General features: G+C 37.1%; 2 protein-coding genes across 2 annotated transcripts; one reads left to right on the forward strand and one right to left on the reverse strand.

Moving 5' to 3' along the window:
• Positions 1-2,706: 2,706 nt before the first annotated feature.
• On the forward strand, positions 2,707-38,484 carry LOC150077013 (uncharacterized). Its single transcript, XM_090385757.1, has 6 exons — positions 2,707-2,812; positions 23,800-23,932; positions 29,754-29,855; positions 33,600-33,678; positions 35,970-36,087; positions 38,345-38,484. Exons 1-6 carry the CDS (start codon positions 2,707-2,709, stop codon positions 38,482-38,484), a joined length of 678 nt encoding a protein of 225 aa, XP_090241883.1.
• Positions 38,485-65,310: 26,826 nt separating this feature from the next.
• LOC150077014 (suppressor of cytokine signaling 5-like) lies at positions 65,311-94,150 on the reverse strand. The gene is made up of 2 exons (XM_090386013.1): positions 94,019-94,150; positions 65,311-66,973 (listed from the first exon to the last, which is right to left on the reverse strand). The coding sequence occupies exon 2, from the start codon at positions 66,853-66,855 to the stop codon at positions 65,611-65,613; it is 1,245 nt and encodes a 414-aa protein (XP_090242139.1). The 5' UTR covers positions 66,856-66,973; positions 94,019-94,150; the 3' UTR covers positions 65,311-65,610.
• Between the last annotated feature and the right edge of the window lie 24,234 nt (positions 94,151-118,384).

A 118,384-nucleotide genomic window follows, 5' to 3' on the forward strand; every position in this document is an offset into this window, starting at 1 on the left:
ATGCAGAGGGCTGCGAGACAATTCAAGTTGATAAACAGCAGAACTTCTTGGCTTTCCAAGCCTTTGCAACTGCAATATTTATTAGGCGGAAGAAACTTCTGCACCTAGAAGGCTTGGATTTGTAATGCGGTATGGTGTAGTGTCGAATTACCTAAAGTTCTGTGAAATCATAGAGGCTTGAGTCTGCTATATCCATTGCATCTCCAGCTCCTTTTGCTGGCATTTCTGTTCTTGGTAGCTCCTTGTGTTGGCATTTCTATTCTCGGCAGCTTCTTGCGCTTCTCGCTTTCCAACAGACTGTGAACAGATGCAGATCTTTCCAATGAAGTTTGGACTTTGTCTGAAATTTAATTATATGTGTATTTATTTTTTATGTAATTTGATTATTTTCAGTTTGTTCATATCAATCTTTTTTGGTCATGGCAGGTTTTTCCCTCTCTGTACTTGAGCAAACAGGAGAGGGAGTATATAAGAGTACTAATAAATTATGTGTAACTGACAGCAGGGTTCCCATTGGTTGGCTGGGACCGCTTTAACAAATAAATATCAATGTGTATTGTTTGTAAATTGCATGTGTTCTGATGTCGATTTTCTGTTTGCTGGACGAAAAATCCGAGTTTCCAGAAGGGAAAAACCATGCTACCCTCGTCTGAAACCGACTAACTCAGCCACGTTGTGGGAAAAAAGCCCATAAGATTCCTTACGTCATCGATAGAACTCGAACTCAAATATTTTCCACCTGGTGTGGGAGGATGGCGATCCTACAAACTGTGTTACACTACCCAAAAACTATTATTTGTAGGCCACCCAAATAATTAAATTCATCTGCCGTGCTGTGTCTGTTAAGTGCATGTATTCTATGGTCAATTTGTATGTTTTGCTGGACGAAAAACCCCAGTTTCTGGGGGAAAAACTTGGCTATCTACGGCTGAGACCGACTAACTCAGCCACGGAGTGAAAAAAAGTCTATTAAAGTTTCTCGCGTCATCGACGGGATTCGAACCCGAGCCTTTTCCACCCGGTGTGGGGAGGACGGTGACGATACTACTGTGCTACCACGCACTCAATTGTGCTACACATGAGGGCTGGGAACTGACGGCGGGAAGACTAATGATTAGTTTGGCATTGGAGTTAAAGAGCACAGAGCACCTATTCGAGAATTCCACCGGGGACTGAATGAAGTATCAGGGTTTATCAAAGGTTCTGAGACTTATTTTTTTAATGAACTACTCCTGTATCCTTAATGATAAGTTTCGGTTTATTCATTGTTGTTTGCCTTGTTTTGTAGCAAAATCTCGAACACGTACTAAAGCACTTCAACAGAATGTCCGAGTAACATTTTGGAAAACATTCATGGTGAATAAGAACAATTCATTTGATAAATGTCAGAAACAACTCTGGCACCATCGAAATGTGCTTCATAATGTAATACTTTACCATTGGGTACTATTTATCTCAATTTAGGATTTCCAAAACCAATAAAGTTGCAAGACATTAAATTTGAAGAATTCGAAAAGAAAGGTGCTTGAATTATGTAATAAAAATAGGTATTTATTATGAAATATATACTGTATATATATATATATATATATATATATATATATATTTATTTATTTTTATTTATTTTTTTTTTTCTTATTCCCCAACAGCATCTCACGATCCTGCAAAATAACTCTGATAACACCACTGAGCAGAAAATGTGTGCTCTTGGGAGGATTTTCTGATTACCAACTAAAAATATCGTGCGAATTTGCTCCAAAAATCCTTGCATCTCCTGTTTTCCTTGTCCTGACTCTTTCCTTAGAATCACCTGTTTTCAGCTACCACCCAAGAATTACCCATGCCCTTGTACAAATTCATATAACCGACAACTGAACACTGGTGAATGGATTTTGCTATAGGGAAATAAATCAAATAATGTATAAAATTAGAGCATTTTTTTTTTATTACGTATACGAGGTCACCTCTTTCAAAGTAGAGGGAGACGTAAATTATGATTCAAAAGACATATCAAGTGCGAGCTTAAAATTAGCATACAAATAATACTGTGTCACTCCTAATAGTTTAGAAATAACTCCAGGAGCTCACATCTGATGAGTATGAGCTTGCCACACCCAGGGTCCTCAGCTGGATATCATCATTTTTCTTTTTCTTGGTGATTCCCTTCTACTTCTGACTCTCTCTCTCTCCCTCTCTCTCTCTCTCTCTCTCTCTCTCTCTCTCGGGGTAATTCAGAATTTTCTTTTTTTTTTTTTTTTTTTGCTTTTGCAGCTTAAACCTCAAGCTTCCTTGCACCGTATGGCTAATAATAATAATAATTGTTCGAGGTAAGAGTGCCATTAATTAGTGAATTTTAGTGAAGTCCAAAATGATGCCTTTCACACAAGACTTGATGCTAATAATACAATATTTATTTCCTAATAACAATAATAATACAATACTTATTTCCTAATAACAATAATAATACAATGCTGTACTTATTTCCTAATAAGCATTTGTTAATAATAAATTATAAATAATAATAGATAATAATAACAATTAAACACACCTAGAGAGAGAAATTTTAAAAATAATAATAATAAATAAACTAAACATCTTTTCACTGTTAATCTCGTCCCAAAGTTCAGATAGTGAAATAAAAATATGAGTGGGGTTCATTCTGTTGTATTATTAAATATTGTTAGTTATTAAATTTAAGAGAATGCAATGGCATTTTCAACACAGAACTCCGACCATCCTCCTGTCATTATTCATGCTTCCCTTAAAGGTACTACAGTATGTAAAAAAATATTGGAAGAATTTAAACCAAGAGGTAAGGGTTTCAAATAGCAATACGCACTGATAATTTAACAGTAGTACGCTAGAAATACGATTATAATTTATATATTAAAAAGCTTTTTTTTTTATTTATCAGAATTATATAATCAGAATAATCATAATTTCTATTAAAAAAATAAGGCGTATGTGCCGAGCACTCGCGCTAGATGGTTTTATGTGAAACATCCTTCGCGTTTCTTTTAGGTATTTTGATTTGTATATATTGATTACGAAATAAAAGAGCTTTTGTATTGTAAATATTTTATTGATCATTCACAAATTTCCACAATTTCAGCTGGAAGACAAGAACCAATGGATTTATGATAGCTAAATGTCTCTGGAAAACATATAAATGATTATATATGTACATATATAATCATTATAATCATCAGTTAAATTTTCATTAGTTTTAATCTTAATTATATAATCATTAATCATGAGCGGCGATTTCAACGTTAACTTCAGATTTGAAGAAACTAAACCGGTAATTAGTTTTCTGCACGAAACGTTCGATCTAACTCTAAACACTATTCCCTCAGTTTCAACTCAACTACGTGATCGGGCAGCTCAATCGACCCTGTTTTCCAGAGAGACATTTAGCTGTCATAATTCCATTGTATCTTGTATTCGAGCTGAAATGGAAATTTGTGAATGATCAATAAAATATTTACAATACAAAAGCTCTTTTATTTCGTAATCTATATATATACAAATCAAAATACGTAAAAGAAACACGAACGATCTTTCATATAGAAAATGAAAAAGACCTGGGAGTAATTGTGCAGTCAGATATGAAGTTTTCTGAGCAATGCAGACAGGCTGCCAGAGCAGGTCATGGGGTTTTGTCAAGGATATATAGGAATTTTGCTAGCAGGGAGAAGGAGGTGATTATCCCTCTGTATAAGGCAATGGTCAGGCCACGCCTTGAGTACAGGTCTGGAGGCCTCATTTTAGGAAGGATGTAGATTTACTTGAGCGTGTACAGAGAAGGGCAACAAGATTGGTGAGGGGAATGAAGGGATCCTCTTACCAAGAGAGGCTTAAGTTCTGCAAATTGCAGTGGCTGGAGAATAGGCACCTGCGTGGTGATCTGATTGAGGTGTATAAGGCCTTGAATGGGTTGAGCACGCTGAATTCTGATGGGATCCTTCCACTTGTTCAGATTACGAACCTAAGGGGACATAAATTCAAATTAAGAAAAGACAGATGTAGAATAGATATGCGGAAATTTGCCTTTAGCCAGCAGGTGGTTAATTGCTGGAACAAACTTCCATCTGTCGTTGTGGAAGTTGATAGGTTGAATAAATTTAAGTAGGAACTGGACATTCATTTGGAGGGAATGGTGAAATTTTTTTTTTTGGCTGATGCTGCATAAGCTCATACATTTGCTTTCTTGCATTACATGCCACTACTACTGCTACTACTACTACTACGTGCTCGGCACACGCGCCTTTTCCAAGTTTTTATAATTTCATTGTATGTACATATATTTACCTCAGGGGCTCACATCTGGTGAGTATGGACTTGGTAAACCCAGGGTCCTGAGCTGGATATCATCATTCTTCTCTTTCTTGGTGATTCCTTTCTACTTCTCTCTCTCTCTCTCTCTCTCTCTCTCTCTCTGTCAGGGTAACTCGGGATTTTTTTTTTTTTTTTTTTTTTTTTTTGGCTGGTGCAGCATAAGCCTCAGACTTTCTTGCACCATATGGCTAATTAATAATAATAATAATATATGGTAACTAGTTGTACCCGGCGAAATGTACTCCATTTTTCTCATGATGGCGTAAATAGTTTAATCTAGGTCCTTGAGTCTTCACCATTCTTGTTTAGCGGTGTTATAATTCTACAGCAGTCACCTGTGGGATATATGCATATGTCTCTATTTGTAGGTGGTTCCCCGTCTTCTCCAACAAATATTGCAACAACCTCCGTTTTGGATGTAGATGCATTATATCATCTCTTATCTAAGTCCAGATCTTCTATAAATGCCGTGCGCACATTTGTTGGATTGTTCTGGGTTATTTGATGTATTTGTTGATATGACTGAGCAAATGGGTTAACTTGTCGCATCATCTCGTCCATTGTTGGATTACTTTGGCCATACACCCTTGGTTTGATTGTTTTTCAAGCTGTTTTGTTTTTTCTTCAACAGAATCGAAAATATAAAGTTGTCCATATCCTGGCTTATTTGCCTCGTTTGGATAGAGCGGTGACACCAAATGGTAAATCTGGCCGTGTATTCTAAAACAGTATGTACCATTTCCAAGCGGTGATTTAATCTCTGCGCCCATTGATGCGAACGCCATTGCTGAGTTGTACTCTCGTATATGTTCTCTGTACTTATTTGCTTCACGTGTATCCCCTGTAAGCAGCTCTGTAATAGAGTAGGCGTCTCAGACAGTGAAACCCTTCTATCGTGACAGCAATAATGTCCTCTAATAATGTCCTCAATATCTTGCATTGCAATACTCACAGTTGTAACACATACACATTTCCTATGTCATGCTCTTCTATATCGGAATGTCTTATAATGGGAGCTTTTAACTTCCCAGATATTAACTGGATTTTTTTTTTTTTTTTTGATTTGGTAGTTGTTGGCGCATCGGCTTCTGTGGCCATATTGCACCTCCCAAGGTTTTTGCAGTACTTTGATCCAAGCCCGAGGCGGGAATGGAACCCGCGACCTTTGGGTTGCCGGGCAGGTACTTTACCCACTCGGCTAGCCCGGTCGGCATATTAACTGGAACTTGTGGATTGGTCACTCACACACTAGTCAGACTTTTGTGGATTTATTGGATGATTGTTTTCTGCAGCAGCATATTGGAGAGGCAACCAGAGAGGGTAATACTCTTGATCTGGTTATCAGCAGTGATCATTCGTGTATTAAGAATTTGCAGATAAAGGAACCACTAGGTGGCAGTGATCACAGTGTACTGATGTGGGATTTACTTAAAGTTATAATTGCCATCAGGGGTAAAGGAAAGGGTTTTTGCTTCCGTAAAGGGGAGTAGAGTGGTCTCAGAAAGTTTTTAAATTCTGTACAGCGGGATCAACTGACGATGTTACCAACAGAAAATTCTAACTGGGAAGCATTCAAGGAATTAATCGTGGATGCTACTAAAAGTTTCATACCTATTAAGAAATATTGTTCAAGGTTTCGGCCTAAATGGTTATCTAATGAACTAATGAGACTCGTAACAGGGAAGGAAAATGCATGGGATCAGAGGCGGATTTAACGGCGGGCGCACCGGGCGCGCGCCCTGGGCCCCGACTTCTGAGGGCCCACGCAAAACCCCAACTTTATCCGCAAAACCCCAACAAATTAGTTGAACTAATATGTTCAACTATTAGTTCAAAACTTTGTGATTATTATTATGCTATTATTAATTATATTATACATATATTATATTCAAATTTTATTGTAAATAAAACATTAATAGTACATAATATTTTTTATTTATTTTAAAAAATGGTTAACATGTATTTTTATTTTCCCTGTCTCTCTCTTTTTTTTAAGGGGCCCAATATTTTCTTTCGCGTCCGGGGCCTCAACCTTAATCCGCTACTGCTAATAATAATGATAATTATTATTTAAAATGAACATTAGATTTCATATTAATTAATTTAAAAAACTATTACACAAATTTAACTTATTTGGAAACATACATCATGCAAATTATGGAATAAACTGAGCTACTATAGTTTCGGAAGGATGGTACTTTGTTGTTTTCCATTAAGATTATTACTATATTTAATTCCACGTGAGATTTCACATGGTATACGAGTGGTATTAAATATAGTAATAATCTTAAACCTAGCTAAATTTCAAACAACTTAATTTGGCATGGGCGGGAAACAATAATATTTACTAATCTGTGGGGGCTAGGGTGTTGTTGTTACAGGATTCTAGGCGCATAAGCAACTTAGGCCATATTCTGTCGATTATAATGCGTCTGCAAATTGCGTGTGTTCTATGGTCGATTTGTTGTTTGCCGAAAAACCCCAGTTTCCCCAGAGAATAAACAAACCTACCTTCGCCTGAGACTGACTGTGTCAGCCATGTTATGAAAAAGTCCATCAGATTTCCTCACGTCATTAACGGATTCGAACTCAGGTCTGTTCGACCGGTGTGGTTCTTTATGTTGCCTCTCTGTATTGTATGAGCCCTGATCAAGATCTAATAAATGGAATTTAGACGATTATACCAACTATGCTACCCACGAGTGCAGGCCCCGGGTAGATTGATATTTATACTTAAAGCGGTCCCAGCCAACCAATGGCAACCCCACTGTCAGTTACACATAATTTAGCAGTACTCTTATATACTCCCTCTCCTGTTTGCCAAGTACAGGGAGGGAAAAACATGCCATGACCAAAAAAGATTGGTATTAACAAATTGAAAAATAATCAAATTACGTAAAAAATAAAATACACATATAATTAAATTTCAGACAAAGTCCAAACTTCATTGGAAAGATCTGCATTTGTTCACAGTCTGTTGGAAAGCCAGCAGCGCCAGGAGTTGCCGAGAGCAGAAATTGCAGCACAAGGAACTGCCGAGAGCAGAAATTCCAACACAAGGAGCTGCTTAGAGCAGAAATTCCAGCACAAGGAGGTGCCGAGAACAGAAATGCCAGCACAAAGAGATGGAGCTGCCGAGAACAGAAATGCCAACACAAGGAGATGGAGTTGCAGTGGATATAGCAAACTCAAGCCTCGATTTCACAGAACTTTAGGTAATTGAGGACAATGAGCTGGAGTTGCAGTAGATATAACAGACTCAAGCCTCCACGATTTCACAGAATTCTAGGTAATTCTGCATACACCATACCGCATTACAAATCCAAGGCTTCCAGATGCAGAAGAGTCTTCCGCCTAAGAAATATTGCAGTTGCAAAGGCTTGGAACGCCAAGAATTTTTCCTGTTTATCAACTAGAATTGTCTCATAGCCTTCTGCCATAAGATTGAGATTACTAACACCGAGATACCAATTCAGTTCGTAGATCGCAGTACTCCTCACAGTTGTACATAATATATTCCCACGATTCTCTTTCGCCACAATGGCAACTAGATCTTTAATTAATTCCTAAATCATGCAACTTTGCATTAATCGAACCATGACCAGTTAACTTGAATATAGCTTGTAAGTTTGGGGCAAACCATTTGAATTTTATCGAGGCTGCATTTCTTAAATCTGGGAAAAAAATTTGTGTAATCTGCTCTTTATCACAAACACTCTAACGCTCTTGCCAGACTTTTACCAGAGCATCCCAGATCCTTGTCCTTTCCTTCCTGGGATCTGCCAAAATGTTCACCTGTATATTCAGAAAAGAGCAGGGAATGCCACGGCGGATGAAGTAAGCCAATGCACAATACAATAAATGCAGATCAATTGGCAATTTTCTAGTCACAATCTGCAAAGCTGGGGTCGACACAGTTCTTCATGCCATGCACATCCTAAGGAGCATTACTCTTTAAATGGAACTGAGCTTTCTTGTAAATACTTTTCCACTTACACGTTCAAACCAAATTGGTGCACCATACTTTACCATGCGGATAAATACACATTCATATAGCAAGTTCAGCGCCTTACCTTTTATTCCCCAGCCAACTCTAGTGATTCGAGTAATCATCCCAATAAATTTCCTCACCTTTTATGATAGATAAGTAACATGTGAGTTGAAAGTTAAAGATCCGTCAAACATAATGCCTAGATATTTTAATTTCCTTGCCGATTTTAGGCTCGACCCATTCATTCTAACAACTGGGGGTTTTCTACTCGAAAATTGATCCTTAAAGACCATTGCCCTTGTTTTGGTTCCTGATACAGTCAGTTTATGTAACCTAAACCAGTTATTAAGTTCAAACAAAACCTGCTGTGACCTGGTTTCTAGTTGCATCGGTGTATTACCTTCAATAAACAACACAAGATCATCGGCATATGCCACCAGCTCTGTATGCTGGAAGTCCCTACGCAACCCGTCCTCCAAAACTATGTTCCACATTAGTGGTCAAAAAACCGATCCTTGTGGGCATTCCTGGTCACCTCTCATACAATAGAATCAACCGACGACTTAGCAGTTACTATACGGTGCGTGAAGTAGTCCTTTACCATCCTAAAAATCTTAATTGAACAGCCTGCAAGTCTCAACATCATAAGAAAGCTGCTCCATTTGAATGGAGTCAAAAGCTCCCTCAAAGTCAATAAAGATTCCAAGGACATACTTACTGTTCGAGTCTAATATATAGCTTCGCAATTCCCGAAGTGCATCTTCTGTTCCACGACCTGGAGTAAAACCACATTGTCTTCCAGATCAGCCTAAGTTTTTTTCAATATAGTCAGTAATCCGTCTCGCCAGCATCCTTTCAAACACCTTTCCTTATCCAGGGAGGAGGGCAATAGGTCGATAAGATCGTGGATCATTCTTTGGCCTAGATGGTCCTTTCAGTATCAGCTTTAATAGGGCCTCCTTCCATGGTGATGGAAAGGCCCCGTCATGCAGGCAGCTATTAAAAGCTTCAAGAAGGATCCCTGGTATCAGTCGATGAGCCCGTTTAATGATCTCCCCTTCAATGAGGTCAATCCCTGGGCATTTATTGTTCCTTATGCGTTGTACTGCATCACAGAGATCAATCAGGCTAAAGGTATACTCGTCATGTACTCCAGAGTAAGCATGATTAAGCCTATTCATCAACATTTGTTCCTCATCGTCTGGCTCAGAGATAGTATCTCCAATCAGATGATCCAAAATCGCAGACATACTTTCTCTCCAACTTGTACTTCCTGGTGAACACCTCAAATAGAGTATTCTGTATCTCCATTGTATATATTTTACATTGTATTATGTTATGTCCCTGACAGAAAATACAATGGCCCGATGATCAGATCAGACCCAGTCTGCTCTTAATCGCCAATCGTCCACGATACCAGCTGCCCTCACGTTACAGATTGTCAAGTCAATATTTGGTTCTCTATTAACAGTGAAGAAAGTACTATCTGAACTTGGTAAATTTTGTATAAACAATCCACCACAAGCCAAGAATTCATCTAGTTGAGGACCACGATCATTTGTAATTCTATCAAACCACGATGCTGATCTTGCGCACGCGCTATGTTTATCTAACATGACCACACGGTACCATTTTTGATTTACATACGTAACGTATTCATAGCTCAGGAAGAGACACACAGTGTCGAAAGCTTTTGTATTTTATTTTATCGAAAGAAGCGAGCGCAGCAAGCAGGGGCAAAGCCCCCTAGTCATTATTAAATCAGTTTGTCACAAAGAAAAATATTACATATTTAATAATAAATTAGCTACGAGTATCTTATTTCCAAAACGGTCTCTGACGAAATTTAGGCTGATTCGTTAATTTGATTGCATGCGTATGTAAATTAGCTAGTGTATTAATAATAGCAAATGATGCAAGAAAGCAAGCTTATACAGCAACAGCCAAAAAAAAATACAACCGAAACCTGACTATTAGAAGTGTGATCAGTTTCGGTTTTTAATTATGAGTGTGATTCTAGGTTGAAAACATTTCCTTCATTTGTAAGAAGCCAATAAACTTAATAAATTAATTTTATATTGTTTCTATATCGCTGTTATGTTTAGAAACAAAATAGGAAATTTACTGTAAAGCATAGAATGACGTAAACCAAAGTTAATGATGGTGGGGGGGGGGATTCCCAATAAATTAGTTAAAACGCAGAAAAGATATGAATATATAGAAGGGTCAATGCCAATAACATTACAGCACTCAACTGCCCATGTTGAATGCAATGTGACACAAGTCCAAGTCGCAAAAAGCATCGTTTGTTATGGCAGCTGACGGATCCAGTTGCTAATTAATGAAATCCGGCATAAATTCAGATTTCGGACCACCTCAAAGGTTAATTATTGTTAGGTTTAACTTCTTTGATGATGAGAATATATTATGCACAACTGTGAGGAATATAGCGATCTACGAGCTGAATTGGTATCTCGGTGAGTAATCTTAATCTTATGGCAGAAGGTTATGAGACCATTGTACTCGATAAACAGGAGAACTTGGCTTTCCAGGTTTTTCAACTGCTATTTTTGTTAGGCGGCTCTTCTGCAAATGGAAGCCTTGGATTGTAATGCGATATGGTGTAGTGCCGGATTACCTAAAGTTCTGTGCAATCGTTCTGAAAGGCCTTGCTTTGGTCGAGGCATGAGTCTGCTGTATCCATTTCAACTCCAGCTCCTTGTGCTGACAGTTCTGTTCTCGGCAGCGACTTGCGCTGCTGGCTTTCCAACAGACTGAACAGCTGTAACTCTTTGCGAAGAAGTTTGGACTTTGTCTGATATTTCATTATATTTATTTTTTATGTATTCTGATTATCTTCAGTTTTTTTCATATATATATCTGTTTCGGTCATGTCAGTTTTTCCCTCCCTGTAATTGGGCAAACAGGAGAGGGCAAATCACGCTTGTCTCCACATTAGTATATTAAAGTACTAGATTCTGTGTAACTGACAGCGGGGTTGCCATAGTTTGGCAGGGACCGCTTTAATTAATAAATGAAAAAAATATATATTCCGTGATGATATTTTTCCTGCAAATCTAGGACACTGTGGGCCTAATAATCACGTACCTTCACGCAGGCACAAGTTATAATGAAGTAAGGTAAGATGACAACAACAACATAGTGCCAAATCAAAATAAAATCAGCTCTCAGTCACGGAGACAAGATTTATATACCATGTTGTGAAAGGCTGGCTCTCGCGGATAGCACAGTTGATATAATCACGCTTGTCTCCACACCAGGTGGAAAAGGCCTGAGTTCGAATCCTATCTATAACGTGAGGAATTTTTTCTGCTTTATTCACAACTTACCTGACTTAGTCAGTCTCAGCTATGGACCGTATGATTTTTCTCCAGGAACCTCTAGTTTTTCATCCAGAAAACAGACAAATTAATCACAGAACACGCGATTCACTGGCATGATATATAGTATAAGTCGCTGATGCGCCTACAAAACAACAATAAACTGGAGAGACTGAAGAAATTAACTTGATACAGAGTTTACAGATGCTTTAGAGTGCCATTTCCAAAGTGGCCTCCGTAGCCGAGAGGTCAGGGGCGGGAGTGCAGTAGCACACGCTCTTTGAGTAGACCGGGGTTCAAGCCCCTGACTGCTGAATACGGTCGATCTGCCAACCCGCACTGGACCAGCGTGGCAGATTATGGTCCATTTCCCTCAGCATGAATTGTTGAGGAGACTTCCATCCTGCAGTGGGTTGATAATGGCTGCACAGTTCCAAAGTGAAACTCCGCGAGATATGTGACAATGATACAAAAAAGTGAAGAACAAGCTTGCTCGTGGGGTCCATCATAAAAACATAAAATTCTTGTAATTAATGTATTACTAGCTCTACTGGAGCGAGAAAGAAAAAACTGCGCAATGCATTCCACTTCCGTCTACATGGTCTGTGCTGCAAGGGATGAGCTGTGTGTGTGTGTGTGTGTGTGTGTGTGTGTGTGCCACAACTGTTATCAACTGTTGGAAATATTAACCGCTTCAAAGGATGTACTGAGAGGAGAACTATACATCCAGCTATTAGCTTGTTAGTCATGTGTTCTGTTTCCAGCTGTATGCCTTCAATTGAGACCGATCGGTAATGTGCGTCGATTGTTGGAGACATATTGCTAGAGATAGAAACATCTATGTTCACATACACAAAAATCGTTAGACGCGTATGTACCTGAGTTTTCGTATACATCCAGGTATTTCCGTGTATGCTGAGATATTGCTGTAAAATGATCTTCAATATCCATACGCGAGTATAATTTACCTCGCGAGTATAATTTACCAGTCCAGTAGTCGTAAAATTACCAGAAGATATACTCTACGAATGTTACGAAAAGCAGAGTATACTGTGCATATCAGGTTTATTAATCGAATTCGCTTCGGTCGCATAGAATGAAACAAGCGATTTTTCAACATAATATTCTGTATTTTGGTAATCAGCATATGAAAAACTTCTGGTACTCAATGAAATTAGATTTTTATAATATTTGTTTTTTCAAGTATTTCAAAAACCAGAAGGTATACGTTATTCAAAAATCCAGAGGGTATACGGCGTATACCCTCCACTACAGTCCTGATAATATACATTATTTTGTTACACCGTGCGGGAAAAGTCTTCGAATCCTCAAGATGGGAGGAATTTTTTTAAAATTATTATTTATTTATTTTTTTTTTCATTTTGTGGCCGAGCTAGACTTTAGGAATCACTGCCTCCTTTGGTTTCATCTGATTTGTCATTCAGCAAAATAGACAAACCGCCCATAGAACAAACGCAATTTACAGTCATATTGATGCCTCATAGCTTTAGTTGCTTTAATGCAAAATCAAAAATAAACAAATACACTGTTATTGTAAATAAATAAAAATAAATTTTTTGTTTATACTCCAGGACGACCACATTGTCAGAGGAGTTCACAAGGTAGAGAATGCAAGAAACAGCACCGTATTCAGCAGTCACGGGCTTGAACCCTGGTCACTCAAGGCACGTGTACTAGTGCTCCATGGGGAACTATCTAGTATGTTAGCCCGGTACATTGACCAAAGTGAACTGATTTCGATCAACATATTCCGTTTATTATCTCTTGGTCACAAGTTCCTATAATACAGAGAGGCAACAGATACAAACAGGCCAGTGGTTGCAGGTTTGTCCATGAGGCATTCTGGATAAAGTTATGGGCCAGTGTGGCCGTGTCAAGATGTACCATCTGTACTGTATTGCACGTGTAGCACAGTGGTGTCGTCACCTTTCCACCCCCGTCACCACCAAATACGGAGGATGCGGAAAGGTCAATGGAATGACCACCGCATATTCCCGGAGCAATATGGCCTTAGTTGCTAATGCTCCTAAAAACCAAACAACAAACAACCTTTCCACTCACTCCACACTGGGTGGAAAAAGGCCCGAGTTTGAATTCCATCAATGATGTGAAGAATTTTTATGGGCTTTCTTCACCCCAGGGGGACTCAAATCTAGTGAGTATGGGCTTGGCACATCCAGGGTCCTGAGCTGGATATCATCATTCTTCTCTTTCTTGGGGATTCCTTTCTGCTTCTCTCTCTCTCTCTATCTCTCAGGTTAACTTGGGAATTTTTTTGGCTAGTGCAATATTAGCCTCAGGCTTCCTTGCACCATATGGCTAATAATAATAATAATAATATACCAACAATGTTGAACTTGCCTTGGGACAGCTAATGAAACAGCTATAGGAGCTTACAGTAAAGTATAAAGAAACGTACATTTAGAATATAATACAACTGATAGGAAGACAAAATTATTGACACGTGGAGTAAAATTAAGTACATATAACTGGCATGACTTGGCTAGCACTAAATTCTCGAGATGTACACAAAGCTAATGCAAAAAACTGCAGTTTCATAAATACATAAATATGGTGTTACCTGATATGTGGAAGGTATGTGATCACACAGAAATCTAAACTGTAAAGTCAGTGTGAAAAGAGAGGAAAGATGTAACATTGTGTTTATTTTTAGTTCTGTTGCGATTCCTTAGTATAAGTTTAGCTGCTTGTGACAAGAGAGTTTTGTTTTGGGCTATTAGGACAGGGTCTAAATTCAATCCATTAATAAAGAACAGAGTGTTGAATGGAAAGTACCTTTCGATTAAATGGAGTTGGTTTAGTAGAAGGGCCAGTGTTAGTTTGGATCTTGCCACTTTCCTAGGAATTCTCCAAGCTATGACTTCCCGAATTTCTGGGCAATCAATGTCAGAGTTGTATGGTTTTGCAAAAAAAGATAGGTTGTTGCACCAAATTGAAAGTGAAAAATCAGAGTAGTTTAGACAGTCAACCATGAACGACTGGGAAGTGACAGTTTCATAGCTGGACTTAAAGAAAGTCCATTTAAGAAAAGAAATCTTTTTGAAATTTGTGTTGGCCATGCCGGCCAAACAGGGGAACATAAAGAATTTTTGAGAAGAATTGAATAATAATATGGCAGAGTGGGTACGTTGAAGGTTTTGTTTTGCCAGCCAAATGGCTCTTATGAGTTTTTTGGACAGGTAATTTAGATGAGTAGAGAAATTGAATTTGGGATCATAGAAAATTCCCAGATCCTGGTGGTCTGATACAATAGGAATTGTTTGGCCATTTAGCAAGGTGGTTATCGGAAAGGTGCTCTTTTTAAGAGAAATTTGCAGGTGACTGGATTTTGAGAGGTTGAGTTGGAGATTGAAAGATTTGAGGTACAAGGCAAATTTTTGGAGGTTAGCATTAGCATTAGTAGAGGCATTTGATGCAAGAAAGCAAGCTTATGCAGCATCAGCCAAAAAAAAAAAATAAATAAATAAATAAAAAATAACCACTTCCACTTCACCCCTCTGTTCGTTCGAAATACCTGTCCAGCTGAGCCTTAAACTTATTTAGACTATCAACTTCCACGACAAGGGATGGAAGTCTATTCCAGCAACCAACCACCCGCTGGCTAAAGGCAAATTTCCTCACGTCTATCCTACATCTGTCTTTCCTCAATTTGCATTTATGCCCTCTCAGGTGATTATTCTGAGCAAAAGGAAGAATCCCATCAGCATTGAGCATGCTCAAACCATTCAAGGCTTTATACACCTCTATCAGATCACCTCGCTGGTGCCTAGTCTCCAGACACTGTAATTTGCAAAACGTAAGTCTTTCTTCATAAGAGCACCCCTTTGTTCCATTCACTAATCTTATTGCCCTTCTCTGTACTCGTTCCGGCATCTCTACATCCTTCTTGAAATGAGGCCTCCAGACCTGTATACAGTACTCTAGGTGCGGTCTGACCATTGCCTTATACAAGGGAATAATCACCTCCTTATCCCTGCTAGAAAAATTCTTATATATCATCGACAATACACCATGAGCTACTCTTGCAGCCCGTCTGCACTGCTCAGAAAACTTCATATCTGCCTGCACAACCACCCCCAGGTCCCTTTCATTCTCTACCACTGTCGGTGTAGTACCACAGAGTTGATACGTTGCTCTGGGGTTGCTGTTTCCCATATGTAGTACTTTACATTTGTCAATGTTAAACTTCATTTGCCACCTCTCAGCCCATCTGCTCAACCTTTCCAGATCCTGTTGCAGTAGCATAGTGTCAGTAGTGTCCTTGACAACCCTGCCAAACTTCGTATCGTCTGCAAACTTGGACATTAAGCTTGATATACCATCATCAATATCATTTATAAATACAGAAAACAATAATGGACCCAATACTGAACCCTGAGGGACTCCACTAATAACATTAGTCCACGATGAGCAGTGTCCATTGATTACCACTCTCTGTCTTCTCCCCCTCAACCACACCTTTATCCATAGAAGCAATTTGCCTCTAATGCCACACTGCTTCAATTTGTGCAGCAGTCTTCCATGTGCAACAGTATCAAAAGCCTTTCTAAGATCCAAGTATATAATATCAAAGTTATTCCCTGCATCCAGTTCTTTTGTGATTGCATCATAGTATCCAATCAAATTGGTCAGGCAAGACTTCCACTTAACAAAACCATGCTGTGTCTGAGCTATAACTGAAGTCTTGTCTAGATGATCCTGCAGTGCTTCTTCTTTAACCAGTGCCTCCATTAATTTTCCGGGAATAGAAGTTAAACTAACAGGTCTATAATTACTTGTGTTGCCCTTTGATCCTCCTTTGTGAATTGGGGTCACATTTGCACATCTCCAGTCCATGGGTACTTCCCCTGAGTCCAAGGAAGCTCTCATAATTATGGCTAAGGGTTTGCTTACTTCCTTTGCTCCCTCCTTTAATATAACCGGATAGATCCCATCCACCCCAGGTGCCTTTCTTGTATTTATCTTCAACAATTTCTCCTCCACTTTACTCTCAGTTATTACAAGATTCTCTAGCTTACTGCCAGAGTTGAATACACCTCTGGCATTCCCCTCGCTGAAAAACTCCTCATGTGTGAATGTCAATGCAAAATATTCATTTAGTTTGTTAGCTACCTGAGCAGGATCATCAACAGTTGACCCATCGATAACAATTGGACCAATCTGATTCATCCCCTTCCTTCTAGAGTTTACAAAGATTTCTCGTTATCTGCCTAACCTCCTTTGTAACTTGGTTACAGATCAACTTGTATCTATCATAGGCTTCTGTGTCATGTGTTAATTTGTATGTATCCCATGCATTTTTCTTCTCTGCCATATGTCTCATTGGTTCATCTGACATCCACTTAGGCCTATACCTTGAACAATATTTCTTAGTTGGTATGTAAAGCCTAGTAGCTTCCAAGATAAGTTCTTTGAATGCTTCCCATTTTGAATTTGCTGTTGGTAACATCATCAGTTGGTCCCACTGTATAGAATTTAAATACTGTCTCAGTCCATCATAGTCCATTATAGTCGCCTTTACAAAAGCAATAACCCTTCCCTTTACCCCTAATGGTAGTTACCTCTTTGAGTAAATCCCACTTCAGCACACTGTGATCACTGCCACCTAGTGGTTCATTTACCTGCAGATTCTTAATGCATGAAGAATCACTACTGATAATCAAATCAAGAATATTACTCCCTCTAGTTGCCTCCCGAACATGCTGATGTAGAAAACAATCATCCAATAAATCCACAAAAGCCTTGCTAGTGTGTGAGTGACCAGCCCCCAAATTCCAGTCAATATCTGGGAAATTAAAATCCCCCATTATAAGACTTTCTGATTTACTGGCCCACTCAATTTCCCTGTACAATTTCTTATTATACTCATCAGAGTCATTAGGCCTATAGCACACTCCTACTCTCAGTTTTGATCTCCCAATGCTTATGTCACACCAAACTGACTCGACACTGCACTGTCCAGCAATGTCGACTGGCTTCACTCCCTTGGATTTTATGTATTTCTTAACTAATAGCATAACCCCTCCTTCCTTCCTATCCTGTCTACCCCTTCTGTAGACATTGTACTCCCCAAATTTCAGTTCTGCATTCCTTATATCTGTGTGACACCACGTCTCTGAAATCCCCACAATATCTGCCTTTGATGTTTTGAGCAATACCTCAAATTCATCAAATTTATTTACTAAACTCCTAGCATTGGTGTACACGCAAGTATACATGCACCTGTTTCTATTCTTAGCTACCCTAACAGAACCCATGTGTTTACTTGTACCGCAATGACTCACAGCAGTCTCTGAAATATCCTGCATCTTGTTTTTCAGGTTTCTGCTCATTCCAATAGAAGCAGTGCAAGAATCTCTTTCACCTCTGCCAGTGGCTACTGTTAATCTATTAGTCTTTGTCCCCCCCCCAAGCTAGCAGTTTTCTGACCCACCTAACACTGCCTCGATAGCATCAGCAAATATTCTTGCACCCTTTCTATTTAAGTGTATCCCATCCTTGTAGAAGCAGTCTCTGCTGTTAACAAGTACAGACCAGGCTGAAAAAAATTCTACCCCTTGAGCCTTGCACAATCTTTCCAGGGCCGAATTGATCGACAAGGCTCTCATCATATACTCCCTACTATCGTGTCTGGGCAGAATTGCAGACACTTTCAAATTCAATCCTAATTCACAGCTTTTTTTCAACAGTGACCTGTACTTGTTAAGTAATTCCGCCGTCTCCTACTCTTAATATCATTAGTGCCAATGTGTACAACTATATCACCTTTTGTGCCCTTAAAAGATGATATCTGCTATTTTACAAAAGAGAAGCTGGATATTTTTGTCACACAATCTTTACTGGAGGCTAATTAATTTAGCATTATGAGAAGAAATGTCTCTGGCCTTTCCAATTCAGATTGACTCAATCCCAGGTCAAAAAAAAAAAAAATAAAGCTGCATTTGCTGCTGGTCAGAAAAACCAACAGCAAACGAAAGTGTTAATAATGCACAAGCAATGCTTATGTAAAATGTCAGGCTAATCTGGCTGTTTGTTACTCTCGTCCAGCACATTTTACTTCAGCAATAATTTGCTTTCTGTTTTTATAGCAAACGACAATGGCAAAAGTGAATGCTTTTTTGAACTAGAGACTGAATCACTAAGTTAAACAGTTTGGTAGTAATGCATTATTTAGTAATGGTACAATGTTATTTTTAAAATGAAACTAAATTGGTTAAATTCAATAAGAACTTTGGTTTATTATCTAACATTTTCAAAATTCTACATGCAAAGCAATTTCACAGAAGGCTGGAGACTCTTGCATTCCTCTGTGGAAATTGGAAAACATCTCTGAAAGTATTTTTTTGGAAAAATATACAAATTAGCACATCCCAAGTGGTGTACATTAAGAAAAAATATCTGGATATTTCTTGTGCTCATGTTTTGTAGGTGAAAAGGGATGAAGTTTCTAGAAAAATATTTGGATTTCCATTGATGAGACAATGAATGCTCTGGTAAGGTATATTGCTAACATTGCCATTGGGACTAAGGTGGCCAATAAACCCTCAAAACTGTGTTTACTTATGAATTAGTTTGTTTATGCATGCACACACATTATTTCTACTACCAAGGTAGTTTTAATGCATCGTTTAAATCATATCTCATATTGTGAATACCTTCACAATGAGTTGCCATGGTATTGCACTACCTCGAAGAAGTAACACTTTACCTCTGGAGAAGACTGTTGTTACTTATACTTATCTTTGCGAATATCACCACCCAGACGGCACCGTTTCGAAGCTTATTGGCCTCTCATCAGCTGGCAGACAGATACCCCATTGTTGCAATAGTGACAACCCAGTTATAGGCGCCTCCGTAGCCAGGTGGGAAGGAGCAGCAGTGCATAGCACACGCTTCTTGATTAGACCGGGGTTCTTTAGCCCGTCGCCACCAAATATGGAGGATGCGGAAAGGTCAGGGAATGACCACCGCATATCCCGGAGCAATATGGCCTTAGTTGCTAATGCTCCTAAAAACCAAACAACAAAACCAAACAAACAACAACCCAGTTATGAAGTATAACTCCACAATATGAGAGATGCCTGATGGTGTGCATGGTTTAATTTAAAAGATATTTCTTGGCTAAATGCCTAAGAAGTATGAAGGAGTTTGTTTATGCATGGGTAATGCACACACATAATTTCTACTACCATGGTAGTTTTAATTCATCATTCTAATCATATCTTATATTGTGAATGCCTTCACAATGAGTTGCCATGATATTGCACTACCTAGAATAAGTAATGCTTCACCTATGGAGAACTATTGTTACTTATTTTTGGCGAATACCTCCAATGAGAAGCCAATAAGCTTCGAAACGGTGCTATCTGGGTGGTGGTATCCACCAAGAATAAGTAACAATAGCCTTCTTCAAAAGTGAAGCATTATGTATTCGAGATAGTGCAATACCATTGCAACTCATTGTGAAGGTATTCATAATTAAGATATGATTAAAATGATGCATTAAAACTATCGTGGTAGTAAAAATTGTGTGCATTACCTATGCATAAACGAACTCCTTCATACTTCTTAGGCATTTAGCCAAGAAAATACTTGTATTTACCTTATGTCTGAAATACCTGAAAAGGCAATCAGCTCAACTTTTTACAAATGCTCTTTCTGTGCCTTAGCTTGATGGAGTTACACATGTTCCATTGTTCCCAACCAATGCAGCTTTTTACATGAAGAAAGCAGCAAAAGCTCTTAAAATTCTTTCCCCTTTGTTTAGTATGTGCACTGTCCAGAGTTGCAGAGGAAGCTTGCCTTAAGGTAAGGCGAGCGAGGCTATTGCTTGAGTCCCACATTCCAGTTAATAAAAAAAGGATGGAATCCAACTGCAAAATACACAAAAGAAAAAAAATCAAATAGATAAAGAGAACTGCATTTCATTGCTAGTCCAGCTTACAGCACATTCAGAAATAAAATATGTTTCATAAAGGAAATGTTTTTTTTGCCATGAAGAAAGCAGTAAAGGCTCTTAAAATTCTATAAATTGTTTACTAATATTTATATTGCTCTCAGAATTCTCACTTTTCCTCTCAATATACTATGTAGATAAAGTTTTTTTTCAATTTACATATAGTCAATGATGCTTCAAAAAAAAATTAACCATTTGGATGTTTTGTCAGCAAACTGGGCTATAGTGAATTACAGCCAATTTTGCATTAGGCAAAGCTTACAAGATGTGTTTATAAGTTTAGAATATTAACTATGATTATGCAGATTTATATTTTCTAGTTAGCATTAGCATTAGTAGAAGCATATGATGCAAGAAAGCAAGCTTATACAGCATCAGCCAAAAATAAAAAAATTTCACCCATCCATTCGCTCCAAAAGTTTGTCCAGTTCTTCTTGAATTTATTTAACCTACGAACTTCCACAACGGCTGATGGAAGTTTGTTCCAGTAATCAACCACTCACTGGCTAAAGGCAAATTTCTGCACATCTATTCTGCTGTTTTTCCTCAATTTGAATTTATGCACCTTCAGGTACATAATCTGAGTGAGAGGAAGAATCCCATCAGCACTGAGCTTGCTCAAACCATTCAAGGTCTTATACACCTAAATCAGATCACCACACAGGTGCCTAATCTCCAGATGGTGCAATTTGCAGAATTTAAGCTTTTCTTCATAAGAGTAACCCTTTGTTTCCCTCTCCAGACAGTAAGGGCATTGCTTTGTTTAAAACGTAATAGTGTGTTTTTGTCTCCCTAAATTATTCCTAGTTTTTCAATCTGCACAACATACAAACCAGCCCATGAAAATGTGCTTTTACAGATATAACATGATATGGTGCAATATAGTCCAAGTCACTGATGTGCCTAAAAATCAACAACAATAACTGTCTGTTTTCTGCTAACCAAAACCAAATGATAACAAATATCTTCCCCTTTTCATTAAGAATGCTGTAATAGTATTTTGTAATAGTTTGAATAGTATATGTAATACTATTATTAATGTTATTATATATTAATAATAACCTTAAAATAAAAGCATAAATGCATTTTCTTGAGTTTTAGAATCAATTATTTTTCCTGTTTGCCTGCCTTTTTGCAGATTTTTAGTTGCATAAACATCTGGGCTTTAGTGATAACCATTGGTGTGTAATCCGATGGAATAGGGAGAGCAGCTGCGCCGGGGTCCTGATCTTAAAAGGGGGCAAGAGAAAAGTAAGAAAGTTACATAAAAAATTACATTACACCAGGGGCCCAAGCTTGTGACTATATGCCGCTAAGATAACACTTAATGAGAGCTAATTTGCTGAAGTAATTTTAACATTTACTAGGGGCTTTGCCTCCTGCTCACTCACCCCCCTTTGCACGCTTTTCTACATAAAATGTAGAGGTATGACAGGGTAAATCAAATCTTTTCTATGTAAAAGACACACCTGTCGAAACGCACTGATCGATATCTAATCTAATATATAAAAGTAAATGGAAAGTATAAGAAAAAACTATAAAAAGGAAAATTGTGTGAATATTAAGTGAATAAAAGTTATTATTAATTGCATATTTTATCTTAGCCTCTTCACCGGACAGACTGATGGCTATGCAGGCCCTCAGGGGCCTCATGGTTATCCAAGCTGACACCATGCTGTAGCTTTTCATAGCTGGCATGATGTGGGATGCCGACACTGGCCATTAGGGTAACCCCCAGGCTAGTGTGGGACAGAACTGCAAAAAGCACGCTCCAACATAGGAATTTCTTTCCCTATGTTCTTTTATTCCTACCACCTGGGATGGTTGAGTTTCTTTCCCACAATCCCCTTCCCCTACCCCCTTTTTCCTGGTGGCTCACCCCCACCTTGTGGGGGTGAGCCACCAGGACCAAGGTGGGTGTCCTGTACCAGGGGGTCCCCTTACTGTCTCCCTTTTTAAATCAGGTGAGTGCCTCAACACTGCTCCCTGTGTTCTCTGCCCCTTTTATCCCACCCTCTTGCTATCTCCCCATTATCTCCTTTCCAATAAATTTTTTTTTTTTTTTTGGGGCTCTCCTTGGATGTCTAGGCTACCGCAAGGTTCACCCCGCCAGAGCTTTCGTCTTGCCTAATGTGTCCTGGCCCACCTCTCCATGGCGGTGACAGAAACTGGGTTTGTTAGTGGCTCTCCACAGGCTAATTGGCCAGAGGAACAACACAACCCACACTTCACAAATATAATACTTTACAAAACACACACTAGCTTACACCTTGGCCTTATGCAGAGTATTGTATTCTACACAGAGTAAAAACACGGAGTTGGAGGACACCCCGGTGCCGCCAGACAAAACAAGACTATGTTACTGTGATCGACATCTAATCAGGAAATGACCTATGTAATTATTTAACTGTGTATTTGTAGTGCTCGGCATTTTCAAGGTCAAATAAATATCACTATGTTATTTACCTGCATTCACATAGGTTACATAGGAAAAGGCCTTTTGCTTCAGGTTCCCATAATGCACGAGGAATATTGTTACATCCGAAAGAGCAGGACTAAAACATTTAACTAAACTAAAACCTGCAGGATTCATTTAACTAATTAAACTACAAACTATTCAAATATTTAAAATATTTACTTTGTACAAATATACAATATTCATTAATATACAAAAAATGTTACAATAGAACATCAAATGTTAGACAGCGAAGCACATGCATGAGGTTGGTGAACGTTATGTTCAGTTATCAATAATTAATTGCATTTGTAGTAACGTAATTGCCTCGCCCTCTTCTCCGATTGGCTCGAATAAATATCACTAGGAAGAAAACTTTTTTAATGTATAAAGAGATAACCTATTACATATTTTATATATGATTTGTAATTGACTAAGTATGCAATTTGTGCACATAACTATAAAAAATTCCATATCACACCCTTATCCAGAATGTAATCTCCCATTATATCATTATTTCTGTGGGAACATGTTTTCACTTGTAGCCCCTTTTGTAGGAACATAATTTGCTACTCACTATTGATCTTAGATTATCATGTCTCTTAATTAATATATCATATTAATGTTGAATTAAGCAAGATAGTTACATTGATATATTATTTAAAATTTTTTTTAGTATCTGCTACAATCTTGCCACAGACTTGCATTTTTCCAAGATCTAGTATTGCTTTCATGGTTAGTTCGATTCATGATGTAGCAGAAGAAGGAAGGAACAAGAAATTAGAATTGAAAGAATCTTTATATGAAAGGTATATGGTTCAGAAATGGAAAATTTTTCCACTCACCTTACAGAACATAAATTTGTTAATCTGCTTGTTTATATATATATATATAATAAAATTTTATAATAAAAATTTGTTTATATACAGTGGCAGACAAAAAAACTGCATCACTTGTGAGTTTTGCAAATAATGTGTTTTGCGATGCATTGTGGGTTGCAGAAATGTTCAAAATGCATTTGTTAGATGGAATATATATATCTGTGAATGAAATCCAATAAAAATACTCCATCTGATATACCTAATTGCCATAAATATTGTCTCAAAGGGTAAAATGCATAATTAATGGAAATATGAGAAATCATGCAAATGGCAATCATGACAACCAAACATACATTTTATTGCATTTACATTATGTACTGTAAATCAGCAAAATAAGTCCTCAATATTTTGTTGTTCCTCCTCGAGCACCCTTACAATGCCCTCCTGCAGCTGAATCTTACTTGTCGGCTTCTTCTGAGCAGTTTTAGATGACATTATGTACCAGCAATTTTCAATAGGGTTAAAATCTGGACTGTTGCCAGGCCAGTCCAACACTGTAATGTCAGCATTTTTGAGGTATGACTGCACCTTAAGGTAGAAAAACAAGGAAAACATTGGTATAAGTATGTTTTAAGCCTTATGAGACAAGAAGACAAACTCGTCATTAAATCTAAATAGCATAAAACTTACCAATTTTGCTGTGTGGCAAGATGCTGAGTCCTGTTGAAAAATGCAGTTTTGGATGTCTGTGTGGTGATCCCTAATAACGGGTTTCAGGCACTCCTCCAAGACAGCAGTGTAGGTTTCTGCATTCACTATTCCATTAATAAACTTAATTTGCCCCACCCCTTTGCTTGTTATGCATCCCCAGACCATCTGGGGAACTTTACAGTCTGTGTTATGCAGTCAGGATGAAGGTATAGCCGTTTCAAATATTGATCTTGTGAAAGCATAGTCACTCTCTTACAGCCTGATCCAGGTCTTCTCTTCACATCACCTGTTTCACGCTTTAATTTCAGCACCCAGGATACTGTTGACTGGTGGCAGCCTATTTTATTATCAGCGATAGCACACGAGACATAGCAACAGCTACACTTTTTTTTCTTGGTGTCAACTGAACATATGGAGCCATGCTTACACCTCCGCAAAACAGGGCACTAATGAGTGTATACCCTTCCAATGCCATATTTATAGAAATGGCTGATGCAGTACCTTGCAATTATTATCTGATGCAATAGAAGCATTACCTGATGCAATACCTTTGCTTTGGGACAAACAAAATGACTGTAATCTTATATGTTTCACTACAAAGGTTACTTTTTTTAAGGTGATGCAGTTTTTTTGTCCGTTACTGTATATATAAAGAGTGTTTCAATTAAAATGCACCAGGATCTATTTTTAAGTTAAGGATATTTATCTTCTGGACCATTTTTGTTATATATGGGCTGAAATTTTAGACTTTGATGTTTAAATTGGACTGTGTATTACTGTTTAGATTTCACAATTTCTAAATTTATATTTTGCCTAATCAACTGCTTTTTTCTTATTGGGAAAGTTGTTTCCTGTCCTTGGTTTAGTCTAAAAACATCATCACTGTACTTTCAAAATGATATAAACCATTTTATTTGTAGGAAAAAACAAACAAATGTAATGGTTCTATGTGATGGTTATTTTTCGATAGGTGCATTTAGCTGTGCCGAACAGCTGGCTGTACAAGGGCGGTTATGTATCATGTCTCCTCTTGCAAATAATGACAAAACTAAACAGAATTCATAAGAATTATTTTTAAAAAAAATTCTGGGATGGAAAGCAGCAATTTTACGAAATAGAAGTTTAAGAGAAAAAAACAAATGAACAATAATAAATTCATTATCAGGAATTTAAAAAAAAAGGCAGATAAATGAAACAGGAATGGATATTTCAGTGCTTAACTTTGTGATTTTATTATTATTATTATTATTAGCTATATGGTGCAAGGAAGCCTGAGGCTTATGCTGCACCAGCCAAGAAAAAAAATTTTTGAATTACCCTGAGAGAGAGAGAGAGAGTGAGTGTGTGTGTGTGTGTTTATATATATATATATATATATATATATAGAAGGGGAATCAGGACCAGACAGTAAGGTAACAATTTAACTAAAATCAACAATGGCAGAGTCAAATAATTTTTATCTTATGAACAAAACAGCAGTACACGTCATGCAAATAATTTATCACATTCTGCATTATTTATAGGAAAAATGGCACATGAAGTAATAACTTGAATGATATAAGTTTTGAAAGCAAGTGTAAACCACAGTACAAAATAAACAGCCACCATCTGATTTAAATGTGGGAGTTGTTTTAAAGTTTCATGATTTTCTATTCTTGTTGGTCCACTACTGTGAATGACAAATACCTTGCAGTACAGAATTTTATGCAATAGGGACATGAATTGGCTCTTCAATTGGGCAGAAAAATTCAGAATATCTGCCATGCCCCAGAAGCATATTTCATGCTTCTGGAATGTGGCAGAAGCATGAAATTTACATCTCACAGTGTTGGCTGAGCCATGTAAACTGACTGAAGAGGGCAACATAATTCATTAGAAGTACAACTTCTTAGTGTTTTTTCACATGCCCATTTGCAAAATCTTGTGAAAGCATATTTTCCATAAATGATTTATGCGAGATGGTATTACTGTATGAAGAATGTGGCCAAAATGCTAGAACAGGGGTTGGCAACTTTTTTGAGTGAAGAGCCATTTTTGATCTAATTAAAAAAAAAAAAAAAAAAGGAATCCGAAGAGCCACACCTCAGCTCAAACTGGGGGGAGGTGTTTTATTTAAAAAATATATTTTTTGAAATATTATTTATTAATACTGAAAAAACATAACAAACATCCAATTAGGTACGAATTAATATGACCTTTGCTGCTGAACTTCTTGAGCGAGTCTCTCAACATCAGGCGAGTATGTCGTATTTTCATCTTTAAACATGCTGAGAGAGACTCTCATTGTTCAGATGATTTCTTGATTTATTTTTAATATAGTTCATGCTCGAAAATATTTGCTATATGTCACTTGTCATACATGTGGCTAAAAGTTAAAGAGCCACAGTTACATGTTCAAAGAGCTGCATGCGGCTTGTGAACCGCAGGTTGCCAACCCTTGTGCTAGAGCAACAGCAAGATTATTTTCCAAGGGACGTCTTCAGTGGCTGCAAATATCACATACTACAATTATGTGTATTGTGAATCGCTTTATGATAACTAGAAGCATCATGCATAAAAAAAGGATACAAATGTGTACAGAATTTGAAAATGTTCATGAAGAAGATATTTTGACTTACTTCCTGTCACATCCGACTAGCAGTGTCAAGAAAGCTTCGTCTATATGGTATCAGTCGCATATTGATTTGGAGGATATGTCAAAGGAACAAACTGCATCCCTGTCATCTCTTTTTACAACAAGGTTTAATAAAGGTGTTGACAAGGTAGAAGAAAACTTAGTTTCCTAAGCAACGTCTTGTGGAGTGACAATTTCTAAAGGTGACACTTAAGATAGCACAATTCTCACTGTTGAGGTCCTATCCATCATATTGACAGATCATCAGGAGAAATGATCTGTCAATATGTTGTGTGGCATATGGAGAGATGAAGTTGTCAGCCCAGATTTCTTGACAGAGTGCTGATGACTAAGATGAAATATTATGGATTTCACTGGTTAAAAAAAAAAAAGAGCTGCCTCCGTAGCCAGGTAGGAAGGAGCAGCAGTGCGTAGCACATGCTTCTTGATTAGACCGGGGTTCGAGCCCGGCACCACCAAATACAGAGGATGTGGAAAGGTCAGGGAATGACCACCGCATATTCCCGAAGCAATATGGCTTTAGTTGCTAATGCTCCTAAAAACCAAATAACAAATAACTAGTTAAAAAGTTTGTTAACATCAAAACCCGACAACATATTTAGAATACAGTGTATGGGATATGGGGGAGATGTATCTGGGATGCCATTCTTCCATTCTCATTCCTTTAGACTCCTTTTGGGCTTTCGTTAAAGCGAAGCGTACCAAACACCCACAAGTAATTCAGACTATCTCAAAAGAGAATACATAACGTATGTTCTGAAATTAAGAGCATTATTCTAAAGAGTATTCGTTCTAATTTAATATGTAAGTTACAAACTTGTATTGTGGTTAAGGGAGAGCATATTGAGTTTATGAAAAACATTTAAAGCATATATGGTGCCCTTTTGAAATTATGCTGACTAGTCTCTCACATAATCAATGTAGAATGCTGGAAATTATTTGTGGGTGTGTATCTGCTTTTTTGTTATAAGATTAAAATTATTTGACTCTACCATTGTTAATTTTAGTTACAATTACCTTTCATTTGAGGAAATAATAGCAGTAATTATACTGCTATTATTTCTACTATTTAAGTAGATGTGTTGAAGTTACTGATAACTAATCTTTGATAACAAACAGCAAAAATTGCAAAGTTGAGCACTGAAATATAATGTCCGTTTCATTTATTCCTTTTTAAATTCCTGCTAATAAATTTATCATTGCTCATTTTTTCCCCATAAACTTCTATTTCATGAAACTGCTGCATTCTACCCGAGAGTTTTTTTTTTAATAATTTTTTTTTAATGTTATTTGTTTTGTCATTATTTGCAAGTGGAGACACGACACATAACTGCCCTTGTACAGCCAGCTGTTCGGCACAGCTAAATGCACTTATTAAAAAACAATCATCACATACAACTGTTATGTTTTGTTTCTTTTTTTTTTTCTTAAAATAAAATGGTTTGTGTTTATTTTAGAAGTATATCGATGATGTTATTAGACTAAACCAAGAACAGGGAACAACTTTCCCATTGAGAAAAAAGCAGTTGATTAGATGAAATTTAAATTTAGAAATTGTAAAATGTAAACTGTAATACTTAGTCCAATTTAAACATCAAATTGAAAAATTTCAGCCCAAATATGAAAAAAAAGGTTCACCTTGGTGCATTTTAATTGAAACACCCCTATATATATAAATATGTACATGTCCCCCACAGTAATTTTTCAAATTCCACTGAATTGTTATACTAGAAGATACTTCACTTTCCATTAATTTTTAGTGTTGCTATAATTCACTTCTTTATTCTTTTATAGTTATTGAGAATTCAGAAAGATTTCTTAGTAATTGAGAATTTGGTGGAATTTTTTATTAATTGAGGGTGTGTTAGGGTTGTTTTAGAATTCTGATGTATCTTCAATTACTAGAAAACATCATTCTTAGCATTGCTATAATTCATTTCTTTATTCTTTAGCACTCTTATATGAATATATTGTTGCAAAGTTTCTTTCATTTAGCTTTTCCTTTGTAAACAGAAAAGTGATAATTTCATTCAGTAATACAGTATTCATACTACTGTGATGTGTATTCATCTGTAGGTGTTCAGCAAGGCTTTTAACTTTAAAAAATTGAGACTCGTCATCAGAAGACCCTGTAAAATCTGACAGTCTTTCTTTCATTTTCAGCATTACTATAATTAATTTATTTTTTAGCTGAAATTTTTTGCAGCACTTTGTGGCTATAAAGTTTAATTCCAGGATCAAGCTTACTCTGGCAAATAGAAAAAGCCGTCATTGCATATGTCATATTTTGACAGTTAGAACTATTTCTCTGGCTTTCCTGTATAGCTTCCAAAAAGGCATTTAGCTTTTCAAAACTGAGAATCACCAGTAACAGATCCTGGAAATATGAATGTTATTTCAAAGTCAAATGCAAAAAGAAGTATAATAGTTGATTATTTATTTATTTTTTAATTGTTTTTTCAGGTTAAACCAATTTCTGTGTCGCCATGGTCATGCATACCTTGTTATTATATCTGCTATGTGGGGGACTCGAGAAATTGCACTAATTAATATCTTACAGCAAAAGTAAGTTAGCCAAATATGTATTAATACAGAATTAATATTATAAAAGTGAAAATCCAAGCAGAGAAAAACTGACAACCCATCAGTAATGTCAGTAGCACACTTTAGTAGAAGTTTTTAAATGCCTCAGGTCACACTGTAGTGGCAGTTTATCCAAACTGACCATCGATCAATTCAACCATTTAACTAAATTAAGCAACATTCTGCTATCAATTTGTTTATTTGTAATTTATTAATTGGAAATAAAGAAGCAGGAATGTAAGAATTGTGTGGATTTGAATTTATTTTTTATTTAAAAAAATTGCTACTGTAAATTTAGTAATAGTAATAGCCATATAGTGCAAGGAAGCCACAGGCTTTTGATGCACTGGCCAAAAAAAAAATAAGTAGATATGAAAATACAAATTATTTGCTTCCTTCCTCACATAGATAACTATTCAGTTGACCTTTGAATTTATTCAAACTGTCAGCCACAAATACCTACAAAGGCAACCTGTTCCAGCCAACAACTACTCGCTGGCTAAAGGAAAACTTCCTACAATCTAATTTAAACCTCAACCCCTGTAATTTGAACTTATGGAATTTTTAATAACAGTGAGAATTCCACCTTCATTCATTTTACCTCTGAGAGCCTCATAAACCTCAATCAAGTCACCTGTGAGGTGCCTGGTTGCCAAGCTCTGTAGCCAGTAGCATAGCTACCCTTTTTCGGGCCCGGAGGCAAAGAACATGTTCGGGACCCCTACTTAATTAATGAAAATTGCAAAAACAGGAGACAGTCAAAGACTCCAGGCCCGGAGACAATTGCCTTGCCTGCCTACATGGTAGCTACGCCACTATCTGTAGCCCACATAATTGGAGTCTTTCCTCATACAGTCATCCTTCTGCTGATTTTACCATTCGAGTTGCCTACCTTTGGACCCTTTCAAGAAGCTCAACGTCTTTTTTTCAGGTGAGGTCTCCATACTTGAACACACTATTCCAGTGGCATGCAAACTTATTTTACTCACGACCCCCTTTATTAAATATAAAATTTATGCAACCCCTCAATGTAAACTCAATAATGGCCAAATTTTTAGAGAAGTAAAATGCATTTTATAAATTATGTAGCAGAAAATTTTATTTTCTACTCATATGGTCTACTACATCATTTCTACTACATACATTTTATTTTTTACAATGTGGTCACAAAGGAACTGGATGCAAAAAATAATTTTGATATATACTTGGATTTCAGGAAAGCTTTTGATACTGTTGCACATAAAAGACTGCAGTACAAATTGTAGCAGTGTAGCATTAAGGCAAGTTTCTGCTATGGATAAAGGGATGGTTGAGTGGAAAAAGACATAGTGGTAATCAATGGACATTGCTCTTCATGGACTGATGTTATTAGTGGAGTCCCCCAGGGTTTGGTGTTGGGCCCATTGTTGTTTTCTATATTTATCAACAATATTGATGAAGGCACATCAGGCTTAATGTCCAAGTTTGCAGATGATAATACATAGGTTGGCAGGGTGGTTAATGACAGTAATGACAGAATGCTACTGCAACAGGTTCTAGAAAAGTTAGGCAGATGGGCTGAGAAATGGCAATTGAAGTTGACATTAAGAAATGCATGCAAAGCAAAGGAAAATGAAAAAGACCTGGGGGTAATTGTGCAGTCAGATATAAATTTCTCTGAGCAGTGCAGAAAGGCTGACAGGACAGTGCATTGAGTTTTGTCAATGATATATAGGAATTTTGCTAGCAGGCATAAGGAAGTGATTATCCCATTGTATAAGGCAATGGTCAGGCCACATCTTAAATACTGCATACAGGTCTGGAGGCCTCATTTTAGGATGTAGAACTGCTGGAACAAATACAAAGAAGGGCTACAAGATTGTAAGCAGAACAAAGGGGGCGCTCTAATCAAGAAAGGCTTCAGTTCTGCAAATTGCACTGTCTGAAGATTCGGCACCTGCGAGGTGATCTGATTGATGTGTTTAAAGCTTTGAATGGATTGAGCAAGATCAATGCTGATGGGATTCTTCCTCCTGCTTAGACCACATGCGAGATGACACAGATTCAAATTGAGGAAGGATGGTTGCAGAATACATGTACTGAAGTTTACCTTTAGCCAGTGGGGGAGGGGGGTTGATTGCTGGAACAAACTTCCATCTGTTGTTGTGGAAGTTGATAGCTTAAATAAATTAAAAAAAAAAAACTTCCCATTTCACCTATTCATTCACTCCAATAGTTTGTTGTGAATGGATAGGTGAAATGGGGGCGCCTCCGTAGCCAGGTGGGAAGGAGCAGCAGTGTGTAACACACGCTTCTTGATTAGACCGGGGTTCGAGCCCGTCACCACCAAATACGGAGGATGCGGAAAGGTCAGGGAATGACCACCGCATATTCTCGGAACAATATGGCCTTAGTTGCTAATGCTCCTAAAAACCAAATAACAACAATAACAAGGTGAAACAAGGCACAGTTAGTAAGGATTTTGGACTAAGGATGAATATGGCTAAAACAAAAGTAATGATGAACAAATATGCCACGGAAAGGGAAATAATGATTGAAGGAGCAGTAATTGAAAAGGTGGAGTCATATACTTATCTGGGACAAGTTATTAGCTGTAATAATGATAAATGGCTGGAAGTCAAGAGAAGAATAAATTTTGGATGGATAGCATTCAGGAAATATAGTCACATACTGAAGAGCAATATCCCAGTTTGTCTGAAACTTAAAATAATGAATCAATGTATACTCCCCACCATGACTTATGGAAGTGAAACTTGGGCACTCACCAAAAGAATGGAAGAGAAGCTGAGAACTACACAGCGAAGAATGGAACGAATTATATTGGGAATCAGACTGTTAGATAAGAAGAGAAATACATGGATTAGGCAGCAAACTCAAGTAAAGGACATTCTTATCAAAACTAAAGAACTAAAATGGTCTTGGGCAGGACAAATAGCTCGAAGACATGATGACAGATGGACTAAGAAAATAACAGAATGGTACCCAAGAGGAGCTAGAAGAAAACCTGGAAGACAAAGGCAGGGATGGATAGATGAAATTCATGAGTTTTTGGGTAGTAAATGGATGGCCAGTGCTCAAAACAGAAGGAACTGGAAAGTTGCTGGAGAGGCCTTCATCCTGCAGTGGATTGAAAATGGCCGATGATGATGATGATGAAGGTGAAGTGGGAGGGGTTTTTTGGCTGATGCTATGAGCTTGCTTTCTTGCCTCATTTTTTACTGCTAATGCTAAAGCTAATTATTTCAGAAGACTTGTTCACCATGATCTCCTGATCTGAGTATTTCAGATTATCAGATTATTTCCTATTGAGTTATCTTAAGTATTCACTTGAGAACTTAATATTACCAACCTTAAAATGGAATAGTTTCTGTGATCTTCCAGAAAGTATACCTGATATTTTCAGGAGTGATTTCAGAAGGTTAGTAGAAGCAGTTCTAATGATAGTTTATAAGTATTTCTGCTAATATGTGTTACTGAATGGATGGATATTTATAATGGGCACTTTCACCTACCTCTAATTTTCTGTGTTGCACAAGTTTTAAAGCTAATTTTTACAAATGTTCTAAATCTTGCATATGCGCTATATGCAATAAAAGCTTGAGTTTCCTGATGTTTGATACACCTTGTATTATTTATATTTGATATTTAGTTCTTCCCCATCCCTTTGTTTTGCATATAATGATATGTAATTTCTTTGAATAATTCATTTAAATTATACAATTTCAGGTTGTGGGAGAAGACATGCAAGGTTATTTTGGCCTTATCAGAAGAGGAAGCAGCAGGTTATATTTCTTCACTTGCTAAGGTTATTTTATTTTAATATTTATATTTTTATTAATTTTAAATATTAGTTATCCATAAATGAGTGCATTTTGATATTCTTTTGTTTGCTTAGACTCAAGATAACCAATATCTAATATGAGGTGGTCAAGTATTTACTTTCACCTAGAAATATTTGAGTTAGGGATTTTATATTATATATATGTACTACTAAGTTTCATAAGTTAATGTATATTTGTTTTTTTAGATCCACCAGTTATTGAACTAGAGTCATGAATTCAGCAAGAGGTGGTAACTAATATTTGTTTAAAATATTAGTTATCCATAAATGAATGCATTTTAAAATCTTTTGTTTGCTTAGACTCAAGATAACTGATATCTAATATGAGGGGTGGTCAAGTACTAGGTGGATAAGGTTGAGGTCCAATCTGTTATAAAATTCGTCATTTGCAAAGATTGCCCATCATATGAGATTGTGAAAAATTAAAAAAGACAGTTCGTGCACGCGTGTGTGTGTGTGTGTGTGTGTGTGTGTAGTGACACAAGAGAAGGAAAGGAAGACCCATCTCAGCCACAGACCTGACCAGTATGGCTAAAGTGGAACAGCTAATGCTTGAAGACAGTGTGCCTATAAATTTTATAGCAAATGAAGTGAACATTAGCCTTAGGTCTGCTTGCACCACAATGCACAAGTTCCTGCACATGTCTAAGGTGGCAGCCTGATGGGTTCAGAGATTGTTGATCCCTCCTCAAAAGCTTCACAGGAAAGAGTGTTTTGAACAATTGTTGGACATTTGTAGAGAGAATATTGGTGATTTCTTTGACTGAATTGTGATGTTGGATGAATGCTGAGTACATCATTATGACCCAGAAACAAAAGAGATGAGCAAACAGTAGAAACATTCTTCATCAACTCATCCAAAAAAAGCCACAGCTCATTTGTCGGCGCCTCCGTAGCCAGGTGGGAAGGAGCAGCAGTGCGTAGCACATGCTTCTTGATTAGACCGGGGTTCGAGCCCGTCACCACCAAATACGGAGGATGCGGAAAGGTCAGGGAATGACCACCGCATATCCCGGAGCAATATGGCCTTAGTTGCTAATGCTCCTAAAATCCAAATAACAACAACAACAACAGCTCATTTGTCTCCCAACAAGGTCATGTTGTCAGTCTCTTGGGACTCGAAGGATATCATCCTTACAAATTATCTCCAAAAAGGCAACAGTATCATTTGGTAACACTACAGAGACTGCCTTAGAAAGTCAAGAGAGGTTAACACATTGAAGAGACATGGAAAGCTGTCCAAAGGTGCCCACCTCCTAGCCAACAGTGCTCCTTGCTATAAGACTGCTCTCACAGTGAACTTTGCAATCAGGTGTAACTTCAAAAATCTGCAGAACCCACCTTATTCTGACCTCTCACCTTCGGACTTCTTCCTCTTTCCTAAAATGAAGTAACAGTTACAGGGCTACAGATTTCAGACCGATGAGGAGGTAATTAATGAAGTGGAAGCCTAGTGTTCTCTCAAAGTGAGGAGTTATATTCAAGAGGCCTGATGGAGCTTATCTGCAGATGAGAGAAATATATAGCTTTAAAAAGTAGCTACATAGAAAGATGAAATTTCCAGCCAAGTTTCAAATCCTTAACTCAAATATGTCTAGGTGAAGGTAAATATTTATTTTGTCACTCCTCCATATCAACTTCTAAGAAAATATTGTAATTTCAAATGAATTCAGCAAACATAACAAAACGAATTTACAGTGTGTAAATTCATTTGCCATGGCACCTCCGTAGCCAGGTGGGCAGGAGCAGTAGTGCGTAGCACATGCTTCTTGATTAGACCAGGGTTCGAGCCCGAGACCACTAAATACGGAGGTTGCGGAAGGTCAGGGAATGACCACCACGTATCCCCAGCCCGGATAAAGGGTGAGGGTTGGCGTCAGGAAGGGCATCCAGCCGTAAAAATTGCATGCCAAAACAATAAAAAAAAACGCTGACCCCCACATATATAGGTGCCTTCGTAGCCAGGTGGGCAGGAGCAGCAATGCGTAGCACATGCTTCTTGATTAGACCGGGGTTTGAGCCCGTGACCACCAAATATGGAGGATGTGGAAAGGTCAGGGAATGAACACCGCATATCCCCGGAGCAATATGGCCTTAGTTGCTAATGCTCTTAAAAACCAAATAACATAACAAACCCATATATATAATGGGAAAAGGCAAAGGACAAAAAAAAAAAAAACTAAAATAGCTAACTAAATAAATAAATATTTATGTTTAGCAACAAATTTATAAAGATGTATTTGTTGTTCTATAAGGTAACAACGCCATCAGCAAAGAAGACTGTTCAAGGCCGCATAGAAACTATAATAAAATCTGCACTGTCTGAAGAATGCATCATTCAGGCACTGTGTGTTGCTGGAATTAGTTCAAGAGGTATGCATTCAGTCTTTAACCTTATTTAGTATTGTTTTATAGGTGGTTGTAGTCATTCATTTACTTAAACCAAACTTGTATAATTTTTTTATGAATAGATTACATTTGTTTTTTATTATACATATAAACTGCGAAATATATTGTGACTAGATAAACACTGTTCTGATGGTGATGATTATAGTTCAGTTAATCAATTTGCATTATCATATTCATACATTTGCACAATAAATATTGTTCATTATAACAAGTTATGGTCAGATGCTGGGTAATTGTTTACACTGTTGAGTGTCTCCAGTCACTCAAAGGTATAATTGATTTCTTTTGGATGGTCTAGAATCCATTGGGGAAAATCAGTTCCAAATTCCATTTACAGATTTTAGAAATTTGATCTAAAATGATAAAATAGACACAAAGATTGAAACTATGGTTGTTCTGCTAAAGTGCGTATTTAATACGTGGTAAAATGTAATATAAATTAATTAAATTAAATAATATAAAAACTAATTTAATTTATCTGGTGATTAATTAATTTAGTGGTAAAATATGAAATAAATTTCTGTGGCCAGAAAAGTTTACAATTTGAAATACTTGGGACAAAAGGAGAAGGTGATAACAAATCTATCAAAAATACTTCTGGTGCCCACGGGACCTAAAAATTTGTTATTGCAGATACTTTTTATTATTATCATTAGTGGCATATGATGCAAGGAAGCAAGCTTATAAAGCATCAGCCAAAAAAAAAAAAAAAAAAATCCCATCCCACGTCACTTGTCCACCCCTTTCAATAATTTGTCTGGTTGTTCCTTGAGTTTATTCAAACTATCCACCTTCACAACACTAGACTGAAGGTTTTTCCAACAGTCAACCACCTGCTGGCTGAAGGAAAACCTCCTCACATCTATCTTGAAACCATCCTTCAATTTAAATTTATGCTCTCTCATGTGTGTAATCTGAGCAAGAGGAAGAATGCCATCAGCATTAAGCTTGCTCAATCCATTCAAAGTCTTAAACACCTTGATCAGATCACCTCGCAGGTGCCTAGTCTCAAGGCACTGCAGTTTTCAGAAGTGAAGCCTTTCTTGGTAAGACCACCCTTTCATTCCCTTCACCAATCTCATTACCCTTCTCTGAATCCATTCCAGCACATCTACATTCTTCCTAAAATGAGGCCTCCAGATCTGTTTGCAATATGCAGCCTAACCATTGCCTTATACAGTGGGATAATCACTTCCTTGTCCCTGCTAGCAAAGTTCCTGTATATCATACACAAAAAATCCATGAACTGTCCTGGCAACATGTCTGTCTACACTGCTCAAAGAATTGCATATCTGACTGCAAAATTACCCTCAGTCTTTTTCATTTTCCACTTCCTTGAGTGTAGTAACACATGATACTTTAAGTTGGGATTTCTGCTACCCATATGCAGTACCTTGCATTTATCAAAGTACTGTATATGGGTAGCAGTAATCTCAGATTGTCTGTGAAATCTTTGCATCTAATAGCCATACACCAATGAATAACCTCCCCATCTCTGAATTTTGATTGTCGTTTTCTTCCCATCTTAGAACAACTGCATACATCTGCAACGTGGGCCTTGTATATCAGGAGCATCTGAGGACTCCATAGCTGTACTGCGATGTCAGCCAGTCACTCCTATTCTCAGATTGATGCATTTTATTGCAGTAATTTCTAATATTTTAGCAAGTGTATATGTGTGTATATATATATATATAATGTGTTCCTGGAAAGTGTAGTGATTTTGCTTCACTCATTTTTGAGAGGTCTGGAGTTATAATCCTGGCAGTGACTAAAAGAATTTTATAGATTTTAGTTAAGACTGTCTAAGGCAGAGGATGTGTAGTGTTTTTTTTTTTTTTTTTTCCCATGAGCTACTCCAAATTTTTAGCCAGCACGATATTCAGATTAACCTGTGAACACAAACTTTTATAGATGAAATGCACGTTACTCATTTTAAAACTAGTCACCCAGTATGAGGGGAGAGAGAGAAGATAGGGAAGTTGACAACAGAAGAGAAATAAAAATTGTTTCCCTATTCACAACTGCAGTTGTAATAAAATGGTTGGATGAGCATATCTAATAAATTTCTAACCTTTGTTTATTCCTACTTTAGAGACCATTTTCACATTACTGTTAAGAAATTTGTTAGAAACTGATAGTTACAAGGATTTTTTGAAAATTTTTAGCTTGAATTTACATTACTAATTTTCTTGTTAATGCATATTCTCAATTTTTATAGAGAGTACCTATGTTTTGGATGGTCTGAAAAACTTGGCTGGGGTAGTAACTGCTTCAAAAGAACAAATTTTGGACTGTGGCTTAGATAAAGATAGTGCTGAAGCCCTCCATCAATTCTTTAACAAGAATGATTTTTATTGAAAAAGTGAGTCATTTCTTACCTATATCTAGAGAGATTTCATTCAGATATTTTATTATATTTCATTTTAACCTATTTGTTTAGAAAACAGAAACAGAAAACATTTTTTTTTTCTAAGTTTTCTCTCTCTTGCCTCAAGAGAGCTGTATTCTTTGGGGACCATTCACTAATTATGTAACACAAAGTGGGGAGAGATGAGATAAAATGTTACCATGCATTATTAAGTGGGGAAAGTCACACAAATATTAGATATTGGGTATTTTTTATAAAAAATAAATGTGACTTAAATTGTATTTTTGCTTCCAGGTTCAGGAATCCCACAAAGTAATTTCATTCTCTTTAGCACTCTTAGGATAAAATATCATTCTGCATATATGCTTAAAGAAAGCCAGTAACCCCCCCCCTCCTCTCAAAAGCACACTTTTAGCTTCCTTCACTTGGATATATATAGAAATTAAAGGGCATTTTTAAACAAATTTTTTTATTAATTTGGAATTATATAACATTTTTCATAATATTTTTTCTGGATCAATTCAGAACCTAAAAACAATGATAGAAAGTTTATATAAACACATTCCCAATTCTGAATAATTATAGACTATGGTTATTTAAATTTTAAAAAATTACTATGAAATTTTCTGTGGCAAAAAATGATAAAATAATAAATAAGAATAAGCAGCTAAATACTTAGTAATTATTCTTATTTATTTTTGATTTTTTAAATAATTTTTTATCATTGAAAACTCTATAGGCACTGTATGGTGCTGCATGAAAGTGGCACAAAATTAGGCACATATGAAGACACCGATATCCTCAGACATGATACATATGGGGTGTTGAGAATCATAGTGGTATAAGTCAGTAATTTTATATATATGAGTGTTCCCGCCTTCTCTAGGTGTCCACTGTTTAGTTTCATATCAAAGTAAGTCAGAGTTGCAGTTCTAACCAAGATATGTCAGCACTTATTTTGAATAGTTAACAATATAAGCAAAAGGTTTAGAATCATAGTGAAGTAAGTCTTACACCATTCTGTTCCTAAACAGCTTATATGATGGAGGTTATGTTTCAAGTTTGTATTGTTTAGCAAGGTGTCTTTTCATATTTCATATAGCAAGATGTCTTTTAAGTTGAAATCTAAAAAATTTAAGATTTCAACTAAAAAATTAAAAACTAAAACTACAAAATTTAAGTTGAAAACTAAATCTAAAACTAAAAATCCTCAATAAATGGAGGATTTTAAGTTGTCTTTTAAGTTGAAATCTTGAGAAATGGAGCACCTCAAGAGGCCAACCAAGTAGAAGAAGAAGCATTCCAGGAAACTTCCTTCAGACCTAGAAAATGTAAAAGGAAAGAGTCAAAAAGAGCCGTAGCCAGAAGACTTCACAATTCAGGTCAGGCGATGTGAATTCAAAAAGAACACAAGTTGAGTGTAAGCGGTTTGAAAACTTAGATTTGGTTGTAAAAAATATGCATAGAGTTCTTAACAGAAGAGGAAAGGAGAAAGCAATGTGATAATTTTATATCTATGGCCGATTTTTTATGACAGAATGTATATTTATGCAATCTTATACATCATGAACCTATAAAGCAAAGGTGGCCTTGGAATGGCAGTTAGGGAGGAAAGCAATGTACAAATATGTCTTACATTCATAAAGAAACCACAGTACATGTTTGTAAAAAATTCTGCTACAAATTCTTTCTTGATACTTTTGTTGTATCTGATGGAAGAGTGACAAGAGCTTTAGAAAAAATAAAGAAGGGGAAGTCTGCAGGAGAAGATTTAAAGGGTAAACATGTAGCGGCACAAAAGATAATTGACAAACAAAAACAGTTACTTAAGGGTCACATTAATATTTTCCCAGCATTTCAATGTCATTACACTCGAAAAAGATAATCTGAACAGGAAGTTCCTTAGCCCTGACTCGAACATAAGAAAAATATATGTATTTTATTGTGAATGGTGTGAGCAAAGAGAGACAAACCTCTCAAAGAGTATTACTATAGATATGGCTTCAACACAGAATTTAACTTACATTTTCACTTTCCTGGAAAGGACCCTTCAAGGCCTGTGGCAAGTATAAACAGTCGATTGATGTAGAAAAGGACAGGTGATTTGGAGGGGCAACATGTTATGCATTTGACAAAAGCAGAGAATGCAAGGAATCAACTAAAAGGCTGATGGGAAAAGGCCTGAGGAAATTCTGACATTTATACAATCATGATAGATTTATAAAAAGCCCTGCCATTCCCAAAATTAACTGCTTCTGAGGCCTACTATTGGTGGAATATGTACTGCTATAATTTAGGTTTGCATGACGTCACAAATAACCTTGGCTACATGTACGTTTTGGATGAGACCATTGCATCCAGAGGTTCACAAGAGATTGCTTCTCACCTGACTAAGCATATTAAGTTGAACAAAAAAAAAAAGCATGTGATGATATACAGCGACACATGCACGGGCCAAAATCAGAACATCAAGGTATCCTTATCGTTAATGAAACTGATTCAAGCAACTTCATTTGAAGTCACAGAATTCATGGTTTCTGGCTGCTGTTACCTTCCAAATGACTCAGACTTTGGGCTGATTGAGCAAGCTGGAAAAAACAAGATTATCTGTGTTCCGGATTGATGGTATAATACTATGAAGTCTGCCAGAAGACACAACAGGTTTATGGTTGTAAAGATGCAACAAGATTACTTTTTTGAAAACAGAAGCTCTTGAAAAAGGCATAACAAAACGGAAGAAGAATGTTGAAGGCAAAAATGTAAACTGGTTGAAAATACAATGGCTCCATTATAAAAAAGGAAAACCCATCATGATTTTCTACAAGTGTACATTGGATGAAGTATCCCTTTCAGGGAACTGAATGCCAAACCCAATAAGGAGGATCGACCTAAGAGCTTGAAAAGTACTGAACAAGAAGAGTTGTCTGATGGTCCCAGAGTGTTGAACTTTCTAAAGAAAAGAGACATACTATACATTCTCAAATATATCCCTCCAGTTCACCATGCCTTCTTTAAAGGTATTAGAAGCTCAAAAAAGTTGATGGTCTAGGTCAGTTATCAGACCACGAGGAAGAAGAAGATGAAACACAAACAGTAGTTTGTTTGTGGTGACATTTTATGATTATCGAATTAGTGAGGATGACTTTAATTTCATTTTTTTAAAAAATGAGAACATCAACAAAGAGCAACTATAATTTTTTTATTTATTTTGCGACCATCTTTTACATTATAATTAAATTTATTATATTCATCTTAGCTTTTTTATGATCATTCTGCAACAACTAAGACAATCTTAACTATTTTGACAAAAAATTCCCAATGTGCCTATTGCTTTGGTTTTTTAAAATTGTTAGTGTACTTTCTACAGGAAAAAAAATATAATCTCTTCTGTATGAAATCATAGTTTTGATTGCACAATCATATCCTTACAATCCATTCCACAATTACAATCCATTCCTTACATTCCACAATCATATCATGTCTTTAAAAAGTAATTTACCATTTTAAAATAGATAAACTACTTAGAAACATAATGGTGTAAGTCAATTATATAAACACTGCTGTCCAAAAAATTGAATATTAACAAAAATTGTCAAGTTCATGTAATTTAAAGTTTTTTTTTAACCTCCATGTGTATTTTAATGAATTTAATGAATTGTCCCTTCCCTTTACCCCTGCTGGTAGTTACATCTTTAAGTAAATCCTATGTCAGTACACTGTGATCACTGCCCCTAGTGGTTCCTTTTTCTGCAAATTCTTTATGCATGAATAATCACTGATGATAATCAGATCAAGACTCCCTTTGGTTGTCTCTCAAACATGCTGCTGTGGAAAACAATCATCCAATAAATCCACAAAAGTCTTGCTAGTGTGCTAGTAACCAACACACAAGTTCTGGCCAATATCTGGGAAGTTAAAATCCCCCATTGTAAGACATTCTGATTTACTGGCCCACTCTATTTCTCTGTATAGTTGTTTGTGGTACTTATCGGAGCCATTAGACCTACACACACAATGCTACTCTCATTTTTGCTTTCCCGGTGCTTATGTCACACCAAACTGGCTCAACGTTGCACTGTCCACCCATGTAAACTGGATGTGCTGCCTTAGCTTTTGTGTTTCTTAACTAGCAGCATAACTCCTCCTCCCTTCCTGTCCTTTCTGTACACATTGTACTCCCTAAATTCCAATTCTGCATTCCTATCTGGGTGACACCACATCTCTGATATCCCAACAATATCTGCCTTTGTTGTCTTGACCAGCACCTGAAATCCATCAAATTTATTTACTATACTCCTAGCATTGGTGTACATGCAAGTATACATCCACCTGTTCTTACTCTTAGTTACTTTAACACAGCCCACATATTCACTTGTTCCATGATGACTCCCAGCATTTCTTGAAATCCCCAGCACCTTGCTTTCCAGACTGCTGCTCATTCCAATAGAAGCAATGCAAGAATCACTTTCACCTGCCTGCAGGTACTGTTAATCTTTTAGTTTGTGAATCCCCCTCCAAGCTGGCAGTTTTCCGACCCACCTAATACTGCCTCGATAGCATCAGCAAATATTCTTGATTTAAAGTGTATCCCCTCTCTGTAGAAGCAGTCTCTCCTGTTAACAAACAGAGACCATGCTGAGAAAAATTCTACCCCGCAAGCCTTGTACAATCTGTCCAGGGTTGATTGACAGTGCTCTCATCATATACTGCAGAAATGCAGATACTTTCAAATTTAACGCTAACTCGCAACTTTTTTTTAACATTGATCTTTACTTGTTAAGTCCACAGATCTCGTACTCTTAATGTCATTAGTGCCAACGTGTACAAAAATATCATCTTTGTGCTCTTAAAAGATGATATCTACTCTACAACATCATAAACTTTTGCCCCTGGCAGACATACCGTGGTCCTATTCCATCTCTCCTTTTTGCATAATATATTTCCCATTTCCCTGACAGTAGGTTGAACAAAAACAAGAATCCATTGATTGAGCTGTATTTGTTAAAATCGGGCATTTTCCCTTTGTGTATTTACAAATGTTTTCTTTGTATTTCAAATATGTCATTTTGTATTTTAATTATTTCCACATCAAGTTCTGCCTAATTTACATCAAATAAATGTGAAATTTGAATTGAAATATTTGTTACATTTAAATTATTTTGAAATAGATTTTTTAAAAAAGAATATGTTCAATTTTATTAAAATCTTTAAATCTTGAATTAATTTTACATTCAACTTTTTCAATTTCAGCAATAAATTATTTTGGATTATAATTAGCCATTTCAGAATTCTTCTCAGAAAATTTTAGCATACTCGAAAAATGTTTGTATTCGTGATTTTCTGAATTTGACTTTAACATCTGACTTTCTTAAGTACTCTTGAAAAGTTCTTATAGAACTTATCATCTCTACTAAATTTTTATCAGTACCTTGCAACTCACGTTTTAAGTCACTAATTTTTGCAGTAAAGCCTGCTAAGAACAAACTAATTAACCACTCTTTGTTATTTATTTGTGGACAAGTTACCTCTTTCATCAAGAAATTTTTTAATGTCATTAAATAGTTTGGGAAATCTCAAAAAATTACATCAACTGAACCAACAAACATTAGTGTCTAGCAGTTCTCTGTCATCGTCATCATTTTTTAAATTAAATAGGCATCTCTGAAGTGCATTCCCTCGAATAGAATTTGGCTATTTTAAATGTAATGTCCATAACATCTTTTGTATTGAGTCTCTTGCTACATAATATTTGTTGATGAATAATGCAGTGATGTGTTAAAAAGGGGAAATTTATTGTCATTTTTGTGCAAGGAAACGAAAAGCATTCAGGCAACCTGCCATCGCAGAAGCCCCATCTGTTGTAATAGAAACTAATTTAAAAAGAGGAGCTCAATAGCTTTAACAAAATTATCAAAAGCAGTAAATATATCTTCTTCCTAGTAAATGTATAACTTTAAAAAGTTCTTTACTTGTACAATCCTCAAATACCATTCAAATGAATATGATTGTGCTGTATCAGTAACTTCAATGGATTAATCAAACTGCAAAGAGAAAGCAACATGTGCATTATTGCCAGTCATTAACTGATTAGTAATATTGATGAAAGAATTTCATTATTTTTAAAATCAGAAAAAAGATCTGCAGCCATCAAAAACAATTCTTCTTCACTAAATGCTTTTTTTTTTTTTTTCTTAGCTGATAGGTGACTCACTTTCAAAGAGGTGATAGTTACTATGACTGGTTTATTCATTCATTGCTTTTACAAGCATTCTTTGTTACACAGAATGATCGTGTTTCGAATCCTTAATTTTAGAATTATGCAGTTCAATATTTTTGGGAAATTCTGAATCATATTTTCCATGAATAGTTTTAAAATGCCTCTCCACATTTCTTTTTTTTGGAATTGCCACCAATGATTTACATATTAAACATTTTCCATTAATTAGAGTAAAAAAAGTAATCATGTTCCCATTCATCACGATGATGATGTGTTTTAGATTTTTTTGTAACACTCATAATCCGGGATAAAATTAAAAATGAACAATATTTTATACTTCAAAAACATTGTAACTTTTAATATTTTGAGTTAATTACCTGCTAAATGCATAGAGATCTCAGTATGTGGCAACGTTGTTAACCTTAGCATTAGCAGATTCATATGATGCAAGAAAGCAAACTTATAGCTTGCTTTCTTGCATCATAGACCACATTTTGAGAAAGTACTTTCGGTTCCTGTGCAGTTTTCTTGGGTTCTTTTTATTTTTTTTTACATTTTAATTAAAAACAACTGTGATTTATGTTGTATCAGGAAAATGTAAATATGAGATTGTTTTAATATTTTTGCTCCGACTACTACTGAAATTACTAGTAGTAAAAAAATAAGAGGAGTTTACCTCAATATAGTGCGTAGAACACTTCCGTATGATACCCTCCAGAAATTAAAACGGAAAAAACGAAAAAATCGACAACTTACCGGTACATTAGAGTAAAATATAAATAATTAAATAAACAATTTAACACAATTCAAATCAATTTAAAACAATTAAAAATCAAATTAAAGCAATTAAAAGAATCCAACGAAAATATTCAAAACGATTTTCCTTCCTTAGTATGAATCAGAGCTGTACTACTCAATATGTTCTACGTTGATAATAATATTAGAAAAAAAATAAGAGGAGTTTACCTCAATATAGTGCATAGAACACTTCCGTATGATACCCTCCAGAAATTAAAATGGAAAAAACAAAAAAATCGACAACTTACCGGTACATTAGAGTAAAGTATTTTCGTTGGATTCTTTTAATTGTGTTAATTTGATTTTTAATTGTTTTAAATTGATTTGAATTGTGTTAAATTGTTTATTTAATTATTTATATTTTACTCTAATGTACCGGTAAGTTGTCGATTTTTTCATTTTTTCCGTTTTAATTTCTGGAGGGTATCATACGGAAGTGTTCTATGCACTATATTGAGGTAAACTCCTCTTATTTTTTTACTAATATTATTATCAACGTAGAACATATTGAGTAGTACAGCTCTGATTCATACTACTGAAATTACTATATTCTCAGACAATAGTGAAAGTACTGTAGCTCAAAAACTAGAGCTAATAAAAAATTTCTGAAGTCATATTCGTTTTTCTCGACCACAAAATTAGTAAAGTTTGCCTATTTTAAGAAAGGAAACAAATTCAAAGAATTTTTTGTTGAACAGTGTTACCAACGCTGTGTTGTTAATTATGAAATGAATTATAACTGAAAACAAGAAAAAATTACCTCTTTTACAAAGCCATGTTTTATTTCCCCACAAAACATGTTCAATACACATTAAATATTTTTAATGTTCAGGTACTTCAAATACTTTAAGGTTAAAAAAAAAAAAATCACACACAAAATATAATCTAAACCACTGTACAGTAAACCCAACAGATAAATTTCAAATGCAAGTTAACAGTATTATACAGTGTTCAAATTTAAGAAATAAAAACTGTTTAGGTTTATTAGGAAAATTGAATATTAATAAAGAAAAAAATTCAAGTCTTTTCTCAACTATTAAATTCACATTTTCATACCCTACATCATATAGAAATTTATATTCCAATACATGGATAATACTAACATTTTAAAACATTAACTGTACAAATTTTTAGTTTTCTCTATATCCAATTCTCAAAAAATTACCAGGATAAACAAATAACAAACTAGCAAGGTTTGCATCTCAACATCATATTCAATCCACTAAATTTTTAAAAAAAAATTCTTATTTAGCTGCTAAACCAGAGTAATATTATCATGACACAAATTATGCCAAAATTATACAAATGTAGATTTGATAGTTTATCATAGAAAGAGATTTGATAAGACTATATAAATGTTTTTTTCCTAAGTGATGCATTCCAATATATACATCAGTAACCTTTCATTCATTTAATCTTTGGACTAGGATGCCTTATTTCTGATTTAAGATGTAATTCTTAAGAATATTATTTCATATTATTATGAAAAACTCATCTCATATTCTTTTGAAAGCAACTACACTGTTTTTTTTTTTTTTTTTTTGCGCCAAAGCTTGTTGTTGTTTGGTTTTTAGGAGCATTAGGAACTAAGGCCATATTGCTCCGGGGATATGCGGTGGTCATTCCCTGACCTTTCCGCATCCTACGTATTTGGTGGTCACGGACTCGAACCCCGGTCTAATCAAGAAGCATGTGTTACGCACTGCTGCTCCTGCCCACGGAGGTGCCTGCACCAAAGCAACTAAGGGTATTGGTCTTCTGTAAATTGCATGTATTCTGTGATTGGTTTTGTTCTGTGATTATTATGAAAATTACGTATTTAATTATTATGTATTCTGTGATTATTATGAAAAACTCAAAACTCATCTCATATTCTTTTGAAAGCAACTGCACTGGGTTTTTTTTGCACCAAAGCTTGTTGTTGTTTGGTTTTTAGGAGCATTAGCAACTAAGGCCATATTGCTCCGGGGATATGCGGTGATCATTCCCTGACCTTTCCGCATCTGGTGGTCACGAGCTCGATCCCTGGTCCATTCAAGAAGCGTGTGCTACGCACTGCTGCTCCTGTCCACCTGGCTATGGAGGTGCCTGCACCAAAGCAAATAAGAGTATGGGTCTTCTGTAAATTGCATGTATTCTGTGATTGGTTTTGTACAATGAGTTTTTCATATAAACTAAAAATGTCTTCTTACTCATTTTCCCCCAATTCTAAAAAACTACCTTTCCCTTATATATAGCTCACAAAGGACACTATAATTATGAACACACACATTTCATCAGCTCTTTAACTTTCTTCATTGCATTAACTATAGAATGGTACCATTAATCTCCCCCAAAGGGAGATAACATGAGGTATTTGGTAATTTGAAACAAAATCCCAGGCTTGAGCTAGGGTTACTGGACTCAAAGTTTGGGCTCATGTGCAAAAAAAATAAAACAGATGGTTGGAGTTGCCAACCACCCATCACCATTTTAGGATTAAATATATGCATACTGCTTCTCTACTTTACCTTGTTTTCATTATGAAGGCCTGTATAATAAAAAAAGGAAAAGCACCTGATAAGTTGAGCAATCTGACTGGTAAACTGAGCCAATATTTATGAAGTCCTCTTAATAATTTTAAGTGAAATTTATAATGCATTTGAAAATAGGCATTTTGCATAAAAAGATTACAATGGAAAAGGAAAATAATCTTTTCACAATGTCATTAATCTCTCATTTAATGAGGGATAAATAATCTGCAGTAAGTTATACTGAATTGTACTTCCCTTTATGAGAAGTGCTGTTCATTTATGGTGCAAAACACGTCATACCTCACAACATCCCAAATATGGCATGAAATTGCCATTGAACCAACAATCATCAATCCAGTAAGGCTTGTGATAGCCTCACAAAATAAGAAATTAATGCCACTGTGAAAACAATTTCTGCTCCAAACTGGTTTGAAAAATGCAACTTTTATAGAAAAAAATTTATATCCTATTTTTATTAATCAACTACTTAGAACAGATTTGTAACTTTTTTAATTAGAGATTTCAAATAGCACTTATCTCTCACTCTGCAAGTTAATTAAATCATAGATGTTTTCAGGTAGTGTTAATGATGGGCTGCTTACTCATCCATTATTGAGATGACAATGGCCCACAAAGTTGTGGGTCCTAGCACTTCATTACAGCTTATTACCAGTGTATGTGTCTTATGAAAAATTCAGTCAGTCCTGTTTATTATACACATGACAACTTGTTAAAAAATTAATACCACTGTAATGTTTTTTTTCCCCTGTTATTTCATAACAAACATAATTGTGTTGTTTGTTTTATTCCACTGCCATAGGATGACAGTTATCTCCAGTCAGCAAATTGGCATATAACACCACCCACATCCACTGTGCACATATCTATTATTTTACAAAACATTTAAAATATTTTAACAATAAAATAAATTTATTTTACAAACAATATTCTTGTTAACACCAACTAGATGTGAAATGTGACAAAAATTTTTTTTTAAAGTAATACAATTAAGTCTGCCTATAGAAAAATATGAAAAGAAAAACACCAAAAACCAGCAAGGCTTTGTCTCTGTGCAGATTTAAAGTCACATTTCACTGGTCAGTGTCAACAAGAATACTGTTTGTATTTCACTCTCAACCTCTAAAAAAGGATTGCCGTATATGTTTTTATTGTCTGTTAAGGCCAGTAACACAGCTGTTTTTTTTAAAATACTTGTACAATAAGTCCTATAATTTTTGGTATTGGATAGCATTTATGACAATCAGAATTCTTATGATGCTCATACCATGATGAGAAATTTTATTCTCATGGAAATTTTTTAGAATACATTCAGGTATCAATGAACAGGAAACATGCATTTTCTTATTTTTGGCTCTTTTTAAATCCTTTTAAAATATCAAAAAAATTATAAAATTTAAACTAAGGAACATTAAGCAAGACCTCCCTATACACTTAGGCATAATGCACTATACTCCCTATACACTGTGGCTGAATGAACCGTATTATACCACATCATCCATTATACTGTTACATCATCATTGTTAAATTTTTCAATACCAACAAAAAAAGTTGATATTGAAAAGTTTAACAAAGTTGTTAATGGTACTTCTTTTGCAAACAACAAATTAAGATATTTGGATACAAAATCCCTCATAGCACTGAATCATCTGCCAAGAACTAGTCAAGATTCAACAAAAAAATCATTATAAAAATATGTAAACCTTTGATTTTCAGTTCCCTTTAAGTCTCCATTAATTTAGGTGTCTGCTTCCCCCACCTACAAATAACTAACCAGTTAATGGGGCTTCTGTATTGGATGTTAAGATGCCTAAAAGAAATAGCATGAAAAGAAATCCTCTTAATCTCTAAAGTGGCATGCTTCTGGAAGCAACCTTATACAGTTAGCAAATTAAGTGTATACAGACCTAAACTTCATTTGCCAACAAAAGCAGATCCTCAGTCTTTGTAGACCTACTCAAGACTTCAGTTTTACGTTCTCTTCATCACAGAATTCTGTGCACACATCCCTATCTGTTGTAATTTGTGATAGACACAAAATTGCAATGATTAAACGTTACCCGAGTCCTATGCTGTATTTCACATTATATATCATTCTTTTTTTCTTTTTTTTTAAATTTTGCTATTTGTAACTATCCTTTTAGAATTATAATACTGTACCTAGGTAACTGTAACCTTTTATCAACAATAATAATAATAATAGTTGCATTCTTATATTTAAAAAATTGAGCCAGCCAATCCCCATTTAGTTCCAATATTCTGTTTATGCTCCATTTAAAATAAACTTGCAGCTTTACACCCTTAAAAATTATAAAATAGCTAATGCTATTTTTAGCCTTTTCAAAGTTATGAAAAGTAGGGAATTTTCTCTTACCCTCTCTGTGTTTTTGCACAGACAGGATTTAAATTGCCTAGTAAATGAAATGGTCTTAATGCTCTTAAAAAAATGGCAATTATTACAAAATTGCAATGCTTTAATGCTGTTTACTTCTCTAAACCAAATTTTCCCAACTATATAAGCAAAACCATTATCAAACAGAGAAGATTGTGCAAACAGTTACTTCTCTGTTTGATAATGGTTTTTGATTCTGATATTATAAACAAAAAGCATCACAAAGGCTAACTTGCCCTATTTATTTAAAATATGAGATTAAACTTTTGGCAATAGCATCCAAATGAAAAAATCATGGAAAAGGCAAAGTGAGAAAGTCCCCTACTCTTCAGTTTTATAACTTTTTTTTTTTTTTTACTAGCAGCTACTAGTTATTTTTCATGAAAAAACAAAAGGGAGACCTAAAATTGTCTTGCATCTTAGAATCCAAAGCTGAAAAATATCTCCCTCCAAAACTACAACCCTATAATACAAACATTTGCTATACTTGCAAGCAGGATATCTCTACTTTGACATCTCCTTTGCTTTAACACCAAGGAATGTATCTTCCCTACTGTCACTACACAAAAAATAAATGTTTTTCAGGATGCATTTGCAGCAGTCAGTTCCATTAGTTGAGTCTGGTATATACCCTTCTACATGTTTTAAAACTGAAGTTAGCTTTCCTAAACTAAACACAAAAGTAGAAGTAATGAAATATGCAAAAGGCACAAAAACAAAGTAGTTGAATATTTTTACAGCTGTGTGCTGTGTTCTTTAAAAGTATTAGAAAACTTAGAAGCAAATAATATGTTCAATCAAAATGTTTTTGTTCAGTTTTGCCTTTCAAAATTGTGGTCCAAAAAATGCTTGTTCATGATATTTACCCTCTATTTAAAGCAACATCTCTCAAACTGTGTTCCGTGAGATGTGAACAAGTGTTCCGTGAAAAATTGTAATTAATAATTAAAAAAAATAATAAAATAAATAAATTTTGCATATTTGTAGCATACATCACTTTTGTATCATTATAATATTTAACAATTTTTTTTCGGTTAATATACTGGCATAGACTAATAATCAAACAGACCCCAGAACACTTTATTTTGGCGAGCTTTGCATAGAGGTAATGACACCTATAAAAAAGTAGCAATAGTGATCTAATATGCCATTCGTATGCAATTTAGTCTGGAGTACATGGGTTGAAGGAGGGGAGGAAGCAAACTGATATAACTAAACTCACTTCCTTGTATAAATTTTTTTTGATAATTATTAGTATTTTGAAATATTATTACTAAAATATGTGACCATAGATTTGTGGTTGAAAAAAGGAACTTTAAAACGAGAAGCAAAGTACTTCTAGTAGTGCAACTTGCTTGATGAAAATGAACACAATATTGTCACACTTCAAAGTGAGGATGAACAATCGCAGCCTTTTTTTCCCCAGAAATCTGAAGTGAACAAACAGGAACCAACTAATAAAAGACCAAAACGAAATTATAATAACAGTTATTTGAATTTCGGCTTTACACGTGTTGGAATAAAGATGCTCCTGATGCACAGTGCATCATACGAAATAAAATATTAGCAACAGTTTTTTGACTCTCATTAAACTTGTTTCATAAGTGTTCCGTGAATATGTTGCAAGATGAAAAGTGTTCCGTGACTAAAAAAGTTTGGGAAATGCTGCTTTAGAGTTTAAGCTATCAAATTCAGAAAACTGCATAAAACCAACCAAAATAACCAACAGCAAAAGGAAAACTGTCAGCAGACACAACTAATGCACTTGGACAACATCTATTCTATCCATTTCTGTAAACATAAGTACACTAAAGTGATTAATCAGTGTCATCAGACAGCAACCTTCTGAATCAACATTAGTGAAACCCCCTTCCCAATCATCTCAGCAGCTGTTTTTTGATTAAGCCTTCCCTGTAACTAGCTTTTTGTACCTATCATGGGGGTCAACATATGCGCACCAAAATTTCATGCAATCTCTGTTCCAATTTTTATAGAAACTGACTTTATATCCTACTCCAGTAAATATATCCATTCCTGTGGAATCCAGAATAGGCAATCCTAGTTTCAAGGTACCTTGTAACACCTTAGACACAAATGATCTACCACAGTGGCCCAATATACCTTTTATTTCTTAATGCCTAAATATAGAATTATTTTTATTAATTTAATATATTTTACTTATGCAAGGAACTTATGAGATCACTTAAAAACTGTAGTATAGTACAACCAATTACAAGATGCAGCTTTAGAGCTCTTGCAAGATAGCTTAGAATAAGTCTTGGTGACAGAAACGAGCACTTCTCCTTCATTGTAATTGCCCCCCCCCACCACCACCACCACCAGTTACACTGGAAAAAAGTAATTATAATTATATTACCAATGGCTCACACACTCATGGCATCCTTTAAAGAAACAAAGTGCAAGTAGATATGGCATTTGGCAGACACTCATGTTTCTGTAAAGCTGGTGAAATCAAAGCTCTATAGATTAGGTAGTGCTTGCTAGATATCTAATTATAGATCTCATAGACACAGGATCAGGTGGGGAAAAGATTCATGTTTTTTGCATCTTCGAGTCCTACTTCTAGAAATGTTCCCCTCATTCAGCAAAAAAGGGTTAGAATTAGTGATGTAATTGTAATGTAGTCATATAATATAAATCACTTTGTTTAATCATCTGTGAAACAGTCTTATGTTAGATTTGTGCTATTTTTAAATGTTTCTTTTTTTTTTTTTTTTTTTATATTTTTGCTGTTTTATAGACAAAAATAAATCCTCAACCAGAATTCTGAATCAGAATACTTTGCACCTAGGTAATCCTAATGAGATATCCCAAATGCAACTCAGTCTGAAGGAACTGTCTATCTGCCTAAATTGTCATTTTACCGATTTTCAAATTATATACGTTTTAGTAATCATAATAGATTGCTTCACTACTTCCAGTACTAATATGGTTTATATTTTTGATATTTTACTAAATAAAAATTGTATTAAAAAATTTAAGTTGTTTTCTTTCTTTTTTTTTTTTTTTTTTTTTGTAATGACTTTAGAAATGATGTAAACGAATGACCAATTTAGTAAATTTTCTATTCCAAAACAAAATTCTGTTCAGCAAGTTGGTAGTAATCAGATAAGTAGTGAAATAAGATGAGTCATCTGTGTTAGTGTTGCAAATCAGCACACATACTTAAGGGTTAAAAATTCATTTTTTTCTTTTTCCATAATTTATTATTATTATTAGCCATATGGTGCAAGGAAACCTGAGGCTTATGCTGCACCAGCAAAAAAAAAAAAATTGAGTACCCTGAGAGAGAGAAAGTAGGATGTTTGTTTTGTTTTTTAGTTAGCTGTTGGCACATCGGCTTCTATGGCCATAATGTACCTCCAAGATTTTTGCAGTACTCTGATCCAAGCCCGAGGCGGGATTCGAACCCGCAACCTTTGGGTTGCCAGGCAGGTACTTTACCCACCCGGCTGGCCCGGTCAGCGAGAAAGTAGGAGGAAATCAAAAAAGAGAAGAACGATTATTCCTAACATTGTAAAGTTACATTATACCTTATGTATGAAACCTAATACACTAAGTATTAAAATCAAACGTTGAACTAGATTCTAGAGTTAGTAATAGTATTCACACATAGTGCAAGGAAGCCAAAGGCTTTTTTTGCCACTGGCAGAAAAAAAAAAAAAAAAATTGGATACTCAGTTCTGATAAATTCAGCAAAATGTGTATTTCTGCGTACTCAATATAAAAGAAATTATATTTCTTTAAATTTTCTGATATACCACATACAGACCATAAATATTATGAACATGGTGGTAAAAATAAGATGGAGGCTAGTTTAACTCAGATAAATAAAAAAAATAATAAATCTGAATATTGATCTGCATTGTTAACTGTAATAATATTCAAGAATATGGCTATTAAAAAAAAAAAAATCAGTCCTTCACTGTTAGTCTATTATACATAGTACACCCACTTGCATAATTTTTTTTAAAGATATACTGAGTGGTGTACAACATATAACTGCTCATAACTATAAGGCAATGAAAATGTATGCCATCGCTACAATAAATAAAAAAATCCATAACTCGTCTCCCTTTATATTGTTAAAATTTAAACTTATTTTGTAGCCTTTTTTTTTCCCTCAAAAAAACTGAATGATGAACTTCACACACCTGTGAATCTGCCGACATGACATTTTTTGGTGTGCACTAGGTGGTTAAAAAATTAAATTTTTAAAAAATATATATGTTATGAGTAGTATCTTAGTAGATATCTTCTTTTGCTTTTTCAACATCAAAACTTACTGGAAGTGGCATTAATTTTATCAACACCTTTTCTATTTCAGAGCATCAAATGTAAATGTATTGCAATCTGATAATGGATGCAAATTCATAAACAGTATCATTACTGAATTATCTAATATTCAGAAAGACTTGAAAATAGCTCACAGAAAACAATGGCATTCCCAAAGCCAGGGCAATGTTGAAAGAGACAACTACGATAAAGAAAATATGGATGGATAAAGAAAAACACATGGATGGAAGAAAATAATAAGAAACAAGAGGACAAAGTTCTATCAGCTTCAAAAAAAAAAAAAAAAAATCCATATAGGAACCAGATTCCTTATGAGGCATTTTAGATCTACAAATATATGCCCACTGCTTCATTGGTCAATGTTATTAGTGGAGTCCCTCAGGGTTTGGTGCCGGGCCCTTTACTGCTTTCAAATTTATTGATACTGATGGAGACATATCAAGGTTAATGTCAAAGTTTGAAAGTAATACGAAGATTGGTTGGTCAATAAAAGAAATAGGAGTATGATGCTGCAAGGAGACCTAGAGAAATAGGCAGATGGGCTGAGAAATGACAAATGAGGTTTAACGTTGATAAAGGCAGATACTGTCTTCAAGTAGCAGTAATCCTGGAATAACATACCAGTTAGGTGATAAGCACACTCAAGGTAACTGGGGATGAAATACATCACATTCAGTTATGTACTTGTTAATTATTAAGCTAAGCAAGTAGAAAAATATTTGAGTCTTAAAAAGATTAAACCAAAGTGATTTTTTTTTTTTTTTGATCTGCTAATACTATCTACTATTTTTTTTTTTTCTCTCAATTTAAACATTAGGAATGCTGCAAACTATAATTTTTACATTTGTTCATGCATGCTTTTTTTATTCACCTATTTATAATAATCAGGGATAAATCTGGAAGTGTGCTATTTCAGAATCTTCTTGAATATTTATGGTTTATGATTTAACCCCAACACTTATGGGCTATTCCACATACAGCTGGGCAGTTATATCTGAACAATCAGAATACTGCCACATACCACTGGACAGCATTCTGTTTTGAACAAAAGCATATGTGCAATTTGAGAAATCATTGAACATTTTGTGATTAGGCTCTTTCTGAAGGGAGTGAAGCAATATAGATTTCATAAGTGTTTTATTTCTATTTTTAGAAATTTGAGTTAGCACACAAAATCCAGAGAAAACCGACAAAATCTAATTTTGGATAGCTCCATAGCCTGAAACCACAAAGATGTATGTTTAGTTTATCTTTCTACCCTCTGGCTGAAAGTGCTTAAATTTTATTAGAAAGGTGACAGTGACAAACCCTTCTATAAGGAAAAGTCAAATGAAAACAAGATTTCGATGTCTAAATTTAAATTACAGGTCTCCATTGATGTAAATTTAGGGAAGTACTAATGCTTCTATTGAATGATAGAGTTTGTCCTGTATATATGGGCAGTGACACACAGATACATATGTTTACTGTGCTGGGTGCATTCAAGATAATCAACATAATGCTATTGGGTTTCTTATAGTAGAGGACATAAATCCAGCAGAAACTCACCAGGATATGGAAAAGGTGTACATCAGGGGTGGCCTGTAGCATACCTCATTCAAAAAAATTTAAAAAATTACACACCTTTAAAAATCAGAAATAACGATAAACGCACGCACACAATTTAAATTCCACCTTTGTTGTCAAAAATTACAACCAAGATTTCAACGTGATGAGAACTACAGTTCAATAAATCACCAGGTATCACAAGGCTTAGAGAGAGTGTGAGTGTGTGTGTAAGGGAGGGGGGGATGGTTGATTCCCTTTAAGAGCCAGATCTCCAATGTTTTTTTTTTTGTATTTAGCTTTTTTAAAGAAAAGTGGTAACTGAATTCTTAAATGTAGTCTGCCTGCAATGGTCCCCCACACCCAAATTTAACTGCCCTTTGGTCTCTTCTGGATCTGTCCCTAAATTGCACATGCCACATTTCCAATATAATATACTTGTAGAAGAATAAGAGAAATTTACCTCAATATGAAGTAAATTTCTCTTATTCTTCTACAAATATTGAAATCAATGCAGACCATAGCTCTGGTTTATATTATCAATATAATATACTGTGTGTTGCAGGGAAAGATTGGCAACTGCTGAAATGTGCTTCAACTACTGTATGAATGGGCAATTGTTAACATGAACGAAAAACTCTAGAGGATAATTTCCTCTCAGGACAAACTCACATAGTTGTCACAGAAGGAAATGTTATGTTATTTGTTATTTTTTGTTTTAGGAGCATTAGCAACTAAGGTCATATTGCTCCGGGGATATGCGGTGGTTATTCCCTAGCCTTTCCGTATTTGGTGGTGACGGGCTCAAACCCCGGTCTAATCAAGAAGCGTGTGCTACGCACTGAAGAAGGAAATGTCTTGGAAAACAATGTCATCAGGCCAGATTGGTGTATGGCAGTATGATGTGGCCAGAGTACTGGATATTAGTAATGTGTCTGCTGACACCTTCATCCACAATTTTCATATGTTTGGAAGACCAAAAAATGGCGATTCTGCAAAAATAGTGAAAAAAAAAAAAAAAAAGATGCCATCAAATAATGATACCAACATCAAGTTTTAGAAGCAGAGAATAAAAAATCTGGTGCACAGATGGGGTAAGTGCCTGAATAGGAAGAGAAAATGGAAAAAAAAGAAGACATCCTGTGGTGTCCCCCCCCCCCCAGTTATCCTTCAATAAATGATAAAAAAAAATCACATTTTCATTTGATACCCTCATATATACACAGGTATCCCTTGGATTATACGATTAAAATGTTTTCCTGGAAATTAGTACATTAAATGAATATATCTCGAAAACAAATTTCTCAGAAAATAATTTAACAAAGCTAGGTTACATTCTAGATCAGACTATCACACTTTTTTCCTCCAGTGACCATGAATAAAATGTACAATGTGCTGGTGTCTTGAAAACTTTATATCAAACTAAATATGCATTGGACAAAGACAAAAGATCAAGGCCTGTTAACAAATATGAAATCAAGAATACCAAATAAACCTGGTTATGAACTGCTAATCACAGACTCCAGACAGAAACCTATTGCCACTCCTTGTATGGCTGTTCTAGACATTATTAGGCCCTCATCAGTGAAGATATATATAATACAGAAAGACCAAATATTCTTACACATCTTTATAAGTATTCTGAGTGCAACTATTTCCAACTCCGAGCCAACTATAAATCAAAATTCATATAGATACATGAATCAAATACAAGTACTAAAGAAACAAAGAAATCTACATATCAAACAAGACCATAAAACAAACAACCAACTCCATTACTTAAAGAAAGAAAAGCATAAATAATAACTCTGTTAAATAGAAAATAACCATAAAAAGTAAACCAAACATTACATAAATACCTTAGATTCATGAAGTTCGAATAAACATCTGTACTGTGATTTTATTAGAGCTGCTGCCCTTTAAATAAGTCAGTTGCTTGTTTTATTGTCTTGTTTGATGTTACTTATGTTTGATCCATATTATCTAGCCTGATTTACACTTCACCCAGAGATGGAAATGGTTGTACCAGAGTATTCGTAAAGATGTGTAAGGACATGTTCATTTGGACTTTTGTTTCACCTATCTCTTTATTGATAAGACCTAATAAGGTCCAAAACAGCTGGATGAGGAGTGGCAATAGGTTTCTGTTTGGGGTTAATAGTCAGCAAATTCACAACCTTGTTTATTTGTTTTTCCTCATTTAATTTGTTAGTGGGACTCAATCTTTAGGCATTGTCCAACATACATTTAATTACTTCCCCCACTCCCTTCTGACAGATGTATTTCATAGTGGCCCTGGCCAGTAGCACTGTGGATAGTAACACTGCCCTCTCACACTATGTGGATATATATAGGTATGTATGTATTAATGCAGCACAGTGTCTTGTGAGTAGATTATTTATTCCCTTCACTCACACACTTTTCAAATAAAGACTATATGTATTAAAAAAATGAATGATGCAAAAACCATCATTCATGCAAAATAATTTCATTTTCAGAAACTATTATTCAAAATACAGTAAAATCCCAATTATTTGAAACAGCTGGGAACAAGAGTATTTCAGATAACATATTTTGAATTCACACTGTTTACAAAAGGGAAAGAGGAAAATTTTAATGAAAAAAATTACAGTAATATTATTGCATTTATTATTTAAACATTATACTGTACCAATTCCATGTTCAATTCCTGATGAAAGATGTCAGTTTTTTTTTTGTTTTTTTTTTTTCTGCTGCAAGATTCTGTACTTTCATCAATCATGCTGATTAGTTCTCTTTAATTCTTGTGATCCAGCCCATCCAGTAGCAATCAGAAAGGGGCTAAATTTACATTTTATTGGCTGTTATTTTTTTTGAGATATATATTTATAATGTACACTCTTCATATTAAATTTCTTTCTAATTCTGCTTGGCATTTAATGATGAAACTATCACTTCATCTGTTAGAAGTGTCAATCTGGATTGTTACAAAAATAACCTGCAGCTAAAACACTGTTTATGCAACTGTCTCTAGTTTTGTATACTGCTGCTAAAAATGTCCAAACTATTTATATATACACACACACTGAGTGATCACTGAATTATGGCCATCCCTATGAAAACTGAATGTGACCCATTGACCACGTGAGGTATGAGAGTGCGGAGTTAGTTGACCTACGTAGCATAGATAAGGTGTCAGTGATTCTGTAGGTAGTAAAATTCCAAGCGCAATGGGTAAAAGGAAGGATTTATCGGACTTTGATAAAGGACAGATTGTGGGTGCTCGATGAGCTGGTGCCTCGATTTTCCAAACGGCTGAATTGGTGGGGTGTTCGAGAACCGCCGTAGTTAAAGTGTACCAGAACACGTCAAAATGGTCAAACAACCCGATGGCAAAACTGAAAGGTCTGCAAAAGGTTGATGTTAGAGGTGAGTGCAGGGTCTGACGACGCGAACAGGCACAGCAATGTTGAAGAGTTGACTACCCAATACAACATGAGCCAACCTGAAACAATATCTGGCATGACCATGCGTCACATGCTTACACATATGGGCTATACCAGCAGACGACTCCTACTGCATTCTCTCCTAACCAAGGTTCATTGGCGTAAAAGACTCGCCTGGTGCAAAGAGCATGCAAGTTGGACGTTAGAAGACTGGAAGAAAGTGTGCTGGTCAGATGAGTCACGTTATTTACTCCACACCGTGGCTAGTCATGTACAGATTTGGTGTCAACAACATGAGGCTCTTGATCCATCATGCATGACATCAATAGTGCGGGCCGGTGGATGCAATGTATGGTGTGGGGCATGTTTCACTGGCAGGAACTTGGACCCCTGGCGCATGTGGAACAATGTATCAGTGGTCTCCGCTATCGTCAACTGCTTGCTGACTGTGTATACTCCACTACATTACACTTTTTCCCAAATGAAATGAAAATGTGCAGAGCCATCAGGCACTTGTTGTGCAGGAATGGTTTGAGGAACACAGTTCTGCAAACTGTCCCGATATCACTCCCATAGAGCACTTGTGGGACACTATGGAAAGGCATATCAGGCATCTGGATACACCAATCACCTCCATAGCTGACCACATTACGTACAGCTTGGTTGGCCATATCTCCAGAACACTTCTGACATCTTGTTGAATCAATGCCACATCAGATAGCTGCTGTACTGAGAGTAAAAGGAGGACCTACAAAGTATTAGGTAAAAGTAAAGTGCAGCCATTATCAACCCACTGCAGGATGGAAGCTTCCTCAACAATTCATGCTGAGGGAAATGGACCATAATCTGCCACGCTGGTCCAGTGAGGGTTGGCAGATCGACCGTATTCAGCAGTCAGGGGCTTGAACCCCGGTCTACTCAAAGAGCGTGTGCTACTGCACTCCCGCTCCTGACCACTTGGCTACATAGGTAGGTGGTCATAATTCAGTGTATATATATAATAATATAAACTAGGAAGTGTGACATGCGAAAAAAGCCAAGCAACTGGGTAGATTATCTGTTCCACGCTGAAGAACACCAGATACAGTGATGTGATGTATAAAAATTCTGCTGAGGAAAACATTTAGTAATTTATGCATTGGTTAATTTTTAGTCTGTTTTTTAAACACTGAAGTTTTTATGCATCATATGAGTATTATTATTATACACAGAAGTGACATCGGCAAAATGTATTTTTTTTTGCTTCATTCATAACATTTTGTATAAGTGGAAAGTTAAATACAGTAGGGCCCCGCTTTTCAGCGTTGAGCTAATACGGCGGTTTTCGGTTATATCCATGTTCATTACGTTCGGCACTTGTTCCGCTTTTTCGGCATGATGTGCTCAGCAGCCAAGTCCAAGAAGAGCGTCGGGCACCATTTCACTGTCGGCGATTCAGTCTGTTTACAGTACATGATAGTGTAAACACGTTATTAGGCTTTTATATGCATTCACAAGTGAAAAAAAGGCTACGTTCCACTTTTCAGCGGCGCTCTGGAACAGTAGGGCCCACTAATAACCTGCCATATGAGTGGGGCCCTACTGTATATCAATCTGATAGAAATTGATATATTTAAGGGGAAAAAATTAAAGGCAAAAAAAAATTTTGGATACTTGACATTTCAGATAACTGGAATTCTTCTATACTTAAATTATTCTGGTGCTTCAAATGCAAGATTAATATAAAGGTTGGGTATTAAAGACAACTGCATTCTGTTGCTAGATTTAGCTGGATTTCTGATACCTAGTATTGTAGGGAACTACTAGTAGTAAAGGTAAGACCCCTGAAAGATTATACATTGTTCTGGTGAGGTGGAGAAGAAATGTTACAAGAATGACAAATGCATAGCATATGGTTCATCTTAGTTAAGGTTTCAAAGTAACAAATTAAAATATTAAAAATAAATTTGCACTCTAACAGCAACAACAATTATAAATTATATTAAAACAACAGGAAACTGCACCGCATTTTCCCAAAGCAAAATGTTTATCATCACCAAATTTTCACTATAATGATTTAGCAGTTCACTGGTTGTTCCTACTCACATCCAAACTGTACACTGAATAAATTTTAATAAAAACAAGGTAAGGCTTATCATTTGATGCTCAAGAGACTCAAGTGATAACTGCTTCAGCAGGCACAGAAAGATTTTCATACATAAGTAATGCGCTATAATTGTGAAACTCACGTTCCACAAATAATGAAATTTACAAAACAAATTCCACAGCAGGTTCCATATGGTGTTGATAATTGATAGTAAGAAACACATTGCTTTGGGAAGATATGGCAAAGTTCAGTATTCATATATAATTTATAGCAGGCCAAAGGAACATAGTGCTCAAAGTTTAAAGTGTCATATTTATGGTATTTTACTGTATATTAATTCAGAATTTGGAAACTATAATTTAATAGCCACATTACACTATATAAATTATATTTCACAAATTATAACTTAAAAATTTTGTTCTGCCAGAATATAAAGGTCTGCCTTTAATGCTCATATTTAGTACCTACATTATCTCAGAAAACCACCCTTGAACTGCAATATAGTGAAACTTGACTGACGCCCAAAAATGGACAATGCTAGCTACTCTACAGATGTGGCTATTGCATAAAACTATCTTCTAGTATTTATGCCTAAAGGATTTTTTAATATGCAGTTCAAGTTCCACACAATTTTATAAATATTTGTGTAATTCCAAACATTTTTATCTGAATAATGTCAGTCTTGGGTAAACTTCAGCTGTCCCTCATGTCTTTTAAGAGATCATATGTTAATAAAAAGAATCCACCTTTGCATACAATTAATTGTATTTTTAATACTTCAACAGAATCCGTCTGCTTGACTAAAAGCAACCCTGCTCCTTTTCCTGCTGATCTTACAATTAAAATTGGATTCATCTGTATTCATACTTCAATAATCTCAAAAATGTAAAATAGCAATCTATCCTCACAGAACAGTGCACTTAAACAAACCAATAACAGTCATCAAGCTCTATTCAGTATCCTTATGCAGTGTTCTTTTTGATGTTAAATGTTATGTAAGTAAACCAAAAATTTTTGTATACTAACTGTATGCATTATTATTTATATTACCACTCCTATGCAAATTTGTAAATATATATATGCCACCTAATGTAGGTGGTTAATGCAATCTCATTTGGTGAAATTAAAAAATACATGCAAAGTATTCTCGTATTAGTTTGTGCAGTTCTAAAACTTCCTTAAAAGTCCTTGTAGTGTGTTGATTACAGATTCAGGTTACCTCAATATCACACGTTTCAGAAAATATTCCTAAAAATGCAATCTGCATATACATATGTATATAAAAATGCACATCTCAAAACTTACATAATTGAAAGGATAATTCTATTGTTTACCTTATCTAGTATACTACTGGATAGTACTATATTGTAATAAAAATCTGCAAATTTATATTTAAAGAATTAAGGAAAAAAGTTATATCCAACAAATTTAAATCTTTAACCACACTTCTATTTACTACACTTACCCACCTCAGTGACATAAGGATGTAAAATTTTTAAAAATCTTTTCAGTAATTATGGCAAGAGAGAGAAGTTCATATTCTTCTGAAGAGATGGTGTTAATGATACTACATATATTACTATATAACCACTGGCACATTAGAAAAACATTGTTCTGTGTGATCTCGGCATTAACACAAAAAAAAAAAAAAAAAAATTAGTATACTGCTGTGCTCAAACATCAATTTTAACATATACATACCTGCCAACTCTTAAAAGTAAAAAAAACAGAAAACTTTTGATAGAGGCCTGGAATAAACAGAACAATGTTCTGGCACTGTCTAAATTACTTTTCTTCCAAATTACAGATGGATAATTAATGCATATCATATACTATACAAGTAAATTATGCACGTCATGTAATGCAATAAACTATTTTAAAGTTCTTTGCTTCATGTATTTATTTTTATTTTTTGGTTCTTTTCATTTATACAGTATTGGTGTATGCAAAATCTTTACATTTCAAGACATGGTGAATTGATTACCACAACATCACTCAAATTTTCTTAAAAAAAAAAAAAAAAAAAAAAAAAACCACTAGAAACACTTTCATATCTAAAGCAACCCAACTTTTTTTTTTTTAACAAAGAAACAAAACTACAATACAGAACACAAAACATACTACCTGATAACCAGTAATAATAGTTCATTTTATTTCACCCAAGTCACTAATGCTACTTATAAAAAAAAATGCAGTAAATGAAGATATTCTTTATTACAAAAATAAAATATGTACACATACCATCCAAACATATGATATATAAAGTCAGAGTTTTTTTTTTTTTTTTTTTCACCAAATGTTGTTACCACATGCAGTATTTATAATGCCCCATGTTCACTACACTTGGGCTAAACATGCACCGTGCCACCTAGCACTGACTTTTAATTTTTACCATATTTATTAAATTCGGGTTTCTGTAACTGGGAGCATGCACGCGCACACCTACTTATCTGAAAAATGACACAACTTGACTGAAAAAAAAGAACGGAAACCCTAAATTTACCAAAACCTAGAAGATATACCTGATTATCATAAAACTTCCAACTAAATTGAATGGGTTGGCAGGTATGTATATAGTAATTCATTTTTCTTTCCCTCCCTGTACAAATTCCATTCAATATAAATAGAGAGAATTATACAGCTATTACTTCATTAATGCAAATTAAAAATTAATTCCAATGATGAAAATGCTGAACCACCACTGTAGAATTTTCACATCTAAATATATATGTATGTTAACTGAAAGGCAGAACACTGTATCAAACAATGGTATCCCATTAAAATAAAGTGGAATATTATCATTAAGGTAAAGATACAAGGAACTTGTTATGTAAAACCAAATTCATTCACTGGGAATTATGAACTTGAACAATATTTAAGAACACTTTTCTGTTGTTGGTGTTAAAAGGAGTTTCCTTATTTTTTTTTTATTATTCTCAGACTATGAAATACTACATGAAGTGATACAAAAATTGAAAAAAATATAACTTAAGTACACTACCATCATTCTTTAAGGCTTATGTGTGAGGAAAACATATTTACAATAGCAACAATTATTTTGATGTTGCTAAATCCCTAAACTAAGAATACAAACATAAATCTACATAAAAAGTACTTATAATAAACCACATGAACATGGTTATATTAAATAGAATGCATTAATAAATTACAGCACTTTAAGAGGTAGCAATTACTTTTCATGCTTCCAAAAAATTCCAGAACTCAAGACAATTTTTCCATATTTCAAAATAACCACAACCATATTCAACAACTGATACAACCAAGCAAAACTGAAGTTTTTAATAGGACCCAACTACCTTTAACTACAATTCTATTTAGGTTTGCAATCATATATTTGCACAAATCTCCAATATACAACCCAAATATTAAAGGAGAAAATAAATTATTAAAATAAGAAAATAAATTTTCTTCTACCTAGAGCACAATCAATAAATATAAAAGCCTTCACCTGTTGTTCACAATTGCATTATGTATTGTTACCCACATTGTACACAATGACATTTATCTTTACAAGCTTTCTACACTGTATGAGTCGAAATTAAAGATTTGCATAGTATTCCTCAATTTTGTCAACTTACTATAATTAGATTGTAATTCAATAACAATTACTACTTTATCAATAACAATTGGGCCTAATATAAAATTTAATTTAGGGAAATAAAAGATTAACATATATAAGATGAAAACCTAACAATATATACGAAATGCGATCAAAACTGAAACTATCATTTATATTATAAATAGCAGAATAACCACTAATCAAACTTTGTACCAATAAACCTAATCAATGGTCAACTTCAAAGTGACGAACCCTTACTCTCTGTTTATAATGATATTCTTTCAAATAAGTCTTTAAGCTCTTGGGAAGCTGAAGTTTAGTAATACCATCATAAGTTACATGGCCACATATCACAGCACGACAAAGATGCTGTAATGAAAACGGAAATGTGCGATGAAGAGGAATGGTTAACATCGGCTCAAAAAACATACAACAACTAGGATCTTTATAATGCTCTATTAAACCACATACAGTACTAGATGCAAATACTCCTGGATCATGAGAGTCAAAACTAAATTTGTGATTCCACTGTTCAATACGAGCATGAAGTGAACGCCCATATCGCCGGAAACTGACAGAAAAAAGGTATTCTTCTTGAGCACTATCTCGCAGAAGAAACGTGCCCTCAGGCTTTTTCTCAAGCAACTTTTCTGCTTCATAACGATCCATTTTCCCCCAATAAAAGCTGCAATTAGTGATTTCTAAGAGATCTGGAACAAGACAATGAACATAATCTACTTGTGTGTGAACAGCTGATAATTGAAATCCTTCTGTCCTCCTCTCACATATTTTGATAAAAAGATCACGGGAGAGTGCCAAACTCTCCTCAAATCTTTCTAGGTAAGGATATGGAGCTGTAATTCTCAGATGATTTCCTAGTGCCAAAGTGAGCTCGGATAACTGCAACTCGCCTACATTTATCTCTGTTCTTGATGGCCTGTATCCAGGTGGGGGGTCAACTCCTTCTTCAATCTCCTTTGCACGTTCCTGTCGTGCTCGTTCATCCCAGTCATCGGCAGAAAAGTATTCCGGATTTAGTCTGGAAAGATCTACTATTGATACGGTACTATTTCGGCTACCTTGATGCACATCACCCAGTGATTTTCTCCTGAAAGTCTGCTGAGAACATGGATGTTTTGGTCTCATCACATGATCTAGTGGCTGTTCCTCTGTTCTTTGAAAACTAGTACATATACATTTAGAGCAACTAGCTGATTCATTATCATCACCATCTGGACTTCGCCACAGCCTGCGACTAAATTTTGCCCATACACCTTTTCTCTTCTTTGATGAGTCCTTACTTAAACCTTTCTGAAACCTAACAAAGGTGGTTTTGAGTTTTCTTCTAACACTTGGTTGCTGCTGCAACTCCGGTGACGATTCTGCATTACTGCCAACAGCTCCCTCTTCAACTTGCTTATCATCCTTGTTGTCTTTGCCATTAGGTGAATTGTTATCTGGCTGTAACATGCTTTGCTGTTACTGAGAGAGTATCGAATGAAACATATATACAACAGAAACACACTGTCCAAATGTGTGTTGTTGAAAATTATAATCACCGGTGGTTACGTCACATTGAAAGTTTTGCCTAGAATAAAATAAAAAACTGTTAGGAATACAGTACTTAAAAAAATGTTTTGAAAAGTAACTTAAAATAATAAATTTTATACCAAACAAATTTAATAATTATTATACATTATCAAAAACTTGCTCTTGAACATGCCCATGATCTTATCCCAAGTTGTGTTTACAAAGATATGTCAATATATAATAAATTTCACACTGACAAATTTGATAATTATACACTATCAAAGCTGTTCTTGAATATATATCCATGATCTTACTTCTGAATTTTGCTCCACAAAGACACACCATATACCATTTGAACGATCTTGATGAGAAACTCAGATTGTGATATTAATCAGAATTTAACTTATCTTATTTTCTGGACAATTGCACCTATATTTTAGAAGGTAAATTTTGGGGAAAATAAAATATATATATATATATATATATATATATATATATATACTTTATTGCATATACAGTAAGTGCCAGTTATAGTGATCACTGGTTATTAGAATCAGCCACTTTGTAGAATCAAATTTCAAAGAACCAATTCAAATCAATAAAATGCACTACATTTTCATTGTTTATTAGAATCACACCTTTGGTTATAAGAATCAATTTTGAATGCCTCTGTGATATTTTTGCAGTTTTCGATTTATTAGGCTTCTTTTGTTTGTACAATCTATTATAAATTGGTAGTAAACTCGATCTTATTGCATTTGCGATAATACCGATAGCTGAAATTCGTGTGTTTTTACGTTATTATGTTGAAATATGTTTCCTCTTCACTGAAATTTTCCATCTTATATAAAAAAAAAATAAATAAATAATCAGAATCTGCTTTTCATTCCTATATCTAAACTTCATTAACTTTTTACTCCATATCCCACTTTAGCATGTCGTGTTAGTTCCAATTTGTGCATGCTATGTGCTTTTTTATTGATTGATGCTTATCTTTTTTACCGTGTTTTAAATTTTACTCCTAAAAAAAAAAAAAAAAAAAGTCAGTCAACAGAAAGAGTGAATTTGAGTGTAAAACATAAGTTATGAATTATAGAAACATAGGACAAATTAAACTTCAGCAATATGTTAAAGGAAAGCACCATTTTAATGCTCATTTAATACACCAAGCAGCAGTAAAATTAGGAGTGCCTCAGTCATCTTTATCAAAATTATTAAAATCACATCACACAAACACTAATGTCATTAGTGAAACCAGAAAAAGGAGGCGTAAAGGGAAATGCCAAACAATAGATGAAGCTCTGTTCGTTTGGTTCAACCAGGCCAGCTCATTTAATGCACCACTCAATCATAGCATTCTTCTTCATAAAGTCAATGATTTTGCTGAAAAACTATACAAAGAGTTTAAGGCAATGGATGGATGTGTGAGAAGATGGAAGGTGAGGCATGATATTGTTTACAGAAAACTTCATGGAGAAAAACAGGATTCCAATGGTTCTGCAGCTGACAGCTGGTTGAAAACCTCTTGGTAAACTGTGCTAAGCACTTATAATCCTGAAGGCATTTTTAATACAGATGAAACAGGGTTGTAATACAGGGCTACCCCAGACCACTGCATGATTTTTAAAAATTCCTCTGCATCTCCAGGAAACAAGTTCAATGACAGGATTATAGTTCTTTTAGCATGCAACATGACAAGAACAACCAAGATGAAGCTGTTAGTTATAGGCAAGAGTAATTTGCCTAGATGTTTTAAAGGAGTAAAACAGTTTCATGTTGAATATGCCAATAACGTCAATGCTTGGTGACAGCTTCTTTATTTGAAGATTACCTTCATAAATGAGATTTGCAATTGGATAAGAAAAACAAAAAAATTGCATTGGTTTTGAACAACTGCCCAGCTCATCCAAAGCTGACTTTCAGAAACACTGAATTAGTTTTTCTACCTTCGAATACCACATCACTGATTCAACCTCTCAGGCTGGGAAATAATAAAAACCTTTAAGACCTTTTATAAATCGGATATGAGGCGAATAATCATCCAGTCTACAGATGAAAGTTTCGGAACATCATCCGATATCGCAAAGCAGATAACTGTTCTAAATGTACTTCATATTACAATGAGTGCCTGGAATGAAGTTTCCAAAACCTGCATTAGCAACTGTTTCAAAAAATGCAGTTTAATTATTCAGGATGGTCAACTAACTCACAATACTGATCACGTCGAAAAGCCTGAAGACATGGGTGAACATGATTTTAATGACTGGGTGGACATAGGTGATCTACAAGTTACTACAGCTTTAAAAGATGAAAAATTTCCCAGTCTGTTACTGATAATTTTGACAAGGAGGAGGAAGATGAAGCTGAATGAATTCCAGTTACAAAACAGCAAACTCATGAAGCTATAGCCATCCTAAAGAAAGCGTTGGAAGAAATGGTGCAAGTGATTGTGAATATAGACTGTTATGCAATACCAAAAAATCTATAAAGACTTTGTAGTGATAATTTAAAACTATTTAAAATAAGTGACTATTTTAAATTATAATCATATTACAAAGTGTTATGTTTAATTAATATGTATATTAATTAAGCTATGTATGTAAGCATATTACATCATCCTCACCCTATATACTTCATCCTCACTAACAGAAGGTATATTGTGAATGATGTTACCGTCCTGAATAAGGTAAATATTGGAAGTGATCACAGAATGGTAAGATGCACACTTAGCATTAGTAGAGGCATTTGATGCAAGAAAGCAAGCTTATGCAGCATCAGCCAAAAAAAAAAATAAATAAATAAAAAATAACCACTTCCACTTCACCCCTCTGTTAGTTCGAAATACCTGTCCAGCTGAGCCTTAAACTTATTTAGGCTATCAACTTCCACGACAAGGGATGGAAGTCTGTTCCAACAACCAACCACCCGCTGGCTAAAGGCAAATTTGAATCAATTTGAATTTATGCCCTCTCAGGTGATTATTCTGAGCAAGAGGAAGAATCCCATCAGCATTGAGCATGCTCAAACCATTCAAGGCTTTATACACCTCTATCAGATCACCTCGCTGGTGCCTAGTCTCCAGGCACTGTAATTTGCAAAACGTAAGCCTTTCTTCATAAGAGCACCCCTTTGTTCCATTCACTAATCTTATTGCCCTTCTCTGTACTCGTTCCGGCATCTCTACATCCTTCTTGAAATGAGGCCTCCAGACCTGTATACAGTACTCTAGGTGTGGTCTGACCATTGCCTTATACAAGGGAATAATCACCTCCTTATCCCTGCTAGAAAAATTCCTATATATCATCGCCAATACACCATGAGCTACTCCTGCAGCCCATCTGCACTGCTCAGAGAACTTCATATCTGCCTGCACAACCACCCCAAGGTCCCTTTCATTCTCTACCACTGTCAGTGTAGTACCACAGAGTTGATACGTTGCTCTGGGGTTGCTGTTTCCCATATGTAGTACTTTACATTTGTCAATGTTAAACTTCATTTGCCACCTCTCAGCCCATCTGCTCAACCTTTCCAGATCCTGTTGCAGCAGTATAGTGTCAGTAGTGTCCTTGACAATCCTGCCAACCTTCGTATCGTCTGAAAGCTTGGACATTAAGCTTGATATACCATCATCAATATCATTTATAAATAAAGAAAACAATAATGGACCCCATACTGAACCCTGAGGGACTCCACTAATAACATTAGTCCACGATGAGCAGTGTCCATTGATTACCACTCTCTGTCTTCTCCCCCTCAACCACCCCTTTATCCATAGCAGCAATTTGCCTCCAATGCCACACTGCTCCAATTTGTGCAGCAGTCTTCCATGCGCAACAGTATCAAAAGCCTTTCTAAGATTCAAGTATATAATATCAAAGTTATTCCCTGCATCCAGTTCTTTTGTGACTGCATCATAGTATCCAATCAAATTGGTCAGGCAAGACTTCCCCTTAACAAAACAATGCTCTGTCTGAGCTATAACTGAAGTCTTGTCTAGATGATCCTGCAGTGCTTCTTTAACCAGTGCCTCCATTAAGTTTCCGGGAACAGAAGTTAAACTAACAGGTCTATAATTACTTGTGTCGCCCTTTGATCCTCCTTTGTGAATTGTGGTCACATTTGCACATTTCCAGTCCATGGGTACTTCCCCTGAGTCCAAGGAAGCTCTCATAATAATGGCTAAGGGTTTGCTTACTTCCTTTGCTGCCTCCTTTAATATAACTGGATAGATCCCATCCACCCCAGGTGCCGTTCTTGTATTTATCTTCAACAATTTCTCCTCCACTTTACTCTCAGTTATTACAAGATTCTCTAGCTTACTGCCAGAGTTGAATACACCTCTGGCATTCCCCTCGCTGAATAACTCCTCATGTGTGAATGTCAATGCAAAATACTCATTTAGTTTGTTAGCTACCTGAGCAGGATCATCAACAATTGACCCATCGATATCAAGTGGACCAATCTGATTCATCCCCTTCCTTCTAGAGTTTACATAAGTAAAGAACTCTTTGCTGTATTTCTTTGCATCCCTTGCCAAAGATTTCTCGTAATCTGCCTAACCTCCTTTGTAACTTGGTTACAGATCAACTTGTATCTATCATAGGCTTCTGTGTCACGTGTTAATTTGTATATAATATCGGTGTAAATACACCATAGTTAACCCATAGATTTGAGCTACGATTGTAGTGTAGAAGGCATCGTTTTAATTGTATCTCATAATGTGGTTGCCTTCACAACAAGATAGCTACTATTGAATTACTTCAAATAAATAACGCTTCTCTAGTAGAGAAGGCTACTGTTATTTATTTTCAGCGTACCACCACCCAGACGATCGTTTCGAAGCTTTTTGGCTTCGTCATCAGTGGGCGGGTAGGTAATACAATAAGCCATCTCAGTTGCGAAGTTATATCCACATTATGAGAGATGCCAGAAGGGTGTGGTGGTAATGTATTTGGAAAATTAAATGCACTAGGCATAATCCTTATGGGTTTTGATAATTAACTATATAATATCGGTGTAAATACACCATAGTTAACCCATAGATTTGAGCTACGATTGTAGCGTAGAAGGCATCGTTTTAATTGTATCTCATAATGTATCACAAAATGCATGTGATACATACAATTAGTTAATTTGTATGTATCACATGCATTTTTCTTCTCTGCCATATGTCTCATTAGTTCATCTGACATCCACTTAGGCCTAAACCCTGAACGGTATTTCTTAGTTGGTATGTAAAGCCTAGTAGCTTCCAAGATAAGTTCTTTGAATGCTTCCCATTTTGAATTTGCTGTTGGTAACATCATCAGTTGGTCCCACTGTATAGAATTTAAATACTGTCTCAGACCATCATAGTCGCCTTTACGAAAGCAATAACCCTTCCCTTTACCCCTAATGGTAGTTACCTCTTTGAGAAAATCCCACTTCAGCACACTGTGATCACTGCCACCTAGTGGTTCATTTACCTGCAGATTCTTAATGCATGAAGAATCACTACTGATAATCAAATCAAGAGCATTACTCCCTCTAGTTGCCTCCCGAACATGCTGATGTAGAAAACAATCATCCAATAAATCCACAAAAGCCTTGCTAGTGTGTGAGTGACCAGCCCCCAAATTCCAGTCAATATCTGGGAAATTAAAATCCCCCATTATAAGACTCTCTGATTTACTGGCCCACTCTATTTCCCTGTACAGTTTCTTATTATACTCATCAGAGTCATTAGGCCTATAGCACACTCCTACTCTCAATTTTGATCTCTCAATGCTTATGTCACACCAAACTGACTCGACACTGCACTGTCCAGCAATGTCGACTGGCTTCACTCCCTTGGATTTTACGTATTTTTTAACTAATAGCATAACCCCACTTGATATAGATGTAAGAAAAGAAAGGAAAAATCTGACTCGAGTATATAATGCGATGGTCTTTGAGATAACAGAAGAGAAGAAAAAGCAGTATGTACTGGAACTTCAGAACAAGTTTGAGCTTCTGCAGACCTTTCAGGACCAAGATATTGACGAGGAATATTACAACTTTCTGAAAGTGATAAACCCCAAAAAACCAATAGGTAAAAAGAAATTCAAAGAAAAAATTAGTCAAGAAACACTTGTCATGATGAACCGAAGGCAACAAATGAAGAGCAAGATAAACACTGACAAGAACAAAATTGAGTATACTGAGTTATGCAAAACCATTAGAAAGAGACTCAGAGAGGACATAAGAAGATTTAACACAAGAAAAGTAGAACAAGCATTAAGGGAAAACAAAGCTTAAATCAGCAGCCATGAGCAATAATACAGAAAGACAAATGATACTGAAACTGAAGAATAGCAATGGTGTACTTATAAATAGCAGAGAAGGCATAATTCAAATAGCAGAAGACCACTATAGAGAATTATAAAAGGATCGAGGGAATGATGCCAGCAGTGGAAAAGATGGATTGCAAATTAGTAACACAAACAACATATCCGATATCCTTCCTGATGAGGTAGAACATGCGCTGAAGAAAATGAAGAATCAGAAAGCCCGGGGGAAGATGAAGTTACTGTAGAGTTGTTAAAATCGGGAGGAAGAGACATGACACACAAAACATTAGAAAAGGTGTGATGCCTAAGGAGTGGAATAACGCAATCATAGTTTTGCTGCATAAAAAAGGAGATAAATCAGAAAATTGGAAATTATAGACCAATTAGCTTGTTATCCCACATCTACAAGTTTTTTACAAGGGTCATTACTAGCAGATTAGAAAGAATACTTGATGAGAATCAATCGAAAGAGCAAGCTGGCTTTAGGACAGGATTCTCAACTATGGATCACCTTCATGTAATATCACAGCTAATGGAGAAAGCAAATGAATATAAAACACCATTATGCCTGGCATTTGTGGATTATGAAAAGGCATTTGACTCCATACAACATAAGGCAATGGTTCGGGAACTGGAAAGACAAGGCACAGATACCCCATATATTATGATTTTGAACAAAATATATGAGAACTCTACCTCCTTTATTAGACTAGATAAAGACAGTAGCAAATTTAAAGTTGAGAAAGGAGTTCGACAAGGAGAGACAATATCTCCAAAGTTATTTACTGCTGCCCTTGAGGAAGCTTTCAGAAGATTAGACTGGTCGCAGAAAGGAGTCAATCTAAATGGAGAGTACCTAAACCATTTACGATTTGCAGATGACATTGTGGTCATAAGCCACGATCTCAAAGAATTAGAGGGAAATCTTAATCAGTTATGCAAAGTTAGTATGGATTTTGGACTAAAGATGAATATGGCTAAAACAAAAGTAATAATGAACAAGTATGCCACAGAAAGGGATATAATGATTGAAGGAGCAGTAATTGAAAAGGTGGAGTCATATACTTATCTGGGACAAGTTATTAGCTGTAATAATGATAAATGGCTGGAAGTCAAGAGAAGAATAAATTTTGGATGAATAGCATTTAGGAAATATAGTCACATAATGAGGAGCAATATCCCAGTTTGTCTGAAATTTAAAATAATGAACCAATGTATACTCCTCACCATGACTTATGGAAGTGAAACTTGGGCACTCACCAAAAGAATGGAAGAGAAGCTGAGAACTACACAGCGAAGAATGGAACGAATTATATTGGGAATCAGACTGTTAGATAAGAAGAGAAACACATGGATTAGGCAGCAAACTCAAGTAAAGGACATTCTTATCAAAACTAAAATGGTCTTGGGCAGGACACATAGTTCGAAGACATGACAGATGGACTAAGAAAATAACAGAATGGTACCCAAGAGGTGCTAGAAGAAAACCTGGAAGACAACGGTGGAGATGGATAGATGAAATTCATGAGTTTGTGGGTAGTAAATGGATGGCCATTGTGCAAAACAGAAGGAACTGGAAAGTTGCTGGAGAGGCCTTCATCCTGCAGTGGATTGAAAATGGCTGATGATGACGTAAGTATAAATTAATTTTAATTTTCTAACTGGTTATTAGAATCACTGTTTATTAGAATTAAAATTCAATTTGCAAATGTGATCACTATAACCTGCGCTTACCGTAAATGAAAGACAAATTCAAAAGTACAGTAGACTCTCGATTTTCCCGGATAGATTGTAAAAACAAATCCCGGATAATCAATTTCCCGGTTAATCCAAAAATTCAAAAGTCTCCGACATATGTAAGAGATATGTTCCAGGACTTCTTACTTCGAGTTTTACGTAACTCGGGAATGACTAATAACATATTGCTACTATATTATTATTGACTAATCTGAATTCCGCGCAATACTTGTCAATGTTCAGCCATTTTGATACATCCTTATTATAATGATTCCTTAAGAGATTTAACAGATGCACCGTTTTCAAACTTTTGAATAATTTCAAGTTTTTGTTTAACTGAAAACGCAACTCTTTTGCGTTTACCAATCATTTTCGCGATTTCTAAAACAAAACAAAAAAAAAAAAAAATACTATAAAAAAAATTCCGACATCCCTGATATAAATAACGAAACAAAATTTGTCCTTTTGTGCTGCAATGGATCACAACAATTGACATGACGCACTAAAACAAACTAAACATTTGGTCTCTCTTTTTTTCTTTCTTTTTTTTTGTGCGGCGGGTGTGAAGACAGCAGGGATTATAAGATAATAGGTACACTAATCTCCCAATGACAACTTATGCCGCTTGTCGCTTATTTAAGACTTGCAAAATATCTGTTTATACCTATTCTAGTTATTACTTGAATTTTTTTTTTTTGATTTCTGGTTGATTTTTTTATTTTTATTTTTTTATTTGGAGTCTTGAAGTGTCCCGGTTAATCCCATCCCAGTTAATGGAGAGTCTGCTGTACTTACTAAATAAAAAGTCAGTGTACAACGAAGCTTTTAACTGCTGTAAAATTCCAAAAAACTCATCATTACTAATGTTTTGTCTGAAGTTTCACTTTCTAGTTACAAAGAGTATGTCATCCTCATTGCCATAATGGGTTTTTGCTTGTTCCAAATTTCATGAATGACTTGATAAATGTTATGTTCCATTAATTCCCCCACACTTGTGAAATTTTTGGTTGCTTCATTCAACCTGTGCATAAAATCATGGTTTCATGCCTCCAAGCATCTGGTCCACTCTTTGTGCACAAATGCTTTAAAGGGTCTAACTTAGTCAAGTTACATAACTGGATGAGATATATAATCACTTGTGACTTAATTCAAACACTTTAGTAATGTGGCATGGCCGCAGAACTCAAATGTTTTAATCAGTTTGGTAACAAATTATGTAATACATGGCAGAGACAGATGAATTCTGTATGTTGTACATATAAATACCCCTCATCAACATATAGTATCAAATCCAACTGTGAATAATGAGGTTTTCTGTCTACTTTTAGGTACATTCACAATTTAGCACAACCATCTATCCACCCACATGAAAAAATCCACTTCTAGTGAACATGCTATATAATTTTATATTTCACATTTTTAGGAAGATTTATGGAACCATTCCAAATTTCATTAAAATCAAATATACCAAAAGTTTTTTATGCATTTTAGTCTGTCTGTCTGTCTGTCTGTCTGTCTGTCTGTCTGTCTCTCTCTCTCTCTCTCTCTCTCTCTCTCTCTCTCTCTCTCTCTCTTTCTCTCTCAAAGGTGGTGTTTCACAATTAAATGGCACAATACCTGAGAACTACTTTTATTAAATTTTATGGCCAACAGATCAAAACTGTTTTAAAGGCAAAAGGCTTCCAAACAAAAGATTAATATAAATAAACTTTTACAGTTAATTGCTAAGTTAAGATATTTTATGATTGTCCCCATTTATTTATTAATAAACATTTTGTATTCCATTCTTGTTTTTATGTTATTTTTAAAAAGAGATCTGTTAAACTGCAACAAATATGAGATTTTTTCTTTCAAAACAAAATAAACATTTAATTCAAAATGAATGTAGTAAAACAATGATTACAAGTAAAATTTACTAATTTTTAAAAATTTCTAGAATTAATAAGTCCATTAGTGCAGGTTTGCAGATGATAGCAAGACACTTGCTGACATCACTTGAATTTCTGTATACTAAATTTTGGGAAATACCTGTGAAGGAAGGTTATTCCACAAAACAGAAGTAGAACAAATAAACAAGGTAGAAGAAAAGTTGATTCTGTGAATTTGGAGTTGAGAGTAAATGGATGATGACTGGTTTGGAATAGAGTGAGGGGAATACTGATTCCAATTCAGACCATCGCCCATGGAAGTATCCATAGAAAAGCCATGTAGCAGAAACTAAGCATCTATGAGACGGAAAATGGAGAGATGTTGTAGGAGATGGGTCATTAATTAACCTGGCTGCCCTCTTTTGAATAGTTTTTTTTTTTTTTTTTTTTATGAAAACCCCAAACACGAAAGGTATCAAAACCTATAGTACTTAGTACCGTGCATGGGTTGAAGGAGAAGTATGGGGGGATGCTGCCGAAACTTTGTTCTAAAGACTAAACACGGGTTTCACCACTTCAAGCCTCCAATAAACCAAGTGGTGGTCCAGAAACCTTGAAAAAGGTTGTTGGGGGGGGGAGAAGATGTAGGAATATTTCACAGTAGGGTGCATTTGAGCAGAGTTAGTAGCTGTTCCAAAGAAAAGCAAAACCTATGATGTGCTTATGCCAGTGAGAGTAGAAGTCAGGATAAATCCCTAATAGAGATGCGTGTCCTTGTCTAGAGATCTAAGTGTCATTGAAGATAAGCATAGGAGCAGTAGATGCCTTTTTGCAAGATACGCGACAGGACTGAGTTTTAGAAAAATTGAAATTAACTAATATCAGCATTTAAGGAATCGGTGGCGGACACTCGAGAAGATAAAGCTGTTTGTGCAGGGGGTTTCTCAAACTGGAAGATTAAATACAACATGCTATCTTCTTTGAAAATACAGATAGGGTTTCTGGTCAGTGGAAAAAGGTCATTAATATATGAGAAAAAAGTGGGAGAAAGAACTGAGCCTTGGGGAACACTGGCCATCAACCTGCAGCGAGCAGTCAGAGAGAAACCTAGAAATCTAACAACAAAAAACAGTCTACAATCCATAAGAAGGGAGCCTGTTTAAAAGATCTTTATGCCAAACACATTAAAAAAAGCCTTAGAAATGCCAAGGGCAACTGCTTGAGTTTTGCCAAACTCTTCCATCAAATTTTTCCATAGATGAGTAACATAAGCCAATATAACACCAGCAGATCAACGTTGAAGGAATCCATATAGGCCTTTTGATTAGATGGAAAGGTTCAACGTAGTTTAAAAGTTGGTGGTTGATAGATTTCTGCACTGCTTTAGAAAGAGTAGAGGTAAGTGCAATAGAGCAATAATTATACAGGACTGGCTGGATATGAACCAATTTTCAAGTAGAAGGAAAAATACCAGTAGAATAAGAAAGTGTAAAAGGTGACACAGATTGGGAGCACAAGCTTTGAGAACAAGTAGAGAAATGCCATCAGGACCTGGAGCTTTCTTGATATCAAGAATGTTCAACATTCTTCTAACATCCTTCTGTCAGATGAACACAGGAGGCACTGAGTGGAGTGAATAGGTATGGCTGGAGGAGGTTTACCAAAATCATCAATACAACAATTAGAAGAAAAGTAGGATGCTATTAAGTTGGCTTTAACTTTAACTGAGGATGAAATAAAACCATCAGGTTCTAGGGATGAGGCTATAGATAGACAAAGGTTGCAGCCAGCAGCTTTGAAAAAAAGACCAGAAGGTTAAGAGTAGAAAACTTACTTCTTGCCCAAATGCTACCATTTGGGCAAGAAGTAAGTTTTCTACTCTTAGCCTGCTTAAAATCAAATTTGTAACAATTAATAACTTTAGCATGAGCAGAAAATGAAGCTGAAGATTTGGATGCCAGCTAATGGCAACATGCAACCTTCTTAATTTGAACAGCCTTGGCATATTTACTGAAAAACCAAGGTTTAGATAAAGGATGGAGTTTTAAGGCAGAACATGGAATAAATTTCATCCCCATAAGAATAATTTCACTGACACAATCTGAGCAAATGTTGGGATTAGAAGATTTAAAATGGTAATCAAATTAAGAAAAGAAGAGAAGTCTCACAGATCCATTTTGTATTCTTGTATTGCCAAACAACATGAGGCTCAGAATAACCATGAGAGAGAAGCTATATTAGAGAAGAGACAATCACCAATTTGTAAGCTAAAGACCACTAACATTGACCATGTACTTTGAGAGGTTGTTTGTAATAAAAAGACCAAAGTGCTGGGTGTGTGGTTAGGATTGTCTGGTATTCTGGAAGGTAAATGAACAAGCTGAGTGAGGCCATTAGTAATCGCAAATGCCTCTGCATTACAACTCCAGCTGGCTTTCACTAGAAAACGGAAACCAACTGAAGTTGTGGACATCAAAGTCACCAAGGAAAGTAAGATTGGAGAAAATGTTAGGAGACTGATGGTGCAACAGATGAAGTTCACAGTATGAGTAGAGATATTTTAAGCTAAAGGAGATCGAAAAGAGGAGATTCCAAATTTGGATGCCTATGACAAGGAACATCACACAGACATATGCACAAATGCTGCCTTTGAAGTGAGAGGAACCAAAGTGAATAATTAGGAACCTGAAATGAGTGGTGAGTGAAGCAACTGATAACCGAGATTCTATCAGGAAAAGTAAGTGGGGTTTGGAAGACTGTAGATGGAAATGAACATTACTGGGACCGGAAAACTAAGACTACATATAATTGTGAAATGAATGAAAAAGTTTTTGGGAGGTTTAGATCTTTTCATATACAACTCTGTCCTATAAATTTGACTATTCATAATACATTCAGTAAAGTAAAAGTAGAGTGGAGCATGTTGTATGAATTAATGAAATTTTTGGATATGGCAATAATATAACCAGATCCTTGACATAACATGGCCTCAGCTATGCTTCCTGCATAGTCACTATTCAGACTCTCTCTCTCTCTCTCTCTCTCTGTCACTAGCTAGCAGAGCAGAAGTGGAGAGATTAAACACCAGCTGATCCAGATGCCTCCTAAAGAGTTTCCAGTGGGTTTGGTTTCTTGAATTATTTAGTTGGTGCCAGGCCTGTGAAAACTATTTTAGAGATGTAGCCACAAAATGTAAGGAATGCTAGATCTTGCTGTGATGTCCATAACCACAAAAGACATCACTTATACTACATGATGGAAGAAATACGGACTGCCAGGGCTTTGCTCTAGAGATGGAGATTGTCAGGGATTTGCTTCCTGGAAGCTTGAAGTGGTTTGACCACTTGTGGCCACCAGTAAGTACAGCTGAACATTAAAATCATCACAGAAAATTACCTCACTGCAAGGAAAGTTAGACTGGAGAAAGTAGAGTTTCAAAGGAAGGAAGTCAAAGAGTTCAGGATGACTAACAGAGTTAAGAGAACGATAGAGGTAACAGATGAATTTGACAGGATGAGGTAAAGATATTTTAAGCAGATCTATGTCCTTGCAGAATAAAGCAAGGACATAGATCTGATGGAAAAGGTGCAGAAGAGTAAAAGATTAGTTGGAGGGCACAAAAAATATTCTTATCCAAAGAAATACCGGGGTTCTGTAAATTGCTATTGTTGTTATGAGAGTTTAATGGCACATAAGCTACTATGGCTATAATGCTCTGTAAATTGCAGCAGCTGGAAACCAGGCATCTGCATGGTGACTTAAATTAAGTGTTTAAGGCTTTAAAAGGGTTGAGTAAAGTAAATACCAACAGCATTTTTACTCCTCTGATAATATACACACAAAGGAATACATTTAAATTGAAGAAGGATAGTTACAGAATACACGTGTAAAAATTTGCCTTAAGGCCCACTTGAGTGTTGGAATAAACTTTTGCCTAGTGTTTTGGAAATGGAAGGTTGTTAAACAAATTTTATAAAAAAATTTACAAATTATTAAAAAGAATGGACAAATGAAGTGGGCACAAAAAAAAATTTAACCCTCTATTTTTTTTGCTGATGCCACATAAGCCTTGCTTCTTTGCATCATTCTTCCAATACTAACACTAAATAAAGATGGGAAACAGAAACAAAAGGATAGCATGCACATAACACAATTCAGCAAAAGAATGGACCAACACTGCAACTTAAGTAACTTTGAGCAAAGTACAATAGTTGGCACCATACATTCCAATACAAGTATAACACAACATGTAACAGGGCCTAGAGCAGTGGTTTTCAACTGGGGTGCCACATAATTTGGGTTTGAGTTACTTAAAACTTATTTTTTAATTTATATGTTTATTTCATTATAAAAAGGTGTACAGTATCTTTTTAATTTTGTGGTCATCTATAATTGATGTTTACTTAGTACCTCTATATAAAGAATAAAATTATATACTGTGTATATATATAATTTGTATTATGAAATGTAATTTTTATAATTATATTATTGTAATAAATATCATATAACATTCATATTTTTAATATTTTATATATATATATATATATATATATATATATAGAGTAGGGGTGCCACAAAATAAAATAAATTATTTAAGGGTGCCGTTATTAAAAAAAGGTTGGAAACCACTGGCCTAGAGTGTACCAACACTAATCCAATGACAACAAAATATCAAGTCAACAGCAGTCCTAGTCAGAGACTAGCCTGTTGGTATGAGTGGCTGAGAGAGAGTGAAAACAGTAACATATAAGCCACTTTTTTTTCTTTCTGTTAGCGCATCAGCTTCTGTGGCCATAATGCACCTCCCAAAGTTTTTGCATTTTACTGTGATCCAAGCCCGAGGCGGGATTCAAACCCACAATTCAAACAGGTGGGCACTTTACCCACCTAGCTAGCCCGGTCGGCCATATAAGCCACAATCAGTCAAATGATAGTGCAGTATAACAGACATATGTTGTTGTTTGGTTTTTTTTTTTTTTTAGGAGCATTAGCAACCAAGGCCATGTTGCTCCAGGATATGCAGTGGTCATTCCCTGACCTTTCTGCATCTTCCGTATTTGGTGGTGACGGGCTCAAACCCCAGTCTAATCAAGAAGCATATGATATGCACTACTGCTCCTTCCCACCTGGCTACGGAGGCGCCCACAGACACAGACATATGCAAAGACACGTAATGGAATGATGCATTGGACCAACATGGATGAGGCATAGCAACAGGTTCTGCTCTTCCCAGTTAAAAACATACTACTAAAGTAAGGTGAAATTTGGAAGGATTGTCCCACATTTTCAATATGCCATCTTTGCAAATTTTTCCAAATTTTGCCTTGCTTTTTCTAAAATTCTTATTTATATCCCCAGTTTTGATTTCTTATATCTTCGTAATACTAGCAACAAAGGGAGAAATAATTTATACTCTAAGATGCCATAGAAGGTCAGAGGATTTCACAAGAAAGGGAAAATACAAGAACATCATATTTTGTAGTTGCATGAACTTAAACCATAGTTATTACTCAAGCATGTTTATTTCTATACCCTTGAGCTTGATTAAAAATGTATAATTAGCAACATTATCACTAGACTTCAGATTATATGCAACTGCATATTGTGGCCATTGTAGTCGTTAATGCATATAACATATATTATTATTAGCTGTATGGTGCAAGGAAGCCTGTGGCTTATGCTGCACCAGCCAAAAAAAAACTACTCTCTGCTGGCAGCACTTCCTGTTGAGGAAGTGCTGCCAGCAGAGAGTAGGTAATAGGAGCAAGTTTAAAGGAGAAAGGAAAAATAAGCACTTCAAGAGTTATTTGGTTTTTTTTTTTTTAGGAGCATTAGCAACTAAGGCCATATTGCTCCGGTGATATGCAGTGGTCATTCCCTGACCTTTCCGCATCCTCCGTATTTGGTGGTGATGGGCTCGAACCCCGGTCTAATCAAGAAGCGTGTGCTACTTACTGCTGCTCCTTCCCACCTGGATACGGAGGCGCCTACACTTCAAGAGTAAACCATGCCATGCAGAACACAAGAGTTATAACCGCTGGACCAAATGCTACCATTTGAAGAGCTTCAAGCATGAGAAGTACTAGATATTATATGAAAATAGCGAAAACAAGATGAAAGAGACTGAGCAATTTCAGATCATAACATAAATATGCTATGATTGATATGGACAATAAAGATGCAAAAACCTCTGCTACACTATCACATCACAGAGTGGAAATCTGGTAGATGGAGAGGTTTCAAGTGGCAAAACTTTGTTCTACAGGGTGTCTCAAAAATATTGGTACAAACGTTTGAGGGAGGTAGGTAACATCTAAAGGAATGTGAATCGCATAGGAACCCATAACCGGTAATGTCACGGGAAAGTAGTAGCAGAGGCACAAGAAGCAGAAATGACACAACACAGTAATTAGTGGCAAACATTTATTTGACATAATATTAACAATGGAGTACGAGATGGATGCATTTCATCACATTACAACAGATGCTTGAAGGTTCCACCATGAGACGCGATGCATACGTGACACTGACGCAGAATGGATTGGCGGACACGGTCGAACACACCTGGAGTTTCTTTGATAGTAGCAGCAGCGCAGATGAGTCTCGCCACGAAATCCATTTCCGTCTCCACAGGCGAGTCATACACGATAGATTTGAGGGCCCCCCACAGAAAGAAATCAAGGCTTGATAAATCAGGTGAGTGTGGGGGCCAGGCAACGGGTCGACCACGGCCAATCCATCAACACCCAAAACGCCTGTTGAAATGGTCACGAACACACCTTCCATAATGGGCAGACGCCCCGTCATGTTGAAACCAAATATTGCGTCTCACATTTGCTGGAACATCGTCAAGTAACCCTGGTAGAACTTGTTCAAGAAAGATCCGATATTTAGCAGAGTTCATGCGGGATGGTAACAGGTATGGGCCGACTAAGCAGTCACCGACCATACCTGCCCACACATTTATTGCGATGTTGTGCCGCATGGGGGTGCACACCATGTGGGTTGTCGTGAACCCACACATGAGCATTGTGCTGATTGAATAAGCCTTCCCGAGTGAAATAAGCCTCATCCGTGACCAAAACATAGGCTGGAAAATTCAAGTCTTGAACACTTTCTTGGAGAAACCACTGCGCAAAAGCCACACATGCAGGATGATCTTGGGGGAGCAGTAGCTGAACCCTATGGAGATGAAAGGGGTGTAAGGAATCGTCATGCCAGACATGCTGTACACTGCAACGAGACACTCCTAAGGCAGAGGCAACGGCATGTGTGCTGGTAGTAGGATTATTCTGGACGGCAATCAACACACTTTCTTCCATGGCTGGAGTTCGCGTCGAACGTGGTCTGCCCGCACTACTCCTGTTATCTCTAAATGACCCATAATCGCACAAATTTTGATGCACACGCGCAAACAAACGGTGGTCCAGTACATGCTGTCTGGGAAGCGTTCTCCGTAAATTCATTGAGTGGCTCGTCCATTGCCCTCTGCTAATCCATACACTAGGTGCATGTCTGCCAGCTCACAGTTCGTATATCAATGCATGCTCTTCGTGCGGCGACTACTGCTTGAATGAGTAAACCAGAAATTTTCCCTCTCGCGAACTGATGAACAGCGCCGTGTACCGACTTACGGTGATGTTTCCGGTTATGGGTTCCTATGTGATTCACATTCCTTTAGATGTTACCAACCTCCTCTAAACGTTTGTACCAATATTTTTGAGACACCCTGTAGAGTTGTGGAAGAGCAGTGGTGATGCATCGACAATGACGGACAAAAGGGGACACTGACTAGTGTTGCACAGCAGGCAGAGATAAAAAAACAATCGGTAATGCTGTGGGAAAAGGGTCCCAGAAAGAGAGGATAATGTGTGAATTGAGAAAATAGTGCAAGCAAATGAAAGAAAAAGAAAACACATAAATACCCCACAGTTTTAACGATATTTTGCTATTCGTTCTCATGCTATTGACTACATCAGATGAAATGTTTTTGTTAAACATGCCAAAAATCAAATCTGTTACAAAACTTGGTATGGAATCCTGAATTGCCAATTACAAAAAAGATTTTATTATGGATAGCATTGTGTTCTGTGTTGTTAGCAAAAAGAGCATTCCATGCAAGGAAAAATTCTAGATCAACCATGTGAAAACATTAGCATTAGCAGAGGCATATGATAAGAAAGCAAGCTTATACAGCATCAGCCAAAAAAAAAAAAAAAAAAAAGAAAGAAACCTCCCATTTCACCCATCCATTCACTCCAAATGTTTGTTTAGTTCTGCCTTAAATTTATTTAAGGCTGTCAACTTCTACAACAGGTGGAGTTTGTTCCAACAATCAAACACCTGCTGGCTAAAGGCAAATTTTCTGCACATCTATTTTACAAATGTCTTTCCTCAATTTGAATATGTCTCCTCAGGTGATTAATCTAAGCAAGCGGAAGAATCCCATCAGAATTTAGCATGTTCAACCCATTCAAGGCCTTGTACATCTCAATCAGATCACCTCACAGGTGTCCTAAGCTTTTCTTGGTAAGAGAACCCCTTCATTCACCTCATCAATCTTGTTGCCCTTCACTGTACATGCTCAAGCAACTCTACATCTTTCCTAAAATTTTAAGGCTCAGCTGGACAGGTATTTCAAGCGAACGGAGGGGTGAAGTGGAAGGGTTTTTTTTTTTTTTCTGGCTGATGCTGCATAAGCTTGCTTTCTTGCATCATATGCCTCTACTAATGCTAATGCTAAAATGATGGCTCCAGATCTGTACGCAGTACTCAAGGCATGGCCTGACCATTGCCTTATACAAAGGGATAATCACCTTTTCTCTACTAGCAAAATTCCTGTATATCATTGACAGGACACCATGAGCTACTCTTGCAGCCTGTCTGCACTGCTCAGAAAACTTCATATCTGACTGCACAATTACCCCCAGGTCTTTTTCATTCTCCACTACCCTGAGTGTAGTACCACACAGTGGATATGTTACTCTGGAGTTACTGCTACTCAAATACAGCACTTTACATTTGTCAATGCTAAACTTCAGTTGCCACCTCTCAGCCCATCTGCTCAATTTTTCTAGTTCCTGTTGTAGTAGTATACTTTTATTAGTGTCATTAACAACCCTGCCAACCTTCATATCGCCTGCAAACTTGGACATTAAGCCCTTCATCAATATCATTAATAAATACAGAAACAACAATGGGCCCGACGTCAAACCCTCAGGGACTCTATTAACAATAGTCCACGAAGAGCAGTGTCCATTGATTACCACTCTGTCTTCTCCCACTCAACCATCCCTTTATCCAAAGCAGAAATTTGCCCTTAATGCCACACTGCTCCAATTTGTACAGTAGTTTTCCGTGTGCAACAGCATCAAAAGCTTTTCTAAAATCCACTATGATATCATATGATATCAAAATTATTTTTTTGCATCCAGTTCCTTTATGACCACATCATAGTATCCAATCAAATTTGTCAGACAAGACTTCCACTTAACAAACCCATGCTGTGTCTGAACTAACTGCAGTCTTGTCTAGATGATCCTGCAGTGCTTCTTTAACCAGTGTGCCTCCACTGCAGTCACTTTTAACCAAGTCATGTACTTCAAAAGAAGAGAAAAGTGATTTTCAAAGGATTTGTCTTGCTCTGGTAAGCAGCAATATCCCTTTCAATAAGTTAAACAATTGAGTCTTCAAGCAATTTTTGAAAAAATATTCCAGATGAATCTACCGTGAGAGAGAATTACATTAACGCTATTTATGCAACATTATTCATGAAATTTGTCAAGATATTGGAGAAAACTACATTTGGATGTCTGTTGATGAAACTGCAGATATTTGTGGCCACTACCATTACACATTTTACATGTGGAAAATTATATTCAGAACCATTGTGAATGTATTTACTTGCATGTAAGGCCCTCAAAAAAGTGAATTACTCTACAATAGCAAGATTTTGAAATGATTATGGCCAGAATCAACCCATAGTGAAAGCATCTGCATTTCTGTTAGTGGCACTGCTCCGTATATGGTAAAAGCTGCTTCTGCATTATAAGTTTTCTATCCAAATGCGATCCATTACTTGCTTAGCCCAGTGGCACGCAAACTTATTTCACTGGCCTGTATTAAATATAAAATTAATGCAACCCCTCAATGTAAATCCCGAGGTAGGATGACCAGATTTTTTTAGAAGAAAAATGGCATTTTATAAATTATGTAGTAGAAAATTTTATTCGAGTACTGAGAAAGGAATAAAAAAATTGTTTCCTTTTTTAATTTACACATTAAAATAATTGTTTAATATTTTAATTGAATACAGCAAAAACAACAAATCAAATTCTTATTCTTCAATTAAGATTACAAAACAATAAAAAATGAACAATTACAAAACAAAACAATAAGAAGGACAAGCCTGGATAACCGATAATATTTGGTCCATATCTTGTGCAATGTTTTAAATTTCTAATCTCATGGCATCTTCTGGATCACATCTGGAATGCTGTTTTATCATTATAGCTATTAATTTTGAGAAACCAATTCTCACATAAATATGTAGACCCAAAGGGTAGCAATGTTTGTATCACCAATTTCGATAATTCTGTATACTCGTCTCGAAAAGAATGCCAAAAATTTTCCCAAGTAGTCTTGAAAACAGCACGTAATGCTTCATCAGATGACAGGTAGATGAGATCTTCCTTTTGCTGAATGGTAATTCAGCAAATAAAATAAATAATTTTGGGACATGAAGAAATATCAAAAGCAAAGGGATTGCGAATCCAATACAACTTTTTTTTCTGGAGATACATTAAATCATTTGGAAAAATTCTTAATTAGCATTGTTAGTTGGGTCGCAATGATATCCCTAAATTGTAAAATGTCAATATTATAACAAAATTAGAAAAGCATGGGAACATTTCAATTTCAGTATTATTACACTAAAATTCAGTTTTCCAAAGATTAAGCTTCCCTCTGAAAGTTTCTATTTTATCACTGAGTATTAATATATTTGATCCCTGTTCTTGAAGATTTAAATCATTAGGTTTTTCAAATATATCAGCAAGAGAACTAAGTTTTCCAGGCCATTTTTGATTTGTAAACAATTGAGCAAGGTTCCGATTTTTATCCAATAGATAAAAACAAAACTTGATGTTTAAGGTCAAAAAGATGTTGCAACACTTTACCACTGGACAACCACCCCACTTTCGTATCTAAAGGAAGCGTTTCATCCAATTTCATTACAAAGCATTGTGGAAAGTCTGCTATTTAAGCTTCTACTGTTTAATAAAGTTGATCATCCTTATCGCATCTTTCAAAACTTTGTGCAAATCACTTTGCATTTCATTTGCTACTAATGCTTCCCTATGTACTGTATAATGCAATGATTCAAAACTATATTTGGAGCAATTTCCTTTACTTTGCCTTTCAAACCTTTATTTTATCCTGTTAATTCAGCCACACCATCAGTACAAATCGCAAAGCAGTTGTTCCACTTTAGACTATTTGTTTGAAAGAAAATGTTTATAACATCAAAAATCTCTCCCGTCATTCTTCCTTCCTTCCAAAGCTTTGCAAAATAAAAATTCTCCAAAACATCTCCCTGTAACAGTATCTGACATATGCAATAAGTTGAGCAAGGTTTTAAATATCTGTGAATTCATCTAACTGTATTGAAAAAATTGGACTTTCTCTCAATCGATTTAATAAACTGAATTTTATGTTATTCACGATAACTGTGTCTCTGGATAGAAGAATGGTATTTAAATCGTTACTGTACTTTTCTCCGTGCATAATTGAAATCATTTTTATTGCAGCAGGGAGAACAGCAATAGTATGTGATTTCAATTTTTTTTCCTATTAAATATGAAACTTCCAACGACGCTCTAAAAGCTTTACAAGGAACTGCAGTGTTTCTTCATGAAAGATTTCGGACTTTGTATGGCATCATCGTGTCTTTTGAACTAGGATTCAGTTTTTTTCATTATCTCTGGATGTTTCGTATGCAAGTGTCTTTTTAATTTAATAGGTTTCATGCTTTCATTAGCCAATTTTTCGTAACATGTTATGCACGCAGGACTTTGCTCATCATCAACAACACTAAGTAAAGTAAAGGTGTACTTCATAAATTCTTCTTGATATTTTCTATTCATTTTCATTTGGAATATGACGGCTCTCTACCAGAAATTGGTGGTAGCTGTAGGAATCACGTTGAAAAGTTGACTACACTTGAAATAACGTTAGTGTCCAAAATTTCACATGATACATTTCTTACCCTTTCAGTTTCTGATATATCTGTAGCAACATTATTGTCGTCACTCCTCGATCGTTTTGTTCTGATTACCCAATTGTCCATGGTAAAATATATAAAAATGTGTACTTTTTTTGTTTTCTTAAAAACAACGTAGCAGAAGAATGAAAAACACATCCAAGTTGATGTGAAAGCACTGAATTACAAAGCAGCGTGCATGCAGCATACTTGCTATTTACTGCCACTGCATATTCTCTCCTCTGGTCTTTAAGCAATTTCAGAAATTTTTGCTGTAGGAAGCACAAATTAAGAGCTAGAGGAATTACAGTTCAGTAATTGAGTAGTACTGAGAAGTATTAATACATACTGAGAAGTCACACTAGTCAGCTGCTTTCTGTGTGTCCATAGCCAGTGAGCAAATTAAGCCATATTATCCAAAAGTCCAATAAGAAAGCTGCCTGCATCACACGTGAAACCACCCTAAAAAATAAAGACTGGCAATAGGCCTCCGTAGCCGAGTGGTCAGAAGCGGGAGTGCAGTGGTACACGCTCTTTGAATAGACCGGGGTTCAAGCCCCTGACTGCTAAATACGGTCGATCTGCCAATCCGCACTGGACCAGCGTGGCAGATTATGGTCCATTTCCCTCAGCATGAATTGTTGAGGAGGCTTCCATCCTGCAGTGGGTTGATAATGGCTGCAATTTATTTATTTTTTTTTTAATAGGGTTCATTCGTATCCGTATCTCAGACTTCGTTCGAGTAGTAAGGTCTCTACACTTACAGTATTGAAAAAGTAATTTTAACAACAGGTTTTTTTTGTCTTTCGTGTACACAAAAACTAATTTTATTTAAAAATTGCCATGACCCCTTTAATTTATCCCACGACCCCCACAGGGGTCACGTCCCATACTTTGCACACCACTGGCTTAGTCATGGCTTACATAGGCTGGCAGAAGCAATTTGGGAGAATTTTATTGAAATTAACAAACATTTCTTGTATAAAAAAAGTTTTGTCAAAAGTGCCTTCAAAAATAGCCACTTACAGAAATATGCTATCCACTCTTCCTCTCCCAACTGGTCCTGTTTTTACAAGTGGGGAACATGGTTACTAGCAGCATTGTTTTTAGGCTAAAAATTTTGATTTATGTATAAAAAAAAAATTGTTGATTCCTTGGATTGTATGCATTCAGCAGCTATTGGTAGTGCCAAGGCAATGCTTCCTGATTGTTTGGCTAAAAAACATTTATTGTTCATCCAGACCCATTTCAGCTGGTTACCTAGTTATATAACCGAACTTGAAAAATGGAGACTTTCTTTGAGCAGCACAACTGGATAGATGGAAAATGTTAAATTGCCAATTTCAGCTGTGACTGAAAGCATAGGAGAAGCAATAAAAAGAAACTACAATACTGTTTTAGAAAAGAACTCAGGATTTCACACTTTAAGGAAAATATATGAATTCATAAATGGGAAAGGAAATGAACTTCCATTTCAAGTAGAGGCGTATAAACGGAAAATTTATTTATTTATCCTAGCTGTCAAGAATGCATGCATACATTTCTCTTGCAAAAATGATTTTATTGCAAAACTGTATGCATTCCAAATGATTTATTCTACATGCTCAATCAGTGGTAACTGATTGAGCATGTGGAATAAAATAACTAAAATAACTAAAATTTGAAACATTAATGAGTGCTATCAATAAATTTCGTCAAGGCAATAAACAAACATGTTTTTACATCAAAGTTCTCTAGGCAACTCCAGTCCCACCCCCCTCCCAAGTATGTTAAAGATGGAAATGTTCTTGAAAGACACTAATGATTGGGGAAGGCTGTCCACACATTTGTAAAGTTGTACTGTTTTTAAGATTTGCTGGGTAATTTTATCCCTGCTCATGTGTTTCCAAGTTAATCATTCCACTAAAAACATTTCAGAAGTAAGGAACAAAATCCACAAAGATCTTATTTCATGCATACTGAAAATATAAATTTATCTTTTCAGTCTACATCTTTGATCAGCATCATTGATACAGTACTTCGACCAGCCTTACATAAAAATAGAATAAACTGTTGAAGAAAAACAAGGTGCAGTATCCACAGATGAAAATTATGGGTGATAGTACTAGAAGCATATGATGCAAGAGCGCAAGCTTATACAGCATCGGCCAAAAAAAAAAAAATTCCCATTTCACCCATCTATTCACTCCAAATGTTTGTCCACTTCTTCCTTGAATTTATTTAAGCTATCAACTTGCATAACAACAGATGGAAGTTTGTTCCAATCAACTACACGTTGGCTAAAGGCAAATTTCTACACATCTATTTGACAACTGTCTTTCCTCAATTTCAGTTTATGCCCCTGCAGGTTTGTAATCTGTTTGTTGTTATTTGGTTTTTAGAAGCATTAGCAACTAAGGCCATATTGCTCCGGGAATATGCGGTGGTCATTCCCTGACCTTTCCACATCCTCCTTATTTGGTGGTGACGGGCTCGAACCCCAGTCTAATCAAGAAGCGTGTGCTACGCGCTGCTGCTCCTTCCCACCTGGCTATGGAGGCGCCCATGGTTTGTAATCTGAGCAAGAGGAAGAATCCCATCAGCATTGAGCCTGCTCAATCCATTCAAGGCCTTATACACCTCAATCAGATCACCTCGCACATGCCTAGTCTCCAGATGCTGCAATTCGCAGCCTTTCTTCATAAGAGCACCCCTTTGTTCCACTCACCAGTCTTGTTGCCCTTCTCTGTACTCGTTCTAAAATGTACAATTCCTAAAATGGGACTTCCAGACCTGTACACAGTATGCAAGGTGTGGCCTTATACAAGGGGATAATCACCTCCTTATCCCTGCTAGAAAAATTCCTGTAAATCATTGACAAGAACCCATGACCTGCTCTGGAGCCTGTCTGCACTGCTCAGAAAACTTCATATCTGACTGTACAATTATCCCCAAAGCTCTTTCATTCTCCACTTCCCTGAGTGTAACACCACATAGTTGGCACATTTCTCTGGGGTTACTGCTACCCATATGCATTTTCAAATGTTAAACTTCAGTTGCCACTTCTCAGCCCATCTGCCCAACTTTTCCACATCCTGTTGCAGTAGCTTACCATCATTACTGTTATTAACAACCCTGCCAACGTTTGTACCATCTGCAAACTTCGACATTAAGCTTGATATACCTTCATCAATATCATTGATAAATATACACAAAACAATAACTGGCCCAACACCGAACCCTGGGGGAAACCACTAATAACATTAGTCCACGAATACCACTCTGTCTTCTCCCACTCAACCATCCTTTTATCCATTGTAGCAACTTGCCCTTAATGCCATATTGCTCCAATTTGTATAGTAATCTTCCATGTGCAACAGTATCAAAAGCTTTCACGAAATCCAATTATATGATATCAAAATTTTTTGCATCTAGTTCCTTTATGATCACGTCATAGTATCCAATCAAATTGGTCAGACAAGACTTCCCCCTTAACAAACCCATGCTGTATTTCAATTCAAGCACATCAAATGAACATTAAAATAATAATAATACAAGTTTCTCAACAGACAGGTACTGTACAGTATTAATCAAAATTAACATTAGATTGCTCAGATGACAATAAAATTTTGATTATTGGAAATACACAACATTATATACAGAAAATACAGGATATCTTTGAAATACATAGGAAATTAGTATTAGTAGTGGCCAATAATGATGCAAGAAAAACAAGTTTATGCAGCATATAAATAAAAAAAAACAATACTTTGCATTTCTAGGTGTATGGAAAGCAAATTTCCATACACCTAGCCTGCAACCATCCTTACTTAGTTTTAATTTATTTCCCCTCATATGTGTTGTCTAAGCAGGAGGAAGGGTGCTATCAGCATTTAGCTTACTCAATCCATTCAGAGTTATAAGTCTTCTTGAAATGTCTAGCACATACCTCAATTCGCAGAACTGAAGCCTTTCTTGGTACGAAATACAGGCCATCAGCTGATTATGGGTAAACTTTGTCACGGTGTTGCAGGCATGGTCAAATTTGGGACGGATTCATGCAAAAGAAGTGTGGGCTTTTTACACTTTCATTTTTGGCTAGTGAAAAAAACAGGTTAGGTTAGTTTACGCCAGTAATTCAGGTCGGATTCAAGCAAAAGAAGCCACTTCCTCCAGAGGTGTACCCATAATCTGGAGTATAACCAGGACATCTTTCAATTATATAGGAAATATGGGGGGGGGGTTAAACGCTGATAAGAACTATAACCTGTTGTTTATAAACACTGCATATAAACAGGTTATAGTTCTCGAAACATTTATATGGAAAAAACACATTTATATGGAAATTTTTATATCAATTTCAATAATTTATATTAAGTTTGAGTAATAAAGGCAACTGAATTTAATATACATTTAAATGTGGCGCAAACGGACTAGAGCTGAAACCACTGGCCCAAAATTAAGTCAGCATTCGATCGCTGAAAAACCAAACACTACAGCATATACATTAGAGAATATAAAAACGCGTGGCCCTATACCGGGAAAGGATTTCTAACAACATATTAAGTCACACGGTAATAACTTTTCTTACCTTACAATTCAATTTGGAGCCAAACAGATTCCCAATAGAATATTCTGACTTTGTAGGGCAAAAACGAAAAAAACTAAATAGTGAGACTAAAATGTATGTTCTTAATTGTCAGTTACAAAAACACATAACGCCACTTTGAAATAATGAAAGCAATCACTGGAAAGAAACCGTTTACATTATCACAGTACTTTGTAAATGAAACTACCTAGACTTAATTTCTGATCATTAAATATGTTTGTATCGAAAATATTCTAATACACAAATAAAGAGTTATTTTAGGCCTAACTAGGCAATCTGTACGACAAAGTTCCAGACTCTCAATATGCTATCAGTATAATGAAAACAGAATCCAAATCATTACCTTCAAAGTAACCTGTTAGGTAGACTTAAAAATACCATAGATATGATAAAATGTTAACAGATGGAAAACCTGTAACCTAATATCAACTTATACGTATAACTTCCCGTACGCCATCTTATCTACACATTTAACAACAACTCCATTTTGGAAAACCGGAAGCAAACTCCACTAGCTTTCGACCCCTCACACAATAATTTTGTTTTTAAAAATACGTAATGTAATACCAATGCATTGGATCTCACTTTTTCTCTCCCGCCCTGTGCAGAATATAAACATTTTTAATTTTTTTAAAAATTTACCTATTATATATTTTTTTAATTTTGAAAGAAAACTATTTTTCACAGCTTCCTATTTACAGGAAGCGTTTCTGTATGGCTATAGCTTTCAAATAGGACATGACACCCAAGGATGTCTCGATGGATTTTGGTGAAGGTCTGGAAACGTGTCATAATACACTGACTAAAAAAAAAATAAAAAAAGTAATGTATAGATGACAAGAGTACAATAGTTTGTAAACTAATTGAAAGAAATAAGCGATATTTGGCGTGAACTGCATTATGTTATGGGGAGACAATACAGTATGTGGCTTATGGTGTATCATACCCTTTTGACAATATGCAAATTAACTCGTTCGTACCTAAAAGTGAACATCAAGCAGAGGATGGTACAAACCATAATGAACGTATAATTGCCGCTCCCGGCAACCAGACAATGTTTGTAATTGGTTCTCATAATATCAATGAGGTTGTTCAAGACAACTAGTTGGTCCTGGGGATACTAAAAGCTCATCCAAATGAGCAATTCTTCAGGGCATTCCATAGATACTCATTGAAATTCAAGCCAGGAAACGCATTCACTAAATATCTTCTTATAAGCTATAGAGAGAAGATATTCCTTATTACGCTCGAGGGAGCGCACTATCGCCTAATGGAAGGAATTAGAGCCTCTGTTCATCAGCCTAGTCTGATATATAGTTCAATGAATTATTCCCAATACCCTAAAGTTTCTCCAGTTCCTCTCTTGAACATGGACAGCTCCATATATGCATTGCTTGCTGTTCTGTTCTATCGATCAATCTCCTTCATAGCGGTACCACGTCATTTAATAATTATGAGTCTCTCTTTCTCTTTCCAGATGAACTTTGGCTTTGTTAGGGCACATGGCTTGTGCAAAAATTAACTGACAGGTCTTAACACAATGAATTTAATTTAGAGGCAGGGTTCAAAAACAAGGCTATATGGCATTTTGTCACCAATACCACCCTGATTGTTGTGCCACTGAATGTAGAATTTTCATTAAACATGCTGTCTCTTGATATTAGGGTGGTCACTTTTTAAAATATAAAAAACGGAACACATAAATGAAACTGCGCAGTACGTATTCGCATTACATTTTACGATTTTTTTTAATTTATTATTTTGCCTGAAACGTTATTATATGGAAAATTCTGGGTTAGATTATATTTGGGCATATACATGATCACCCTGTTATATTAGGGTGGTCACATTTTAAAATATAAAAAACGGAACACACATGAAACTGCGCAGTACATATTCGCATTACATTTTACGATATTTTTATTTATTTTTTTGCCTGAAACGTTATGATATGGAAAATTCTCGGTCCGAATCCTGAGATAGGCCTTTTCAAACTGTATGTGAGTCACCCGGTCTCAGTCGATGATACTGTGGGTTTCTCACCTGGGATACCCAAGTTTTTTTCGTCCATCGCAACAGGATGTCCCACCACAGAACACACATATGGGCATAACATATGTTTAGATGAATTTGTTTCTTTGGGTAACCTTAATTTGAAATAGGGAAATACATTTTACATATTATAGCATTAGCAGTGGCAAGTCATACAAGAAATCAAACTTTTATGCATGAGCCGAAAAACCTCATTTCACCTATTTATTCCCGCCAATATTTTATATATGTCTTCCTTGAATTTATTTAAGCTCTTAACTTCCACAACAGATGTAAGTTTGTTCCAGCAATCAACCACCCACTGGCTAAAGGCAAACTTTCGCATATCTATTCTGCAAACCTCCTTCCTCAATTTGAATCTGTGCACCCCAGTGTGTGAGTACACAAATAGCACCAACAAGAGGAAGAATTCCATCAGCAATGAGCTTGCTCAATAGATTCAAAGCTTTAAACACCTCAACCAGATCATCTCGCAGGTGCCTAGTCTCCGGACGCTGCAATTTGCACACCCGAAGCCTTCCTTGATAAGATCACATCTTGTTGCCCTAACCAATCTCGTTGCCCTTCTCTGTACTCGTTCCAGCAGCTCCACATCGCCTAAAATGAAGCCTCCAGACCTGTGTGCAGTACTCAAGATGTGGCCTCGCCATTGCCTTATACAATGGGATAATCATCTCTTATTCCTGCTAGCAAAATTCCTGTATATCATTGACAAGACACCATGAGCTTTTCACTGCTCAGAAAACTTCGTATCTGACTGCACAATTATCCCCAAGGTCTTATTCATTTTGCATTACCCTAAGTGTAGTACCACACAGTTGGTATGCTATTCTGTGGTTACTGCTACCCATATGCAGTACTTTGTATTTATCAATGTTAAACTTCAATTGCCATTTCTCAGTCCATCTGCCTGGATAAGGTTATTATGTCGAAATCAGCTCTACTAAAGAAATAGTATTGCTAACAGCAGAAAATGTCAGTAAATTATTATTAAAAAAGTTTTCGACAAATAGCTATTTTTCCCCCACTTCGGTAAAGTATTAGAACACCTTATAGCATATAGATCATAACTGAAGTATTAGAACACCTTATAGCATATAGATCATAATATGAAGTCAACTCTTCCGTATGGAATTTGATCAAGTAGAAGATTTGCGTTGAACGAGATAAGAATCTATGATTGCGCAATCAACCCAAATTATATTTTGGTCATAAAGAAGGAACATTTGGTGCTTTGAGGTGGGACAGCATCTCCATCAGCTAAGAATTGGTAATTGCTCTCATCAGCCTTTTCTCCTTTTTTCGTGGTTCAAACTAAACACCAACTGTGACTAAATCTGTTTCCCGTTGCTGTCCTCAGGAAATGGTTCTCGGTCCCCTAGCTTGGAATTTAGTTTGTGATTATTGGTTATTGTACACTACTAATACCTCCTTAACATCAAAAATTCTCGCATATGCTGATTAGATTTTTGCTTTTGGAAATTCTTGTTCTGAATTCGAGGTGCATACCAATCAACTCTTAAAAAGACTTGCTGCTTGGACAAATTATAACAAGCTAACGGCCTCCGTGTCAAAAGCTAAAATGATGATATTTCGTGGCAAGTTCAATTATCTTAGTATCGAGCTATAAAGCGTTTAGGGCGTAAGCCTCAAGCTATGGAAAAGTCTAGACTATGTATATGTATAGTGGGAAAGCATCAATAATACATAGCCAAATCTGAATGAACAGAATATTAGCAAAGCGGCATCGTTTTAAGTTATATCTCATATTGTGAATACCTTCACAACGAGTTGCCATGATATTGCACTACTTTAAATAAGTAACGCTTCACCTGAGGAGAAGACTAACGTTACTTATTCTCAGATCTGAGAATCCGTCTGAGAATATCCATCTGGATACCCAGATGGATATTCTCAGACGGATTAGGTGGTGGTATCCATATTCTCAGAGTCTGAGAATATCAGATGGATATTCTCAGACGGATTAGGTGGTGGTATCCAGTAACGCTTCACCTGAGGAGAAGACTAACGTTACTTATTCTCAGATCTGAGAATCCGTCTGAGAATATCCATCTGGATACCCAGATGGATATTCTCAGACGGATTAGGTGGTGGTATCCATCTGAGAATAAGTAACATTAGTCTTCTCCTCAGGTGAAGCGTTACTTATTCAAAGTAGTGCAATATCATGGCAACTCGTTGTGAAGGTATTCACAATATGAGATATTAGCATTAGCATTAGTAGAGGCATTTGATGCAAGAAAGCAAGCTTATGCAGCATCAGCCAAAAAAAAAAAAAAAAAAAAAACCACTCCCACTTCACCCCTCTGTTCGTTCAAAATACCTGTCCAGCTGAGCCTTAAACTTATTTAGGCTATCAGCTTCCACGACAAGGGATGGAAGTCTGTTCCACCAACCAACCACTCGCTGGCTAAAGGCAAATTTCCGCACGTCTATCCTACATCTGTCTTTCCTCAATTTGAATTTATGCCCTCTCAGGTGATTATTCTGAGCGAGAGGAAGAATCCCATCAGCATTGAGCATGCTCAAACCATTCAATGCTTTATACACCTCTATCAGATCACCTCGCTGGTGCCTAGTCTCCAGACACTGTAATTTGCAAATCTTAAGCCTTTATTCGTAAGAGCACCCCTTTGTTCCATTCACTAATCTTGTTGCCCTTCTCTGTACTCGTTCCAGCAGCTCTACATCCTTCTTGAAATGAGGCCTCCAGGCCTGTATACAGTACTCTAGGTGTGGCCTGACCATTGCCTTATACAAGGGAATAATCACCTCCTTATCCCTGCTAGAAAAATTCCTATATATCATTGATAATACACCATGAGCTACTCTTGCAGCCCGTCTGCACTGCTCAGAGAACTTCATATCTGCCTGCACAACCACTCCCAGGTCCCTTTCATTCTCTACCACTGTCAGTGTAGTACCACAGAGTTGATACGTTGCTCTGGGGTTGCTGTTTCCCATGTGTAGTACTTTACATTTGTCAATGTTAAACTTCATTTGCCACCTCTCAGCCCATCTGCTCAACCTTTCCAGATCCTGTTGCAGCAGCATAGTGTCAGTAGTGTCCTTGACAACCCTGCCAACCTTTGTATCGTCTGCAAACTTCGACATTAAGCTTGATATACCATCATCAATATCATTTATGAATACAGAAAACAATAATGGACCCAACACTGAGCCCTGAGGGACTCCACTAATAACATTAGTCCACGACGAGCAGTGTCCATTGATTACCACTCTCTGTCTTCTCCCCCTCAGCCACCCCTTTACCCACAGCAGCAATTTGCCTCCAATGTTACACTGCTCCAATTTGTGCAGCAGTCTTCCATGTGCAACAGTATCAAAAGCCTTTCTAAGATCCAAGTATATAATAACAAAGTTATTCCCTGCATCCAGTTCCTTTGTGACTGCATCATAGTATCCAATCAAATTGATTAGGCAAGACCTCCCCTTAACAAAACCATGCTGTGTCCGAGCTATAACTGACGTCTTGTCTAAATGATCCTGCAGTGCTTCTTTAACTAGTGCCTCCATTAAGTTTCCTGGAACAGAAGTTAAACTCACAGGTCTATAATTGCTTGTGTCAGCTTTTGATCCTCCTTTGTGAATTGGGGTCACATTTGCACATCTCCAGTCTATGGGTACCTCCCCTGAGTCCAAGGAAGCTCTCATAATTATGGCTAAGGGTTTGCTTACTTCCTTTGCTGCCTCCTTTAATATAACTGGATAGATCCCATCCACCCCAGGTGCCTTTCTTGTGTTTACCTTCAACAATTTCTCCTCCACTTCACTCTCAGTTATTACAAGATTCTCTAGCATACTGCTAGAGTTGAATACACCTCTGGCTTTCCCCTCGCTAAATAACTCCTCATGTGTGAATGTCGATGCAAAATATTCATTTAGTTTGTTAGCTACCTGAGCAGGATCATCAACAGTTGACCCATCGATATCAAGTGGACCAATCTGATTCATCCCCTTCCTTCTAGAGTTTACATAAGTAAAGAACTCTTTGCTGTTTTTCTTTGCATCCCTTGCCAAAGATTTCTCGTAATCTGCCTTCGCCTGCCTAACCTCCTTTGTAACTTGGTTACAGATCAACTTGTATCTATCATAGGCTTCTGTGTCATGTGTTAATTTGTATGTATCCCATGCATGTTTTTTCTCTGCCATATGCCTCATCAGTTCATCTGACATCCATTCCAGCTTGGAATTTAGTTTGTGATTATTGGTTATTGCACACTACTAATACCTCCTTAACATCAAAAATTCTCGCATATGCTGATTAGATTTTTGCTTTCGGAAATTCTTGTTCTGAATTCGAGGTGCATACCAATCAACTCTTAAAAAGACTTGCTGCTTGGACAAATTATAACAAGCTAACGGCCTCCGTGTCAAAAGCTAAAATGATGATATTTCGTGGCAAGTTCAATTATCTTAGTATCGAGCTATAAAGCGTTTAGGGCGTAAGCCTCAAGCTATGGAAAAGTCTAGACTATGTATAAGTATAGTGGGAAAGCATCAATAATACATAGCCAAATCTGAATGAACAGAATATTAGCAAAGCGGCATCGTTTTAAGTTATATCTCATATTGTGAATACCTTCACAACGAGTTGCCATGATATTGCACTACTTTAAATAAGTAACGCTTCACCTGAGGAGAAGACTAATGTTACTTATTCTCAGATGGATACCACCACCTAATCCGTCTGAGAATATCCATCTGGGTATCCAGATGGATATTCTCAGACGGATTCTCAGATCTGAGAATAAGTAACGTTAGTCTTCTCCTCAAGTGAAGCGTTACTTATTCAAAGTAGTGCAATATCATGGCAACTCGTTGTGAAGGTATTCACAATATGAGATATAACTTAAAACGATGCCGCTTTGCTAATATTCTGTTCATTCAGTTTGTATTATTGATGCTTTCGCACTATACTTATACATAGTCTTAGTATCGAGCTTAAGTAACAAGGGAAATCTTTGCCATTGGTGTCAACTGACAAATATCATGTATTTTGTTCGATGATCATATGGCTTTTCTTCCTCATATTCAGAATCTGCTAAGCAAAGAAAAAAAAAAAAAAAAAAGATTTGAAGCCATGAATTTTAGGCTCTCAAGGAAACAATAGGGACTCAAAAATAAAATCCTTCGTCTACTGTACAATGTAGTTATATTCTTATTATAATTCATGCTGCATAGTACAGAAGGGCTTGCTTGTTAACCATCTATTTTCATCTTACAAGTATTGCAGTTCAAAAAAACATTTTTCGTGCTTTGCTTCGAACTCTTGAATCTTCTCTTGAATTGCAGGCATTGCAAAAACTATGCTTTTAGAATTCACGTTATTGTTAAAAGTATGTGTAACCAAAATAGGAAAGGAATTCCTTTCAGTTTTATCATTATGACTATTGATAAAACAGTTTGGTCTGAGAAAGGAAACAAAGTTGCTGGAATACTTAATATAAATTAGCACTTCTACAAAGAGACCTGTAACGAAGAGTTTTATGCCTTCTGTTGCAACTAATCAATCAAACCAAAACGGTTCTATCAGAGACTTACATCTTTTGTAATAAGACGTCCTGTCAGCTGTAAGAGGTGTGGCAATAAAGTTCGAGGACTGGCGCTGTTGCAGTCATATTCGATGAAGGCGACAACAACCCCAGGGGTTCACATCTGGTGAGTTTGGCACACCCAGGGTCCTGAGCTGGATATCATCATTCTTCTCATTCTTGGTGATTTCCTTCTACTTCTCTCTCTCTCTCTCTCTCTCTCAGGATAACTCAGAAATTTTTTTTTGGCTGGTGCGGCATAAGCCTCAGGCTTCCTTGCACCATATGACTAATAATAATAATAATAATAATAATAATAAACAGAAATGGTATTTTGCAATACAACCTTTCACCAACAGATGGCGGTACAGAGATTGTCCCGTTCTGTACATAGAATATTTCAGTTGTCCGATAGGCTGACAGTTTGCAGGTAACAACTGGTTTCGCTAGTAGTCCTAACGTTCCATGTCACAATCATGTAATGGAGCAACGAACGAATATCATTTTGTGCATTAAACTGGAAAAATCCGTAATGGAAAAGTATGAAATGTTAAAAACTGTTTATGTCTATTAAACTTTAAATTACACCTGTATGTTTGAATTGTACAGTATAAGCAGTTCAGAGACGGGCGTGAGGATATTCTCGATGACCCGATAAGTGAGCGTTCGTGAACCTCTCGAAATGAGGAGAGTGTTGCAAAAGTTCGGGAAATTGTGGCAAAAGATCGTCTTCACAATTAGTCAAGAGTGTCATTATGCGAGACTTCATTCAGACCTGCCAAGACAATCCTAATTTCTTTGACTGTATTGTCACTGAAGATGAGTATTGTTTCAGTACTACACAGAGATGACAAATCAAAGCATGCATTGGACTTTAAAATCATCAACAAGACCCAAAACTTTCGTTTACAGAAGTGCAGGAACAAAACGACGCTTGTCATAGTTTTTAATAAACAGGTGTGATTCATAAGGAATTTGTACCCCAAGGGAAAGAGAGTCAGTGCTGTGCTCTATGTATCCACCGATGAGCCAAAATATTGTGATCAGCGAGTCGTTATGCAAATCGAAGCAACTGTAGGTGAACTACGGCGCGTGCGCGGGTTGGGACCCGGTATAAAAAAACACCTGACACTGAGCTCCGTTAATCAGTGTTACTCTCGTTCGTCAGATGGGAAAAGCAGCGGACTTAAGCTAGTCTGACAAAGGCCAAATTGTAATGGCCAAACGACTGGGTCATTAAAATTTTTAAATTACTGTATTAGGGTTACCCGTAAATGAAATTACATTAACCCGTATTCGTGTCTGTAAATTGCGTGTGTTCTCTGGTCGATTTGCCTGTTTTGCTGGACGAAAAAACCTCAGTTTCTGAGGGAAAAAACCTTGCTATCTACGCCTGAGACCGACTAACTCAGCCACGGAGTGAAAAAAGCCCACTAAAGTTCCTCCCATCATCGACGGGATTCGAACCCGGGCCTTTTCCATCCGGTGTGGGGAGAAACGACTGGGTCAAAGTGCAAAGTGCAAAGTGTGTTAAGTGTCTAACGGCACCAGGGGTTCCCCCCATCTCCGCGTTGCTTTCATTGTGAGTGTACCAGTTCACTGGGAAGGCCAGAGATTTAAAAGTGTACGGATCATGTGAGTGTGTTGTGTTATGTACCGTTGTTCTTCTGGCCATTTAGCCGCTGGACCCCAGCTGAGGCCCAACGTTGCCCGCACTTCGCCCTGTGGAGGCAGACCAGGTAACCACTAGTTTAAATTTGCACTCTGGCAGGTCCTGCCACCTAGTTTCCTGGGATTTCAGTGGCTAGGACCTTAAAAAAAAAAAAAAAAAAAAAATTTTTTTTTTTTGCATGGGAATATTGCGCTAGAATTAGAAAAGCCAAAATGGTGGGCGAACAGCGTAATTTAGACACGGTTATTTTTGGCGTGTGGGACATTCGCTTGCATACAGATAGAGTTGGGTAGGGAGAATGAAGACTGGAGGGATAAAGACAGAAGAATGGGGTCAATAGGGGAGACGACCCCAGGTAGAATCAGTGGGGCATGCCCATACCCCACCAGAGGGAAGAGTGGGGTCGGCAAGGAGGGGAGGAGACAGGAAAGCCGTCACCTCCCCCCGCCGGGGTAAGGGAGAAGAAAGGGCCGAAGAAGGGAGCCGGCTCAGATCACTAACATGGCGTGTATGTAGCAAAGCTGTGGCTTCGTCAGGTCCATGACAGTGTACAGTCCATTAGTTGGTCAGTGTTGGGATAGGATCCCATCCACTGCTGTTCCAATAATCAGGGTGTCAGTGTGGGATGGTGTCACTAAGGGGATATAGGTCTCCTCCAGTTAAGTCCTAGTCATTGTTGTCCGTTTCAGTTGTCAGAGTTCCAGTGTCGAGTTTAGGGAAGTTGTGGTAATGCTCGTAGTCTGCTGAACAGTTCGTGCGCAAATTTCGAGAGGGCTCTATAGTACTCCTCTTCCGACAGTACAAGGTGTTCCCGATCCTTCGGGTTGAAACATATTTTTGTTATAAAGTGACATCTTATATCATCAAAGAGGGGGCATTCATGCATCAGATGTGTCCATGTCTGATTTTCACCGCAGTGGCATAGTGGTGATTCTTTTATTCCGAAGGTCGAAAGTTTGGCATTAAAGGAACCATGTCCCGTTAGAAGGAAGGTGGTGTAGAGCCCCGGTGAGAACCAGGCCGGCTGGTGGGGGTAGACTTGGGTAACGTCCGGGATAAATTTCCGGGTTATGGCGCCTTTAGTTGATTCTGCCCATCGGGACTGCCAGGTTTGCCGGAGATGGTTGATAAGACGTTTTTTCTCTATGTTGCTGTTGTTGGCTGGATCGGTAGTGAAGCCGATGCAGGATACACTTTTACCTCTGGACAGTTTAAAGAGCATGCCGCAGCGGACAATTTCCAGGTCCAGGGGGAGTGATCCTGCCAGGGCCTGCAGCGCATGAGAGCTGACAGTGCAGCATGCTCTTATGATGGTGAGCAAGATGCTACGCTGTATTGATTCTAATTTCCTTTTGTTCACAGCCGTGGTTGCTTTGTTGTACCAAATCCCTGCAGCGTATGAGACGGCAGGGACGAAAAAAGCCTTGTAAAAGAGAGACAGGGTCCGTTTCCGTAGTCCCCAATCTTTTCGTGTGACTCTTGCTATGAGGGCTGAGTAGTTCCTGATCTTTCTCTGGAGATAGATGAGATGTGGGGTAAAGGATAAGTTTTTATCCAATACGATTCCGAGGTATTTTAGTTCTGTAGTTAGTTTAATCGTGGTTCCTTCTATTTTGATTTGTGGTGGCCTTCTCGTGTCGAGAGAACCCTTGAGGAGTATTGAGGATGTCTTGGTTGGTGATATTGTTAGGTGGTTCTGTTTCGCCCACGTTTGCAGGGAGTCAATTGCCCGGTTTGCAGTGGCTTCCAGTTGTACCCGGCTGTCCCCCTCCAGCATCAGGACGAGGTCGTCTGCAAATGCTTGTGCATCTGCCCCATTGAGATTCTGATTGAGGAAGCCGTCCATGAGGCAGCCAACGACTGGGTCATGTGTGTGTGTGTGTGTAAACTGTGTCGGGGTGGTTCCCAGGCATATGCCCATCTCCACCTAATTCTTTCAATAAAACAGAAATCTGTAAAATGGGCCTGAAATATAGCTAAGAAGTTAAACATTCAAACAAAATTTTGAGGTAGATAGATGTATCCAAATATAAACAATCAAATTTTGTATAGGAAAGATTAAAATTGTGTTAAAGAAATGTTTGTGAGCTTAATATGTTGTTTATGTCAGGTCACTCTGCCATCAGAAAGCAGCCAATATCTTCGGCTGCGATCTGATGCCCGTTCCCGGCACGTGGAGCCGGACCTGTCTCTACTATTTTATTCTGAAGTGCAAAGCACAAACCTGCGCCCAACAGAGGAAGTGCAATACTGTTGGGTGCCAACATCCCTGGTCTTAGGCCGCCCAAACCCAAGAACCAAGGAAAAAAAAAAAAAAAAAAACCGCCATAGTGGTACATGTTCAGGAGCCACAGACCGGACAAATAGCTTCCCAGACTGAAGCTCCCGAACCCAGATGCAATCATGCATGATTCACATATGCTGCCAACTCCACATCTGAAAAGTTTCTTATAACTATTCTTTTGGCAAGGGCGATGTTCTACCATCGCTTCTCGGCCTTTTGGCTAAGATCTAAGTGTAACGACTGGGTCATACATTGATTGATTGTGTGTGTCCTGATATGAAGGGTGGCTCCTAGACACAAGCCCATCTCCACCTTTTACTCCTGAGAAAGCTCAGAACGTCTGCAAAACAGGCCTGAAAAAAAGAGCATTATGTCAGGCCATTTCGCCACCAGTGATTAACTAACACCTGGATCCACCATTCTCTATGTGTGCTGTAATGCACAAATCCTGCACCTACCGGAAGTAGTGCTATACTGGTAGGTGCCAGCAATCCCGCCCCCAAGGCTGCCCAAACTTGGAGGCCAGCGAAAAAAAAAAAATAAAAATAAAAAAATTAAAAAAAATAAATAAAATAAAAATTTTCCAACTAAGAACAATGTACACTTGTTGAACAAAAGCAACATTATACGATTATCTACATGTAAATAGCAAATACATACACTTAGAATGACATTAACTTAATACTTAGAAACATTAACATTAACATTATCTCCACTTTAGAGTCCATCCACAAATGCAAGCCTGCAATTGGGTGTCCAGGAGCAGAAGATCATCTCGCTGTAAACAAGAAACATCCTATAAAGATGACATTACACGAAGTGTTCTGTCGTCAAATGTGCAGCACTTCCCTTAATTGGTATCCTGCAATAGATTTCTTAGCTCCTGTCTTCTTTTAAAAACTTTGGCCGAGAATTCCTGAAGCAAAGCAAAGATGTCCCACCTCTGAACCAAGAGAGGTAAATTATTCTCCGTGAGGTTTGGCAACCTATTTAGTAATTCCTGCCTGTCTGAAGTATACAGCCCGCATTCAAGGATGACATGTCTCCAAGATTCCACCTCACCGCACGAACAGTAGGGGTCAGGTTCTAATCCTCTTTCAAATAGTTTGGCCCTTAAGCCATGTCCAGTGATTAAGTAACTCGTGGTCATGGTGGGAGCAAACCAAGACAACACCCTCCTGTCCATTGCAAAGCTTACGGCTGGAATGAAGCCTCTTGTAATGGTTCCATACTCACTCAAATCCCAACGTTGCTGCCAGCAATTCACAAGCTCGCCCCAAATTCTACGTTTTTCCTCCTTTATGTTGTTATTTGGATTAGAGGTGATATTCAATATTTGTAACGCCCTTCCCTTCTTTAAGTTATATACAATACCTCGGAAAATAATGTGTAAATCCAAGGGGATGGTACCTGCAATAACCTGTAAGGCATTTGTCGACACTGTCCTTGGAGCGCGTATTACTGTAAGCAACATTGTACGTTGCAGGGACAGAAGCTTGGTTTTAGTTGTAACCTTGGTAGCAGCCGCAAACCAAATACCAGCACCATAATCTACAATGGGAAGAAATATCGTCTTGTAGTACAATATCAGAGTTTTTTTGGATAAACCCCATTCCTTGCGGGAAATTCTAACAACTGCAGCTACGGTCAGCGCATATCCAAACTGGTGGGATGCTCAGGTCAGCTGTGGTTAGTACATATCGAAAGTGATCCGAGGAGGGGAAACCCACGAATCGCCGGCGAGGTGTTTAACGACCACGGCTCATCGATGCGCGAGGTGAGCGAAGGCTCTCCCGGATGGTACGTGGCAATAGAAGGGCGACTGTGGTGCAACACGCCGGTAATTCGAATGCTGGTGACGAGAGTAATGTCTCACAACACACACAGTACATCGAACCCTGCTGAAAATGTGACTGCGTAGCTGCAGGCCGCTCCGGTGCCCATGCTAACCACGGTTCACCGGCGACAGCGCCTACAATGGGCACGCGAGCGAGCATCGAAATTGGCCTTGGACCTTGAGTAATTGGAAGAAGGTTGTCTGGTCCGATGAATCACGTTTCCTGTTGCACCGTGCGGACGGACGGGTACATATGCATCGTTTACTTGGGGAAGTGATGGAGCTTGGATGCACCGTGTGACGAAAACAAGCCGGGGGCAGCGGTTTCGTGCTTAGGGCGATGTTCTACTGGGATACCCTGGGTCCAGTCATCCATGTGCCGGGAACTCTGACGTCTACCACCTACCTAAACATCACTGCGCGTGTAGCACAGTGGTGTCGTCACCATCCCCTCCACGCCGGATGGAAAAGGGCCGGGTTCGAATCCCGTCGATGACGCGAGGAACTTTAGTGGGCTTTTTTCATTCCGTGGCTGAGTTAGTCGGGCTCAGTCATCCATGTAGCGGGAACTCTGACGTCTACCACCTACCTAAACATCACTGCGCGGGTAGCACAGTGGTGTCGTCACCATCCTCTCCACGCCGGATGGAAAAGGCCCGGGTTCGAATCCCGTCGATGACGCGAGGAACTTTAATGGGCTTTTTTTCACTCCTTGGCTGAGTTAGTCGGTCTCAGGCGTAGATAGCAAGGTTTTTTTGCCCAGAAATTGGGGTTTTTTTCGTCCAGCAAATAGGCAAATCGACCAGAGAACAGACAAATAAATATATAGGTAGATGTAAGAAATTATGGGCGGCCCTAATATAATAATTTGAATAATTTTACCTAAACATCATTATCATCACAGACCAACAGACGAAGGGATGGATACCCGTTTCAGGACCCCAAAAACAGGTAAGAAGAAAAACAAAAAAGGCTTGATTCCAAAATTTGAAAAGGTCAATGCTTAACTGCAAGTCTACGCTGAATGTGGGGGGAAAAATGCCAGTGTGCACCCACATATGCACAAGCGCTGAAGACCGCGGCTCCAGATACCGCTCCTCAATTGCCACACTTGCCAACTACTGCAAAACGCAAGACGCTCCTGCCGACACCACACCTAGTAATACTAAAACCGACCTCAACAGCACAACACCAAACTAGTGAAGAGGTGAAACAAACCATTATGAAGAAAACCCAAAGAGCATGTGTCCATTCACAGGATCTAAAGACTACAAAAATCAAATCTGTCAGAAAAATAAGGAACGTGGGTATCATCGTTGAAATCCAGACGAAGGAGGATGCAAACAAAATCCTCAACAACCCAAGGACCAGACACTTGGTTTAGAGACAGTGCCCCCAAGAAAAAGGGTCCCAGTATAGTCATTTTTAACACCAATAAGGATCTAACACCAGAAGCTCTACAGGAGGAACTATATTCCAGGAACCTTCGGCATGAATACTGAAACGTGGAAACAGCGACACCGATAACCCCAAAATTCCAAACAAAATCCAGGACAGGAGACCACACAAATTGGGTGGTCGAACTCACACCAGAGGCGTGGAAGACGATTGCCCAAACAACCAGGGTTTTCATACATTGGAGCAGCCATCGCTTCAAAAACATGTGTCCATTCCCAAATGCTTCCATTGCTGTCGACTTTGTCATACAACACACACCTGTGCCCAGACGAGACTAGTTGCGGCTACTGTGTGGAGAAAGGCCATGAATTTGGCACCTGCCCTAAAAAAGATGACCCGCCCCCCTGCGCAAACTGTAAATCGCAGAAGATGCCAGCGACCCCTCACTCAGTGTCCCATCTACATCAAAGCTAAAGGGTGCGTACCAAATGAGGATTGATTATGGACACATGCCTTAAATCTTTTAACCTGCACAGGGTCCACTTCGCGCAGCTAAACTCGCAGCGATCAAAGGTCGTGGCCGGACAACTCACCAAGAAAACGAATGAACAGAATCTTACTTATCGAAGTCATATGGGCACAGCTGGGAGGTGAGCGGATATCCCCTATCCTACAAAATAGTTCAGACAACAGAGAGAACCCCTGGGCTTGCATTGTGGTTAGGAACCCTAGTATCACTGTAACCAAGATTTCCAGCTCCAATACATCCTGGACTGCCTGTGCCCATATTATAATCTCACTCGTCGAACTCTACGCTGTCTCATTGTACTGCCGCCCAGTGGGGATATCCTCCCAGCTACCAGGTACCTGCAGAGTTTACTCACAGAATTCCAGAATGCCAGGATGGTCGTGGTAGAGGATGTGAACTGTCGGTCCCCTGCGTGGTTCAGCCAAACCCTAGAGCATCACAGCGCCACAAATGGACAACACCTAGAGGAGTTCCTGGCAAACAGTACCTTCACTATACTCAATCAGCCAAATAACCCCACCATCTTTTCCACCACAATGTGGGAAGCCACAATTGATGTTACTTTACACTTCACTTAAACATCATTGCTGACTAGGTACACCCTTTCATGGCAACGGTCTTCCCCTCTGGCGCTGCCGTCTTTCAGCAGGATAATGCGCCATGCTACGCCACCCGGATTGTTCGAGACTGGTTCGCTGAACATGAGGAAGACTTCCAGGTATTGCCCTGGCCTCCAAATTCCCCAGACATCAATCCCATCGAGAATCTATGGTTTGTATTGGAACAGCAACTCCGATCTGCAGGGTCTCAATCACGGACCTTACAGGAGTTAAAGGATCAACTGGTTACATGTTGGTACCTACTAAATACCACACGACACATTTAGAAAACTTGTAGCGTCCATGCCTCGCCGGGTACGAGCAATTTTGGCTGCACGTGGAGGACCAACATCATATTAGGTAGGTGGTCATAATTTTTTGGCTCATCGGTGTATGTGCTCTAAAGACTATTGAAGAACATTTCCCTGGTAAGGCTGCATCTTCGAAAGACAGCTGGTTTTTGTTGCACGATAAGGCCTCTGCCCATTCCGCACTTGTGAAGACATTTCGGACGAAACATAACATTATACAGATCAACCCTCCACTATAATCCCGGATCTAGCACCATTTTTATTATTTTTATTTATTAACACACAACTGTATATACAATCTCAAGTTATCTTAATCAATTTACATACAATATTAATCAATTTATATACAATATTTATACACAGATTTATATACATGCTCTTATATATACTGTAGTCTTTCTGTACATTGATTGTGTGTGTCCTGATATGAAGGGTGGCTCCTAGACACAAGCCCATCTCCACCTTTTACTCCTGAGAAAGCTCAGAACGTCTGCAAGACAGGCCTGAAAAAAAGAGCATTATGTCAGGCCATTTCGCCACCAGGGATTAACTAACACCTGGATCCACCATTCTCTATGTGTGCTGTAATGCACAAATCCTGCACCTACCGGAAGTAGTGCTATACTGGTAGGTGCCAGCAATCCCGCCCCCAAGGCTGCCCAAACTTGGAGGCCAGCGAAAAAAAAAAAAAAATAAAAAAAAAAATAAAAATAAAAATAAAATAAAAAATAAAAATAAAAATTTTCCAACTAAGAACAATGTACACTTGTTGAAAAAAAAAGCAACATTATACGATTATTTACATGCAAATAGCAAATACATACACTTACATTAACTTAACACTTAGAAACATTAACATTAACATTATCTCCACTTTAGAGTCCATCCACAAATGCAAGCCTGAATTGGGTGTCCAGGAGCAGAAGATCATCTCGCTGTAGACAAGAAACATCCTATAAAGATGACATTACACGAAGTGTTCTGTCGTCAAATGTGCAGCACTTCCCTTAATTGGTATCCTGCAATAGATTTCTTAGCTCCTGTCTTCTTTTAAAAACTTTGGCCGAGAATTCCTGAAGCAAAGCAAAGATGTCCCACCTCTGAACCAAGAGAGGTAAATTATTCTCCGTGAGGTTTGGCAACCTATTTAGTAATTCCTGCCTGTCTGAAGTATACAGTCCGCATTCAAGGATGACATGTCTCCAAGATTCCACCTCACCGCACGAACAGTAGGGGTCAGGTTCTAATCCTCTTTCAAATAGTTTGGCCCTTAAGCCATGTCCAGTGATTAAGTAACTCGTTGTCATGGTGGGAGCAAACCAAGACGACACCCTCCTGTCCATTGCAAAGCTTACGGCTGGAATGAAGCCTCTTGTAATGGTTCCATACTCACTCAAATCCCAACGTTGCTGCCAGCAATTCACAAGCTCGCCCCAAATTCTACGTTTTTCCTCCTTTATGTTGTTATTTGGATTAGAGGTGATATTCAATATTTGTAACGCCCTTCCCTTCTTTAAGTTATATACAATACCTCGGAAAATAATGTGTAAATCCAAGGGGATGGTACCTGCAATAACCTGTAAGGCATTTGTCGACACTGTCCTTGGAGCGCGTATAACTGTAAGCAACATTGTACGTTGCAGGGACAGAAGCTTGGCTTTAGTTGTAACCTTGGTAGCAGCCGCAAACCAAATACCAGCACCATAATCTACAATGGGAAGAAATATCGTCTAGCGAACTTATTCTCTTATCCAAGTTGAAAACTTCCCCCAAAAGAAAGAGATTTTGGAATGTTGAGGACATAAAGAAAAAGTAACCGCTGAACTGAACATCATCTCTTTGGAACTTTTGCTGACTCTTTTCAGAAACATTTAAAACGGTGCAATAAGTGCATTCATTCAGGTGGTGATTACTTTGAATAAAAATAATCTATTTTTGAATCCCTTCACTTTCTTTTCTGTTCATTGAATCAGTTCAGGAACTTTATTGCAACAACTCAGGGATATCTGTCAAACTGTACCAGCTGCAATTCCAACTTTTTTCCCATGATATGAATATAACATTATCTCTACAAAAGTTTATTATCCTCCAGAACATTGCAAAAGGCGCTTTTAACAGACGTCGAAAATATCTGCAATTTACAATTACTTTAATTTCTTTGGTCACTCGAAATTAATGATATTAACCTAAGATATGTTCAGCAACTGTAACTCAAGATGTTCATTTCTTGCACCAGAAAAATTCTCCTTTCTCTCTAAGTCTACTCCTTGTTTTTCAGACCATGGATCTCATTCGTTAATCTTATCTACCGCGAGTTCGGCTTCTACAAATGCTGGAACTTACGTGCAGGATTACTTGTACTAGACCAAGGCTCGGCGACAGTAATTTTGCATATAATTCTTTCTTTGTAGTAATGTCTTGTGCAACTCTCTATTTGGTTTTGACTCTTCATCTCATTCTGTTCAAGTTTAGAGAGATGCGATTCTTTGTGTGGCTAACCTAGTAAGAGATGGAACTTTCGCAGATAGCATTAGGAAATTTCGTCTTCGCTTTTCCTATTGTTGAAGCATTGTTCACTTTAATTCGGTGATTTAGTTAGTCTGTCTGACGCGAGAATAGCAAAGTCCCCACACACACACACCCTGAAACGGGTTTTTCTTCCATCAAAACTGGAAAAGCGGCCAGGGAACAGATGTAATTTATGTACATAATACACATGGGTAGATCAAGTTGTGAGACCCTAATATGAGTTTTATTCACTCTCCTCGAGGGTAGTCTACGCTGGTAGTACAGGTAGTGCAGAACAGGCAAAGCGACCAGAAAACGCGCGCAATTTACAGAAACAATACATATATGGGTATATGAAAGAAACTTTCGGGTGACCCTAATGTAACCATTTTTTTTTATTATTATTATTATTTTTTTTTTTTTTTTTGTACTCGCGGGTAACCCAGTGGTCATGATCACCTACCTCCCCACGCTATGTTGTTGTTATTCCAAGGTTTTAGGCGCATCAGTAAAAGGCGTATATAATGCTTGTAAATTTCGTGTCCTCTCGATTTCCTGTTCATTGGGCGATAAAACTCAGTTGCTGGGAGAAAAAAACATGCAACCTTCGTCTAAGACGGGCTAACTCGGCAACATAAAAGAAAAAAAAAATGAAATTTACTTGCATCATTGACATGATTCACACTCAGGTCATTTCCACCTGATTTTGCGAGGACGGTGATTGCAGCAACTGTGCTACCCACGAGGATCCCACACTAGGTGGTAAAGGACCGGCCCCGACACCTGTCAATGAAGCTAGAAATTTTTATGAGCTCTTTTCAATCCATAACTGAGTTAGACGGTTTCACAACAGAATAGCAATGTTTTTCCTCCCGGTATCTGGGTTTATCATACAGCAAATTGGGCAAACAGAACCACAGAACAATACAATTTACAGACATAATACACAAGGATATACACTGAGTGATCACTGTATTATGACCACCTACCTAATACTTCGTAAGTCCTCCTTTTGCCCTCAGTACAGCAGCTATCCGTCATGGCATTGATTCAACAAGATGTCAGAAGCGTTCGGGAGGCCAACCAAGCTGTATATAATGTGGTAATTTGGAATGGCATATATTAGGTGTATCCAGACGCCTAATATATGCCTTTCCAAAGTGTCCCACAAGGGCTCCATGGGATTGATATCGGTGGAGTTAGGAGGTCAATCGATATGCTGGAAGTCAGAACTGTGTTCCTCCAACCATTCCTGCACAACAAGTGCCCGATGGCTCGGCGCATTGTCATCTTGGAAGACACCATCAACATTCGGGAAAAAGTGTAACATAGCCGGGGAGTACACAGTCAGCAAACAGTTGACGATATCGGAGACTAGTGATACGTTGTTCCACATGCACCAAGGGTCCACGTTCCTGCCAGTGAATCATGCCTCACACCATACAACCGCCTCCATCAGCATGCACTTTTAATACCATGCATGATGGATCAAGAGCCTCATGTTGTTGACGCCAAATCCGTACACGACCATCCACGGTGTGGAGTAAATAACGTGACTCATCCGACCAGCACACCTTCTTCCAGTCTTCTAACGTCCAACTTGCAAGCTCTTTTGCACCAGGCGAGTCTTTTACGCCGACGAACCTTGGTTAGGAGAGGATGCCGTAGGGATCGTCTGCTGGTATAGTCCATACGTGCGAGCGTGCGAAGCATGGTCATGCCAGATATTGTTCCGGGTTGGCTCATGTTATATTGGGTAGCCAAATCGCTGCGCCTGTTACCTTGTACGAGTTGTCGGACCCGGCGCTCACCTCTAACATCAACCATTCGCTGACCTTTGCAGTTTTCCCATCGGGTCGTTTGACCATTTTGACGGCAGTTCTGGTACTTTAACTATGGCGGCTCTCGAACACCCCACCAATTCAGCCGTTTGGGAAATCGAAGCACCAACTCGTCAAGCACCCACAATGTCCTTTATCAGAGTGCTAGATCAACACACAGGGGCACCTGCTCCTGCGATTTTTAATCCCCTTCCCTACCCCTACTTCGCCTAAATCCATGGTGAACTGTCTTCACTATTAGTCCAACTTTCTTTCACCCCACAGTCTGACCTCCTCCTCTCTTATTCCCTGTGAACTCTCTTCAACAAAATAATTTTTTTTTTTTGGCCTCTGTCAGGAAGCTCATGCGACCCTCGCAGAGGCCAGTCAGAGTATGATGGGCAGCCTGGCTCACCTCCAAGTGGTGGTGGTGGGCAATGTGGAGTACCATTAGGGGCCCTGCGACCAAGAACCAGAGAAACAACAGAAACTAACATAATACTATACACATACAACATGCCACACACATTTCTGGCATTTACAGAGTCATGTATACTTCACAACAGTACGGATGGTGCAGTTGTGGGAGACCACGGGTGGCGCTTTACCCTAAACACTATGCCACAATGCCACCAGTCTGATAAATCCTTCCTTTTACTCATCATTCTTGGAATTTTACTACATACTGAATCACTGACACCTTATCTAGCTACGTAGGTCGACTAATTCCGCACTCTCATACCTTACGTGGTCAACGGGTCGTATTCAGTTTTCATAGGGGTGGTCATAATTCATAGAGGTGATCACTCAGTGTATATGAGTGTTTTCTCTGGTAACCCTAATATGAAATGTTAAAAAATATTATTCACTGCTCACCTAGATATAGGGATATAATTTTAGTTGTCGAGGCGGTTCTAGGTTTCCCATAAACCCGTCGAATAGTGACATTGTGAAGAAGCATCAACACTACTAAGCCAGTCGCGAATGTTATGTAGGGCTCGTGCTTAGTTTCGTGTTCATGTTCATATTGTATGCCTGGCCTCTTAGCAACCAGCCAGCAGCAGTCACTGAACAGTGCTAGTTAGTTCCTATCTCCGCCATGAGGAGACCGGCTATCTACTCTGTTTATGCTGCATTTTGCCACCCTAGGGTTTTGGAAGGCAGGCCCTTCTGGCTTCTACTGTTCAGTGAAACACCGAACTGGACCACCTACATATTATGTCCTGCCTAGACAATTGCGTAGGTAGCCCTTGAGAAAGGAAGTAGTGGTTTAAAGCAGGGAGAGGTGAGATTAAAGGTGTAGGGGGACGTTAGGAGACACCCCAAGGTAAAAATAGTTGGTTATTGTTATAGTGCATCAGCAACTTAGGCCATATTGCACCGTATTTGCGTGTATTTTGTCGATTTTAGGTTTTTTGGACGAAAAACCCGTTTCTGAGAGAAAAAAAACCATGCTACCTTCACTTGAGGCCGACTAACTCAGCCACTTTTTGAAAAAAGGCCCATAAAAATTCCTCACGTCACTGATGAGCTTCGAGCTCAGGTCTTTTACACCCTGTGTGGAAAAATAGAGATTATACCCTTCCCACACAGGGTGCTACCCACGAGAATGAAAGCAGAGCGGAGAAATCCGTAAAAAGAAGGTGTTCTGAAAGAGGACTAAGGGTATCCACAAGTCAGCTAGAAGCAAAGTAAGTAAAGTAGAAAAGGCACTTAAAAAAACGACTGTTGGGTGGATTCCACACAAAGGAATAATCCGTGGTGTCAGCCTATATCCCACTCCTGGGGGTCCAGGAGTCAGCGAGGAAGTCTGCCTGGGAAACTACTCATATACTTTATATGCGCATAATAAAATATTTAATAGAGCTCACTGGAAACTTCACCCTTTTGTGTAAATTCTGTGTATTTACTCCAATTAAAAATATTTATTCAGATCCTTTATGATCTGGAAAAAAATATATAATGTATTACTTTGTCTCTATATGTATAAAATTTGAATACTCATCAAATCATATTCATAGTTGTGATGATTTACTCAATTATCTTTCCAGTTACTTGACAATTATAGTGAAATATATTTTACAAATTTATCAATTTAATCAAATTTTGTATACTTTTTATACGATTTTACAAAAAGTGTATATTGCAAATAAATAAAATTTGCTCTCAACCGGAAAGTAATTAATTTTTTGGAACAAACTGATGCTATGGAAGTGGGTAGTTTCAATAAATTTAAGGACGGGTCAACCAAAAGGTTATTCCAGATGACAGATAAAGAATGTAAGTAAGTTTTTTTTTTTTTTTTTTTTTTTGGTGAGCTTAATTACATCGTTTGCCACTGCCTATACTGATACTAATACTAACTGGCGGTTGAATTATTTCCTTGAAACTAATCAACCACTTAATTTAAGCATGTTTCTATAAATCGCACTATGAAATAATCTAAGTCGTTGCGGAATGGGATCTAGAAAAAAATAATTTTAATCTCAAGTTATTAATTTCCTACAATAAAATAAAACGGGTTAGTTTATATTAAATCATATCTTTTGTTGGATTCTTATACATTCTTGCACATCTAGATGAATACTATTTTATTTTTTGTTCCATTAAATTAAATGTCTTGTTGCACTGAGTGGTTTCAGGATGATCAATTCTGTAATAAAGAAAAAAAAAAAAATATTATGTTTTTAGATATCACAGTGCACAATCTTGAGAAATCACCTTCAGTTAATGGGCCATCGACAAATTAAGTAACAAGGTTGTTTTTTTTTTTTTTTAACTTTTTGAACATTCTCATAATGTGGAGTCCCACAGGGTTCGGTGTTGGGCTCACTGTTGTTTTGTATATTTATCAACGATATTGATGAAAGTATATCAGGCTGAATGGTTTCAGGACGTAGCCAATGACAAAAAATAGAGAAAAGAAGACTAACTTTACATCTACAGCAAACCTGGCAGACACGATGGCAAAACTCAACAAAGGGGCAAATAACGCGGTAATTCCTCCCAGTACAGGCCGTATACCTGGAACACCAAAACTGGCTCTCCCCAGGACTGCTGGCCACATACCTGCTAACTGGCCATGGCGCCATTAGACACAAGCTGATGACTTTCGAACTAAGTAACACCTTCCTCTGCCATTGTGGAGCAGTAGAAACACTTAATGCACCACTGCCAGCTTTACAATGACCACCGATGCCGATTAATAACTGAAAAACACTATGTACCACAGAACCAAGAGGACCGCATACTGGAGAAGGAGCAGAGCTACAAAGCAATAGTGAACTAGTGAACACAAGACCTATTTGAGAGAAGACGAACTCTTCCTCCCCCGCAGCCACAATAGTGACTGCTGGGACTACAACACTTGACTTGCGAACAAGGCGCACGGATATTCACCACTAAGACAACCCATAAAGGGACTGGACCCCAGGAAGAAAACAATGACTGGAACCTGTTAACCCAAATCTAGGACCAGACAAGCAAAGCATCAATACTGCTACAAACAGAAACCATGGACGTGACCAACAACGAAAGACCTGGCCCAAGAACTTGACTCCAGACATCGACCTAAGCAACCATGGACGGGACTTAACACCCACACCCACTGATCTGACCATGGACCTGTTCCGCTGCCAAGTGATAACTACGGAAAGGACAACACACCCGGACTGGACAAACTCGGACTCAACAAATGGACCCAACCAAGGACTTGACTTAAGCAGACATGCTGTAAGGCCGCATGGCGACCTATGCTGGCTCTCTCGCCAGGCACACTTTCCTCCTCCCCCTGGCGGAGGGGGGAGGCAACGGCTCCTGTTGCCTCCCCCAACCACCCCACCCCACCCTTTCCCTCTGGTGCAAGGGCATGACCCACTGACACATGCTGGGAAGTCTATTCTATTGACCCCAGTCTTTCCTAAGTATCCCCCCACTCTATCTGTACACTAGTGCACGACCCACGCAAAAATTTTAACTTGTCTAAATTATTTCTACCAACCCCTCGGCCATTAAATCTCCAAACGTACCCCCTTTAAACTGGGAAAATACAATATGTACGTGATCAACATACAAACACATGCGATTAAATACATTTTTTTTTATGTCCTAGCCACTGAAATCT

This window comes from Mastigoproctus giganteus, chromosome 12 (genome assembly GCF_048544385.1).
Source record: "Mastigoproctus giganteus isolate SK-2022 chromosome 12, ASM4854438v1, whole genome shotgun sequence".
Lineage (NCBI taxonomy): Eukaryota > Metazoa > Arthropoda > Arachnida > Uropygi > Thelyphonidae > Mastigoproctus > Mastigoproctus giganteus.

Coding starts and splice junctions, on each gene's coding strand:
- LOC150077013 (XM_090385757.1), top strand. CDS start 2,707: ATGGCATTTTCAACACAGAACTCCGACCATCCTCCTGTCATTATTCAT. Junction 23,933..29,753: donor AAAGAATCTTTATATGAAAG/GTATATGGTTCA, acceptor TTGTTTTTTCAG/GTTAAACCAATTTCTGTGTC. Junction 36,088..38,344: donor TGCTGGAATTAGTTCAAGAG/GTATGCATTCAG, acceptor CAATTTTTATAG/AGAGTACCTATGTTTTGGAT.
- LOC150077014 (XM_090386013.1), bottom strand. CDS start 66,855: ATGTTACAGCCAGATAACAATTCACCTAATGGCAAAGACAACAAGGAT.